This window comes from Phyllopteryx taeniolatus, chromosome 3 (genome assembly GCF_024500385.1).
Source record: "Phyllopteryx taeniolatus isolate TA_2022b chromosome 3, UOR_Ptae_1.2, whole genome shotgun sequence".
Classification (NCBI taxonomy): Eukaryota; Metazoa; Chordata; class Actinopteri; order Syngnathiformes; family Syngnathidae; genus Phyllopteryx; species Phyllopteryx taeniolatus.
The window spans coordinates 32,258,932-32,376,201 of NC_084504.1; the positions used below are offsets into that span (position 1 = coordinate 32,258,932).

Sequence of the window (117,270 nt, forward strand, 5' to 3'; positions counted from 1 at the left end):
GCAGAATGGAACAATGAACCTTGAAGTCGATCAGCGTGTGGTCGAATGGAAGCTGTCGACGCCATCGCGATATCCGCGATTTTCTTTGCCAAACACCTGAAGGCCACTTCGCTTGTCAGTTGAGGATTCACGCCGCAAGGGGTCGCTCGCGCCCTCCAAGCGGTGCGCTCACGCTTTTGACGGGACAACTCTCACACAGAAAGAAAGAAAGAAAGAAAGGGGGCCATCATCCAAAACTGCAAATAGGGACACTGATTTCATGTGTCCAACATTGTATTATTCTTTTTTTAATGATATGCGCGAACGCATCATTGTTCTACTGACGACCTGACGCGAGTGTTCGTGCTGTTTTTCCCAGTCCAACTTGCTGCCACCGCCATCGGCTTTTCCAGACGCGTTTCGGGGGCTGCAACCGATAACCCGCACGCACGCACGCACGCACGCACGCGTGGTCGGACTTTCGCAGAATATTTGAGGCACCTGATGTCACAGTGGACTGGAAGCTGCAGTTTTGCAATTCATCGGCTGCAAAGGGAGCAGCTGGAGTTCTCATCCGGACTGGATGAACGCTTGCATGGGCGCCGTTTGATGTGCGCTCATCGGACTATATTAATCTTTTTTGGTTTTGTGTGTGTGTGTGTGCATTTTTTTTTTCTTCCTGCGGGCAACTTTAGGACGCTTCGAGCACGCAAAAGACAAAGTGATGCTTTGAGGAGACGCCATTCAACACATTTCGTTCCTTACCTTCTTGATGCTTCTTCAGCGGGATTTTACAGACATCCAATCCAATCGATTTTCTTGAACGAAAATGATTGAAACATGCGCCCGGTTTCCCTTTCTTCATCTTCCAGCCAAAGAGGACGACAAGCAACCCAACAACAAAGGCATCTTTTATAAGTTGATTTTAGACCGTTTTGTTTAACATTTGTTTGTAACCGGAACGAGTTTGCGTCGCGTTGTCTTTTCCTCTTTGAAAAGAGGATGCAGCAATTCCACTTTTGGACTTTGAATGAAGACATTTTGCCTCCTTTTGATTTTGGGGTGACTTCCCCTCATATCACTCCAAGAAACATGTTGCATATCCTTCTGCCTCTGTCTGTGGTGTCACTTTTCAGAGGTAAGAACATTTTCAACCTTTTTTTTTTTTTTTTTTTTCCCCCCTTTTCTCCCCCCAATTGTCTTTTGCTACGCTTTGACATCTAAAATTTGCTTAAGAAACAATGAATGAATGGTAGTGAATGTGACATTTTATCTTTGCATCCCCCCCCAATGTAATGTGATGCAACATCAAATCACAGCAGATTGGCACCAGTCTGCCCCCCCCCCCCCCCCCCAAAATCTCCGGAACTAGTGTACACAACATCCATCTCCTGAATATTTCAATATTACTGCGCTTCACATGTTAGCGTTAAAGGCTTATTAGTGCAAGATGCAATCACTTTTTGGGAGGAAAACGTTACAGAGACTTCCAGGGTGGGAGACCTTCAACTGCAATGAAGTCAATGAATGAGGAGGAAAAAAAAAAGAATATTCATGTTGGAGTTTGTCCCAGTCCAGCTCTTGCTGACTTTGCAAGATCAACCGATCAATCGGTTTCAGACAGGCCGGAACCGGAAGCGGATCCGAGGCCAAATGAAGTCCTGTCGTCTGTCGTCCTGCATTTAAATATAACGTATGCATTGTTCAAAATTGTGATTATTTTTACATGTTAACAACTTTCAGTTTTTTTTTTTTTTTTACAGCAAATTGATCCAAACGGCCAACTCCTGCCCGAACGAGTCGCTGATTCGCATGTGCAAACGCTTTAACACTTATTCACCTCACCAGCCAAAAACAAAGTTCCGCTTTATTACCTTCAGATTTCAATCTGATCAGAGCCTAAGCGCATCTGACATGTCCGACGTCTGCATCCACCTCGAGAATATTTCCGTCGTCACGGTTGAAGACTTTGATTTGACGGCCGCGGTACGGTGGGGCCGACTCGGTGTTGATTAATAACGTTCGCCGTCGTCCGAGGCCTCCTCAGTAAACGCGAAGTATGATCCTAATTGGCGTGTTGTGCCCGAAAGCTGCGCGGCACCACTTCCCACGAGATGCTGATGACAATTGAGAACGTTGTCCCGGGCGCCAGAGCATCAAATCCATGCACGAAAAACGCATCAAGCAGCAATTAGGGAGGACGATCGTCCGTCTGGTTTTGTAGTTCAACTTTGACGCTTTGTTTTGAAAAAACATTGCGGTGAATGTGAGAACGTTGCACCGTAGAACGGGACTTGTCCTTTTCTGTTTTTGAAAACACTGGAATAAATCATTCATCTCTTCTATTTAATAAAAGGAGGTTCTAGTGAGACTTGGTGGTATTCCTCAGAGGAATATCCAATCTCGTGTCACTTCGTCTTATCCACGAGCTTAACCAGATCCGGAAGGGGATCAAGAAAGCATATCCGTCATTCGACATCCGTAAGTACTCGGTGCACATCCCTCGCACATCTGGACGCGGCTTATCCTTTAGGATTTTCCAGAAGACACCAGCGGTTTGTGGAGCCGCAGGGTTCTCTCCATGCAAGGTTTTTACCCCCCGGTTGCCACCTAAGTGGGCTTGTACCTCTTCCGTGGATCTACCCCGGCCTCCGTTGAGAAAACAAGATATGACAAATGATGAAGTCGTTGATGTAAAATTATGTTTGATTTGATTTGTTTGACAAAACAGTTTAACAAATTGCCAACAGAAGACAATTCTTAACGATACACAAATCTGTTGTCACTGGCCATCTTTATTGCATCCATCAGATGGGAAACGTACCAGCTCGTTGGCTTATCAAGATGTTTAAGGTTGTCGTCTTGCGTTCTACCCGTGTCGAGCATTTTTTGTTCTCGGCAAGATTGTCTTGCAGGGTGTTTTATGCACTTCGGTATGTGGCACCAGAGACTTGTGAAGGGAGGTCATGATTAGAAGAGGGAGATGTTGCATTCAGTTTGGCAGCCCAGGGGTGTTGTTTGCAGTGAATCCTCATTCAGAGAGAAAAGAATGGCAGCGGCGCCGTCGCGCCGTACTGTAAAGATGTTTGGGCTGCAGTGTGCCGTGGGATTTAGAAGAAGAAGAAGAAGAAGCCTTTAGTTGTCACACAAACGTCCAATAAGGCAGGAAGTCAGAGTGATGGGGATGTGCGGGTGCCTTGCTCTAGGGCACCGCAGCGGTCGTCGTCGTCGTCGTCGTCTCAAGAGTGACAATGCGGCTCGATGATGTCTGGAACTTGGATTTGCCAAAGCGAGCGATTGTGGACGAGCCACCGCCACCCGTGCACGTGAAATGTCCAAGTGCACGCGTCGCCTTAATGATTGGGAGCGGGTGGACACTTAGCGCAAGCTCGTGTACTGTCATTATCCTTCAAGCGGGATTGGGAAGCCGACAATGTTGCTTTGCATTCACGGAGTCCAATGAAGTTGTTTTTTTCTTCCGTCGATTCATACGTCATCATTTCAAAGTCCCATATTTGCACCAAGTCCATTCGCCCAATGGTAATTGGGTCATTATTACAGCCGTGACCTCCAATCCAATTGAATCACATTTCAAAGGGGGAGGAAATTAGGGAAATAATCGCGTGTGTTGTGGTTATTAATGTATGTCATGTTTTTTTTGTTTTTTGTTTTTTTTTTAGAGGAATGAGGGCGATTGAAATTATGGCGTGCGCACACTCATCAGGGACTAGTTGTGTCTTAAGAGAAACCCTCCCGATAAATCTGCTCATGAGGTCACAGCCCGATTCGACTTGGCACGGGAGAGGAAAAGGAAGCCGACTGCGCACAGGACCGTGCTGGAAAAAACAAAAAAAAATACAAATCATCTTGCAAGAACATTGTAATTCTCAACAGACTAATATTTGATTTAAAGTGTGCTTATGGTTGCATTTGCTTTTACTGCCCAACATTTTCACCTTTCCAGGATGCCACAAACTGCCACACGTACACGTGAATAGATTTTGCGCACTGCACTCTAGCGCGCTGCATTTATTTTCTTTATTGAATGAATTAGCCAATTAAAAGCGTTATGGCTGATGCAGTACCCCACCTTTGCACCCCAGCGTGTGCACGCTAACCTCAACTAACTTTATTTCATCGGAACTGTATTGATTGGGTGCTGCAATGTCTGTCCCGACTTGGCAAATCTTCCAAGAGGGAGTATTTCCTCTGGCTCCATCCGACTTACTCCCTCTTTAGCCTTGTGTAGTTCGCACAATGTATGACCAACCATGTGAAATATATCGCACTCCATATATTAGGTTCTGGCGCAAACTCTTTTTTTAACTTGAAGAGGCTTTTGTCCAATAGGTGCCGGGATGCGTACCCTTCTGTCCTGGTGCCATCCTTCATCAAGGTCCAATGATCTCATCAACAAACGAACCATAACTAACGGCTGGACCTGCAAAAGCCAACCTTTATGGCGCGCGTGCACGCACACAAGACAAAAAACATTCTAAATATCTGATGTGGCACATAATTTGTTGGGAACCTAAGCAAACAGGTTGCATTACTTTAAAGTGTTAAATCCGCTTCATTTCGATTATCATTTGCTTTTGCCCGATGCTACTAAGAACAATGCTGAAAAAAGACAAACATTTTATTATAAAATTATTTGGTTCCTCTTTTTTTGTGTCTTGTTTACTGCATGCGCATTTGGTAATAAAAGTCACTTCTTAACGGTGTTAAGTTATAATGCACTGGATCCTGTAGATTGCACTCGATGCCTATGGTCAGATTGCAGTCATTTTTGTTTGAAAAAAAAAACAACATTTTTCTCCTACCTAGCTAGAGAGCAAACCAAATAAAACAAATCAAACGAGACCAAAAAGTAAGTTTTTGTGATTTACAACAAAAGTAAATTGTTGTCAGGCATGACATTAACACAAAACACAAGCTGCATTTATATTCCTACTCAAACCAAAGGAATGCACTCAGTTATTTCCACTCACAGGCTGTTACGAGAACAGAAATACAAGAAATATACTAGTATAGTAGCAAACAAAATATCAGGCACAACCCTCCTGATGCAACGCAGTTTTATACCATTCAAAATAATAACCACAATAATAAACATTGTTGACTGTGGCACAAAGTCAGCGGCTGCGAGCCCCAGCTCACCCGCGACCCTAATAAGGATACGCAGTATAGAAAATGGATGGATGGATGGATGGATGATGTGGTTATATTGTGCAAGGGTCACAATGTTGTGGTGTCATTTTTCCTCTTTGCAGCAAAAAAAAAAAAAAAAAATGCATCTTCTCCTCTAATTCACTACAGAGTCTGGACTTGAGTGATGCCAGACATCTGGCTTACGAGTTTCACCATCTGAGAGAAGCGAGCACTTGGATGTGTGCAGGGCTGTCGCAGTCTATCAGAGGCACGAGAGCCAATGAAGTGACAAGTACATATTGTCAAGGCCCATTGACTTCTTTGCGGCGTGGCTGATAGCTTGTGGAGAGCATGTTAAAACACTGTTTGTGGGCCTCTTTGTTATTCAAAATGCTGCGCTAATGCAGCAGAATTTGGATTTGAAAAATACAATATAGTGCACTTTTGCTTTCCATTTCATGTTCTCGTAGTGTCTGAACAGTGTGCTTTATTATATCTAACCATCTATCCATTTTTGTTGTTTTCCTTTTTTTTAAAAAATGTATTTTAATAGTTAAAGAAACAAACCCCCCCAAAAAAAACTTGCCCATACTGTAGTCTGAAGATGAATCAATTGACCTCAATGACAATGTCAACACAATAACAAGGTTATTCTGGATAAATGGAATCAGTCATGCTCATTAGCGTAGCATACACAGGAAGTTAGCGATCCCGCCTTCCGGGTTTGGTCACGTCACGTTCTGCATACTGTGGATTAACCGGTTAACTCTCTTGGATGTAAACAAGTTGTCAATCATGAGGTCTATAAATATAATATAATATAAATATAACATCTTGCTTAATCAATGAACCTTCTATGTTGATTTTCATCACCTAAAATATGAACGCATTTGGATTGGTGTAATTGGAACGCAAGTGTATTGTATGCACGTGTCCCTAATTAGCCTCGAGACGACAACCAGTGCGACGGTAATGCCCACCTCGGACCGTCATCGCCGCAAGTTAGCCTGGCAGGAGTGGCTCGAATTGAATGAGCTGCCTTTTCACAGTCAGCGTGAATGGATTTATTGGCATGTGCAACAGCAAAATAAAGAAGTAAACACAAATAAAAACATCTAAATTCATCCATTGATTGAACCCCCAAAATAACATTTGTTCAGATTTGCTTGTATCTGTTTTTCTATTGATTATTTCAGTTGTGATAATACTGATAATGTTGGTAACTTTCTTTGTAGAGGTCATATTTGTATTGGAGATGAGGGGGCACTTTGATGTGCTGTGATGGTTACATTGTTGTTTTTTATCATCATTTTGTTTTTATTGATGAAATATTTTCTTTGGCTCATGGACTGCATCGCAATTTTAGAGGGAATTTCTCGTGCACGGTGTTGTTCGCATGCCGTGTTCAGCTCCATTTAACTTTTCATTTTTGGCATTCGAGCTTCCCAGAGTCTCGCAGGCTGAAGCACACGGAGTTGATGATGAGCGACACTTGGATTCAGATTCATAGATCATAGATAGATTCATTATTGTCAGTGTTTGAAGCATGACTCGGTGGCACTTTGGCGCTCAGTGGTGCCATCCAGGCCAGTGGGGGGGGGGGGGGGGGGCGTTGGCCAGGCCGTGCATCCGGTCACTGCTTGTTCCGACCCAATATCGTCTCATGCCGATCCCCTCCCGCTATCCCCCGAGGCTTTAATAATGCTCACAAATTGGATAGTCGCAACAAGCTGAACGGAAGTGGCACAAAGAGAAATAAAGATTGGTGACTTAAGATGAAAAAAGGAGGAAGCGTAATGAGATGAACCACGTTTTTATACACTTTGAAGACAAGTTATTAAATGAAATATAGGTTTATTCGTTGAATTTTAGTGGGCCACAGCAGGCAGGTTCAGGTTACCTCATATAGCGTACATATAGCGTGTCTTGCACACAAGGCCCTAGATTGAATATCTCCTGTCAGCCTTAAACACTGCCGGAGCACAAGGCAGATCTCGATGTGGTTCTCTCAGAGGACATGCGAACTCTTCCCACGCACGAGATACAGTAAATGGGAGTAAAGCAAGCTAAAAGTGATTCTTTGGCCCGGTGAGCTGCTCGTGATTCGCATTGGCCTTTCTTTTCAGAATGAGCGGTTTCTGCTCATTGGCAGAGACGGCAGAATCGTGGCGTGGAGGACTTGTAATCGTTAGCCACTGTGGCAACTTCTGAAATTCAGACTGGTGTAATCTACTCGTGCTCCATAATTGCACATTTCATTTAGTAAGGCTAGTTTAGCCTGGAAGAGTGAAGGACCTGAAGCGTTTTTGCCAGCTTAGACTGTCCACATGCTCGACTTCTTTAACAAATGAGATTTTCTACAGGCTTTCTGGGATTAACACAAGCATGATGTATATTGCTTTGACAGAGGGGCAACAGTGCTAAGTAGGCATGAATCTTTTTAGGAATAACCATGCCAAGGACAGAGAGCAGAGAAAAGGATAAAGGACATCTAAAATTGCTAAGCTTGTCAGTTGCTGTACTTATCTAGTCTAGTCTCGCAGATGGGAGCAAGTGGGGTTTATTTAAGAACTTCTTAATCTGACCTGTCGGGAAGCCTGGAAATATGCTCTATGCAGACATGCCGGCAATTCCAGAAACATCTAAACTGAGTTCCTGACTCTTGAGATGAGGGGAAAGCTGGTATGGGTCAGATACCAGGTAACGTGACGGTGAGCGGAACTCTTTAAAAGCCAATTGTCTTGAACCAATGCTGAGTTTTGAGTATGTATCAGCAACAGATTACTGGAAAATAGTTTGCCCTCACCTCATCATAGTACGTCCTCCCTGAATGTGTCACACAAATGACTGATGTCCGTCAGAATGAACGCATTAGTTGACATCCGAGGATAAATGTAAGACAAAAGTAGGATCCACAAACACTGATCTGTTACTCATAACCTGGTCAGTCACAAACGCAAGATAACTACGGTAATATTTCAAGGTCATGTCTATCTCTGGAGAAATTAGTTTGGCTCAGATTCTTAAATTATTATTATTATTATTTTTTTTTTAAATCAACCCTCGAAACCTTTTTGATTGCAATCTCTCAAACACGTAACTGGATTAGATTGTAAACTCAACTCCAATTGAAATAGTTCATCTTCGACCGGATTGACCTCGCCCTAATACAGTTTAAGAAACAGATTGAAAATAACGTACTTTTTTCCTGCGTAGATGATTCCGTACATCAGCTTAAACAATTTAGGAGTTATTTGGATGTGTCGCCACTTTTCCAAGATCTCGCATTTGAACCCTCAGGTGACAGGAAATTGGTTAAGACGTTAAGCTCGTTTTCATGTTTTTGCGTGTTTTCTCCAGGTACTGCGGCTTCTTCACACATTTCAAAAACATGTTTCTCAGGGTAGTTGACTAAACTGTCAATAGACGCCCTACCTGGCAACCACTCCCCACAAAAAAAAGAAAATAATAATTCAAATAGGTGAATTTGTGAATGCCGAAACGTGAATATAAAAATGAACCAGCGTTTTATTGTCAGTTATTTGTGATGACATGAATGCTAAATGCTGATGAACACATGATTCCATTTGCCATATTCCTTCTCCAAACAGTAAAATGCTGTGGAAATGTAAATTTTGATCTCGCTCAATGTTTCTCATACTCAACAAAAATATAAACGCAACACTTTTGTTTTTGCTCCCATTTTGCACGAGTTGGACTCCAAGATCTAAAATTCTTTTCAACATACGCAAAAGACCATTTCCCTCAAATATTGTTCCCAAATCCGTCTAAATCTGTGTTAGTAAGCATTTGTCCTTTGTCAAGTTAATCCATCCCACCTCACAGGTGTGGCATATCAAGATGCTGATGAGACATCATGATTATTGCACAGGTGTGCCACAGGCTGGCCACAATAAAAGGCCAGTCTGAAAAGTGACGTTTTATCACACAGCACACTTCTGAGGGAGCGTGCAATTGGCGTGCTGACTGCAGGAATGTCCACCAGAGCTGTTGCCCCTCAATCGAATGTTCATTTCTCTACCGGAAGCCGTCTCCAAAGGCGTTCCAGACAATTTCGCCGTGCTTCCGACCGGCCTCACAAGCGCAGACCACGTGTAACCACACCAGCCCAGGCATGTTCACCACCGAGCTCGTCTGACACCAGCTGCGGCAACAATTGGTTGGCATTAACCACAGAATTTCTGACTGCAGTTCGTCGTCGTAACAGACTTGAGTTCCTGCCAATATGCAGCAACTTCGCACAGCCACTGAAGAGGAGTGGAGCAACATTCCGCAGGCCACGATCAAGTCTATGTGAAGGAGTTGTGTTGCACTGCATGAGGCAAATGGTGGTCACACCAGATACTGGCTGTTTTTCTGACCTCCCAGACCCCCACAACAAAGAGAAACTGCTCATTTCAGAGTGGCCTTTTACTGTGGCCGGCCTGTGCAATCATCATGCCGTCCAATCAGCATCTTGATATATGCCCCATCTGTGAGGTGGGATGGATTCTCGACAAAGGAGAAATGCTCACTAACCCAGATTTAGACAGCTTTGTGAACAATATTTGAGGAAAATGGCCTTTTGTTTTAGATCTTTGAGTCCAGCTCACGAAAAATGGCAGCGAAAACAAGAGTTGCATTTCTATTTGTGTTTGGTGTAAATTACATTAATGATGGCAACTACAAAATGATTTATTAACTCGAGATACATCTTCAGAAGTTCATTGAGATAAATACTTCAGATTTTCTTTATTTACTGCAGCAATGATATCCACTTGCTTGTCAGTCTTTAAATTGATGTATGTCATTTAATTGCTTGCTCAGCCAAATGTTTATGCGCTCGTTGCTGTATCACGCAGTACACTTTTAGCTTCTCGCACAGTGAAGAGTACTTTAATATACGTTCATTTACAGTCTGGGCCACCCAAACGGCACCAGATTTGTTTGCTGCCATGAGTTTACAGATTATTAGTGTAGTGAAATTCAATAAAATAACGATAGTAACAAGGAAGACATGGAGGATGCTACATTTTCTAAATGCCGTCGCAGTAATAAAAAAAAAAAAAAAAAAAAAAAAAAAAGAGATCGGCATCTTCCTGTGCAAACTGTAGGCATACAGTTTTTGGCAGTGCAGTTTGTGCAACTGCATTTTCTTAGCACAATTTCCAATCCTCTGTCGAATTTATAAAGCAGCTGTGTCAAAGCTATACAGAGAGACATATTTTACACCGGGAACTACTTTAACCTGGGATGAATGACTCCACTGGCGCAATAAAATGACGATAAGGGATAAACGATAACATGCTGTCACGCCGTAATATTGACCGTTTCCCCAAAGCAAAGAAATGATTGAGTGTGTGCAATATTGGGAGACGTAGCTCAGAAGGCTGGCACTTTGTGCTTGTCAGAGAGAAAACAAGATTACTGCACAGCACATGGACTTGAACTGTTTTTCCTCCAAAATGTATATTCCAATGGTATATCTTCTTCAACTGCGGATTTGCATATAATAGAGCAATGAGCGATGGTCTGGCGGAGAGTACTTTTCAAAGAAAACCTCCGAGCCTGAAGTGTTTTATCTCCACGATAAGACTAAGTTGGGTGCATTAGCCACGAGGGATAATTGAATACGGGTAGCTTTCACCCCCGTGTCTTATTTGCACAGCAAGAGATTCACTAGGACGCATCGTAGTATTGATAAAGCATCTTGTTTTTCAACCTCACGTTAGCGTTTCCTGGAAAAAATTGTGTTGTAGTAGCTTTAGGCCTGCTGAGAATTAACTCGGAGGGAGGGTTTCTATTCTTCCTGCAGAGTAGCATGAAATGATCATCATCATCATCATCATCAGCATCATTATCCATTCCCATGAGAGTTCCCCCCCCCCCACCCCATTAAAAAGCTTTTCTTTTCTGGAGATTCCTACGAACGAATTAAGCTGGATAGCAAGCCGTCAATCACAGAATGAAAGTTCCTCTTGGCAGCTGGACCGGAAGAAAGTGAAACTAGTTGTGTCCCGCAGTGCGGGCCGGAGATGTTTTCATTTGCCACTGTTGTGTGAAACCTCCCCACTTTTCTCTCTGATTTAATCTCAATAAGAAGCACTTATCTCTCTTTGCATCTTTCATCAATAGGAATAGAATACTTATTTTGGAAGTTAGTATCTGCTGTCAAATGCTTTGCTGTGGCATTATTCTGTGCAAACAACAAATAGACAATACAAAATAACAAGATCACAGAGATTGTGGAAGGTTTACACAAGAATTCAATGACAGGACAGCTTTGACGAAAGACCTTCATAACCAAAAGAAAGTTTTTTTTCCCATACCCTCAGATTTGTCGAAATGTGTTAAAGGGGCACGGCGCGACTCGCGAGCACGGCGGCCTCACAGTTCACAGGTCGTGGGTTCGAATCCAGGCTCCGGCCTTGCTACGTGGAGCTTGCACGTTCTTGTGCTTGCGAGGGTTTTCTCCAGGTATTCTGGTTCACCCCCCCACCCCACATTCCAAAAACATGCACGCTAGGTTAATTGAAGACTAAATTGTCCGTAGGTGTGAATGAGAGTCTAAATGATTGTTTGTCTATATGTGCCCCATGTTGCCATTACCAGAAGTTTGTTGTCTGCATCAGCAGCTCTGATTTGGCACAGTTTCAACACCAAAATAATGTTGATTTTTACGTGACATACTGACCTAAAGTGATGTAATGCTCCCCTATAAACCCATTTATTTAGTAATTGTCGAATATTCTTGAACCCGAGTAGGAATTGTGTCCGCATGCTCCCGTATCGCAGCTCTCTCAATGTTAAAGTTCACTCACAAAGAGGCCAGATGACGTCTTGCAAATGCCACTATTCATCACGATGATCCAAAGATCGTCAACGACCGCGCCGGGGGACGTCGAGATGAATTCCGGGGCACACTTTAGGTTTTAGAGTCTGATCTATCTGCAGGAACACTGACGGGTACACAGATATTTGCTTGTCTCAAGCACGCAGGCCGAATACATTCAGCACCTTTGGCCCACAGCCATGTGCACAGGATGGCTCAAAGGATGCGTTGTTCGCAGGACGCTCTGGGCTTTTGCCGTCCGCTGTTGCGATAACGCCGTTCCAGACACATCACAGCACCTGGAGAAAAGCCTTAATGACACCCCCACTGACCAGCGCAGCCACGGACAGTGATGCAATTTCCCGGTTCCTCTTCATTCCTCCAGCTCCCTCCAAATAGGCCAGTGGCTCCGCGTTGCAGTATTTACCCTTCAGTGGTCGATACGCTTTAATCCCCGAGATGACGCTTTCTCTCATGAACTCAAAATAGCTCTTCCTCCTCCCATGAGAAGGCAAAGACCCATTACTCTTTATTAGCTCTTAGAATCTTAAATGTGGCCATCCATTAGGGGAAAGGCAACAAACATCCCCTCTAGTTTCCTTCGTAGCCTGCCAAGACCCACGCGCACACGCACACACAGCTGAACGTTAATCAGGGGCAATAAGTGCACATTTAATTGTGCTCTTGTCAGAGATTAGGAAGCACGTTCTCCTTTCAAAACTCCTCATTATGGTGTTACCTTCCCCCTCGATACCTTGTACTTATCAGCCAGGCGGACTCCACAGACTTCTATTTGCCTGAATGATTCTTTTTGTATGGAGGCTGGCAAGGAGTAATACCATACTGTGTCGTGTATTGATTTTTTCCCACTCCTCTTTCCTTGAATTTCTCAGCTACTCAAAAGCATAAATCATGCCCAAATGATACCTGAAGGAAATACTGTATTTATTATTCTTGACGCACAGTCAGAAATTCAATAGCCCTTATTAATTGAACATGGTGCGAAATATGATGCAGGTGATTCAATGGGACGAGAGAACTTTCCCTCATCAGTCATGTTTAAGACTGTCGACTTTGGCTGTCATGACAACTGGAGTGTAATTGTTTGTTCAGTAAATTACATTTAGACAATCGAGGGGGAAAAAAACAAGTTGACTTTTGATGATCATTGAAAAGTGAAGAAAATTTAGTAAATGGTATAAACATATGTGGTGTTTTCTCGATACACCTTAAAGTGATCACATTTACAAAACTTTCCGAGCCTTTCCTCTTGGAAGTCTTGACATGTTTGATGGAGCGGAAACTGACCAGCCAGCCCACGCGGACAGCAATATTATTTTCCAAGTGGGAAGGAGGAACATGGCCCTTCTTTCCCTGGCGTCCTCTATAGTTGGATGTTGACTTACTTTGCTTTTTGCTCTACTGGTCCCGTTTCAGCTCTACATATCGCCATGTAGTTCCCAAGAGCTGGCCTAAGTAAGTCTAGCTGATGCTTCAGGGTCTGACGTGAAACCCGTTTGAGCGGAGGCCCTACGAGCCTCTCAGAATCGTTACTGGCCCTGTGTATTCATGATATAATATGCAAAGTTTCAATGATTAAGTTTAGATTAACCATACATAGACATCGACTGATTCATAACTCTTTCATACGAATCGGGTTTTCGAAAAGCCCCTCTTTGACTAGGTTCGAGTGACAAATAATTGATTTTTAATTTTTTTTATTTCAGTTTTGAAATTTATTTTGGCACTATCTGTATTCCAATATACAATAAAGTAGTACGTTTTATTCACAGACTGACACATTACAAGAAATATCAGGTTTAGTGATATTTTTAGCATGTTAGTCAAGTAGATGTACAAGTCAACCAAAAAAAAAAAAAAAAAAAAAAAGATTTATAGTGAAATTATAACATGGGATCTTGCATGGATAATTTTACTTGCTGCAGCAGCCTCGACAGTGGAAGTCATTAGCATTAAAAAAAAAAATAAATAAAATAAATCGAGGGTGTAATCCTATTGTGGTTGAAGATCGAGGATTGTTAACCTGATATGCGCCCACAAAAAACGTGCACAGCGTGGTAAAATGGCTCGACTGAAGTGAGAAGTGGCTAAAAGAGTAAAACACATTTGGGATGTAGGGCTGGGAGAGATATGGCCTCAAATTCATATCAGGGTATAAACTGAATCCCTTCACGTTATTGGCATTTAGCGCAAAACAATTTTATACTGGGAGTATTTCTGAATGTGTTTTATGGTCCTTTAGCAAATCAAGTACATTTAAAGTCAAAATCAAAGCAGCACTCTATTGTGCAAACTAACAAATAACATTGCTGAAATAACTATTTAACAGACTACATAATATACTTTTATTTAACCTTATAGGCCCCGCCTCTGGGCAGACGTATGCGATAGTGTGTTACTTTTCCTGTGTGTAGCTGTGTATTATTTTAGCTCCAGACGTATGCATTGGCCTACTAATTGGCTGTTCATAGTCGGTGACTCTCTGCTATAACCAGCCAGACTTCAGTGAAGAGGAGTGCAACACCCGAGCGACTACATTTAACGATAGTTTAGCGGTTAGCATGGCTTCTCCGTCTTCTCTTGTTAATTACTACTGGTCTTCCGTACGTGATAACGGAAATTGTCCGAAGTGTACACTCGCTCATTTGCTGGCACGGAGGCGATTATTCGTGACTTAGAGGAACACAGTGTTTAGCCACGCTAGCTCGTCAGCTCGAGGAGCCGCCCGAACTGTCGTGCTTGAATCCGTTTTATGCCATCCGATGACATCAGCAGCAAACGTTATCGCAATTGGTTGGTACAGTCCAAATCTATACCTTCGGTCAAATTCCTAATGTCTACCAAAACCAACCAAAATAAATAAATCTATATATGTATATACCGTGCACCCCCATTTCTTTATGAAATTTGTACTGGCCAGGCTCTGTAAGGTACGCAAGTGGTCCGACACAGTGACGTACGTAGTTAGTGTCTCTGGGCCATCGGCTACCGTTAATGTCGAAGCTTGGTAGCTACCGCTCATCTGAGACCTCAAACCTTTTTTGCTGGCTTCATGCATTTTCCTTTCCAATGGCTGAGGTTGAAGCACTTTGGCTGGCGTCAGGATTCTCTCCGACAACTAGTTGCGGTTTGTTTTGTCCCAAGCAGGACCCGAAGAGTGACCCTCCGGTTCTAAAGTCCTATTGGACGAGCGACTGCTGCCCGCTGGGGACAATTTTTTTAGAATTAGACCTGATCTTGGTATGATAAAATTTCAGCTCAAAAATCAATTCATTTGGCTCACATAGGATGAATCACTTCAATTTCTAACAGCGTCTAGCCCATAATATGGGGAACTTGGAAGTCTTTTGAACCGCTCCAAGGCAATCTGTGGGATGGTGCTGTGCACAGACAAGTAACTGCTAAATTGTTTGCGCTCATGTATGGAATATACAATGTTCTCATGATGCACCACCAAAATTTAGCGAGGCAATCCTTTTCAATGTGGTCAGAAAATATGGTTTTATAAAAACTGTAGCGTGGGGGAGGGAGTCCTTTCATATTAACAAAGAGAATGGAATGATCAGATGCTAACATTTGATTTTTTTTCTGGCTCAGCATTATGAAATGAAATTCCATAAGAGGTTAATTTAATTATGCATGCTGTGGATTACAATTTGTATGCTGAATAAGATATTTTCTCTTTTGTCTCGATTTCTATTCCCCTATATTGCTATTATTTCACCCCTTCTTTTTTTTAAGCAAAATGACTAGCAAATGTGATATAATTAATAACCGTTTCCCCAACTATTGCCATTAATATTACACTTTGAATTTATTGCCTTCAAAATTATCATACCGAGTTTCTCTTATATTAGATTTTTATTATTCAATTATATATCTATAAAATATTTATTATTTTTCATCCTTTGTAGCACTTTTTGGATAAGTTGTTGAACAGCGATAGCATGAAACTATCATTGTAGTTACAAGATAACAACAACACACAGATATTGTGTTTGCAAAGTGCTCTGTTATTGAGATTTTTATTCTTCAGTTGCCATCCCAAAGCACCGACGGACCTACTATATTCATTTGAGGTCATTGGATATTTTCAACGACTATTATTTTCTAGTAGCGGCAGCAGTCTCCCTGTCATTTGTCGGGTCTTTTCCGAAACAAGGTTTGCTTATGCTGATATGAGGTGAAATGGCTTCCAATCGCTCTGTGACTTGTGTACTACATGCTGCGCTATACACAGAAATGACTGCATTTATACCTCCATTTAGGGTCCTGAATCGATTTTGATTTTGTGTGTGTGTGTGTAAAAATGAAGGATGAATAACAAGGTTTAGCGCAGACCTGACCACTTTGTGTTTATTGATTTCAAATGGTGCCAAATATAGTACAGCAATGTCATTCTAACTTATTATACACTTGAATTGATTGCGCTTTTTCTTATAATGCATATAGAACGCAATAGGTAGGCTCAGCAGTTTGACCAAAGTAGTACATTCTTGAATAAGCTCCACACACATTTCTTCAAAAACTCCTCTATTTACTACTGTGCTGAAATTTGAAGTAGTTTGGAGGGTGATTCATCTTGTCTGGATCATTTTTTTCCCCTTGCCGGTGTCATTATTATCAGTGTATTATCACAGTGGCCCTGCAGAACTTCAAAAAACGGTCCGCCCCTCGCAGAATTTCATTACTGTTGCGGTAATGATTTTTTGATCGCATGCTGAAAAGTGGAGATTCTGGTTACCGTAGATTTAATGCTTTCAAAAAGGTAATTTGATTTGATTTTTATTTAAAAATAAAACCTCACTGTCATTAGCGGTTGCTGCACAATGCTCCAGAAATTAATGTTCCATAATAGACCTCAGGTAGGCACATCATTCCTCTACGCTGAAAGCCAATACCTGCTGTTTTGTTTACTTAACGTGTGCGCACACAAGGAGATATCTGCTGTGGAGACAATCAATTGCAGCAAAGGTAGCGAGGTCTCGATTCCAGGGGCCTTTTGCTTCGCTTTGACTTGAATTGAAGGCTGTGACGTAAGTGTAGCGATGTTGTTACCCTGGGACGCTGAGACCAGTCTTTGTTCCTGTCCGGGTTTGCACTCGCTGCACATTTGTTAGCGATGTAACGTAACGCCTACAACGATGCTTCTAGTGAACAAACACCTCCAACCTGCCGCTTGCTTATTACTCTGTTGCGCCAATCTCATTTTCCCACAAAGCCAGTCTGGATCTGAAGCAATCAGGTGATGCTGCAAGTCGGAACATCACTGCATCTGGGTTTAAGGGCAATGGCTGCATTTTGTCACAGCATACAATTACAGCAGTGATCAGTGGAAATACATCACGTGCTAGATAGTGAGAGTGCGCCGCAAGAGTATAATCGCGGAGCAAATTGGCCAAAATCAATTTGACCTTTTCTGACGTACCATGTACAGCTCCTCAACCAGGAGGTCGTGGCATCATCTTTTTTAACCGCAGAAAATATTGGACTTTTCTTTTCACGAAGAAGTCAATATATAACTTGGATTGACCTTTCGTGTCAATAGAGATTTTTATTTTTTTTTTTGTTCTTTAAACTTTTTTCAGGAAAGTAAATCATTGTTTTGGTGTTGAACACAAATACGTACACTTTATATGTACATTCTCTAAGTTACTTTAAGGATTAAACACGGCTGTAGCACATTTGAAAGACTTTTTAGAAGCCTCTCTCTGTTCACGGCGGCGCAGGAGTAAGTGAAAATCTTCGCGGCTGATGCAGTCGGCGCTCTTTCGGTTCTGGCACTCCGGTAGTCACCAAACTCAAAGTGTTTGAAATCAATACAGTAAAAATACATTGTTTCAATTTTTGTCCAAGAATGGTTCAACTTTACTTGAAGATATGTTAACAAGATGGAACATGAAGAGATTATGTTGCATATACTTGCTGCAATTTAGTACATCCAAATACCTGCCGTTTCCTGTTTTTTGAGTATGCGTCATTAAACCTTTACCGAGACCCGCGGCAAGCTAAAAATGTCATAAAAAAAAAAAAAAAAAAAGAATCAAGAAGAGTTTTGCATCATCTCCATCCGCAACATGCCGTCGCTCATAGCGAGCTTAGCACAGCTTCGACTCAACTTCTCTCTTCTTTCCTGCAGTGGCCGACAGCCGAGCGGTAGAGGGATTGCAAAGATATACTTCGATCCCCACGTACCTTCCCGTCACCTACCAGCTGCTCAACACTGACTTGGCATTCTTCCTAAAGGAAAGCAATCAAGACTTCATGAGGAACTCTAGTCTAATGTCGCGCACTGAGTCTTTCTTCATCTACCAGGCCAGGAGTTTGCCCTCAGTCAATTCCAGCTATGGGCCCCTCTCTGTGGAGCAGACAATCCCCTTAGAACTCCTCCAGAGTCCGGGCGCCTTTCCTGCCTCTTCACTTTTTACGGTGAATTGGAAGGTTCAGACTTTTATCATGAATACCAAGATTCACCTGGCCAAGCCCAAAGTTCAGGTTCTATTTTACATTGCAGGCAGGGACTGGGATGACTACAGTGCCATCAACAAGCTTCCCTGTGTGCACATGTTTGCCTTTCACGAGACCCAAGAGGTGCACGGCAGCTGCCAGCTGCAGGGGGATTTGGGGCTTTGCGTGGCTGAGCTGGAGCCTTTGGCCAGCTGGTTCAGCCCCCCGAGTGTGGTGCCGGGACGCCAGAGGAACCTGGAAGTATCTGAGGGCACCCCAGTGGAGCTCTACTACATCCTGCAATCCACAGAGGGAGGCGAGTGCCATTCCGAGGAGGCCAAGAAGGAAAACTTCCTCCGCTCGAGCCGGGAAGGGCTTTTGGCTTCCTATACTTCCACGCCTCTAAGAAGGATCGGCGGTGTGAGACTCTACCAGAATCCCAGTCCACTCCAACTGGCTGAACACAGACTGGATCATAACTTCATGGTTTTGGTGCCCGCCACACCAGTGAGTCAGAGAGAAACTGTCTCAGCCTACGTCACCGTGTCAGCCTCTTCTTCTGTGGAGATGTTCACTCTCAGGTAAGGATGAACCTTTTTGGGATTATGAAGTAGCTTACGTCCTCATTTTTCCAATTGTATGACACAGGCGTGTGTTACATTTAGGTGTGTTGTACGTCACAAATGATTAGACAAGCTGATGACGCCTTCGTTTTCTCAGCGGGTGTTTTTTTTTTTTTTTTCTTAGCTCAGCTCATGAATGGTGCCTGCAAAGAAAGGTTATTATTATTCTACCCTCATGAAATAAGGAATGTGGGTGACAAGGAAGCCGCCTGACAAAATTAAGTAAAAAAACAAATAACAGAACTGTCTGATTGGCCATTCAGAAGACAAGCAAGAAATTCATTTATTTATGATGTAAATGTATTGTAATAGATCAAACATAGAATCTTCACATAGTTACACTAAACATCCTTTTAGACTTGTAGTCAGTTTTTATTGCATCTCTAAATATTAGCATAAATTGCTTTAATCGCTTTTGATTGTGGGGATCAAAACTGACTATAATGTTTGTAAATGTTTTTGTTTTTTTTAAGACAGTTGGAGCTCATTAGATTGTGCCAGTGTACTTAATGTGCAAGCATGCAAGTTTAGTTGTCAATGTTCTCTCTGCAACTCGCACATAACCAAGTGGTGGTGTTGCTTCTTATCGTTTCAATTAAATGCTAACTCCGTAGTGAAATAGAAGGTTGCCGGGTTACGTCCTGGATACGGCTTCATGGGGGTAATTGCAGTGCACAGCGAAGTCAGAATTATCCGGATAATTAACGTGATGGAAATGAGGATGTCATTAATTAAAATACATGTCCATTAGTGTAATGACTGAAGCTGATTTTTATCACACTCGTTTAGAACATTTATAACCCAGGGGAGACACTGCTGTGAGGGGTCAAGCCAATTTGTTACTCCACATTCAGATAAACAAGCTGAGGCTTTTTGCTGTGGTTGGTAAAGTAAAAAGCAGACTTTCAATACGTTTTGTGTATTCTCATTTTGTGTTGCCAAGGAAGATTTCTCGACTTAAAGAGAGGAAACATTGCTTTTGGCTGAGAATTTAAGCAGGTGAAAACACAAAAGCATCTGAACTGAGAGAGTTTGATTTGCAAGATACTAAGTTGCCAGACATCGCTTGCTTCATGTAATTACCAACGTTTTCTTTTCTTTTTAAATGATGCCTCATAAAACTTTTCCCTTTTCAAAAAGGTTAACTGTAAGAGGATGTGAATGATTTATTCCATGAGTCAAATAAGCAGACTGGCCACAGAGGGAATCCCTGTGGTGTTTTTATTTGGCAGCACACAACCTAGCGGGCACAGGTTGGCCATCTGAGAGTGACAGATATGCAAAGGCCTGTGCGGGCTAAGGTGATAAGGCTGTCCTTGTATATGTGTTCGTTGGAAAATGTAATCACCAGAGCGCGGAGGCTTTAAACTCCGCATTCACGACATCATTATCGCCTGTGTACTACACAGCTCGGTGACAGCCATTGTTAGGCGGGCAGCTCTGGATTGCTGGAGCCAATCAGTCAGACCTTCTGCTCCTCTCAAAATCTTCCTTTGATCATAAGTTCGACACATTATTCAACAAATCAAAAGGCCAAAACCTTCTTGTTTCCCATTAGTGTGCTTAAATAAATCAAAGCATGACTGACTAGAATACAGTCAAACCTAAATTGCACAAACATTTGCCTTTAAGTTTCCCCAAACTTTTGGACATTCAGGTATCATAACCTGTCAAAGTATTGTATACTTTGCTTGTTGTGTTTTTCGAGACTTTTTTTTTTTTTTTTTTTTTTTTAATGAAAGAAGGATCAGTTTTGTTTTTTTGTTTTTACAAAGAGTATTAAGAGTAGTAGAAGAAACGTGACGTTAGCAGGCTCACATTCAAAAGCAAAAAAAGGCTCTGACGGTGTAATGTAGTCAGTCGTGCAGTCTGAAAACCTCACCCACGTTCTCACAGTGCCACCTGGGCAATAACTTTCCTCTTCATTTCTCAAGTTATGCAGAAAAAGCCCAATGTGCTGATATACGCTGCTGTATAATAACATTTGCAGAAATTTCACATATTTTCTGTTGCTTCAAATCTTTACAGATTCCCAGCACGCTGGCTTGCTGCTCTTTACTTTCCCCTGACGTGGCAAACCACATTTAATTTGATTTGATGTGGCTTTGTCTTTCCAAAATGTTGGACTGAGACTGTATTTTGGTGTACTTGCCACTTTTTATTGCAAACTTGAGTCATCCTCAGTGCATTTCCATTACATGTCCCATCCTCTTACATGCATGCCATCCACAGGAGAGAAGTGATATCATCCAGGAGAGTAAGGTTGTCCACTTAAAAGCAGATTACATAACACATTTTCTATCTTTAAACATGTATTATGGCATTAAAGCTGAGGTCCAGTGAATGGGTCTAAATGGAGGGGATTAATGGCCCTGTTTTAGGCAGGTTTAATCTTCACTATGTTGTTAAAATCATTTTTAATTTGTTGATGCAAGAATGCTGATCAGCATTTGCCCTTGAGCCTCAGCGAGCCACTGAATCCAAATATTTCCATGGTTGTGAAAATCCAAAATTGTATTTCCTATGAGAAACTACGTGAGACGCATCAGGTGTCATCCCAAAATAACACTAATAATAATTTAAAATATATATATTTGCATTCAGTTTATTCTGCTGTTGATTGTTTTGCAATGCTTTCAATGTAGTCTCCCAAAGACCACTTTCTGATTAGACTAATTAGAGTACACTAATTATTCTTTGTATAAAGCATATGCATAATAGTTCAAATAATTTGAGCGCAATGACAAGTACTGTATAATTTATATTGATGTAAAACGCATTTGGGCACATGAGCATATATTTTTCTGACACAATGAATCTCCGCCGATGGCTGATTAATAGCAGACTCCCCAAAATGTTGCAAGTTAGTTGTATGTAGCAATAGCAACTCTATCTAGTTTGGCAAGGTAACTTAAGTTGAGTAGCCACCCGTTACCAGTTGATCAGCTGTTAACTTAACCAACACTGCCAAAAGTGATTCAGACCATCACTTTGGCAAGTTTAACACAGACGTTTTCAAAATGCACGATATGTCTCCTTTAAATGAATATGGAAGGCAATTGAGATTTTTGTGAGGCCCTCAACAACCATTTCTCAGTATGTTTCTCACGTGGGCCCCCTGGTATAATTAATTGCCAAGCCGTTCTCAAGCCAAATTTTCACGAAAGGATTTTCATCGGGGCTTGCTCTCTAAACCCTGCGAATAGCGAGGGTTCACTGTACTCAATTTTATATACAGTAAGACAGCGTTTTCATTGTGAGTGAATTTTTCACACACCTAACTTTTGAAAAAAAGGCAAGAATAAATAATGAACTATTTGTACACGGTGCATTTTTGTGTGCAACCCATTTAGCTTGCAATCCCTGCTTAAAAGCTTGAAGATAAAAAGCAGTGCCAAAACAAGGTATTCTATCATCAGCGGGTTAAAACGTCTTCAATGAGTAAACACAATTTTGCACAGCAGCAGATTCTGCACAGATGCAAGAAACTGAAATGGAGGAAAACACACTGAAAAAGCGCTTTGGACATGGAGGCCAATAAATACTGCAAGTAATGTAAAAGTCATTATCATAATTAGGTTTTTTTTCTAGCATTGCTGTGCGAGCAGTTTAGATGTAGAATGCTATTGATAATTAATTATGATTTCTTTGTGTTAGGCATTTCATATGCAAATGAAATGCAAGGAAGGAAATTGTATTAAACTACGTTTCCCCTTGTAGTCCCGAGTGGCATGTTGAGAGGAAAAAAAAAAAAAAGGAAAAAGGAAATTCCTCTGTCTTGTTTGTACATTGCTGTCAAACATTGCCAATTTGTTGCTTGTACATCACCCTATTGTAGCAAAGGATCACACATTGAGCTTAAGGTAAAGATGAGAGATCTGCGGAACAAAAAAAGTGTGTTCCACAAGACAAGGAAAATACTGTGAGGCATGTTCCAACTCGGGGACGTCTGTTAATGGAAGACTATTACACTCTGGGCCTCCCCAATAGCGGGATAAATCTGTTTGCGTGAGCAATCCAGTTTTCGCCCTTCTTTACACGTGGAAACCTTATATATCAGGCCCGATGTCCAAAATTAAGATAACGTGGCGTCCCTCAGGAATCTATTCTGTGGCCCACTGTTTTTAATCTGCCTTAATGACCAACAGATACAGTGTCTAGCTGCAGTGGCTGATGCCATCTAACTTAATACATCCCACAGATAAATACCCAAAGACTGGATCCAGATAGCCACAGTTAGTATAGAAACTATTATTTGATTTTGGGGGGGAAACCAGAGTACTTGAACAGATAGAACATGGAGCTGAATCAGATTTCATCCATGAAACTTGTTGCTTCTCAACCTGTTGGTTTTGAAGAATTAACCTCCCGAGTTTATGGTTTTGGCATCACAATCAGAAATTGTAAAAACAAAAGAAATTATATAATCTTACTGTGCGCAAACTACCGTACTGTATGCAAGTATTGTATACCAATTTCCTTTAGAATTTTAGGTTGGCCCGACTTATCCTCCTCATTAACCATAATTGGACATTAGACTGAAGAAGAGCAATGGAAGCACTTAGCTGAAAGCCCATGGTTTCGGGGCACAGTCTTTGTACTTGTGTCTGAAATAAATGTAGTCTTGCGGGTGGCGATAATGTCCACCACGCTTGGTGGAAAGGGTTGCTGCAATTATATAAAATGCATGTTTGAACTAGTTCAGATTTCAGAAGTTTAATGACAGTGGTTGTGCCATCTTCTACTGGTTACGTGGAGGTGAAAGCTTGACTCACGTGTATCCTCAGTTTGTGATGCCAACGTGTGTCGAATGGAGCGCTTGGGGTCTGTGTTCTTCCGTGACTGTGTGCTTATTTGAGCTCATATTTTCTGCAGCTTAGAAAAATCCTTTAATTTTGGTGCATTTTCTTCCAAAGGAGAGCATGTTATCAAGTGTTACTTTTTCAAACAAAATTTCAATTTAAAAAACAAAAACTTTAGTGTACTGTCATGGCATTCTATTCTACTTGTTTTAGTGCACATATATAGTCTAAAATCCAACTCATTTCTGTCTTTTTACCTTTCTTCTTATTTTGAAGTTGATCCCCAAAAATTATTGCTAAAATGTGTTTCCTAGAACTAACAGAACTATGATTCCACAGATTTGTGACTTACTTAAAAAAAGGGAAATAATTCAATACCCTTTAGTTTATGTTCTTTCTCAATACTTTCAGTCATAATGACTACTTTGCGGGTGTTTGATCCAGTGTTTTGATGAGGATTATCAGGATGCGTGAATGTTGACCAATATTTGAACATCTGCTGGAGGGCTAATCGAGGTTAAGACATCGCTGCTGGTGAATATATTAAGAGAAGAACAGTGCCTGAGAGATCACAGTTCGACATTGTAAACACAGCTGTAGTCTTTCCATGGCGTAACCACAGAATTCAATTTAAATAATCTGTTCTTCAGAGCTATTAAATGGGCCACTTGATTCAAGCTGCTGTCTTTTCACTTATCTTTATTTCTCAGATGAACAAGGATCAAAGTGTCCATCTAATAATTAATTATCATCCATAGTCTTGATGTTTCAGTGTTATTTAAATGTACTTTGAATGAATTTTCCATCAGTTTCTCATATCATGACTCCATTTTTAATTAGAGTTGTTGATAGTAGGTAGTTCCTATATAACCCACTCAATTCAACAGTTTTAAAAGACGAATAATGACAAATACATTGTGTTTGTGTCATTTCTCCAAATTTCCTAAGTTTCAATTTCAAAAGCATGTGCAGGTCTCAGCAGGGCTTCCATGCATTCACTCACCATTTGTTTGTTCAGGCGAGGCCAAGAACCGGGTTATGGATGGTTGATGAGTTGGTGATATACAAACTATAATGATCTTTCAAAGTTCAAAATAATACATTGAAAAACCTTATCTTGCCGGGAGGCCTGCTTCCATGCTCTATTGTTTGCCCTGAGCACGCACACGCAACTGGCTTGAGGCGGCCATCTTACTTTTAACCCTTGACCCTTGCAGGGAGTGCACACTTCTAAGTGCAGTAGCCATACCTGGCCAGTGTGTGGCATTTTAAACAAAAACTAACATACTATGTATGACATAGGCATTGACAACAAATGTACAATTTCTATGATGATTGAAATAATCCAAAAGTGATTCAATGTTATTAACATAAAAACACAAAGTCCCTTCCAGGGATAATGGCTCCAACACACCAATACCAATACCAGGTACCAATACGGCGCATACTGGTACCTGAGTACAGCTAGCAATACTAAACTGATAGGCAACACGGAGCCAACAAAGCAATACTTCCTTACTTTAACTCTAACTCAACCAACTACTAAGAACCAACATCAGCAGAAGTCCTCCCATTAGGTAGTTGATATAATGTATGTAGAAAACAAATACAATGGTACCTCGTTCTGGGATGTTGCTTGAATTTCAATTTAATCTTTTAACAACTTTCAAAACAAAAAACAATCTATTATAAAGGCTTACAGTACCTACAATAAAAAAACCTTTAATTAGCTTGTTAGCTTTGATGAAGAATGAGCAAGGGTTCTAAACGTGTTGCTGATGCATCTAGTTAACTTTCACACGATTCAAATCAACCCCAAACCTTAAAACATACATAACCACTGTGCACTGTGTCTTTTAATAACAAGGGACAAGGCTAATGCAGCTAGCATAGTAGCAGGCTAGCAGCTAGCTAATGTTGCAGTCTTGACTCAGTGCTACTTCTTGTCAAACAGCACAAACAGAGTAAATCCTAATCTTTTGTTCTTCTTTCTGCTCCTTTCTTCTTCTTCGTGTTGCAAAAAGGCAAAGAGCAATTCAAACCACACGTAGATTTGCGCGCTGTGACGCTGGTTGAAATGAAGGCTGCAGAGGTGCACTGACCTTTCACACAATATGCTGATCTGGTGCATTATGACAGTTGTAATTCCCCAAACTTTGTGTTTTGGGGCCGTATTTTCGAATTTTTTTTTTATTTGGTCCAACTATTGGGGAATACTTCAAGGTTTAGTCGTGACCTTTCCCTTTTTACCGCCTGGAACATATTGCAAATGAATACAAAGTATTGGGTTGTGAGAGCAGCATGTCATGGCTGGCACAGTGATACGTCTGTTGCCAGGTGAACATCCCTTTACGAATGAAATGTGTTGCTAATTGGAATGTTCGAAGCCTTCTGTCTGACGGGATATGCAGTTTGTCTGTAATTTAGTCCCCCCTTTTATGGTATAATTAACAACAAAGCAAAGATAAAGAGTAAGTGTTGATTAACAGCTGTTTGTAATTTGTTTGTTGTTTATTATCAGTCTGTTCATCAATGTAATGAGACAACATTGTCTACATTGGGTACATTGTATGTGCTTCTATTATAATTTCCTTTCTGGAGGTGAATGCTGCACTTGGCCTTTTTTTTTATGTCACTGTAACCGATGACATGATTTTGATGATGTGTGCGTGTGTGTGTGTGTGAGAATTTCCTTTATTGCACTGAGTCACAGATGTTTATCTGTGAGCAGAGGAGAAGATAATCCAGCTTCTTTGTAGGCTCAGCACGATAGTGCATACGAACACGCTGACAGGGACAATGCCAACAAGCAGAGAGGCCCGTAACATTATCCATCACAATATGCACTAGTCACATTTGAACATTTGATAATTGCGTATTCTAATGTATGGCTTTAAAAAGGGAGTCAACGGTGAAGCTGCATGGAAATGTGATTACTAGTCTTGTTGAGAGGAGCATGAATGCCTGCACCAAATGTAATTGCCAGAGGAAAATGCATGGCAGTACAAAGTCAGTGACTGCAAATATATATTGTTTAGGGACCCATTCAAATCCATTCACCGGTCTTTGCCAAGACTACTTTGACGTGCCAATTTGCCTTGGTAGAAAATCTTAACTGCGAAAATTGAACAAAGACATCAGTCATGTTTGAATTCAGACTATATAACAGTCGCAATCCCTTTTCTAAAATGGCAATTTATTCATGAATTGTATCAAAACATTTACATCTACAAAGATACACACTTATTTTCATTAACATTGCTGTCCTTTTATTTATATTCATTGCTGTGAACAGTTATTTTAATGTATGAAAGAACTGGGAACATTATTGTCCCTTCAGGGGGGATTCGAATGACACTCTTTTTCCCTTTAAATATCCGAGCTACCCACATGGCATGCATTCAAAGGAGAGGAGTTTCAATGTGCCGTTTGTTCAATGGTAAATGGGCTTAGTGCTATTCTACCTTCAAGGTGGCACTTTTACACTGCTACCGCATTTACCCAGTCACAATAAATGTCATGGTCACGATAGGAAAGTAACAGCTGAGTCACACACGCAGTAGAATAACATGCACCAAAGCATTGCATTTAATCTATTTCATACAAATATTATCCAAACACCTTTATCTGACTGTTTGACTTTTTAAAAGTTGGATTAACACACTCAGACTAGACTATTTGACTGGAAAGCAAATTCCTCTTGTATATAGTATATACACTTCCATTGATCGAACATCAGAGCCTGCATTTTGCGCTTGCTCGGTGGCAGAAAAATGGCCGACCCTAACTATACATTCATTGACTGACAAAAAAAAAGGTAATGGTTTATTTATATATATGGATGATATGACAACAGATCAAAAATGCTTTAATTCACATTTGAAATAAAACAAACTATAAATAATATAGTTCATCTGCATTTTGTGACAAACCGATATAACATTGGTAAACACATAACTTCAGCTGTGCTTCAGTTTCCCCAGCAAGTGAGGTCCACTTCTAGTCAGCTTCGTTGACCGGGCTGCTGACATAAGATCTGGATTCAGTTCCTGGACGCGACATGGTGGTCAACCAATGCTCAAAACAAGGGTCTTGAGAAAAAGCAAACTAAACTGAGTCCCAAAACCGATAATCAAAGTAACAAAGAAACACTTGAACAAACCTAAAACTGGAAACAAGACATGACTACTGAAACTACAGGTAACTGACATGTGACACAGACACACTACAATGACAGCTGACATTGACACCTGACAACAATATACTACAATGACAATGAACTGACAAGAACTGAAAGAAACCAGAGAACTAAATACAAACAGATTGACGAGACAACGAGGAACACCTGGACAAGACACGAGCGGCTGGAGGGAGCTGATTGGTCGACACAAGGTAGAAGGTTGACGAGAACAGGTGGACGCAACTAAATGAGCACACGACATGAACAACACGGAACACGGGAAAACATGAAACAAATCTAACCACAACCCAAACCAAAACACAGACCATGACACTTCCGCGTATTCTCAAGCGCCCTGGGATGGTCAAACATCATATTTCACTTGAAGTTTGGATGCACTTACAGTGTACTCCACACATACTGTACCAATAATATTGTAAAATAAGCTTCCAGAAACCTATCAAATACAATATCTATTTTGCGAGACAAAACAAAAAATATTTGATCGAGTTGATCAAAGAGGCACTGTGCGGTGGCTATTAAAGCATTTTAGCTGAGATATTTATTGGAGAATAATATCTGCGCTAAAGGACTTTTTTTTTCCCGTTTGTTAACGATGCTCACCTACAACTGCAAGGAGCGATTCCGCCTTAAACATGGCGCCGACTGACATTAAAAGACAAACCGTTGGGGTTTTTTGGGGTAAAAAAACAAAAAAAAAAACAACGAAAAAAAAGATTTCCTAAAGACCGTCTCATTGAAGACAAGCAAGCACAGCTTGGAATCCAGCCTCCCACTAATCACAACAACTACAGTCATCGCAATGTTGAGTTATATATTCAAGCTTTTTGTTTTTATCACGTCTCCATGACGCCTTATAAAAATATGTCTATGTCAAACAGCAATTGTCAAACAGTTGGTCCGTGGCGCAAAAATAGGTTGTGGACTGCTAATAGAGGTAGGCACACCCCCGTTTTTTATTGATAGACCTAAAAAAATGCAATTAGTTATAAGCACGGTATTCTGATTTAATTGCTTTTATTGGATTTTTTTCATACAGAATAAAAATTAAAAAAAACAAGAAAAAAACATGTCGCAGGAGTAGTCCACACGTCTTGACTGGCCAACTTCACACTACATCAGATACTGTACATAGACAATTTTCAAATTTAAGGTAAACTGCATCTTTTTCACAGCTACCAATGACATTCACAAGTCTAAAAAAAGTACACGTTTCAGGATCCCCACACAGACTATGCTGTCAATATATCCTGCCTCTTGTTGTGTGTCCGCGTTCATTCACAACTTGCGTGTGTCAGAAGTCTCGAACGGTAGAATATGCGCAAATGAAAAGCACTCAAGTCCAGGCGCTTGAAACAGGATGTGTGCAAACGGGAGAATATGGCCCTATATGAGAAGATGTGTTTCTTTCCTCTTTTAAATGATTTACTTTGACGGTCCATCACAGGTGAATGACGCAGCACATAGTCAGAGTTGAGAAAAACACATTTCTTTGTAGCTACTTGTAGTACTGCATGTATTATTATAGTTATTTGTATCATTTAAAACACGTGATTTGTCGCCTTATATAATTTAAAACATTTGATTTGTCGCCTTACCGCCAAAACGAAACCCAAATACATTTTTTACAAACTTGCAGCAGGCATCGATATCCTTCTGTGGCAGGACGAGTGTGGCATTTAGAATTAATGGTTTGTCTCTGCCGTCTCAAGGTTAAAATTCTTCGGCCAACACGATTCCTTACCAATGAAATACTTAAAACTGTTGGGTTAAAACTGCTCTCATCAATCATTTTAGAGCACGAGGTATTCATCAGGCGCAAGTCAGACCTTTTTCAAGGCCTCAACACCCGTGTCCGTTGGTGGTAGTCATGGTTGGCCTACTTATGAGTGGCTGGCCAGACGGGGACAGTATCACGATCAGATTTTGTTAAACAGTTTTGGAAAGACTCAGAATGTGCACCTACACTTTTCATATTAATGCTGATTAATGTTTAAACAATTTCGTTTGCGAAAGCGTTTTTGTAATACTTTTTAATACTTTTCAATCATGACGAAACAAATTCATGTCTCTGCTAGCCAAATCCTTGGCCAGGAATTGAATCAACCAAACAATGAATGGGATTTTTTTCAAGACATCAAACAACGATCCAAGACAATTCGAGGATGGTGGCATTAAAATTGCCCTGCAGCCCATTCACAAGGAACACGCACCTTTGAGTTCAGCTGCATCAGCCATTTTCCAGACATCTGTCAAAATCAACACGGTTCTCCCTCTGTCATAAATATGCATAATTGATAGTTTGAAGACATGTGTTTAAGTCTAATGAGAGCGGACACCGTGGAGATGGCTCAATTATATTGAAGGTTAAATTTGATGAGTTGTGCCATTAAATGTGAAGCAGTATTTTATAAAGTCATCTAGCAAATTGAAATATTGTAACCCATTGATCAGTCCTCATTCTTTTCTTCTTAAGAAGCTTTAATATTATTGGGGAGTATATTCGATCACATTCTTTTATTTTTATTTTTTTAAATGGATTTACAGTAGGCGGCACGGTGAAAGACTGGTTAGAGCGTCTGCCTCACAGTTCTGAGGACCCGGGTTCAATCCCCGGCCCCGCCTGTGTGGAGTTTGCATGTTCTCTCCGTGCCCGTGTGGGTTTTTTCCGGGCACTCCGCTTTCCTCCCACATCCCAAAAATATGCAGGGTAGGTTGATTGAAGTCTCTAAATTGCCCATAGGTGTGAATGGGAGTGCGGATGGTTGTTTGTTTGTATGTGCCCTGCGATTGGCTGGCACCCAGTTCAGGGTGTACCCCGCCTCCTGCCCGATGATAGCTGGGATAGGATCAGAAAATGGATGGATGGATTTAGAGTATCATCAAGAGCTATTTCCTGACTTTTGAATGATTCTGCAACTCACACTGAATCTGATGCATGTTCTGTTAACCTGCACATTTGATCCTCACTACAAATGTTATTGTTGTTGTTGTTGTAGGGCCGATTTTGATGGTGCCCTGCCACAGTGTTTTGTCATTAAAGGGCTCATGCCATCGATTTAAAAAAAAAAAAAAGTTTTATAATCTTTGATGTCCTTTCATCGGAGTTGCAAGACAATTTGGGGTGGAAATAATCTGAATGCCCTTTTTCAAGCTATTCTCGTTTTGTCTTTTTCCCATGCCAGTTGAAACGGAGCTCTCATTAATATTCAACATGTAAATGTGCTTTGCTCTGAAAGGATTGCTCATCTTCTCAATTTAAATGTGGAAAACAGCTTTGCTCCGATTGGCCGTTGGAAGATCACTTGATCTTGGTCTTCCGATCATTCACCCAGGCGTTGGATTGTTCGCCCCCGACGAATAGGCGAAACTGCGTCACAAGGTCGGCGAGTTCAAGCAGTTTGGCGTTTGTGCAAAGGCTTTTGCAGTCAATCAACAAACAGCATAGATGTCAAACTAAAACCAGGTCCCAGACTCATTTTGACCATAAAAGAGTGGAAAAATCAGTGAATACAGTGGATTTCAATTCATTGTTAGACACCCCACCAATAATGGTCATTCTCCCGTCTTCCAATGTAATGAATTAACTTTCACATACACCGCCTGCTGTCACACAGATTTGTAAGACTCCAACTGGATTGATCTTGGTCTGACTTGATGGTCTTGGTCTGTAGCTAGCAAACATACTTTCCGGTAAAATGTGTGATGTAGTTGTAGAGCCCTTATAGAATATGTGACATGTTTTCTTATTGTGTTTGAAACAAACAATAATTGCGCATATAAGAGAAATACCATCAATTGTTTTTTTTGTTTGCTATTTTGATAAATCATTTTTAATATGTGCTGGCTCCTCAGATGGAAATTAGAGCACAGCTCTGCATGATCAAATCGCAGCTCCCTTCTTTACATTACAGCCTCCTCATCCTGTCATAATCTGTGGAAGAAATTGTTATTAACCGGATGCGACCCTGTTCTCATCAAAGAAATAAGAATCTACAATGTGAAACTACTTAAAGATGAGAATTTGTGTCAGGAAGTTCGGAAGGAATAATGTAATATTTGGCTTGCACTTTGAAATCTTATTTCAGCAACCAATTTAAGGAAAATGTTGCATCTCAAAATAATTGAATCATGAGGTAGCGCCATTATTCCATCAGGCAAAGAACGGAGATTAGAGTACTCTGCAATTTAGTTTTTCAGTCTGCTGGAGGTAGTAAACAGACTCACATTTACTCAGTAATTTCACAACCTCATTTAATCATTTTCCACACATGCCCTACTTAGAAATTGATTTGTGTTTATTTAACAACCCATTTTTTTGTGAGCGTGTGTCAGAGGTCGTGGCCTTATTAGTGCTGCACAAGGGACTGATCAACAATGGCAGTCAAGTATTTGCTATGCTCTTTTCTGCCTGTAACGTCCTCCCATGTGTATCAATTTAATCCACCGCTCCAGCGCTAGTAGATATGGAGATGGATGTCCTTGTCTCCACAATCCTTCTTTGTAGGTGCATATTCCAATGTAGGTGCATAAAGAAGAACCTACAGAATTTACCCAATAAATTTAGTGTAACAATTTGCAGCCACTTTAATTGGGTAAATTTAAACCACGTTTTGGGTGAAGAATTCCTGATATTTCAATAGATATGAAATACTTTCAAAACTTGGATAAAGTTCACCACACATTGGAATGTGGTTACATTCCACATTCCGAATATTTTACGCTACCTTACCTATCTAAAATAATCATGTAAATTTGAGGTCATTTTCAAGGAAAATAGTTTTTTACAGTGTAAAATTTAGTTCCCGCAGCTTAATACGGGTTTCTTTTGTTTCACGGCAGTTTGGCTCTCGAGCAGGCTGTGCAGCAGGAGTAATACGATGGCTCGCCATGTAGCAATGCGCATCATCTGACATTTGGCAAGGGGAAGCAGAGCAAAGCGTTCGGTCTGAGTGGCTAAAGATTGAGGGAGATGAACCACGGTGGCCTTGCTCCCAGATCTTGTGGGCCTCCCCTGCCGCAGGAAGCTTAGGGATTCACCACTGACCGGGTAGTCACGTGTGAGTGGGTGATCGCAGCGGCTGGCTCGGCGTCGGGCTAAATGGAAGACTAATGGCAAGTGGGAGCAAGCCTGACATGCGCCAAGGAAAGCTGCTCCCGCTCCTTCCACCTGCCATCCATCACACTCGCTGCTGATATTGACAGGGTAGTGGGCTGTGGGCTGTGGGCAGTGGGCAGTGGGCACGTACAGGGACAAGGACTGATTGAAGGAGAGATGAGGCTGCCTGGCGGCACGGTGGGCGACTGGTTAGAGCGTCAGCCTCACAGTTCTGAGGTGCGGGGTTCAATCCCCGTCCCCGCCTGTGTGGAGTTTGCATGTTCTCCCCGTGCCTGCGTGGGTTTTCTCCGGGCACTCCGGTTTCCTCCCACATCCCAAAAACATGCATGAATTGGAGACTCTAAATTGCCCGTAGGCATGACTGTGAGTGCGAATGGTTGTTTGTTCCTATGTGCCCTGCGATTGGCTGGCAACCAGTTCAGGGTGTACCCCGCCTCCTGCCCGATGACAGCTGGGATAGGCTCCAGCACCCCCGCGACCCTAGTGAGGAGAAGCGGCTCAGAAAATGGATGGATGGATGGATGAGGCTGCCTGTTCTGCACTCAGACAAAATGGAATAATGCACATCTTGTGAGCAAGTTGATACAGTACATGCTTTTATTTTATTATTAAGCTTTCATAAGTAGATCAGACTATTTTTGCTTTTAGTGTATTTTTTTTTTTTTTTTTAAGGATGAATTTTCTTTTTTTTTTCATTGTGGAGGTTTCAGTTTAACATTTTCAACGAATCATTTACTGAGCTTTTCTAAGTGAAACAGAGGACGCCGAGGTCCTTTACACACACACACACACACAAAATTGGACTCTTGTGCACACGCCCCCAACAAAAGCCAGTAAAATGGCTTTAGAATTTCCTTTTATATCAGCACAGATAACAGTTCTTTTGAAAAGCTGTCACCTTGAAGGCAAAGAAAAGAGTATGGATTTTTTTTGGATCACCTCTCTACAAGGACTACTTTACCAAACCCTGGGGCAATATGCTCTTCAAAATCAGCAACATTAATCAGAGGAGGTGCGCCTCGAACATTAGTGCTTATCATAGCAGTGTGGATGGAAATTGAACAAGTCATCCAAAAGCTACAATCTGATGACAATGTAAAATGATGTGCACTTCTGTGAATTGAGCAGGTTACAAACATCAGTCTAGAAATATAAAAGTCTGCTTCTGACCAACAATCGACTGTATTTATTCTTCAGCATATTGCTTATCTTGTCCGAAGTCATGGCCAGTGGTGCTGGTTGCATCCAAACTGACACTGAGCACTTTTTGTGTGTGCCATATTTACTAAATGTAAAAACGAATTAAACACATAATTGTCATCTTGATTGTATATTACATGTATCACTAAAGTAAAGGCTCGAAGGAAAGATCATCCATTCTTTAATGGCATTGCTAACGGGGACCAACAAGCAATCTATTAATCACTTTCTATGAGATCAATCCAATCTGAGACATATGCCGGCTTAACTTGGAGCCTTGTATTCCAATTAGAATCGGGTTAGAAGGCCAAACCGGATCAAAATGCTACATATATACACCTCAGCTGGAATAAACAGGCTGCAACTGAATGGAATTTCATTTGGTTTCATAGGTATTCCGTTCCCCAAACCGATCAAGATAATTTTTTCTGTCATGTAAATGGTCAATCGGAATGTTGTCAGGCCGCTTTCTGTGTGTCCTTTTGACGTAAATGCGCAGTGACGTCATCGTTTCCGCACTTGAAAATATGGCGGCTTTCAAACAGATCTAGTCTGCAAGACAACGCTTTTTTTTAACTACAACCTCAATTCCAATGAAGTTGGGACGTTGTGATAAACATAAATAAAAACAGAATACAATGATTTGCAAATCATGTTCAACCTATAATTAATTGAATACACTCCAAAGACAAGATAGTTAAAGTTCAAACTGATAAACTTGATTGTTTTTAGCAAATAATCATGAACTTAGAATTTTATGGCTGCAACACGTTTACCACTGTGTTACATCACCTTTTCTTTGAACAACATTCAATAAACGTTTGGGAACTGAGGACACTAATTGACTAAAAGGTCTAAAAGCTTTGTAGGTGGAATTCTTTCCCATTCTCGCTTGATGTACAGCTTCAGCTTTTCAACAGTCCGGGGTCTCCCTTGTCCTAGTTTGTGCTTAATAATGCGCCTCACATTTTCAATGGGAGACAGGTCTGGACTGCAGGCAGGCCAGTCTAGTACCCGGACTCTTTTACTACGAAGCCACGCTGTTGTAACACGTGCAGAATGTGGTTTGGCATTGTCTTGCTCAAATAAGCAGGGGGGGTCCGTGAAAAAGACGTTGCTTGGATGGCAGCATATGTTTCTCCAAAACCTGTATGTACCTTTCAGCATTAATGTTGCCTTCACAGATGTGTAAGTTACCCATGCCAATGGCACTAACACAGCCCTGACTAGGGCAGTGATTTCCAACCTTTATGGAGGCAAGGAAGATATTTTACAATTGAAAAATCTCACGGCACTCCAACAAACAAAAATGTCACACAAAAAATTACTATATGTACTTCCTGCCATCTAAAAGAAGACCATTCATTTGTACTGTCTGTCGCTAGTGCCCTAGTCAGATCGTGTATTCTAATCGGTCAGGTCAAACCAACATTACAACATGACAGAAATAATGGGTGCTAACTTACTGTAGTTAAATTACTATATTTTTAATTAAATGACTTCACCCACACCGAAACTTTCGTTGTACCGTTCGTGGTACCACCAGCTTGCTAGGCTACATAACGTTTTGTTGCCTGCTTGCGAGCCATATCGTATTCAAAGTATGTGAACAGACCTCAAGCAAGCCTTAAACGAACGTCCTCTCCTGTCCTGAGCACCGGTGAGCACCAACACACATTTTCCCCCATTTTGTTCTTATAATACAGTCGGCGTGATCCACTCTTGTTGTCGTTGCCACGTTAACGAGTGTAGCCGGTCCCATTTGACAAGATAAAGCCCAACGATCGTATAACAAACGGGATGCGGTGGTATCGGAATACAAGATTTTATTGCAGTAGTCTGACATAATGCAATCGTGAAAAAGCAAATTTGTCTTGTAGTCTGATCCGGGCATTACGTATTGTCTGTCCCAGATGTGTTGTCTGTCCCACACCGCCGACGTTTTTAAAAAATGTTTTTTTAAATAACTTCATTGGCCGTCAGATATTTACAGTACTACGTCAAAAGACACGCGACAAGGTTAAAAATAAACTAGCTTTTGGATTTGCACGTGGCGACGCGGAGTTAATGTCAACGACGCCATTGATCGGATCGGCGAATTATGACATTAAAGCCGATCAGCATAAAATGCTAAATATCGGCCGATACAGATCAGCCCGACCAAATCGGTGTGAAGTCTCATGTTTACATTGTTTGATTGACAAATCAAGGCCACATTGTTCCACTGCAGGATCGGGGTGGTGACGAGCAGACTGAACTTTGTAAAGTGAAGTTGTTTTTCAATATTTGTACCCACACCTTCATTTGGATGTGCATGTTGCAACCCACCACAGTATTCAGCTTAAAAATCAATGATGTTCTCTAGTTTTTGCATAAACCTCCTGCCAACAAACTACCATCAAAACAATATCGCTTGCCTCTGCTTTATCACACTGAGCAGTGTTTAGTGATTTTGAATGGGACCTGTGTTACTTGCAAATTATACAATCTAGTGCAGGTGAAATGCACACAAACACACGCTTGTCTCTGCCTTTATGATGACACGTGCACACACACACACACACACACACACAAATGCATGCCAGTGTATACTAGTGGGAAGGACACTTGTCCTGGGGGGATGACAAAGCGCTTTGTGCCTGGAGATCTGGAGGGTTCGGTGAGTCTATGGGCCGTCTTCTGCTTTTTGACTCGGTAGACGGGACAAGGGCAGAACTTCCACTGCCCACTCGAACGCATTGTCGCCTGGCCTGTCACCCGTCACTTACACCTGATTCATGCACAGGCAAAGGTCGCCTCGAGCTGTGGTGACAATCAACTGATCCAGTACTTCTGGGTCAAATAAGTGTCAGCTGTAATTGGAGAATCAGAAAGTTATTGCCTTTTTATAAGCGTGGTTAAAAGGATGCCATTTGGAGCTTTAGCATATGTTATCAAATATTTGCGGTATCATCAAAATTCAAGCCCTGCATTCAACTATGTAATAAGTCATGGTTGTCGTATTGTAATTACCAGCTTGCTGTTGTGAGTGTCAGTGCTTTATACGATACTGATACCACGTTACCACAGGAAGGTAGAAGAAACGACACGGACCACGTAGCCATCCGGACACATTATCAGAGGAACAGCAGCTGCATTCTTTTGTTGCCTTCTACTCAGCACAGCAGGCGGCGGGTCGACAAGCACAGAGACGGAATCAATGATAAAAAGTGTTTTATCTATCTGAGATGAGGAAAAATTGCTTCACTGTGGGGTAGGCTGAGAGTGGGCCAGAGGTGAGGGGAAACTGGCTAAGGTTGAAGTGGAAACCGACGGGAAGTTGGAGTCTGGGGAAAGGGCTTCCAGTGAAATCCCGCTAAGCGGAGGGATGAGGCTGGAGGAAACGATGATTGAATCGTGTTGGGGGAGCCGCAAGCAGAGTACAAAAGGATACACATTGGTAAATACAGCAAAAAGACACATTTGTAAAGCACCTTTCCACTTTAAAATCTACTCAAAGTCACTCACAGTCATTCGTACACTAATCATGTTCTCGTATTAGTCGAAGTGTTCCTTTAACTCAAGGATTTGGACGGAGTTGGATGGAGCAGGCAGCAAAGTTCTCGTATGAAGGCTGCCCCTGAAAACATTTGTGATTTCTGTGAAAAGATACATTTCTGTTGCTAAGTCTGCCGCATGACTCTCATTAAAAAAAAAGCTACCATTCAGCTCACTCTGAGAGAGACCGAGCGAGGTGGCTGTGCCTGCGTGGCTTTTCTCCGGGTACTCCAGTTTCCTCCCACATCCCAAAAACATGCATGGTAGGTTCATTGAAAACTCTAAATTGCCCGAAGGTGTGCATGGTTGTTTTGCTTATATGTGCCATGCTGTTCATGAATTGAAGCGTAATTCGTGAACCGAAGCAATATTTGAAGATTTTGTTCGTGAACTGCTGTTCCAGTTGATCCCCCAATTTTTTGTTACGAGGTTTCTGATAAAAACGCCCCAAAAAAATAATAATTCGACTGATGGTGTATCGGTTCACTTGCATGACTTCGGTGCGGTGCAGTGCAGTGCGGGCTCAATTCCCCCTCAGTGGCAGCGCGAATGTCGTCTCTCTCCAAATGCGCCCTGTGAATGACGAGCAACCAGCTCATGATGTAGTCTGCCTTTCGCCCCAAGTCAGCTGGGATAGGCTCCAGCTTTCCGCGACCTTGATCAGGATAAGCGGTACAGAAAATGAATAAGTGGACGGTGAAGACTGCTGTGTTGGTTGAATTTATTTTTGTATTTTTTTTATTTCAGCAGTAACAAGATGTCTTCGTCTAATTCATAATGTAAACAAGGGCTAGCAAGTGTAACACCTCGCTGCATGGTGTCAGTCCTACAGATGCGATTGGATGCCTTAATAGCCTGTTCTATTTACTCTCCATGCTACATCAGGCCGAGCGTGGCTTTCTGTGGTTGTGCATGATTTGAGGTGGTATGGCGCTACATTATCTGCCCATGTCTCTTTCAAATCTCATTTGACTTGTGGTTGCAGAGAAGGTGGCAGCACAGCCACGCTACGGGAAGAGCAGGCGGAAGAGTTGCTGTGGAAGAGTCAGCGCCGCTTCACTTGACATCACTGGCTGGCTTGAATGCCTTTTATCTTGTGAGACTTCAGAATGAATATTTAAGGCCTCCTCGTGCAGTTTAAAGCTCGCAAAAATGTTGGGAAGAACACAGTTTGATACAAGGCATAGCAATGCCGTAGCGATGTAAATCAGTGGCCCGCTTGTCGGCGTTCAGCTCATTCTGTCCATTTGACGTTCGATTTGCTTTTGGAACCGGAACACAGCAGGCAGTGCTACAGTTCACAGAACTCGAGCCATTTGCACACCTCTCGCAGCCCTCTTTGTCACCTCTTTGCTGTCTCATCTCGCAAAGATGTTATTGTTTTATCTCGGAGTCTGTTGATGTGTCGCCAAGGTAGGCGGGAAGTGCTTCTTCTGCAAAGGTTACCGAGTCATGGAGGACCCTTGTTCATCAGATGATTGACAGCTCATTTTCATCAAAGGAGCAGCCGTGGGCGAGGAGTCCCAGAGTGCCCGGGGTGGTTGGGGGGGCACGGAGCTACTGTACTCTTTCACTCATTGCCTGTCCAAGTGGCCTTGCACTCTGCACTTGTGGTCTACTACAGCCAAGGAATTTTTTTTTCCCCTCGAAAAGCTTGTTTTCTTTCCATTTGAACACAACCTTAGCCAGGTCACACTATCGAAACTAAAAAAAGAATCCCCCCCCCGACAACTTCCACCACCCTGCATCTCATTTGTGCTCAACAAAACAGAAGTGAGCCATACGAGTTTGGGTTGATGTGTAGAAGCAGAATACAGTTTTACGGCGTTGTGGGCTTAATCACTGAACTAGCTTAGACCGGTACAACCATGTCACATCTCTTAGTAATATGTACTTGTTTAGTCACACACGAATAATGTAAACATGTCTCTCTCTCTCTCTGTCTGTCTAAATACACATTTATGATCAACATATTTTTGTCCGTTCCAGGAACATCTGTCATTTCATATCCACGTACAAAAAAATAATATATATTTTAGAAGTCTTAATCTCGTTACTGTCTATGGCCATGACTTTATTTTATTCCAAACATCTACTCTGTCACACATATTTTAGTTTTAGTTGCAGAGGATTAAACCATGCCAGTGTGTCGGGAATCTGTTCGTGACTGAGCGCTTATTTTTACTTTGTGCGTTTGAAGAAAGATGAAGTTCTAAATTTCATTTTTATGAATCCGTAAGCAGCAGATGGGCATGAGCGTGTCTCAGAGTCCCCGCACGTGGAGGGCAACGGTTCGACGTTTGCATGCTAAATCTGTTGTTCAAGCAGTGTCAGTTGCGGCTTCCGTGATACAAATCTTATCTTTTGCCTTTGGAGAGGGAAATGTGTAAATGATGCATATGGCTGGTGTAAATAACTGCGAGCTCGGGGGAGCTGTAAGAACTTAATACCGCGCTGAATATCAAGAGCTGTCCCTAAAGGAAACCCGTACTTATTTGAAAGTGACAGTTGAAAACAACAAATCAGTCATTGATTAGAATCATATTGGTCAGTATGGAATTAAAGCCATGAAAAGTCAGCCTTTTCTTTTGACCTATTCTAAATCTTGTCAGAAACATGTCGAGATGTAAGGTTTGGGCGAGTTGTTACCGAGCTTATCAATGTGGACTACAACCTAATTTTGTATTTTGTTTTGTAGCTGACTATACATTTTCCATATGAAACATTTAACATTAATTGTTAAAAAAAAAAAAAAAGCCAGCAACATGAGCAAGACAGCCTTCAGCTCAGCTTCTTGTGTGCTGCAAACCTCCTCTGGGCATGCGACTCTTTAGTTCCCTCGATTTTCTCTGCACCGAAAACAGTTGAAAAGGAGAAAAACAAGTGCAAGAGTAAGACTCTTTTGTCGAAGGCGATGTTGCTGAGTGGTCGCTTCGTCACAGCTTAACAAATGTGTCTGTGCAGATACATGTTGAAGATCATCTTGTTGGCTGTGTATTGGCACATGCGAGTGCATTTGCTGCGCCATGCCAGTGTGGCTTTTGAGTGTGCGCTGGTGTGCTTTGAATGAAAGGCTTAGCATCCTGCCTGTTTTCTGATCTGCAGATTAGCCGGCAGCTGACTGGAGCGGCCTCTCCAGTGCAGGATGAGCAAATACGCACTTCCCCGCAGCCTTTGTTAAATGATCACTCGAAATCAGCTTCTTTTTGCTACACCAAAAATATCCTTCTGACGGGACAAGCGGTTTTCTCAATCTGACGTGCACTATTCAATATACAGGGGGACCTCGATTTAAGGGACTAATAAGGGGCTAGGGGATCATCCGTTATAGCCGTAGGTCTGTTAATTTCAAACCCTTTTTTCAAGGCCTAAAAACATCTCGTATTGTAAAAAATGTTTGTAAATTGAATATACATTTAATTGAAGCATCCCTGTGGTGGGCTAATAACCATGAAAGTGCTTTGATCCCCGGTGCTTGCGAGGGGTGATAACAGCGAGCAGCTGGCGGGAGGAAGTTGTTGCGCCACGGTGGCGAGTCGGCATCGCTTTCATGAGCTGCTCCGTTATGATTGGATGCCATAGTGAAGGGCTTTACCAAAACATAATAAAATCATTTTTTAAACAGTTGTTAAGCGTTCCTGCATTGGCCACCTGACCACGGTCGAGGACGCAGGGGAGACGTTCTCTTCAGGGCCGAAGTTGTCGTCTTCTGGGTTAACGGCGTTCACTGGTTGCCGTCGTGAAGTGGGAGGCAGGCAGCGAGGCAAAGAGGCAGATATACACTGCAGGAATGTGGTTTATTGGCTCTACTGCACAATTATACTCAGTGACTACACTAAACGCTCGTTTATCGCAGGGGTTGCGTTCCAGAAACGACCCGCAATAAAGGAACTCCGCCGAGTTCGCAATTTCCTGCCTTAAACATTGGCACCGTTCCTCATACTGACGGTCTTGGCAGTGGAGTCAGCGTACACCGGGGGACGCCTGACATATGTCAGCTGGACCTTAAACTAATTAGCCGCTTCCCGTTGAGTCTGGATTCCAGACATCAAAGTCCCTTGTGATGTGCAACCAAAAGGTTGAACCCTCTCAACCACTGAGAACATTGCTGGAACGCAGGCGACACCTGCTAGCGTTTGAGTGTTACTGCAATGTGTGGACTCACATTCGAAGTGTCTTTAACTGAAGATAAATGTCTTTTTTGGTATTTCACGGACTCTACAGAAATATTCCAAATGTATGCCTTGAGGATTATGTCAGCTTTACAGGTCCAGCTGCACGATTTTGACAACTGTTCATCTTGATTCAAAGCCAAACAGTTCGAAGTGTTGGATTGACCAATAAGCAGTTGATTTGCCAAGACTAAAGTTTAAACAGTCATTCCATATGCTTGATCTATGAGTAAGAGTACAACGTTGGGAGTATTTTATACTAACATATGATTTTTACACCATCTTTATGGCTAAAAGTGTAGACCGAAATTCAAGTCGATGGGCGTGGTCTTCCTCCAGTTTCTCCGTCACTTAGACACTTAGTTCTGGCAGCGTGCAAGTCCTCAAGGGTGGGACAATCTTTTCAGCATTTTTGATTGTCCGTTGCATTCGGAGTTTTTTTCCTTTTTTGTCGTAGCACCAAACCAGACTGTGATGGGAGAACACAGGACTGATTCGATGACCGCTGTCTAGAAATGCCTCAGCAGCTCCCGTGGCAGGCCGTCCTTCCCGAGAGAATGTAATTCCCAGGAACTTGAAGGTCTCGACGGTTGACACAAGGCAGCTGGACAGCGTGAGCGGCAGCTGTGGCGAAGGATGCCTCCTGAGGTCCACGATCATCTCTACAGTCTTGAGCGTGTTCAGCTCCAGGTTGTGTCGGCCGCACCGCAGCTCCAGCCGCTCCGCTTACTGTCGATACGCAGACTCGTCACCGTCCTTGATGAGGCCGATGACAGTGGTGTCATCTGCAAACTGTAGCGACCTTCAGCTTATGAGACTGATAAGAGGTTTTTTGTCACTTTTCCCCAATTCCACACATTAAAAAAAGAGACGTGCCCTTTACAAGACAAAAATTGTTTGATTGTGACGTTAAAACGTAATTCGAACTAACCTGGAAGCGAACGCAGGCGTTCGCCTTCGGCAAATTTATTTCTTAAATAAATTACGTTTTATCCAAATCCAATATACGCTACACTGTGTATATATTAATTACACCCTAAAAACTGTTGCAGAGGAAAGTGTATATTATGTAAACCTCCAAGTGAGCATTAATTAGACAGATTTCTCAGATATCCTTCTTGAGGTAGAACAATTATACGGGCAACACAGTCGTTACCATCGCAGTGACGATGTCTGCCTCACAGTTCTAAGGTTCAGGGTTTGAATCTCAGCTCCAACTTTCCCGTGTAGAGTTTCTATGTCCCTGTACATGCCTCAGGTTTCTCCAGATCCTCCGGTTTCCTCCGGTTCCGAAGACAAGCATGTTAGATAAATGGAAGAATCTAAATTGTCGTGAATTAGAGCAGTCAGAGATCTCTGCCGCGGCACATATGGTTTTGACTTTTGAAGACTTAGCTAAAGTTAATTTATCCAACTTTGTACAGCTTAAAAAAGTGAAACATTCCATTTTAGATGTTTGACTGGTACTCTGTGTTTCCCACTCTTTTCTAAATTCTAGAAAGCACTAGACCAAATGAGCTCTGTGTTATAGACTTCTCCGTCCCACAAAGTAGTGTACTAGTGTGTCTTCTCACCACTGCGGCTTTTCTTTCGGGATGTTGCCTACTGGGGTTTTGCCGTCCTCCACACTTGCTGCAGTGTGTAGGTGAGATAACTCAATAAAACAGGAAGTGCTACTTGGGGGAGCAACTCATTATGAATGCCTGTTGACCACCGTGGAGTTTTTAGAGATGAACTGTTTAATGTGAGGTGGTGGGGCCAGGTCGAGCCACTGAGGCAGTGCTCGCTTGTTTCTGGACTTGCCTTGTCATGGATTCCCCTGGAATATTTTTTTCTACCGTCTCTCTGACAGGTGATGCAGTCTCTTATCTGAAGACAATTAAGGAAACCTCTCCAAGCATACTATCAGTTCTAAGGAAGGATGGCTATTAAAACAGATGTGATAGAGTTGAATGAAAAGTATGTGTTGTTGTTTTTTAATCGAGGAACGGGTTGTGATGAAATGGTCTGGCGTAATATTCAAGAGTGAGTGAACTGCTCTGTGCTCGCTGATTGTCTTTTTTTATAGCCACATTCGCTGTCTTTGTTCAACTCAGTTTAGCTCCGACTTGCAGCAGCGCTGATGAAGCCCGTCAGGTTTTCTGGTGATTGCTGACACTTTTGCAGAGTTGGATCGAGGGTAACTTTAAGCTGTCAGCTAAACCCTGTTACCTTTTCAACATCTTTCCCCTCTGTGGGCTGTTGCCTCTTTTTCTTCCCCTTAGGCTATGTGATGCTTGGCATCCAGAATGCCTTGATTGGGAGTCCTCAGCTGCAGAAGAGGTCTATATACAGACGGAAGAAAACTGGTACATCGATTTCTTTTTTTTTTTTCTGGAGGAGCGTACTCTTTGATTTTTGTTTAGCTCACCTATGATGTGTAAATGTAAATGTGAAATGGGGCAAGGAGAGAGTTTACAAAATATTCCCCACTCATGTGGCCCCCTCCCTCAAAGCTGGCAAAGATGTTATTGTCACTGACGTAAAAACAATATACAGGAGATCAGAGTTCCGTTCCTACGACTCTGGCATAACCCAAACTTTTACCTCCATAAATGTCAATTGTGCAATTACACACCCAAGTAAATCATTTGTTACCTGTGTATCAGAGTTTGCGAAAGTACTATCATGTCACATCATGTCAATAGCAAAAATTAGGCAGCGCTGCAGTCCTCACACAGATTAGCTCCAGCTAACAGCGAGCTTGGGCTATATTTTTAGAACTTAATCCTGCTTTAAACTTCTCTACAACGTTCTCCCTGAATTATTTGATTCTCATAACGCTGTGGTTCTCCAGTGTCCTTTAACTAACCACTGAGATGGTCACAGAACAGGTGTATTTATACAGGACGACTCTGTTTAGTAATTCGGTGACTTCTGCCTAAAATTCTAAATGATCAATAACTTTTTCCAAATGGGACTTGCAGTGTGGCTGTTTCAGCATGGGAGACATATTTATTTATTCGATCCTGCGCTTTACCCATATAAAACCAAGGCATTTAATTCTTATTAGTTTCTTTTACAAGTGTCTTTACTGTTATTGATCAAATTATATGAAAATAACCCATATACCCAGAAACATAAACCAGCATTTCTTTATCTGTATTACTTTTCCTTGCATTAGATCAATTTTAGAACAGCAAATGTACTACACCTTATACAAAGCTATTCAGTTTTACTTTCGTTATTTTGTGTGGATTTTCCAACCATCCACTTTCGATGTAGCTTGTCCTCATTAAGGTTGCAGTTCCAGTAACTTCCAGTTACTCGCATTTACCTGCACCCTGGACCGCTTGCCAGGCAATCACAGGGCAGACGAAAACAGCCGTTCACACACCTACGTGGTATTTAAGTCTTCCGTAGCCGTGCGAGTTTTGGGGCTGAGAGCGGAAAACCCACGCAAGCCTGTGAAGAGCATCTCCCCAAAGAGACTCAAACCCAGATCTCCTGACTGTGAGACTGCTGCCCATGTCCGCGTTTTCTCCTCAATCATTTTCCTAGCCAAGAAAATTGATGCTGTAATTGTCCATCTTACTACGAAATAATTTCATTATGATCCATAATGGGAAAGGCAAAAGATGCGGGTCGGTTGGCACTTGCGTTCACTTCTACCCTTAATGTACTGAATGTTCAATAACACCCTACCCATAAAAGCACGTCATATGGTGGGTTTTGAGGCTGATAGAACGTAATATATAAAAAAAAACAAAAACACGCATCAAATAGGATGTCAGGACAGCCAATGTTGCATCTGGGAAATCTTTTAAAGGTAAACAACCATCTGGATAATGTATTGCTGACAGGATCATTAGCTCAGCAGCCATGAGCAGATCAAAAAGCTGCCGGCAAACAAAGTAAACCATCCATATGCCGTACAGATAAATCAAAGATGTCTTTCTTCCCGCACAGGGTGAAGTTGAGAGAAGGCGTGACGTTCCTCGGGGCCCGTCCCAGCAACCCCACGCAGTGGTTCGTGAGCCAGGATGTGAGGAGCGAAGGCCACCGTGTGGTGACCCTGCGTTGCCAAAGGAAGGAGTCCAACTTCGATCAGGACAGGTCAGTACATAAAATGACTTCACGCACAAGTGTTTGGAGCGTTTATATCTTTATGTTCCCCATTTGTTTTTCTTTTTTGTCTGTGCTTTTCTAATTTTGGCCTATAACCCAACAGTGTTGTGCAGTGTCAATGGGCAAAAGACATATCTTAAAAGAACAGTTTCCTTATCACATTGCGCTACGGCCGACTGGTTGGCGCATCTGCCTCACAGTTCAGAATCCGGCCTCACCCGTGTGGCGTTTGCATGTTCTTCGGGCGGGAGGCGGGGTACACCCTGAACCGGTCGCCAGTCCTTTGCAATGTTCAATACATTCTTCTTGTATCGTTAACTTAATGTCGGGTTAGTATCGTTTTTTTTTTTAACGCAGTCTGGACAGAAATCAAATACATCTAACGAGTGACTGACCGCTAACCAAGATGACTCGTCACTGTCTTCCTTACATGTGCCGACAGTGCAGAGGCGCGAGTCTCGTTAGGGAAAAGATGGGCAGTTGCATAAAAGAATTAAACACAGCTCCATTTTCAAGTGTATATTTTCTTCTTCTTTTATTCTTAGCACACTTGAGATACGTTATCTCACACAATGTCTGTTTGATCTGTTTGAAGTTTTCGTGCAATTCATTTTTTTTTTTTTAATCACAATTTCAAACGGTTCCCAGCTGTCGTGATAACGTGTCTGTAACATACTTTGGCCAAAATACCCCAAGGATCAAGAATTCTTGCACACTTGACCCCACCCCATATACTATCGCTCCATTCGTTACAATGAGTGTTGTCACTGGGCCAGGTGATGTTGTCTAAAATGACATTTTGCCGGCCTATGCGTCCCATACACTGCTACACTTACAAACGTCTAAACTGAGGTCATGTGGAAAAAAAACCAAATCAAATATTCTTCCCAACATACAGTATGTGTATGTGTCATCAAAGCGGGGAGTTAATCAGGTCCAGTGCGCAGGGGATGTAATTTGATTGTGTTGGTCTCCTGAAGTGATTAGACATGCTGTGTGATGTGATTAGACATGCTGCGTTGACCAGAAAGGATTCTAAAGCTGCAGCACATGACACGGACCGACGTACCACTGAAAGATTCCGCCCTGAAACAAATGAAATGGTAAAGACAAAGAAAATGAAGGAGACATGACATACGTTGCAGTGTGCTCTCAAATGTCTCTCATCTGAAGCCATTTTTATTGACTTGTACTGTTAGGAGCCTGAAAATGATTCAGATTTGGGATTCAAGCTTGAACTGCATAAATGTTTGTTTCAAGGGCTGGCTGTGTTTGGAAGGAGCTTTGGAAGGAACACATGACCTCTCCTTGTCAGATGTGACTGAATTCTCATCGACATAAGCATAAACTTGTCTTCACCTAAAATGTCACACCCTCTCTGTGCCAAGCTAAATTTGTCAGTCGGCTGTGATCTGTGCTCAGTTCCTGGGCTTTGCACCCCTGTGCATGTACTCCACCATGCCTGTGACTGACATTGAGTGGAGCTGCAGCATCTTGAAGCACGCAAAAAGAAGCCGTCAGCAAAGTGCAGAAGTGAGCAGCAACCGCTTGGCAGTCAGCCTTTACAAGTCATTCTCTGGTTTGCGGGAGTTCTTCTCTTCGCTCCGGGTTTGGACCTCACCCTCGCCGGCCGACCCACCGGACACGAGCGCTTCTGTGTGTTCTCATTATTTTCGAATTGATTGTGAAGAAGTCTAATTCCGACCGTTTCGACCACTTACGGTGGACTGCTCCTTCATCCCTACAGCTGCCAAAGTCTCTGCCGAGAGAAGAGCAAACCTGTCTGGCGATGGCCGGACAAAGCACAATGCCTCACTTTCCTTCGTCTTTCCTACTCGATCCCCGTCTTTACAATGAAGCTATTTTAGAAGGGGATTAGGCACAGCTATCTCATCTGTCGAGCTGTCATACAGCCAGCGGATGAAAGGAGGACTGGCTGTGTGCAGGTTGTACACTCCAGGTTGAACAAACTTGGTTGAGCTATTTATTTTCTGCCTTATCAATGCAGTGAACACGAGTAGCCATTAATTTGTTAAAAGGTACTAAAATAACCAATGGAAACTGTATTACATTTTGGCACCTGCTGTTGAGGAGCCAGCCGCAGTCTTATGGTGCTTCAAAGGTGGAGATACCCCGCCTCCTGCCCGATGTTAGCTGGAATAGACTCCAGCACGCCCGCGACCCGCGTGAGAAGAAGCGGCTCAGAAAATGGATGGATGACACATAGGTCAAGAAAGACCCCGCTGGATTTTGATCCAGATAATCAATCAGATTGTGAAATGTATTTTTACTTTTCACACCCTTTTGCTGATGATGAGGTGGCCGGGTGGCTGCCGGGAGGTGAACCCAAGGACGACCCTGGACGTGCTAGGTGTACTACGTCTCCTGGCTGGCCTGGGAACGCCTCGGGGTCTCCCCGGAAGAACTGGAAGAAGTGGCTGGGGAGAGGGAAGTCTGGGCTTCCACCACCCGACCCCAAATTAGCAGAAATGGATGGATGGATGGATGGATGGATGGATGGATGGATGCATGGATGGATGCATGGATGGATGGACGGACGGACGGACATGCTGAGGCAGTTCCAGCAGATGGAGCTACAGTATGATTAAGAAAGCTTTCTTTGAAGGACAACGTCAGCTGGTTATGTGCGTAACCTACGCATCAAACAGGGCGCGCCTCAGGGAGGCCAGCTGTTAGTGGCTGAACTAATGCATACAGTATATGTCATCAGGAATGGTTCTTTTATTAACAGACACAGATGCATGATGCACACACACACACACATACACAATATTCACGCACTCTGACTCGTCCAAATGATGCTGAATAACTGCTTTGGGACAGCTAATAGGGTCCTGGGTGTGTGTGTCAACCAAACACACACAGAGATGGCTCACTGTGTGTGTTCATTCAGTGACATCAAGCTGCTCCGCCGCCAGTTGAACTCATTTGCTCACTTACAGCTGACGCTTAAGCCACACCCTCTTCTTTGAGTAAAATAAAGCTGGTGCACACGTCGCTCGATCGTCCTTCTTGCTAAGGCCCACCTTTCAAATTCGACCGTGTGTGCACTATTTATAATAATAATATACATTTAACAATTGTTAAGCAAGCATAGTGAATATCTACAAATATTCATCAGAAGGAATTATTTATATTCTCGCTGAATGTTTTCTCGACCCTGCAGACACTCACATCCTCCTGATGCACTTTATGGCAAACCTGCAACTCTCTCTCCCTCTCTCTCTCTCTCTCTCTCTCTCTTTCTTTCTGTCGCTCTCTGACGCTCTCTTTTCTCCCTGAAGGGCGCCATTGAGCCTCGTAAAGACAATGCAAGGTCATTATTTGTTCTTCAAAGGCTGCAACAGTGTGCAGACTGGTTGTGCTCTTTAGAGAAAGAAAAGACAAGAGTTGAGGAAATGCAAACAATTCATTTTCAGATAATGTTGCTGGCAAGCAAAAGTAACAGAGCAGGAGGCACGTTTGAATTGTCAACATTTGTGGTTTTGAGTTGGGAAATTGCAGTGTTTCTCAAAACAGAACCAAATGCTCCGTGCCATGAACCCACTTATTGAATTGGTCACTCTTTTGGTAGAATCTTAAGCACTTTTCCCCAACTCGAAAACATATTTTGACCACTAAAACACATTTTGCACTCTGATGCACAGGTAACAAAAGTGAAACTCAATTAAAGCACAAATGTCTCAACTTAAACACAGCAACTCAAAACTGATCGTACTTGTGGCTAAAAAAAAAACCCCTGTATGTCGTGTTATATACCATACTGTACGATATGCAAGCCCCAAATAGTATGAATTTATCATCGAGTCGCTTGAAAATGGAAAGCAGCTGTACTTTACTGAAAGATTTAGCAATCTGTAATCACACATACAGTATTCAAATCCCACACGAGGTTATTTGCTACATCGCATTCCGTAACACGGACCCATCTCAAACATGTGATGCATATTATGGGATTAGCTTTTGCTAAGAGAATATGGCATCCTTTCTCTGACAAAATGAGATTCCCCGTGATGATTCTATAATACATCAAAACATCTAAATATAAAAATTTCCGACGTGCGGTGCACATATTTCGGGCCGGAGTGCACTCTAGTAGATTGAAAAGTTCACTTTATCACTATTAAAGGCTGGCCTATTCAAAACAAAGGCAGTCCTGCTTCCTCAGCACGCCATGAGCCATAAGTGGAGTCTTCAGTAAACGTGCGACGTCTGGGTCTTAGTAGTTCATTAAGAGTGCCTGCGTGCTGATGGATTTCCCCGGTGAGTCACCACTTCATTAATCGCCCACACCGCACCCGGTTTGCTCATTACAGCGACAAAAGAGCGTCCACTTCGGAGGACGTGTGCTTGTGTTTCGGTTTTCATCACGACTGTCTTGCTTGTATTGGCAAACGGAGGCAACATGTAACCAGAGGTGGGAAGAGTCGGCGAATATTGTCTCAAGTAAGAGTACTTACTGTTACTTTCGAAAAGCTAATTCAGTTATGTAGCGCATTTCATACACAACGCAACTCAATTTGCTTTACATGATTAAAAGCATTGAAAAACAAACTGCTTATAAACATTTTAAAACAGAGGAACACAAAAATACAGTTAAAACAGCATACAGTGCATGTAAAAGTGGAAATGTTCTAAAAAGTGACTCACTGGTTAGCACATCTGCCTCACAGTTGTGAGGACTCGGGTTCAAATCCAGCCTCGCTTGTGTGGAGTTTTTATGTTCTCCCCGTGCCTCCGGGTACTCCGGTTTCCTCCCACACCCCAAAAACATGCACACTAGGTTAATTAAAGACTAAACTGCCCGTAGGTGTGACTATTGACCTACTGGGTTTATATACCATTTGCATTTCTTTCAAGTATTCAGGACCTTAACCATTTAGTGCTTTATAGACCAGTAGCAGAACGTTCAAATCTATTTTAAAGCTGACTGGGAGCCAGTGGAGAGAATTTAGAATTGGAGTAATATGTTCTAACCTCTTTGTTCTGGTCAGAACCCGAGCTGCAGCTCTTCAATGCTCTTTCGCCACAAGAGCATTACAATAATCCAGTCTCCTTGAGATAAAAGCATGGATGAGCTTCTCCAGTTAAAAGTTAAACGTAGTCCTCCAAATATTTACTTGATGAAGAGTAAGTGGTGAGGAAACGTCTGATTTAAAACAAAAACAAAAACAGAGCGTGAATGTCAAATACAATTAATAGTATATCGGAGTTCACACACACCTGCCACCATTTCAATTTTTAAGTGGCCAAAAATCAACAACACGTGCATTGGACCCCACTGAAACATTATCAAGGAAGTAAGAGAGCGAGAGAGAGAGAGAGAGAGAGCGAGAGAGAGATATATTAAGATTACCAAATGGCACGTATCCCCAAGAAGCATGTTTTACAGTGATTTATGACCATAGCATAGGCCTAATGCTGCCAGATGCTCTCCCAAAACAACAATAGGAAACATCTGCAACTTACCACAAGGTGTTTTCTCAAGGTAGAAGTGGGCTGAAATTTCCACGTTGAAGCAGATGCAAGACTACACTGCATCATAAAGTTGTTGGTTTTCAGAGTCTGTAAACACTCACGCGGCAGTTTTTTTGTTTTGTTTTTTTTTCTCACCAAAATGAGTCATTTTGATTGTGTGCGGTCATGTGACTGCCTTGTGCCATCTGATCTTTGAATTGGCATCAAATCACACGAGTGATCACGTTGGAACGGCGTTTAAAAATAGATTGCGCGTGCAATAATGGATAAATAAAAGTAGCGAGCGGCATGATGATCATTGTAACGGAGTAAAAGTATCGATTCTTCTTAACATAAATACTCAAGTAAAAGTAAAAAGTATGGTGCATTCAAACTACTCTGACAAGTACAATTCATCCAAATTGTTGCTCGAGTAAATGTAATGGCGTAAAAGTAGCGCTTTACCGCCCACCTCTGCATGTAACCAATTCAGGAGTGTTCTCATTAAAAATACAATTCTCATCTTGGGACGCAAGTGTTTAAATCATAATGTGAAAACTCACAGCAATAACAAGTGCGCTTTGCCAGGACATTACAGTTTGTCTCCATTTCTCATCTCAAATCTATAAAGACCGAACAAACACTTTCTGCAAAAGATGTGTTTCAGCAAATACATTCATAGCATTCATACAGGCTGGGTCAATCCTTCCCGGAAATGAAATGTCTTTCTTTAAGCTCCAGTCAAGAATGCTTTTTAAAATGCTCTTTAAGTCCTTAATGCCCCACTCTTTGCGTTTTCTATTTTGCTTCCAATATCAGATATCTATATGTTGTTTTGTGTGGGGGGAGGATGTGTATTCACATCTTCTGTCGATTCACATTTTCTGTGAAGTAACCCCTATTTAACATCACTGTGTCTGCATTTATTCAGGAGTAGAAGCAACCTGCATGACCCTACACCCAAACTACAATTTACCAACATAAACTACCAAGCATGGCACACCAGTTAATTTGGATCGGACTGACTCTTCCACCCCGTAGGATTATTCATTTCATATTTTAACCTTTATGTATGCAGGTAAGCCAACTGCGAACAGATTCTCAGTTGCAATGTCGACCTGGCAGCTGACATCAGAGTTGAACAAAGCAAAACTTGAAAACGCATGTAATCTTGGCATTACTTCACTGGACTCTACTGAATGAGCCCAATGAATTCGAACTGTAAACGATGCGGTCATTATTGCAAAGCGCCCTTCTTATGGCTCCAAATGCGGATAGAGGATGTCATAAATATGTCATGTCAGATAAGTGGGTGACTGTCCATTGTCAACACATTTTTTTCAAGAAATCATCCACACTTTGGGAAATCTTTGATATCAAAGCACGAACCTATTGATTTTGAAGTATATCGAAATCCTGTTCGTATGATACGTGGATGCCACAAGTTCCTTGATGACTTCGCTGTCCAGATTTCTACTTCACAAAGGTGACCCATTGTTTCCATGTGAATGCTAATACAAGTGATACTGTAGCGAGACTGTGCCGTTTACCACATCAGGTTGCTAAGCGGCTCCTCTTTTGCATGACAATGTACATTCATGCTGTCCCGGACAACTTGTCACAGCGACAAGAAATATTGAATTGCTTCTTGTCGGTGTTCGTGCGGTGAATGTTGTCGGCGCCATGCGCTAAACGCTTTGATGTGCAGCGGAAGAGAGACAGATTGAGGTTTGCGTGCGTCCCTTGGAGTTCATGTGTTTCAGATTTATTAAGGTTTACGAGAGAATATCCTGCTCTCAGAGGTAGAGGTTAATCCTCGGGGAGATTAGATGACTGCTACCAGTGCTTGAAGCTGCTATACAAGTGATTACCATATATGATTTTGTTCACATAAGTAAACATACTCTCGCAATAATGATAGTAGTCGTCATATTACAACTTAATATGTTTTGTTGTTGAAATGTGAAAATCAGTACCTCCAAACCTGAGACCGTGGTCCTCAGTCGCAAAAGGGTGGCGTGCCCTCTCCAGGTCGGGGATGAGATCCTGCCCCAAGTGGAGGAGTTCAAGTATCTTGGGGTCTTGTTCTCAAGTGAGGGAAGAACGGAACGGGAGATCGACAGGCGGCTCGGCGCGGCGTCTGCAGTGATGCGGACTTTGTATCGGTCCGTTGTGGTAAAGAAGGAGCTGCGCCGAAAGGCGCAGCGCTCGATTTACCGGTCAATCTACGTTCCTACCCTCACCTATGGTCACGAGCTGTGGGTCGTGACCGAAAGAACGAGATCCCGGATACAAGCGGCCGAAATTAGAGTAGAGCCGCTGCTCCACCACATTGAGAGGAGCCAGATGAGGATGCCTCCCAGACGCCTCCCTGGTGAGGTGCTCCGGGCACGTGCCACCGGTAGGAGACCCCGGGGTCGACCCAGGACACGCCGGAGAGACTATGTCTCCCCGCTGGCCTCGGAACGCCTCGGGTTCCCCCCGGAAGTGGCTGGGGAGAGGGAAGTCTTGGGCGTCCCTGCTAAAGCGACTGCCCCTGCGACCCGACCTCGGATAAGCGGAAGAAAATTGATGGATGGATGGAAATGTGTACAGATTTTAAAAATGTGTTTGAGTTATATGAATATGAATATGCAGGTGCATTTCAACAAATTAGAATTTTGTAGAATAGTTCATTCATTGCAATTCAAAAAGTGAAACTCATTATATGGAGTCAACACACATATACTACGGGCGGTGCTGGTCTACGAAATTACCAAGACCGGACCAACCCGACCAAGTGCACAGTTGCAGCGCCCGTTACACCGTTCGCGAAAATAGGGCCTATTAAAAGGCATGTTGATAAATGTACTGAAGTGTTATTTGGGCAAACAAGAAACAAAATAAGGGACTGATCCCCTGAAACAAAGAGACGTTGTTAAACCGTGGACATACAAATGGACATCACAAGGGAAATGGAATCTGTCACAAAGAAAAACAACATGTTGAACGGTTGTTTTGCATTCTGGACTGAAGCAATTCTATTTCTCTTCACTTCGGTCATTCATAGTTTAACAGGTTGAAAGCAACAACTGCTCTGTTCAGCAGAGAACATGCGGTGAAAGCAGAGATGCCACACTTGGCAGCCCTCTGGTGCAGCCTGCCGCTTGTTGAGAAACATTTACCAGCTCTGACATGTAATCAGAGCATGTTTACACCGTAGTGGGCCAGAAGAGGCGTTGAGGAGCTGGAGCCCCAGTGACTCAGTGCAGCAGGACACGCCAGATGAGATGTGACACTTGGTACGTGTTCGTACGTACGTACAGTAAACACGGGCGCGCACGCTCGCATCGGTTGTCCTTGCGAAGGTCACAAGCCAAACAAACCCAAGGGCTCACCAGCTGAACGTTGACAGTGACACGATCCTCCCTGCCAACTGCACTGACGCTGATGCAGGGTGAGTAGCAACTCAGAGAGCGTGGACGTGCCAAGGCTTGAACATTTCTCACCTGCGAAATCAATGGGCCCTACCTTCTGGAATCTTAACTAAGGGGCTGTTTACGCAGGACAGTTTTTAAACTCAAAATATAGAAAATGCTCAGGATAATGAGCGTGATACGGCTTCTACAACAAAGTTTACATGACCTGTGACCTGCGGATACACAGAAGACAACTCTCCACCCTACTAGTCCCTGAGAAAAATACACCTGTTTGTGAAACCTTTCAAAAACTCAAACATTATCATATCATATAAGTATAAACAGTAGCAATATGGACTGCTTTTAAAAAAAAAAAAAAAAGGTCAATGTGTGTGGTTTGCCTAAACACACATACAAAAAAGACTGTTTACATCCGGTTATTAGTTTTTCTTTTGTTGCTGCTTGTCTTGTCTAGTTGTCTCAACTACACTGAATAAAATCACTTTTTCACATAATTAAAACGTGGTTTCCTGGTAAAAAATAAATAACTCATCAAATAATATATGTTAGCTTAACACCTTTTAATTCTTTTTTTTCTTTTGCTTCAAAATTCCCCTGTACAAGGACATAACCCCGTCTCGTATTACGCGGCGTTTGGCTTCCTTATCGAAGCAGTTTAGCGGATGTTTGCGTCCTCTTTCTTGATGTACCGCACTGTAGATTCATTCACGCCATAATGGCGTGCCACAGATGCATAACTTCTGCCCTCTTTGATCGTATCTAAAAGTTTCACTTTTTCGCTAATGGTCACCATCTTCTTTTTCCTCTTCGGCGCCCCGGAGGAAGCTTTTAACTAATCCAAAAAAGTTATCACGAACACAACACGAAGATACAGTATGCAAGAAAGTCAACAGCGTGGACGAGAGTGGCGAGACACAACAAGGGAAGATGCTGGGTGAGGCCGCGATGATGCGCAGCCAATCAGCTCACGGGATAAATCCACTCGTGCTCTCATTGGTCGACGTCGCGCCGGGAACCAATCACGTGCCTTGTATGAGTGCCCGTACAGTACAGTACAGTACAGTACAGGCATGTGCAAATCCTCTGAGTCAACTCATCTCTGTTTGGCATGCAGGGAAACCTTCAAACTGATCGACTTGATTGTTTTTAGCAAATAATCATGAACTTAGAATTTGATGGGTGCAACACGTTCCTGGGACAGGTGGCAAAAAAAAAGAGTGAGAAAGTTGAGGAATGCTCATCAAACACGTGTTTGGAACTGCACAGGTGAACAGGCTCATTGGGAACAGGTGGGTGCCATGATTGGCTAGAAAAGGAGCTTTGTCGTGTGCATTAAAAGGAACTAGAGGGCTACGGTAGGAGAATATGACCCAGCATGTCATGAGCTTGAAGACAGATTCATAGATAGAGTAGATGATTCCACTCGCTCAGTGGCAGAAAAGTCGCACTATCGTCTAAGTGGCTGATGTTAAACTGGCCCGACATTCCAGACACTTGTCGTTAGTCTATCATTTTGTGATCTGACTCACCCCTTCAACTCTTTCCAGATCAGCGTTCCATCTCTCGCAGGGGCTGGCGGGCGCCTGCCACTGGAATTTGTAAATGAAAGCCGTCAAAGAGCTCTTGCTTTAATTATTCACCAAATTTCATGACTGAGTGCTTCCAATTATGGATCAATGTCTCATTTCTGCACCCCTTTTTTTTTTTTTTTTTTTTTATAAACCACATTTTTCGTCACAAAACGCTTCTTCTTATAAGTTTGCCTCTGCCGACACAGCTGTTCACATCCCAGCTCTTAGCTGCTGATCAGTGAAAGCTCTAACTGCTCGAATGCTTCTTATACGCACCCCCCTAGTGTTTTCTTTGTTTCATATATTGTATACAAATACAAACTAATAATACAAATACAAAATCCTCACGAGCCAAAAAGCATGTGGTTTGCTTTTTGCAATTCCCTTGAATGTGCTCTGCAGTGATGGGAGAAATAAGTGGCGTTAGTAACGGCAATACTTTTTCTTGTACTTTTTCAATCATTACAGCACCGCTACGGTTACTGCCAAAAATGTGGCACATTACTTTAATTACTGCCTCATTGAGGCTGTTTTGATCAGACCATCTAGATCTGCAATAATCATGTTGTCTAATCAGCATCTGGGCAGCGACCCAGCTGGATGCCAGGATGACAACTGGAAGCTGTTTGCAACACTCAAAATGGGATATGCGGCGAAGACTGAGGAAGAGGAGGGCGACCATCGAGCCACCATCGTGTCAGCGGGACCGAGCGGACACACTACAGTCAGGCGGCTTTTCTGATTGCATCTCTGTAACGATTCCAAAGGAGAATTGGCAGCAGATGCTGGCGGCCGCCTCGTTTACGGGCCTCGCCGCTCCGTGCCACTTTGGCGTGGGGTCTTCGGGTCCCTTTGCCTTCCCACGGGCGTCCTCGGATCCCGTGTTTGCGGCAGGCGCGGGAGCTCTGTGCCAGCATGGCCGGCGCCTCGCCGTGTCGCAACTGACAAGCCAACGCGACTGACTACATCAGAAGAGTGTTGCAACCGCAAGGAAAAATAATGGGCTCTTCTAGGCTGGGAAGCACAGAAAAGCTTGAGTGGATTTCAGTCTACTTCGAGCCCCACCAGGATGTGAAACCATCAAGCGTTAAAATATAACTTTTTAACACTCAAACCCTGACAAAGAAGGCCAGCCCATAACTGGATCACATCCACAAAAAAGGGGATTGACCAAGTGTGTTTAACAGAAACTTGGCACAAACTAAGGATCTATACACATATAGTACCTCGTCCTAAATCAGGACTGCCATACTGGATCCACCTACTTTAAGAAGGCCACGACTACGGGACCAGAGAGGAGACTTGGCAGTTTTCTACCACGCAGACTCCAACTACCGCTTCTGCCTGAGCCATCTACATTTAAACGTCTCTCATTCAAATGTTTATCAGAAATGCACATAGCTATATTATGTATCTGACACCGGCCACCATGCACAGACTTCATCACAGAAATTCAAGATCTCCTGACATCACTCTGTGCTACATCAGCATCTACATCAGTGCTACATCTACTTAGAGACTTTAGTATACATGTTGACTCCACCACCAGCTATTCTGCTGCAGAACTTCAGATGCTCCTTGACTGACAAGTTGTTAAGCAGCATGTTGGAGTGCCCACACGCACCAAAGGTCATGCTCTTGACCTTGTAATCACAGACTCTACCCACAGAAAAAAAACAACTAAAAGTCTATGATTTAGGTGTGTCTGAGCTATTTTCATGGAGTTTGCCACAAAATGGCCATATTGTAGAGTCATATTTAGTTCAGAAATCTGAAAATAAATAAATAAATCCCACCTCCTTCTAAACCTCTCAAGCATTAGTGATGGACAGCCAGTGACAGTGAGTCATTGAGTCAAACTCTACAATTCTGGTCTTGGTGACAGCCCCGTGCCCCATGGAAGACGAGAGCAGTCTCTTTCTCGAGAAGACAACGGCCGCCCCCATTGATGGCACAGGAGCTACGGTGTACGAAGAGAGTTGGTTGTGCCCTTGAGCGGAGATTTGTTGCTTCTGGTTTGGTAGTCCACAAGCAGGTTTACCACCACCACCACCAAAAGGTCTACTGTCAGGCACGAGCCACAGCTAGATCTCAGTTGTACGCCGATAAAAGTAGTAACAGTTGTTTTGTACAGTCAACTGTCGACTGAAACCCCAGACCTGCACCGACCGCTCCTGGTGACCACACCGAGAAGCAGGCTATTAGGTCAATGGACCTCTTTTCCTACAAAGTGGAATCTATCCACTCCACCTTTCCTGATCCTTTCTAGTCTGCACTAGTTCACACCGTTCTTTGCCCAATTCACCGATGTGACGCAGCAGATGGTAGTGGGCATCTTAATAGGGGATGAGAGGCTCTACATGTGCCATGGACCCTCTCTTAACGTCCCTGCTTCAAGATTTCACCTCCCAGTGGTCAAGTTCCATCAGCTCTCAACGTTGCGCTAATTCATCCCCGCCTAAAATAAATCTTTAGAGCCTGGAAATCTGGCAAACGACTAACCCATCTCTAATCTACAATTTGCCAGTTCCAGTGTTTGATAATGTGTGCCTAATCACTTCTGTATTTTGAATGTTTACTTTCATTCTTTACACCCAGTGATGGAATTCTTCAGTTCTTATTTCACAATAAGATTAACTTTTGTGGTTCCGTCCATCTCTTGCAGTTAGTTTTCTACTGTTTATTATTCGCGCCGACTGTGTGTCATTGTTTTTTTTCCATTTGTGCTTTGTGTTAGTATATCACCTTCAGCTGTTATCTTTTGTTGAATAAAACTATTGCTCAATCTTTGTTTTCTACTTTGGGGTTCAAGATTTATTACATATTTTTCATGTGGGTTTTTTTATGCTGCCATGACCCAGATGCGAAATCTGCCAAAAAAACAGGATTGTGTCACATGAATCCTGTAGTGTAAATCAAGTCTAAATCAGTTTTAGGTAGACTGCTGCCTACCCATTTAATGCTATGTTTGAATGTTTTTGTCTCAACAACACACAAAAAATTACGGTTTAAGTTCAGAAGATGCCTACAAATGTCCTGTTAGCCAAGTCTGAAATTAGGCAAAACATACCAAACAAAGGTTTTCTGCTCCATCTCTTTGGAACAACTTACATTAAAGAATCTGATCTATTTCGGAATTTCAAAGGATTGTCAGCACAGATACAGATACAGATTCTATGCAAAAAACAAAAAAAAGTGATTGTTTTATGTTTGTCTTCACTGAATAGTTTTACTATACCATAATATTGAATTTAAGTTGTTTTGTAATATAAGAATAGATCAAATTAAATATTTTGTTAATATAGTCAGCCAGAGCTGCAAGAAATGCTAAGTTAGCAATGTCCTTTTACCATCATTCCTGTCATACGGTGTTGCATGTTTTTGTTTGCACATTAAGGACAAAAGTTCTGTTTTTATTTAAATTCCTTATTTTAAAAAGAACATTTAAGCAACACGTTTTCCCTCACATTTTAGCGATTGTAGGGTGAAAGCTGCAGCTAGCTACTAGTGTGGACTGAATGGGTGACAGAGTTGGGAATATGAAATTTTAAGGGGAATAGTGTGTCAGAAACTTATTGAGAAAGAGGAAAAAAAGAGCTATGAAGTAGTTCTTTTTTGGAACAGTGAACATAGTTCAAAGTTTTGAATTATGAACTGTGAAATGAACTTGTTCATTTTTGGAACGGTGAACTGAACTTTGTACTAGTTCATGTAGAACTTTGCCAACACTGCAAGGACGGGACTGACCATCTTTGACCTTGAAGTCTTCAGCCATGCCAACAGTGGTAAAGCTAAAGGCACCAAGGTTTTCGGAATCCGCAAGGACTTCTAACGACACCGTGGAGGCACAGAAAGAGTCTCAGCACCGACAGATTCAAGGACGAACCATCACACCACACACACACACGCACACACACTCTTGTCCCCCAGGGCTCAGTGTCTGCTGCCCCCTAGTGTTTGTATGGACGAGATCTCAGCTTGTCTGCATGTTGCTCCCATCGTGGTCAAAGCCTCTTATCCAGCTTTGGGCAGAACATTGGGTGGAACTGTGGGAAACACTAGCAATTGATTTCATTGCCATTTGCTATTTAGATAGTTTTCCGCTTAATGAGGCAAATATTGAGCGCAGCTGATTGGGAAGTAGTGCCTGCCGCAGGTCTGAGGTCACTAGTGATGCTAACAACCCTCATTAGGGATCCATTTACACCACTGGAGCCTTTACTTCCAATGATGGAGCCTAATGCTGCACTGTGGGTGGAAAAGCATTTAGTTTTGATTAGGCAGTTGTTGGCATGGTGCATTTCATTAAGTCCATGATGAGATTTTGTAGTCAGGGAATTGGGACGCGATCCTGTTTAAGATGGGCGAACACATCGACCGCGGCCCGTTTCCCTCAAGGCGACCTGAGGCAAGTTGCGCAACCAGTTTTTCCCATGACATTCTTCTTCTTTACATGGAGATCTAATGTGCGACAGTAAAAGTGTGCTTTATGAGCGTAACATCGGCCTTATTGTTTCTTTTTTTTTTTTATTAATGGGATCTGACCAATGTAACGGTGTTACAATAGGGTTCACGTTTAGAATTGATGGAAAGTATATTCTAAAAGTTCTGTGGACATCATAATATATAGTAACATAATAATAATGTATTTTTTGTCTTTATTTTTTGAGTCCCTAACCTCAAGGATGAACGGTGGAAAATGGATGGATTTTTCTCATTTTCTATGAGGTGACATTTCTCGTTTCTTCAACAACAATCCTCATGAAGAGCTTGGTGTGGATCACTGAAAGCAAAGCCCTCTGCTCGGTTTTCTTCAATATACCCAAGACATTATCTCATGGCATGTCATTTTTCCAGCAATGTTGTGAAATATAGATCTATTTACATATGTATGTTGCCTGAAGTACATTTCTGAGCGGAAGCACCCTAAGCCTGTATCCTTTAAAGAGAGCAGTTTCTCATAACATCCTGCTTTACGATCTCATCTTTGGTGGAGCCAGTTTAGATTGCTGTAAATGAATGTCAGTTGACATGCCATAAATCAATGTTATTGCTTTAGTATGTTGGAGCAAATGGTAGCAATATGAGGGACGCGCCGGCATGCTTGATTTTATCTTCAGCCGTTCAGCGCAGCCTTCATGTAGAAAACCCTTCAGCATGTTCAAATACAGTGTAGCAACACTCACGCGGGCATGCCTACGCATTTTCATTCCTCGGGAAACCAGTGCCTTCAGGGGCAGTGCTGTCGTGACATGCAATCGAATGTCAATTTGCTGGAAACGTACTGACAAGAAGATGGTTGAGGGCTGCTGGTGACGTCTGTCAGTGGGCGCTTGTCTGAAGGTTCTTTGTCGGTGAAGAGGGTACGATCGTGGTATTGCTTCTGCAAAAGTAGATTTCTTCTTTCGGGGTGACATTTTTAATGAACAAGACGTGAAGGAAGTTAATAACCTGCTTGTGATGCCATCCTGGGACAAGGCCATGTCTCCAAATTCTCTCTCTTATGATAAAACTGCAACATTAACTTCAGCTTTGCTTTACACACAGTAGTTTAACAAGGTCATGTCTTCTTTCAAATCCCCACGGTACCTACAACGTGTCTGCATAAGCAAGGACCTCCAAAGCCACAAATGCAGGTGCACCCGCATCCATTCTCACTCCTGGCTTACTTTTATTTGACAATGTTTCAGGGGGAGTTTACACGTTCATCTCCCGCTGTCGCCATCTTTCTTTTTATTGTTGAAAGGTTGAATTGAAACGCTCCATTGATGATGTGCATCTACGGGTGCTCATCACCTTCATTCTCAACTGTGCAACACCCAGTTTCCTACCTACCTTCTGGCTTTTTTTTTTTTTTTTTTCCACCTCGCCATGCTTCTTTCACAGAAAAACTGTGTTTGAGTGAAACCTGCTTAGAATATTCCAACAATACAAGCGTGACATAAATGTATTTCCTTTTCAATTTGGACTTTGGAAAGACCACCACTAAAATGTTACTTGCAACAGCGGGATACCATAGAGGGCCTTCGGTGAATAAGTAACAGCAACAAACAAAAGAAAAAGTTGTTTTTTTTAAAGGTTTGCAATTATATTTGCTACACCCGCTGCTGTGGTGGGCCCATGAGACTATCAAATATCCATCCATCCTTCCATTTTCTACTTCCCGTCTGAGTTCAGGCCAAAGTTCAATTAGCAGTCTGACATGCGCCCACCAGAGCGCTGCCGCCACCAGGTTTGACGCGAGATGTCGTGTGCTTTGGATCACGAGCTGTCCTTCTCCATATTGTGGTTTGTGGTGGAGAGAAATGTAAAGTATGGCGGCTGCACTTGTCGTTGGATGTTCATCTATTTGATAGGCCACGTTTTGCGTTGTGTCCCACCGGACATTTGGGCTGGTTATTCAAATTTAAGAAGGCCAGTCGTGTGTGTGTGTGTAACCAACCGACATTTGCGTATGCCTACTAATGTAAATCCTTGCATTGCTTTGTGTGTGTGTGCGCGCGCACAGGGTGTTCTGACTTCCTTCTATTGGCTGTTTTCTGCTGGATCCAGTTGACAGCGCATGTCAACAGTCGAGTTTCAAGCACCACTGAACCCATAAATTTAAAGTTTTCCCTCGACAAGTCATTTGAACTTCGCTTGTGAATACCCCACTCACGTCTCCTCGAGTTCCGCCCGCCTACGTTGTCATTTTCGCCTGCCATTCTGTTTGCGTGTGTTTTTGTGAATCCACACAGTTGTGTGCTGCCTGCTATGACTTGTCACAGGCGCCCCGTGGTAGTCGTACATGTTGTGTCTCATACATAAATGATACATACACAATGGGACCTTCCTTGACCTTCAACTGTTTCACCAAAGTTCGCCATCACCAATCGAATGCGTCGGACCGATGGTTTGGGCGTCTTCGGTCGAGATTAAACGAGGGTCACAATGGCGCAGTGAGTTTGATCATTGAACAAAAGAAGCGTTGAACAATTATAGCATTCGCTGGAGGAATCCTCCGAATAAGAACCTTTCCAATAACTCTCTCCTGTGACTGTTTATTCTTTGGGACACGTCAATCTAGTTTTCTTGAGCCTGGATTCAAGAGGGCCCCGTTGAGTTCATTCGAGGTTCATATGAATCGGAATCATCTCAAAGAGCTCCGTTGTGCTCCTTATACTTTCTACAAACAACTTTTTGCCTGCCACAAAACTATTCACAGCAGAAGTTGGTTTTAGACTTTAAATAATGACTGCTTTGTTTCACGATTTGATTCAAATGGATGATGGACAGACAATGAATATTACATTATTCTGATCGTGATGGATTATTAAAGTCATTTTAGATCGAGACTTGGCGATTTGTGGCTCTCTCTGGCTCGTGACTTCCGACAGGTTCGTCACGGTCTTCTTTCGAGTCGTTCTTCGAAAATGTATCTTTTACATTGTTGTGTTCAGGAAAATTCCAAAGTTCATGACAAGACTTCTCTTCTCCAGCTACTGGTGCTTTCGGAATCCTTGGTGAAAAGCTTAATTTATGTGAAAACAACTTTCGAGCAGACAGAATGTCTTCTCACAATAGCTGGTCACTCATTACTACCGATATGGTAAAAGTTTTCCAACCGTCCATTTCCCACCTTGACCGGCGGGCTACACCCCTAACTGATCACCTGTCAATCACACACCCCACACAGACAAGCCAATCATATTCCCCTGCGGACAATTTAGTCTTCAGTTAACCTTATATGCAGGTTTTTGGAACGTGTGAGGGAACCGGATCAATTCCACGAGAACACAGAAACACCAGAGCCGAGATTTGAACGCAGAACCGTGAACTAATTACCGTGCTACCCTCAATTCATCGCAAGCTCTGGCAGGACGAAATACGTAATCGTAATCGTCGTGTAAAAGCATGTTGCTGGAAATTATTTCAGTTCTGAACAATATACTTTACTGTATGTTTTGACCGTTATTCCGAATTCTTGAGAGAATATGTTGCCCTAAGTGTTCTTATGGACGTATAATTTGTGTAAGTACTCATCTTGGCAGTGCGTGAACAGCTTTGTGTGCAAACCATCAGCAGGCTCTTCTCGTCGATATGTCAACTTTGCTATCAAGCCGCAGAACTCGACTTTCAAGCCAGCTAAGAAGCGAGCGTCTGTCGTCGGCCTGGCCTCCCTTCTCGTCAAACCGCAGCAATTTCACGGATAATTATCAGAGCGAGGCCAGATGCGTGGCATGCATCCACGGGCCCTTTGTTGCTCATGAAATTAGACCCTGTGCTGCAGTGACAGCCAAATGAACACGTTCCCCTTGAAGGCTGCGAGGAGGGAGGATGTCGGCTCAGGATGCCACATGGGTGCCCGCTCTGTTTCATGAAATATTTCATCAAGGGTCATGTACAGAAGACAATGCCACCAGGCTTTCTGCTTGTGGTCAAAATGTTTTTACTGTTCCTCTTTTTGCCATCTGCTTCAAAGCTTATTGGCTATTAAGATTCACTGCCAACAGCTTTGGTTTTTACGAAACTGCGACTAAAGTTTCATAATGAACTCATTTACGTTGTATAGAGTGAACTGATGGTCACAATAGATTTGTACATGCACAATATGATACAAATATACACCTGAAAACACTTTCAAGCGTCTTTTGCACTATGGTTCTCGTGGCCCAGTTTGTCCCAAACATATTGCACCGTGGAATTTCTTTCCTCCTTATTCAAGTCTTGCAAAGTTTTCTTACGGTTGATCACGACGCTGCTTGCCACGGTTGGGTGCGGAGGGCGTGCGCTGCAGTCCGGCAGGCTCGAAGGTGCACTACAGTTGGCGCTGCAGCACCAAGGTCAATATGTTGCCTCCCCAACGGCCTGGCACGTTCTCATGGCATCCCTTACGTTTCTTACGATCGAGCTCCGACACGTTTTTCACTACCTGTTGACGCTTCCTATGAATAAAACGTCGGCACAGGGCTTGTGTGCACCCAAAAAGAAAGCAATTTCAATCATTTTCACCTTTGAGAGACTATCGAAGCTTTGGCGCCTGAAATAACGTCTTGGAATTTAGAGGAGCAATGTGGGTTGACGGCTTCCTGAATCCGTTTGGATGCCGCCGTCCGCCCAACCGAGTGTTGCAGTCTTTTCAATGGATGGGCACGGTGTTGACAGTGTGCCGATGAATGCTGCGGTAATGATTTATTATTATGATTATTTTATTTCATTACCAAACTATCTTGTCGACTGTGCTTTCAAGCATCACAAAGTGTACCTCAGTGTGTCAGTTGAATTTTCCTTTGAGGGACTATGATGAGTAAAATAAATACAAATGAAAAACACCTTTTCGCACATCAAGCTTGTAGACTTCTGCTTATCGCAGTGCTGAAGGGGATCCTCAATGACATTTTTAATTGCATTCAAATGTATTCGACTCTTAATAACAAACAATTATGCCAGTGTTTCTGCGAGGTATCACTGTAATATAGTAGTGCAGTGACACGTTTCATTCATCTTATTCTGGGGTGATCCATTAAAAATGTTGCCATACAGGGAAAACTTCCAAGAATTTGTGACCATAGTTTCTGACCTATTGTATGAATAGTTAAACCTGCAGATTGGAAAGTTTAAAGCTTGACGGCTACAGAGAGCGAGGCGTATATTTCCAGGTCATTTATTAAAGCAGATTGCAGACACGCAGGCCAAATAACAGCTCATACAATATCACATTTTGGGACAATATCACATTTTGTCGCCGTTTATCCACGACGATGACGGTCTGGCACGTTTGCTCATCGCTCCCATTGGCGTTGTCGACTGTCACGACCGCCACCTTTTGTCCACGGTGGCCTAAAATTGTCAGCGGAAACATCGTGTGAACATAATATTGTTTTAGAGCGTCCGCACAAGCAGTCTAGTGCTCTTTCTTGCTAACTTTGGATACTCTTTGGTAGGGCTGGGCGATTATGGAGAAAAAATAATAATCCCGATTATTTTGATTGAGTATTGGCGGCGCAGTGGACGACTGGTTAGCACATCTGCCTCACAGTTCTGGAGACGGGGTCCCAATCCCAGAGTTTGCATGTTCTCTCCGTGCCTGCGTGGCTTTTCTCCGGGTTTCCTCCCACACTCCAAAAACATGCATGCTAGGTTGACTGAAGACTCTAAATTGACCGTAGGTGTGAATGTGGGTGCCAATGGTTGTTTGTTTCTATGTGCCCTGCGATTGGCTGGCGACCGGTTCAGGGTGTAGCCCGCCTCTCGCCCGACGATGGCTGGGACAGAACAGAAGTAAAAAAGAAATACTTTATTTTGCCAACATCTCGATAACTTGAAGGAAGTGTCAAGCAGAAACAGCTTTTGAGCAGTGCAGTCATCTCTGCACGTTAAGGACGTTTCTGTTTGGTGCCCGTTCTAGGTGCCTTCTAGGAGCTTTCACTGTTAAGAAATCTCTCCCATAGGCTACAGAGCGATGGACCGTTCCAATGCAAAAAAGAAAACTTAATAGCCAAACCAACCACGGTCAGCATCAGCCACTGTAGGATGCGCATTATACAGAACACGACACATATTTCTGATTATATGATACATGTGTATACCGTGTGTGTGTGTGTGGTGTATGTTATATATATATATATGATATTTAGCAAAGGAGCTTCTCTGTGCATGTCCTGGAGAAAGTAGGGCATTCGCGCTGATGCTTAACATGGAATGGAATGTTTTGGGGGGTTTTTTCCTGAAAACCTGACTTTAGCTGGTCTGCGAACAGAGGGCCTCATCTGTGGCTTTTGCACCATTGTGCAGCAGTTATATAAGTCTGCGAGGTCGCGCAACGGCCTACTATTCTCTAATCGCTATGCTGTTATGAAATGTGGATGCATGTCATCTTTATTATTTATACACTTCCTGTTGTAGGTGAAATATTATTTGTCCTGCTCCATTGCCTAACAGATCTTTCACTCACTTAAAGTAAGCCTGAACAGTATGAGAATCATGCAAAATTAGTGTAAGACTTACAGTATATGAATCTACAAGAACAAAACATGTTATATTATTTATCATTTTCGTGTTTTAGGGCTTTATCTATAATTGAAGATGTTGCAAAGTACATTTGCACTGTTGTCTTTCCAAGATGTTCCTCTCTTCATGACATTAACATTCTGGTTTGCCTTAAATTGATGTAGAACTCAAAAGCACTTTTTTTTTTTTTTTTTTGGATGGGTGGGGGCTGTGGATTTTATCATATTGTTTTCACTTGCAATTTCTTTTGTGTAGCATTAATAAAGCATTTTTTTTTTATCTCCTACAATACTAGTATTGGGGAAAAAAACAAATAGTACTACAAGAATAAAGTCACAATGGTTGACGGGAAAAGGATTTAGGGTTAACATTTTGAAAATACAATGCTAAATTGTAAAATTGTATACACGAGGACTGTTAAGGACATTTTCAATGTTTTGGCACATCAACATGATTTATTCTTCGTAATAGCGCAAAATAAATAGCCCTCACTGGAAGACAAATCAAAAATCCGATCAAACATTTACAGCAAGGCAATGATAGGATAATGATGATATGACAGCCACCATCTCAAAGCCCCATATCGCATTTGTTTGATATCTTGGGTTTGAATTGATAAGGGCTGTGATGTGTTCATACTTATGCGTTTCATTATACGTCTTTCCTTGGACATTCCGGCTCTGCAACTGCAGTTCTCAGCATTGACATTCAATTCCTTGTGTACAAAATGCCATTTTGTAAACAAAGCGCATGTAATGTAGCCCTTTGTTTGACACGCATGTCATCTCCCCCCAACCCATTTCAAGCTGACCTTTCCTGTCTCCGGTCTATTTAACACCAAAGACTTATAGCACTACGGGGATTTTTATTATCGGTGCTCTCCGTTCGTCTGACTTAATTCAGGCGTGCTGTGTATTTACAAACGGGCACCTGTGACCGAGTCCGGCATCAGCTTTGTAGTGGGGCTAACGACGGGTACGGAAAAGTACCGCCTCGAAGAGCTCCGAGGAGCCGCCGCAAAATTGAAGATGTTTACGCTACACGTCAGCCTCGGTAAAGTGTGAGCGGAAGGCACGAGAAAGGTGATCTAATGCAACAAAGTAGAACGGTGGCCTGAGAGTTCAACACAAAGGGACTTGACATTTTCAAAAATCGCTCTTTGTAAAATGTCACAGATTGCAGCCGGCATCTAGCGTTTGTCATCATTTGGGCAGATTGTGGCTTGCGCAAACTCATGTCAGTGTGAAACGCGCACACACACACACACACACACACACACACACTTTGGCTCATCATCTCCATTCCAGCAATCTGCTTCATCATTAAGTGGCACCTTGTCTTTTGTGCGCTCTGCCAGGGAGGATCTGAGCGTTCAGAGGGTGTTGCAGGTGGATCTGAAAATTGAGAGCTTCCCAGAGCTGCCGGGCAGCCGCTGGTTGGCGTGGCAGGTGGAATACCCGGCCGGCCGCTCTGCCACGCAGGAGGCCGACACTGAGATCCGACTTGCACAAGAGGATGTGGCGGGCATCGTGCCCTTGGCCATGGTGAGGTGACCACCCTCCACACACACACACACACACACACGTGCTGATGCTGATCAGATCAGGTTTTTTTTTTGGTTTTTTTTTTCCCCCTTGTGTTCACACTTTTGAGCAGCTTGCTCAGCAGGCATATTCTGCAAACAATATTTTGGAAAGTATTGTAGTAGAGTAGAGCGCTCGACACAAATGAGTTGCAAACCCCAGCAGATTTATCAGAAATTCTTCAGTTTCCCTTCAAAACCAATATTTTCTCTGGCTTACGATCCTACAAAATAGTAAAATATAAAATGTATCAGGCAATTATGACATTGTCAATGTGCTAAGTTTTTTTCCAACTAATTTGATGTCACCATGTTACACCAAAGGTGAAAGGTCCATGTTAAATGAAAACAAATAATAAATACAATTCACATGAAATCAAGGCCAGTCCAACCATCACTATTCTGACTCCAAGTGAGTACAGTATACTCATCTATCAAGAAATGAAAAAACATATTTTTCCCTGACAAATTCAAAGTAGGGACGTGGCAACAATTTGGGCCTGTGCTGTGAGAGTTTGGAAGCGATCTCCGCTTTGGGTCCCAGCGGGTCTCAGATGGGGTCCGGGCGCGTTCTGGCCGCAGGGCGAGCCGGCAGCTGAGTCTCCCTCTGCGGGCAAAGCCGAGTGTGTGGCGGAGATTAACGACAGGCGCTCACGTGGCGAGGCTCTGTCGCCTCGCTGGAGCGACCGAGGGAAGTGTGGCTCGCGATTTCGACGGGGGGCGTTCAGATGGAAAATGAGCAGCGTCGAACACATGAAGACAAAGACATCAGCGCTGATTACTAAAACAAAGATGGCTTCCGTTTCTATTTCTGAGTTGCGTACCGCAAACCTGACTGCGGTGTTGTGTTATTCTCTTAGTAGTGCCTATAGCGCAAAAAGATAATAGATGCCTGTGGGTGGCTGTTGCCGGATGCAAAAGAACGCGACGCACCCACCACCGATGCCTTCTCGGGATAATTGAAACTACGCGTTTAATGCCGTATTGTTCGACTCGCTTCCCTCACATCCTTTCATGTCGCTGATGTTTCAACTGCCTGCTCGCTTGCTCTAAGAATATATACAGTACTATGCACCCACACGGGCTGCTTTTTAAAAAAAAAAAAAACAGCCGCAATTATTTGAATGAATTTGCAGCAAAGGCTCTGCTTGAGGTTGGCAATGGAATCAAGCAAGACTTCCTGTACAAGGAGAAGGGGCTACACCTTTAATAAAATAAAACCTATTTAACTTGCTTTAGGGAACCATTGTGCAAGGAAAAAAAAGACACAGAAGTAATTCCGCTATTGTATCTGTAAAATGAATTCCTTGAATGATCGTGCACTCCTCCCATGTCTCAAATATACAGTCATCAATCAAGGCTAACAGTGTTTCCTCTTTCACTCTTATTATTCTGCTCTTTCTACATTGAGGAAGGATTTTATGGCTTACTATAAATCATGCAGGTTCCTATCACTGTGGCATAATCCGTTTCAGTTATCTGATATTACAAACAATTTGCCAAACCTGGCTAAATCATTTAGGAGCAGGATAATCTGGGAGCAGATCCCCAAGAGGATGACGAGTTCTTGGTGTATATTATAACAGATGACGTACGCAAGGGTTTGATATTCCCGCTGCCTCCTTTCGTTTGGATGCAGGTGCTCGTGATCACCTCCAATATTGGCAACGGTGCGGCATGTTTTCGATCCATATCCCCCTGCTGCATTCTATACATTTTCCAATAAAATGTGGCACACAACTACGGTATACTGCGGCTATGCCCAGCTCTTGTCATGTTGTAAATGTTGAAAAATAGTAGTCATATATATCTACTTTTATTCTACAATTTCTAATAGTGGTAGAAAAGTCCATTCGAACGTTTTGACTTGACCGATACATGGACTGTACTCTGAATTGCATAAAGACAAGCCTCTCTCCTCTTCTTCTCTCTTTATCAGAAAATAAACGCTCCCCTAATAATGTGATTAGAGACACGCTCAAGTCTCATTAAGGCTTCGTGTTTACACTTGGCACGTAACCCGACGCAAAATGCCACCACCTCCGTGAATAACAATCACAGCAGGAGATCTCACAAACACTCATCAAGCTAGCCACTTCCCTTATTTGCCATTGGAATACATACGTAGCTTTGATAACCGCTTACCAACATGGCGCTTCAACACGTCCCTATTGAAGGACCCAGATTTTGATTCCTTTGCGAGGAAGGAATGAGATGAGTTTCTGAAATTCAACGACTCCCCAACCACATCCCCAACTCTGTTGCGGGAAACCGGGAAAGCCGTTTTGAGAGGTCGAATCGTATCGTATTCTTTGTAGAAGAAAAACCAAGAACAAAAATTGGAAAATGGAATTGAGGAAAAAATTCAATACCTCACAGAAGAATATGCAATTAATCGGATAGATACGCTTAGAAATCAACTTCAAAAGGCAAAACATCAGTTAGACGGTATCTTATCAAAAAGAACAGATTTTCTGTTAAGATACACTACGCATCACACACACTCCCCATGTTTTAATGCACCACATACACCTATCTCTAGGGGGCGGTGGGTCGTGCGTGTAGGGGGTTTGGCTGCCCTGGCTCTCCTGCCCCCACTCCCTCGGCTCACTAACCTCTCCAGATTTTAATGCACCACACCACTCGGGGGGCGGCGCTGATACACTGATACATGGCCTATGACTGCCAGTGACTGCTGGCAGTCATAGTAACAGGGTGGGGGTGGGCCTCACTTACTTGCATGGCGGTGCCCCCCGTGCTGGATGACTGCTTGGTGTTGGGGCTGACCTCTCATGGCCCGAGGCTGCTCCTTGGGTCCCCCCCCACTTATCATTCCCTTGTTGGGTGCCCTATCCGCCCTCCTTTCCAATAAACAAGGGACACTCTCGCACCCTCGGGCTTGGCGGGGACTGACTCGCGGGCCCTGCGGGGGCGTCTGGGGCGGTGGGTGGTGTGGGGTGGTCGGCTGGCATTGGGTCTCTGCGGCCCCCGCTGGGTGGCTGGTAGTCAGGCTGCTCAAGTCTGATTCTCAATAAACCTCAATTTTAATACCACAGCGGAAGCTTAAAAACTCCACTGTGACACAGTAAAACTCTTTCGGCATAAAAGGGATACCGATTTTCCATTCTGCTTGACCTAACAGCCGAACAGGACAAAAAAAAAATCAATAATAATAATAATAATAATTACCGCTTATAAAAAAGAACATGAGACAAGTATCTATTTCAGCAAATAAAAAAAGATTTAAGTAAAAACAAAAACAAAAATCTCTATATAATTGTGTTCAGAATAAAAGCAATAGCAAATGGTATGTTTGTATCCTTGTAATTTCAATACACTCAAATACATTTGAAACACAGCACATTTTATTCGAAATCAAAACAAAGAAATGAGTGTAGTGTAGAAAACCGAATAATACAGCAGTCCCTGCATTTTAACCCCCCAAGAAATGTACCGTACAAAGTAAAAAATACTTGAAGTTTTCTTTTTTTTCGGTGTTGCCTTGCCACTGGGAAGTGCTTCACATCTGTGCTGCATGGAAACAACCAACTTCTGGCACCTGAAGCTGCTCTTTTGCAAACTGTTTTTCTTGGCTCTTTGCCAGGTGGATTTGTGAAACAAACTTGTAAAAGCAACCATCTGGCTTGAAATGCTCATGATGTTGCCACTGAGTCGCTATAAAATCGCCAACATCAGGTTGTCAAGACTTAAAGGACCGACCCAAAACTTTCTTTTCACATGAGCTTGCGGGACACACTGAAGGAAGCCAGAGAGCATAAAAATCAATAGTCGCATTGATAGTTTTACTGTTTTATAATTTTACAGAATTAGATTGATCACTTTGTCATTATAACGTTTCCTCCTCAAACATGTTTGAAATTGCTTTCTTAAATCAATAAAAATTTACATTTGTGTGTTGTCAAACAGGTAATTTGGTCATTTCAAATGTTGAGGATGCTTATTAATATTGTTCTACCTGTACAGTGAAGAAAAAAAATCATTTTATTAAAATGTGATTTTGCAAGTGGTGTATATCATGCAAGTATAACCCAAGATATTACCGAATATCCACAAATTGTATCCGGTTGCATTTATTCACTCAATTGTAACAGTTAAGAGTTACAGTTGTTTATTTCAAGAAGAGGCCTTTATTAATCCAAATATCTGTGCAAAGGTGGAGTGACACAAAGTGCTGCCCGTTGATCGGTTGAGAATAGTTAATTTCATACTTTCATGTGCATGCCTCGCGTTAGCCCTCGGTAGTGGGGCTCTTTATGAGGGGCCGTCAGGGACATTATTCAGGATTAGCTCTCACACTTACTATTCAAATGCTTTCACACACACACACACACACACAAAAACTCTCATAAGGCTCTCATAAGGACTACTCAAACACTCTCATACACATGCGTCTTGCTTTCGTCAACACTACTCAAATGCTCTCATTTACACTACTCAAATGCTCTCACACACATGCGTCTTGCTTTCGTCAACACTACTCAAATGCTCTCATTCGCACGCGTCTTGCTTTCATCAACACTACTCAAATGTGTTCATGCGAGCATGTCAATCACATGCTCACACGCATCACTGGCATTCACGAGTTCATGTCAATCATGCTCACACGTGAATTGTGTAAATCTTTTATTAGGTAGTTCAATTCAAAAAGAGAAATTATAGAGATGAACTGCACACACTCAGTGAAGTATTTCATATTTAAAATATGTATTATTATGATGATTGTAGCACATAGCAAGTAAAAAAAAAATTCCCCATATTGAGAAACTAAAATATAACGTCAAACGAAATAGTCAATGAATTCAAGAAATAAAGTGATTTTTGATGTAGAAATTAGGCAGGAATTTGCCCTCCGAAAAGTACTTCAGTGTTTAATTACTGTATGAGTACTGAAGAAAAACTTCAACTATATTCTAATTTATTGAGATGTACCTATATTTAAAAAAAGTCATAAAATGTTTGACTCTGACTGCGTGTAGTCTGGATTGCATATCTATGGCATGAGTTTCACTACGACAATTAAATTCCTTCATTCCTTTTGGACACCTCATTAGGTACACCGCACGGTGGATGACTTCTCAGGACCGAGGTTCAATCCCCGGTATCGCCAGTGTTGGCTTTACATGTTCTCCCTGTGCCTGCGTGGGTTTTCTCTGGGCACTCCGGTTTCCTCCTACATCCCAAAAACATGCATAGGTTAATTGACAACTCTAAATTGCCCATAGGTGTGAATGGGAGTGCGAATGGTTGTTTGTTTTATATGTGCCCTGCGATTGGCTGGCAACCAGTTCATGTTGTACTCCACCTCCTACCCGATGATAGCTGGGATAAACTCCAGCACGCCCGCGACCCGCGTGAGGAGAAGCGCATTTATTGAGCATAAATGGATGGATGGATGGACACTATTCATGTGTGAGCATGATTGACATGAACTCGTGAATGCTAGTGATGTGTGCAAGAATGTGATTGACGTGCTCGCATGAACGCATTTGAGTAGTGCTGATAAGAGCGAGACGCGTGTGTATGAGAGCATTTGAGTCGTGATAATGAGAGCATTTGAGTAGTGCTAATTAGAGCAAGACTCGTGTGTATGAGAGTGTTTGAGTAATCCTTATGAGAGCCTTTGAGTAGTTTGTGTGTGTGTGTGTGAAAGCATTTGAATAGTAAGTGTGAGAGCTAATCCTGAATAATGTCCCTGACGGCCCCTCACAGGTCTTAATGAAAGCGCCATTGAGAGCGGAACTAGAGTGATCTGTACTTCATTTTCTGGACATATATTTATACTGTACATACAGTATAGACGCATCTGCCTGAACAGTTTGTCTGACGCCTGGCAAAGATTCATCATTACATTTGAGCTTGCTGCACAGCTGCATGGCCCATTTATTATTTGTTTGCCGTATGTTTTATTACAGTACCGATCTGTCCTCAAAAAGTGGATTGATCACCGGGTGTGTCACCCCACACAAATAAATGCTTCTTTTTTTGTTCCACACAAAAAATACCAAGTGTGTCATCTAAGACTAAAATAACCATTCCCCCCCCCCTCAAATATGACCCGTTCTACACCCCAAGATGTGCGCTCATACATGATATTTCCCTTCTCTATATGGCTGCACACTTTCACAAGGGTTTCTTTGGCACTTGAAGTTCCCAAGGTGCACGGTGTTTGCATCCATTCCAGAGTACCTAACACACAGCACAACTACTTGCGCATGCAGACACATTCAGAACTCATTCACTCTCTCCGTCGCCCCCTGTCCCCTTTTGTCCCTCGTCCGTCCCTCACTCCGACACATGCACAAACAAACACGTGCTCGCACACGTATTAGACTTGTGCAGTCTGCATGCAGCAATATGAGAGAGGCACACAAGCGAGAAAAGGGAAGACTGAATTAGATTACTTGGGATCACTGTGGCGTGAACTACGGATAACTTCCATTCCCTCCCGCTGCAACACTCCTCGCTGAAAGGAACTCAGTTAATGTAAGAGAGATGGCGTCAAAACCCTATCCTCAGTAACGGCTCGACCTGCGTCAAGGCGGAACCGTTAGCAAAGTCCTTTGAACAAATGTGGACCACATTGTCGCCGGCGGCTGTTTATGCAATCAAAAGTATGCACTCTGACGAGAAGGAGGCAAGAGATGGAAATGACTGGCCTGTTATTAACCCACATAATATACATCTTAAAACATCATGAACAAAAATCTTAAGGCTTCCGTAAGGTGAAAATGAATGTCTTCTAAATTGGACATCACAGAGAAGTGTTCTCAGCAACCCTGGCAAAAAACAAGGCATCAAAATTGTGTAAAACCAATCCGTTCTCTCCGCTCTCAAACACTGTGGCCGTGTCCGCTCTCCACAATTAACACACTCCACAAACTGTGTCGGCACTGTATTGACACTGTGTTGATGACTCAATAGTGTCCCCTGCAATAGTTCTAAAATCATTGCAGGTAAACAAAATGAAAATAAGATGGAAAAGCTTACATGCTGCAAACCCAACATCAGCCTGTGAAATAATATTTAATCGCTAGTCCTTTACTTAAAATATCATCTCATCATTGTATAATTTCATTTGCTCAATTTATTTGCTGACCTTTTTATGAGAAGAGTTTAAAATTTGCTTAAAACCTCAGCTCCATCCACTGCTTGCTTGTTAGGAACTGCAAGCCAAAGGGAAATATTTTCTTAAAAGCTTATTTAAGGACTGTAAATTGACAAACAATATTAACAAACCCTTTTGTGTGTAATATACTATTTTTGAATTTTTTTTTTGTGACAATTTCAACATACCTCGGGGTACTCACACGAGTATCTGCCAATTCTTCATTGCCATGCCGAGCTCTATAATGCCTCAGCATTGATGAAGTGCTCTTGTAAGATGTGGAGCACCTCCAATAAAATCAAAAGTTAATTTATCTGAAAACAATTCAAACGTCTTACCAGAAAAGAGTACCAACATATGTAATTCAAAACTAACAGTAAACAACGCCCAAAGGAAAAAAAAGATTGACCTTATTTGGCGTCAAAAGATCCAAATGATTCCAGACTGGGGAAAACTTCTTGCAACGATCCATGAAGTCAGTGGAACAAGTTTAGGGCAAGCAAAAATCCAAAATCCAACAGCAAAACTCCATCCAACAAATCCGCAACATGACGACACAGTTTGTTTCCTTATAAACACAATTTGGCGCGGCACATCCAAACGAGACACTTCCTCTATCGGTCACATGATTTTTTTTTCTTAAAGCGCAACACGCACCAATACGGACGGGGTTTCACTCTTGTGCGCTTGGCACAGTGCTGATGCACCAGTGTTGTTCGTCCCATCACTACTACATGCAGCTGTTGTCAGTCTTTGCATATGCTTTGAGCAATTATCTTCAAAAATGTTCAGGGTCTGTAACTGAATAACACAAATCCTAATGCGTGCATCACAGACGACGTATGGTGACACTGTTACATTTTTAATTATTTTTAAGGGGAAAATAAATTGCCATAACAAGAGTGAAAACAGTAGCAAGTGCTGCACTTCTGTTGCTCTCTCAATTTGTCAGTCAGCAGGCTACTTCCTGCTTCATCAGAATCCGAATAGAATCATCTTTATTTTGCCAAGTATGTCAAAAAACACACAAGGAATTTGTCTCCGGTAGTCGGAGCCGTACGACAACAGACAGTCAATTAACAGAGAACACTTTTGAGACATAAAGACATTGAGAAAAACAGTCACTGAGCAATAAAAGATTGCTTGTAATCTGGTAATGCCGGTACAATTATTTAAAAAAAAAATTTTTTTGGACAATTGTGCAAAAAGATCCTCTAGCAATGAGAGCAGTTTGAATGACTAATATAGCAATAGTCCGGTGCAATGACCATTGTGCAAAGGGCGCCTAGACTTCAAGGAATGTATGCAGTTTGAAGTGACTATTAGTGCGATCATCTGGGACAATGTCGATTGTGCAAATGTTGCAGATACTCCTCAGTCAGTGTGCAGTGTGCAGAGCATTGATGCTGCTCTGGCATGAGTGGCCAGTATTGGTCAACAACAGATATGCAAATAGTGCAGCGTGGCGAGACTACTACAGTGAGTGCACGAGTAATGTAGAATTGGCCCGACACAAATGTGACAACAAACTCAAGACAAAGAATTGGCGGCATGTTGCAATGGAATTGTAGGTTAAGTGTTTAAGAAATTGATGGCAAGAGGAAAGAAGCTGTTGGAATTTCTGCTGGTTCGAGTTTGCATTGATTGGTAGCGCCTACCTGAGGGAAGGAGCCGAGGATGCGGAGGGTCCGAGAGGATTTGGCACGCTCTTGTCTTACATCTGGTAGCGTGCAAGTCCTCAAGGGGCGTACCTACAAACCGACAATCTTTTTCAGCAGTTTTGATTGTCCGCTGCAGTCGGAGTTTGTCCTTTTTTGTAGCAGCACCAAACCAGACTGTGATGGAAGAACACAGGACTGATTCGATGACCGCTGTGTAGAACTGCCTCAGCAGCTCCTGTGGCAGGAGAAGAAGCCGCAGGAAGTACATCCTCTGCTGGGCCTTTTTGAGGACGGAGTTGATGTATATTGCCCACTTCAGGTCCTGAGAGACTGTAATTCCCAGGAACCTGAAGGTCTCAACGGCTGACACAAGGCAGCTGGACAGCGTGAGGGGCCACAATCATCTCTACAGTCTTGAACGTGTTCAGTTCCAGGTTGCGTCGGCCGCACCGCAGCTCCATTAACTGTCTATATGCAGACTCGTCACTGTCTTTGATGAGGCCGGTGACAGTGGTGTCATCTGCAAACTTCAGGAGTTTGACAGCCGGGTGTGTTGAGGTGCAGTGGTCCGTGTAGAGAGAGAAGCGCAGCGGAGAGAGGACACAACCTTGGGGTGCCCTGGTGCTGATGCTGCATGTGGACGAGGTGGCCTCCCCCAACCTCACCTGCTGTGTCCTGCCCGTCAGGAAGCTGTAAATCCACTGGCAGATGGCAGGCGAGACGCTGAGCTGGAGAAGCTTGGCGGAGAGGAGTTCGGGGATGATGGTGTTGAACGCTGAGCTGAAGCCAACGAACAGGATGCTCGCGTAGGTCCCCGCACTGTTGAGGTGTTCTAGGATGAAGTGAAGTCCCATGTTGACTGCATCATCCGCAGACCTGTTTGCTCGGTAGGCAAACCGCAAGGGGTCCACCTGTGATGCTCTTGAGGTAGTCCAGCACGAGACGTTCAAAGGACTTCATGACCACAGATGTCAAAGTGACAGGCCTGTAGTCATTCAGACCCGAGATTGCAGATTTCTTGGGGACTGGGATGGCGGAGCGTTTGAAACAGGATGCTACTTCGCACAGTTCCAGAGATCTATTGAAGATCTGTGTGAAGACTGGAGCGAGCTGGTCCGTGCAGACTTTGAGGCAGGATGGGGACACAAGGGGTGGGCCTGCCGCTTTGTTAATCTTTTGTTGTTTGAAGATGTATCTCACATCAGCAGTCATCAAATGAGCCCAGGGCTGCCCGAGGTATGACACGGTATGCATTATTTAGCGTAGTATAGCAGTGGTCTAAAATTGTATTTTCCTGGTAGGACAGTTGATGTGCTGCTTGTATTTAGGGAGTTTGTGGTTGAGTTTAGCTTTGTTAAAGTCCCCGAGAATAATGAGGGGTGAGTCTGGGTGTTTTTTTTCAATTTCGTTTACTTGTTCACCGAGCGTTAGCAGTGCTGCGTTCATGTTAGCTTGAAGCGGAATGTAAACACCGGCGAGAATGAAAGATGCAAGTTCACGCGCCGAGTAGAATGGCTTAAAGTTCAAAAACAGCGACTCTAAAAGTTAGACACCTTGACTAAACGTCAAGGTGTCTAACCCAGTCTAACAAGTCTCCCCTTGTGTAAGTGAGTCGTGTAATGTCTCCAAAGACGAACGAAAAACACAAAAACATAAACAATACTAGAGAGCGCGTAACCGAAGCATCCACACGGGTAGGCGCCATCTTGGATGTGGAGAATGACAGAAAGTGGGACTTGGACGTCTGAGGTGGAATGGTTCAACTCTGACTCGAACAGAACAAAAATTAAAAAATACATTTACAGAAATAATCTCCATTCGTCTGATTTTTTTGCTCAACTTTGTTTGGCACGTGCACAAAGTTCTATGGAAATATGTTTTTGTGTAATCAAACAAACAAACAGCAAACAAGACGATACATCTGGCCCTTTCAATTGTTACAGAATGATTGCACTTTTTAATCCCGTAGTAATATCCAAGATTCCAGATCACCAAGTCTGCAGATTCATTGTCGCGAGCTTTAAAAATTGATCCGCTATCCAGAAACAACCGAGTGCTATTGACATACCGTCAGGGTCCGCTCTCGGCAACAGAGGAAATCAAGCTTGATATTCAGTTGTTTAAACTTGCAGTTTGGTCCCGGAAAATGATCTTGCTGTTTGAAGGGAGGCAACGCTGCGGTGTGAGATGTTGATTCTTCAATAACGTCGCACATCACACCACAGCCCTTTGAGGTCATTATAAAAACGTTATTTTCAGCTAATTCACAACTGGTTATTATTTTTGAGAAAGGTGACAGTGAGTGAAGGTTTGAGATGAGGAAGAATCACGTGAGCACTCATCAGAGAAGAGTGGCGGTGCTGGTGTTAGCAGAGCTAACGGCGACGGAGAAACAACAGATTGTTCAATCTTTTTTAATCAAGTTGAGAGCTGAGACTTCACAAAGATCGCTGAAGGCATCTGTTGACACAACACTTCTGTGATTTTCTTGGAGAAGGTCCTTTTATCTGTGATAAGCACCAATTAGTCCAATAAGATAGACAGTCGTTTGTCATAATGGAAAAGCTGCTGTAATTAAATAATGGCTTTTGACCTGGAATCATTTCGTCAAATGAATTAAGATCCATGACTGACTGCCTCCAAAGACTGTAATGCGATAAAACTAATGACTATTGCTCGTGGGAGGCTTATTTTGAGCTTCCGTCGTATTTATGCGATGTTTTGCCTTTAACTCGTGATGCCTCGTAGGTTTTTGTGGCCTTGTTGGAATTGATTGTTTGACCAAGATGTGACACCAGCAGCAGCTCTGTTTTCAAAGATGAACGTTAAAGTTGTCACAAACCTCACCTTAAGTGAGTGCGCTCAAAGCGCACCTCTGCAATTTGTCACTAATTCCAAGCCAACAAACTGGAGTCAGACAAAACTATTTTTGTCGACTCCAACGCTGGAGAAACATCCTGGCATCTTTTAATCTTCTCTCTCTCTCTCTCTCTCTCTCTCTCTCTCTCTCTCTCGCACTCTCTCCCTCTCCATTATACATATATCCTCTATTTCTACCAGCTTCTTGTCCTTACAGAGAAGCATTCAATTTACAGATGAATTGCCTCACTGGTCACCTTCTGTCCTCATGTGTTGCTGCATTCCATTATACTTGAAAGAGATGTGGGTTTTTTAGGTCATCTAGAGATGAATCTTAAAGGCGGTAATTGGATGTCTGAGCTGATTCCACTTCACAGTAGGAGGCGGGTCCATTATCTTTTGCCATTGTAGACTAACACATTCCTGTCCAGCCTGCACTCATCATCGTTAGACATGCTGAGAAAGCGCGATGATTGAGCGGGAGCGGGAGGACAGGGCATACATCATATCTGGACACATCCGTCTTTGTGTTCCAGTCCAGGCGCCAAACGATGCTCACGCTGCGCACGCAAGGAGATGAGGAGGAGCGACAGCAGCCGTCGGCGTTCACGTGGGGCTTCCGATGCGCCTTTAAACAATATATCACAACCGCATTCCCGTCAGGAACTCACGGCAAAACTCGGCAAAGCCATTTGTCAAACATATAGCCAGATATACAAACAAACAAACATTTATATGCTAAACCAGAAGGCGTGTACCATAGAAAACAATTTGACATAAATTGTGCAAAGTTTTTTTTTTTATCATCATAACCTCACTTTTCTTTCTTACCATCTTTCGCGTCCATTAGTGGTATGCGCTGTGTTAGAGGGATGAAAAAGAACATTTTGAGAATTGTGTGTCACACACTTTCAAGTGTGAATTTCTTGAACTTCAAAAATGGAATGCAAATATTTGCACTTTCATTCAGAAGCGTACGGATGCCAGCACGTGAATCTTTGAGTTGAAATGATTTAAAATTGCGTTTAAAATAGCTTTTGATTGAAGGATTCACTGAATCGTTTCAGCTGCTCCAGTGTTTACTGGAATCAAATAATCATCAGTGAGCGTCCCATTCCTGATTTAAAAGGGTTCAAAATTACATGTTTAAATTGCAACAATTTTCAGAAAAAAAGGCTCAGATGTGTTCCCTTGGAAAGCTTTTTATGTAATTTTCTCCAAACTAATGTTACAGAGATGTATGCCACTTGAGTCGCTTTTCAGTTCTCTTTCCCCTTTTGAGAAATGTTTGGACCTCGGTACAAAAAAAGCAGGGAGGAAGTCAATGCTGGTGTTCAGAAAACTCATATCTCCTCTCCACTTCTCCAGCTGACCCACTTCTGCTCACTCTGGCCCACTGAGCTTTGGGAAGAATGTGCCTATTTCTTGGTGGTAATGGACTCGAAAGTGAGGCTGACCTTTGTGCCTGCTCAGAGAGGTCTGCCTCCAGAGGGGCAGATCAGCCGAGCCGGCATGATGGATCTCGATCTGAAATCCGACCACAGATCAGGAGGCCGTAACCTCTTTCTTCGATCGAAATATCGGCGAAATAGATATGTAGCTGAAAATGAGCGGAATGCGGTGAGATCCGTTGTTTTGCGGCAAATCAGCAGGAGCGCCGTTGAGGGATCGCTGCACCGTTGCCCGTATCAGTCAGCGCCCCAGGCGGCTCCCTCCTCCGAGCCCCCGCAGCGCTCTCACTCATGAGGGGAGATGAGAAATGTCCGTGTCCCCGGTGGCTGACCTTGATTCCTCCTCAGATAAGCCCGCCTGTTGTTGACATTCACAAGGGTCTCCCACCCCCGCCTCCTGACACCTTGATCCAAGTATATTACAGGTATGCAATTCATGTGAATTGCAGGGGATTTGTCCAGCAAACTTACAATGTACTCCTTGCAATTGATCCCATGTTTTATTCACAAGCTCATTTTAACAGCATGAGGCGCAATACGTGGCCACTGGGATCGAGAGAGCGGCTTCCTACGGCCTCAGCTCCAACCAGCAATCGATTCTACAAACTATCATTTCAAGACACTAACTCCGTTCATGCACTTTTACGCTGGATATTCACCTCGAGTTTACATTTGAGGTTAAACATATCAAAATACAGCTATTAAGAAAGCGACCGCATGAAAAAAGAACAAATCAACAAGCTGTACACTGCACACAGACTACAAAGTAGGGCAGAATTAATAATTGCGAGGGCATTTGTCATGTCAGCAAGGTGTCACTAAGACGCTTCTCTGCAAAGTTTACCCATAAATCATGTCCCCTCAAAACTCATTTACATTGGAGAGCAGTTTGGTGTGATGGAACCATCGATACCGTCCATGAAATGCCAATATTCAATAACAGACAACTCACTGATGCAGAGAACATTCCAGGTACACATTTTGCTTTGAAGGGAAAGCAAAACTGGAATTCAAGTCCACCAATGACTCCGCTGAGCTCTAGAATGTGCTCAAAAGGCATTTTCTCATTTTAGACAAGCTCTTTGCACTCTGTCTGCCTTTTCTTTCTTTTTTTCGACATGCTGCTCAGAAATGAAATGATTAGCTTTTAATTTATTTCATCTGATTCAACGATACCAACAATAAAAGTATAACATGTATGTTGGAGTGGGTAAGAAAGATTATAGGAGTGTATAGGTAGGAAAACTACCAATATACTGTATACAGTATACAGAAAAAGTCTTTGCCCCCTTTTCAGATTATTTTTTTATCACATTGAGATGTTTTGTACACAGAGACAACCCAAGTGAATACAAAATGCACTTTCTAAAGGATGGTTTTGCTTAAGGGTCTGCACATAATACATGAAAAATATCAAGTATGGCTTCGAAGACCTCCTTAACTCCAGTGACACGCTTTCCCATGAGGAAGCAGAGTCTGGGTTCTCTGAGGCGGGCTCTCCTATCTCTGGGGTTGAGGTCACCGAGGTCGTCAAAAAGCTCCTCGACAGGAAATGGGCAACCTTTCCACGATGTCACTTTGTCGCTTGGGACACGGACTTTAGCGGACCTCGGCCCGCCTGCTAATTTTGGGCTGCCAAGTCTTCCTATTCATGTGATGATCATCTTGATCCCTCATTAGCTCTCGTTTCCAGGTGCTACTTTCTGCAACGGACCACTTTCTGTCCAAGTGCTAAGTTCATCTTCTGCTCACCTTGCTCAGCAGTAATGAGCAGCTCATGTCTCTTCGTGACATGTACTGTACCTCAGACAGGGCACTTAGCGTGAGCAGTTTTACAAAAGCAGCCTGGTCTCATTGCTGAGCAGAGAGCACTTTCCACAGGCTGCAGCCACCAGGATCCCATGAGCTGGAAAAGAAGGTGAGAGGAGGAGGGGAAGAACTGAAAATGGGTTTATCCTTGGAGAAACACCAATGGGAAGAAAACCTGTTGGCTTCACAAGCATCCCACTACTTCAGTGTGCTGTCTTGCGGTGATGTATCACTCTGCATGGGGCTTCCCAGTTCTTTATTCCCACTTTCCTCCATGTTTCTTACTTCTGACCAACTAAAGACCCACTGGAATAAGGAAGGGGAGGTTTCACATTGTGCGTGAGGATAAAGGCTGATGAAAGATCTTCTTAGTTATTTCACCTTTGTCGACCATTCTTCGCATCTTACTTTATTGCGTTTGTTCTTGAAAGGACAGGAAAAATGACCAAATGTCATCAATGATTGTGACGTATGTATACCACATTTATGTTACAGATGGATACTGTGGAGCCAGAGTGAAGTGGTGTTATTCCAAATTAAAGGGAACAATTGCAGCTTTAAAACTGCAAGCAAGATTTGAATGTAGCCTCGCTGCAACCTCGCCCTCGAGTCGCTGAGCAAAGCCCCGCCCCTCACGGGCACGGACGTGCACTGTCAACGAGCCGATGTTAGCCACGGCACTTAGGATGGTTGCATGACTTATTCGTGATGGAGCGTTGCTGTGACACTTATCAGTTTGAAGTTTTATTTTGTTTGGAATGTATAATCAATTTAATCAACACTCATAAACGGCCATCTGAGGGAAACTTTAACTATAATGTGGCCCGTGACAAAACTGAGTTTGGCGCCCCTGCCTCACAGAGAGGGCGCTGGCAACTCGGGCTTTTAGCCTAGCGACTAGCTAGCGCACTCACTTTTGACATAACAACAACCTAAACACAAACATGATCACGTCACGAGGATATTACCACCACACACATCACACAAAAAAGAAAACCATCATTTTCATTCACTTCACAGAGATGTAAAGACTTTGTATTTTCCACAAAGTCTCGTTTCGTTAAAACACATTTTGAGTGAGTCGATAAAATCCCAGATCTTGCGCATGACATTTTTCTCAATGTATTCCGGACACTAGCACAAGCTCCAGCATGTTTGGCCCGCTCGGTTACTGTATAGCAGAGCCTATCGGAGTGGCCAGGACAGAGTGCGGCTGCATCACTGCGGACAGGAAGGAGAAGCTAATCACGACAGCAGAATGGGCGCCGTTGCTACTTCTCATGCTGCCCGTGTCACTCAGGCTGACACCATAAATCTCACTTATTTTCAGATCCAGCTGAGACACGGCAGAAATTACGGGCCGGAACGCATTACCAGCAACCGCAGTGTGCTGAATGCTAAAAAAGAGATCCTAGATAAAGCAGACAGCCACTTCTCCCCAGATTATAGGACACGAAGACATGTCTGTAACACTGCGAGGCACATTGCCAGGGAGGAGCAGCAAAAACAAGGAAGCTACATGAATGAAAGTATTTTCCTGCCTTCGAATATTTCTAATCTAGATGCATTCTTACGCCCTGTCTCCAACAAGCAGTACAGTTTGGTTGTGTTTGGTAAAGTCAGCATTTGTTAATGTTTTCATTCTAATCTACTCTAATGACCAATCGCTACCCTACCACTTTTTGGTAGCGAGTCTTTAGTGGTGCCGGCTGAGTTCGACACACAGAAAATCCAAAGTTCCAATGAAGCAAGGGACTGAAATGGCGATACGGAACACAAAACTAACTATTAAAAAATGCAGTGGATTACAATCGTGAGCTGTAATGCAGATGTAAACCAGAATATATGATTACAAACCATACTTTGTGAATTGTACAATTTTGAACTCCAGTCTCATAGTAAAACAAGGCCATTACCTTCACAGGCCTCAGTGTCATTGCATATTCATTCAGAAAGCGCTGACCACATCCTTAGTTGCCATTTTTGCACTTAATTGTGGTGCCCACTGCTGCATCACTGTGAGATCCCACCGAGGCTTATTAGTGCGCTGCTCCCAGCTTGCTTTTAGCCTGCTGGGTCATCTCCAGCTACAGTAACCTAACATTAACCTCGGCTTTCGCCGCGTCTCAACCGTTTACCAAATCGTTGAGGACAGAATGCCGTCTGGAAATCCTGGCGGACGCAGCAATTGAGGGTGTCCCTCCGTTTAAAGGAGAATTGACTCATGGGAGTGTGGAAGGAAGGGTATACAGTCCATCCTTCCATGTCATATTAGAGCCCTCACGCTCGATGCAGTCTCGTGTAATGTTTGAGATGACTTTTGTCAGAAATTTGTACTGGTTGTCTCAGTTAATAATAATCTCAGTCCAATGCTAAGTGGATTCTATAATTGATGCTTTAGAATGACCTAGCACCTTTCAACCAAACCCAATCCACCGTTTTTTTGCTCTTTATCTGCCACACAAGTATTAAATGTTAAAGCATAATACGAACAACACACTCACTGTATATACTTGTCTTTGAGCCCGTGTGAAAAACATATGCCAACTAACAAGTCAGCAGCTAGCTACGAGGGGCCAACATCGCACTCGACATCTGCAATCGCAGCTCCAGATGAGAGTCCGATCAAGTCAACAGGAGTGGGGACACAACAGGAAGTAGAAATGTAGCAAAATAAAACCAGTACCAGTGTGCTAAACATTGCTTAACAAAACCAACACTTCTGCTCAGTCATCCAAATGGCTTCTGCCGATCATCTGCGACTGGCATCGACAATCGGTAACATCGGACAAAAGTATTTGGACACTGCTTGGACTCTTTCTGCTTGACCGAAATCCTCTTCTCTTTATTTCTACTTCCCTTACCTCCTTCTGCCTTTCAGAAAAAAAAGTGTGACATAAAGTCCCCCAAAAAGCAAAACACACAGATTGAATCCTTTGATGTTGGCTAAAGTGCAAAATAATATTGTGCACTGATGGCTCGCATGACATGCTGATGTTATGCACGAGTTTAATGTCCGAAATTTGTATGACATATTTTTACTGAAAATTTTGGCTGAACCCCAAATTGAATGCACTTTGTGTATGAAGCGTTTGAGAATTGAAGATTCCCAATAATTACTAACATCAAATATGTTAGATTTTTCTTGTACATGAAGATTCTGGGCTGCTCCTCACTAAAGAGAGAAAACAATAGTCGGTGGTCTCTCCTCTGTGAACTCAGAGCATCTTGAAAACATCACCCCATTAGAGACTTTTGCCTGGCTGTCTGTTGGCAGCATTCTTGAATGTCAGCCATGACCGTGCTGCTGAGAAATGATCTAGCAAGCCACATAATGGAGGAATAATTTCTCTCAGACTGAATAGGTGTTCAGTGGGTGACTGCATAGAGCAAATGTTAGCACAAACATATCTTAATGGGCCCTCATTATCTTCCGTGACAATCTCAGAGTGCGAATGTGCGCATGGTTGATTAAAGGTTAAGGCTTGTGTGCAGAGTGATGAAGCAGTGCTGATAGCACTTAAAGAACTGAGGCTGTCATTTGTGCTTTTAAGAAACCCAATTAAAACTGATAGGCTCAGTGTTCGCTCCTTATTTGCATCATCTTCTTTGCAGCCCTCGTTCGTCAAATTCAGTCAAATTCAAAATTCTCTGTGTTGCCATTTGTGATTTTGATATTTGCAGCACTTAACAACAACACGTTGATCGCAACCTTGCCGTAAGGACAAGACAAAGACACTGTGAGGCCCCTGTGGCTTAAAGAAGATGGATGCTTTAGGGTATTAGTCTGCCTGGAAGCAGAATGATTACTCAGAAGGTCTGCGATAAAAGAGGTCCAAGTACATGGCAGAAGTGGCACGCACTTTAAATCCTCAACTAGCACTGACGTCTCCTTGCCATTCTTTACCAGGCAATCCTAACCACACTGATGTACTCTCAGATAACATTGTAGGAACTGCTACAAGTTAGCATAAAAATGTTGGATTAGATTTGATAGCAAAATGAGGATTGCTGCAGCGGCGCCTATGCATATACTGTACCTGGGCAGAGGCCCAAGTGACTTAGATTATTCTTTTTATCTGAAAAATGAAAGTGTGCTTTTTTATTTCATGCTGATATAAAATAAGTCTGTTTGACCACCTGGCAAAATACTATTCTTAACAAAGTAGTTTTTCCCAGGTAAACAGCAACACATTTCATGTCACATTTCAAGCCTGACTGAGCCTTGTTGCATGACTAGATGACGCCTGATGATAATTATATTGCCTTAGCAGTTACAATGTGCTAATGTTGACAATATCCATGAATTAACTGGCTGAGGTTATGGTGGCAGTGAGGGGACAAGTGATCATAATCGTTGTTTTAAATGATCGCGATGGTATGAATGAACTCCTCCTACTCCTCAGTAGAACCTCATAAATCAAAACAATGCAGGTGTAACCCCAAATATAATTAGACGTCCGTTAGTTCGCAAGCGACAGCATTCACTCTGCCTGTACTTTCTTGCCGGCTCTCAATTCCTGATGCTATTTGATTCCAGACCTAACAAATGTCTTCCTATTGTTTTCCCTCCATACAAGACTGAGATTTGTTTTCGTAATGACGTTTTCAGAATACTGAGATTCTAAACACAGCCGTCCTGACCGGGAAGACTGTGGCCGTCCCTGTGAAGGTGGTAACCATCGGAATAGACGCTACCGTTGTTGACGTCTCCGAAGCGGTGGAGTGTTGCACCACAGATGAAGACGTGGTCAAGGTGAGTGAAATTATACGCATCGCTTCCATCATAAATATGACTTGTCTGCAGGATTCAAAGATTTATGAGGCTTTTAAACCACCTTAGTACTGAAAATATAAGATATATATATTTAGTTTGGAAGATTGTCGTGTCGTGATTTACGGGGCACAAAAGTGATCCTCCTGAACTCTAGCTATTTTTTCATTGGAGGTTTTTGTTGATCATACTTGTTCTTTCCCACACATTTGATTTGTTTTCATCAAATGCCAGCTATGCAAAAAGACAAGGTGATAAGGATGTTTGTATTATTATTATGATTATTGCCGCCACGACAGGCACCGAGCACCTTACGGCCACAGCTCTGGTCGGCCGCCGCAGCAATGGAGGCGCGGAACACGGTCCACTCGGACTCGATGTCCCCCGCCTCCCCCGGAGTTCTGTCGGAGGTGGGAGTTGAAACTCCTTCTGATAGGAGATTCTGCAAGACGTTCCCAGCAGACCCTCACAATACGTTTGGGCCTGCCACGTCGGACTGGCATCTTCCCCCACCATCGAAGCTAAATCACCACCAGGTGGTGATCAGTTGACAGCTCCGCCCCTCTCTTCACCCGAGTGTCCAAGACATGAGACCGCAAGTCCGATGACACGACCACAAAGTCGATCATCGAACTGCGACCTACGGTGTCCTGGTGCCAAGTGCACGTGTGGACACCCTTATGCTTGAACATAGTGTTCATTATGGACAATTCGTGATGAGCGCAGAAGTCCAATAACAGAACACCGCTCGGTTCTGATCGGGGCGGGCCGTTCCTCCCAATCACGCCCTTCCAGGTCTCACTGTCATTGCCCACGTGAGCATTGAAGTCCCCCAGCAGAACGATGGAGTCCCCAGCGGGAGCGCTCTCCAGCACCCCCTCCAAGGACTCCAAAAAGGTGGGTACTCTGAACTGCTGTTTGGTGCATAGGCACAAACAACAGTCAGCACCCGTCCCCCGACCCGAAGGCGGAGGGAGGCTACCCTCTCGTCCACCGGGGTGAATCCCAACGTACAGGTGTCGAGTCGGGGGGGCAATAAGTATATCCACGCCTCTCACCGTGGGCAACTCCAGAGTGGAAGAGACTCAACCCCTCTCAAGAGGACTGGTACCTGCGCCCAAGCTGTGTGTGGAGGCGACCTCACACACCAGCTCGGGCTCCTTCCCTGCCAGAGAGGTGACATTCCACGTCCCTAGAGCCAGCTTCTGTAGCCGGGGATCAGATCGCCAAGGTCCCTACCTTCGGCCACCGCCCAGCCCACACTGCACCCGACCCCTATGGCCCCTCCCACAGGTGGTGAGCCCACGGACCTGGCCTGGCTCCAGAGGGGGGCCCCGGTGACCCGCGTCCCGGCAAGGGAAAACTGAGTCCATTGTTTGTCGTCATCATAAGGGGTCTTTGAGCCGTACTTTGTCTGGTCCCTCACCTAGGACCTGTTTGTCATGGGTGACCCTGCCAGGGGCATAAAGCCCCAGACAACTTAGCTCCTAGGATCATTGGGACACACAAACAATAAGGTGATGGCTCAAGGAGGGGAGCATACAATATGATTATCAATAGTAGACATTGTTTTGAGATTTTAGCATTCTTGTCTGACCTGCAAATGTAAACGTAAGGTAACCTGTGTTACGACATACATTATTTGCAGTCCAATAATATGTTCACTTTGGCATATTGATGACGCTGTCAAAAGATGCAAAGTCTTCAGAGTCATAATCCTCCCAAACCAAAATAGTTCAAATTCAAAATTGTATGACATTGGAGGCCATCCTCTAATGGAAATTGGCAACGGTTATTGGTGATACAATATTTCAGCATGCCTCCCGAGCACTGTTATTGTACCTCTGAAGACCCCACTCCAATGTTTTGTTTTGTTTTTGAAAAAAATGCATTTTCTATAAATAAGCAAACATAAGCAAACTGCATACTAACCCAACTTACATTCAGTAACTTGTCACTGTCAAACCCAGCTTAGAAAGTATCAATCACAAATGTGTTCATTTTCCGACAAGTACCAATGATGGTGCTTCAAAGTCGAGAAATAAACATCATTTGAGATCAATAAATATGTTGCAGATGCAATGATTTCTATGTTTAGCAAAGTGTGTATAAATTCTTCTCAAAGTATAAACAAACACCAGGAAAGCACATGAAAGAGTGTTTGATATTCATTCACAGCTGACAGCTTGTTCCACTTGTCTCATATTTTTAGAGAGCCTCTCAAACCTGGGTCACGAGACTCGACTACACAACGCTTCCCTCATAACTGAGGAAAGTTGAGGCCTCCAATCAGCAACTTTGTTTCCGTAGATTCCCACTAACTCCTGAATAATCGATGCCGAACAGTGCCTGGATTGTGTTTCCGGTGAGACATGCGGTTAAGGAGTTGCACGAAGCATCTTGATGTGCCACCCTGCTGTGCAAAAAGCTCTTTCCACTTTGGTTGTCCCGTTTGAAAGTGTCGGTCTCCGAACGGACAGCCTGATGAGGCAGATCAAGTTCAAGTAATGCCCTTTAAAAAGCTACCATAGAACCAAGTCAAAAAGGAGGATATTTTGTCACTTGGATCCACTTCATCATGCCCGATATGGGACTTTGGATTGTTAAGGGGACTTCCGCAGGGAAATTAAACTGTCGGCATAGATGTACGCCAGGCAAAAGTTGCAGCGCTGCCTGTGGGATCTTGGGTCGGAACGTTCATCCTGCACGCTCGTTGCTCTCAGTGAATGGGAACACATAGTGACATTAAACCTGAATAATGAATCACCGTGCGCATAAAATGATGCACTCACTTGTGGCCTTGTGATTATAGTGAATTTGAAAAAAGAAAAGGTCAGCCAAGGTCACATTTTCTTTCCTTTTAACCTCTGTAGAGTTCCGTCTTGCTTCCACAAATCTTGTCAGACGTGAAGACAATAATAATGCCGTGCCCTCATTATTTTGCACGATCATTCCTCTTTCCAAATTTATAGTTTTGGCAGCTCAAGACCTGACTGTATAAATTACTACATCCAGCACGTCCCTCGCATAAACAGCTTTACAAGATGGTACTCTGGCTCCGTTTTTTTCTGATAGATCTCTCCTCATCATCTCGTCATCCACCCATCCATTTTCCACACCGCTTATCCCCACTGACCCTCATCCTAACCCTAATTGTCACCCTAACCTATTTTACGGATTTTTTACTGTTTGTTTTCATCCGTATTTCATGTTAGGCAAGCAATAGCTCAGTAATCTGCGGATACGGGCGCATACAGTGACATTTTCAAATGTAATGTAGGTTTCTCGCTATTATATCTTCGAACAATGAACTCTCAACGGATCCCCAAAGCACAAAGGAGGAACTTTTCACCTCAGTGATCAGAATCTTCATTTTATTTCTTGACTGGTTCCTCTACGCCACTTGGCACTTGTTTGAGCAGACTCTCATTTTTGTTTAAGCAGACACACTCTTTATTATTTGAGAAGATCCACACTTTTCATCGACTCATTCAATTTCTGACAACACAAAGAAAGGTTCAAGCTCAGTGAAGAACAAAAAAAATAAATAATGTTTGTACTGTCTGCATTACGCAGGAGTCTGTTAACCTTCATGAATGGAAACACGGCTTTCGAAAGATGTCAGCATGCCGCTAGACACAATAGGCTATGTCCAGTTTTTTGGTCTTACCTTACATTTTTGTTTTGTGGTGTCCCATGAGATTTTTCAAGGTGAAATGCGTCCCTTGGCTCAATAAATGGTCTATACCACGCATTCGGACCCAAAAGTGGGTCACCAACCGGTTGTAAAACACAGTGTCATCAGTTTACAACGGTACGGACGTTTAACAAATGGCGTAAGAATATGTTTTCCTGCAGTACAAGACGGGAGGCTCAGTTAGCACTGTATTTACTAGTTTTCATTGGATTGCTTTATGTTTATGGCATCCAAATGTTTTACTGTAATTATGACTTTAAAACTGTGTTGGGCTAGGTTAGTGATAGACTATGGCAAAGTCAAAATTTGGGTTATGTTTTTTTCGCAGGCACAGGTAAAAAATATATGACACACATTCCAGGATGGAGTTGCCTTTTATTTGGAAAATAACCTTATTTTGAAAGGCATGCATTACTTGTGGTGTAACACAATTTACAGCGGCATTTGATCAGTCTCTCACGTAAAAGATGCTCATGGTGTTTTTATGGAATAATAGTCCAGACTGTTGAAACTGTGTTGGTTGTTTTGGTCTTCATCCTTTGTTTCCGAAAAAGAAGACAAACTATTGAAGTTGGACTTTGCTAAAAAAGAAGAGATCAATGCCAAGATATTGCTTTTTGTACATGCACTTGTCTTATGGTCATCATCAGTTTCTTAATTAGGTGCTCTGAAAGGCACTTGGAGCATGTCAGAATGTGCACTCAAAATATGATATATGTTTTGAAAGACTATTTTTGAACAATACATTCATTTTACTGTTCTTAATGTCTTTGGGTCGTGACTTAGCTACAATTGGAAATACGGGTCCCGTGTGTGACAGCACTAGTGAAACAATGTTTTCCAGTAGTGTTATGGGACATTTAGACACACTTTTGCAAATGTGAATCCGGTAGCAATATTTTTGGGACAGCAGTGGCTTCCTCCAATGCGTAATCCAACGAGATTGTCAACCGAGATGTTAGCATGTGCCAGAGATTTCGGTAATTCTTTAGCCAACATTCTCGGACTTTTCTTAGCTGTGCTCTTGCAGTTATATTTACAGGACAGTAGACGGGAGTAGCAACAGCACTGAACTTTCTCCATTTCTAGACAATCTGTCTTTGTATGGACTGAAGAACCTCGAGGCTTTTCGAGATACTTTTGTGACCCTTTCTTCCAGCTTCATGCACGTTAACAATCCCCATTATACGTATTCTGAGACCTCTTTTGTGCTTGGCATGGTTCACATTCAACAATGCTTCCTGTCTTCCATTTTTTTTTTTAAATAGTGTACATTGTCAGGTTTGGGTTTTCGTGGTGCTCTAGGCAAGGCAAAACAGAGGGCCCAATTGCAAGGAAGCAGGGAGCCCAGGCGGGAGTGCCGGAATCCCAAAAAAAGGATTTGTTTACAAAACCAAACAAAGGCAACTAATGATCACTGAGGCAAAAAGCTAAATTTACAAACTCCGAAATCTAAACACAAAGTAATAATGGAACACCAGGGAACAAATCACTAACCACTAGAGAAAGATGACAGCAGATGACAACTGGCCCACCACAAAAGACAATGCAGCAACACAGACTGAAACAAAGCAGGGAACTAAATACAAACAAATTGACGAGACAACAGGGAACACCTGGGCAAGACCCGAGTGGCCGGAGGGAGCTGATTGGTTGACACAAGGTCGACGGTTGACGACAACAGGTGGCCACAATAACCAAATGAACACGCGAGACGCAGGAAAACATGCAACAAAAGTAAACATAATTGAAACTAAAACACAGACCATGACAGTGCATAAGGACCAAAGACTGGTAGAAGTGGTGACGATGAAAGTTCAGTCGAGCCTGAAATCTTAAAAAGTTCTTCTATTGGCAAATGTGGATACCTGTACTCATCCCTTACTAAAAATGAAAAGTAGCAGTAAAAACACGTTTTATTTTAAGGAATGCGTGTATGCTGCTTGGCTGATAGGTGCCTTTTGTCAAAGACATTTTTAATCTCATGGAGGATTTTCACCCGCTTAATTATAATAAATAAATGAACATGTATCAGTCCTGCCAACTGGAGTCCTGCCAACTAAAATTGAGTCTGTTTCAGATTTTGCTCCAAGAATTTGACTTTCATTTGTATATTCATAAATAGCATTTAAGCATTTAATCCACAATTGGACTGGTTGAAGGGTTTCATCAACAGACATTTTTTCCAAGAGGCCGCACTTTGATTCTTCGTATTCATTAGCTTTGCCTCTTCTACTTTTTACTTGTACTTGTACGGGACAGAACTGCGTCTATTATTAGCGCCATAGGACTTGGCCATTTGCCATTACACTGTATGAACAGAATCTTAGAACCACTGTTTCCATGGACTGCGCATACAGCGAATGCTTTTTGAAGTGAGCAGTGTCGTCAGTGTCGACGAGTCTGAGTGGTTAATTGCTTCTGTCAAGGCAAAGACCGCCTGAGCCCACCTTCATGCTGCCTGGTCCCGTTGTTTCATATCTGCCATGGATTGTCTCTGTCTGGTGAGTTGCTAATTTCCTGGGCTGGATCCAGAGACGGCACTAATGCGCGCTGTAAGTATTCTCCCGTTCGCTGCCTAATGTGTCTGATTAATGTGCCGGTGGATCCTCCCGGACATTTACGCTTCTTTGTGAACTGGAATGACACAGATCTAATTCACACGCCGCTTGAGGATGAGTTAAGAGTTAAATCGGCAGCTATTTCAATCTTTGTTGTCTTTGGAGATTAATTGATTTGGAGCTATGTAAGCGGGAAGGTGAACACATGAAATGCTATGTACGAAATGTGTCAGCTTACGTGTTTTTCATAATTGTTAATTGATGCAGCAACAGTTGGATAATAATAATAAATATTATTGTAATTATCATAACTATTATTATTATTGTTGTTATTATTCAAATAAATCTTTTGAAATGATTTATCTTGGTTTTATTTTTTTATATCACAAGAACCTGGCTTGTGAACAGGTGAGTTTAGACTTTTTATAGCAATTGTGTATTACAAGATGTGTTTCTGACAAAATGGAAAGAATATAGAGAAAATGTGGTAGCGCGGAGGAGTCATGGTTAGCGCGTCTTCCTCACAATTGAGAGGTTCTGGTTTGAAATCTGTGTACATCACCCGCAACGATCATGAAGAGCAGCGGTGTAGAAAAAGGATGGCTGGATAGAGAAAATGCAGAGAAATTTCCCAAAGGTTGACTGGGAAGAGCTAATTTGAAGGTGGGTAGATCCCCGGAAAATAAAATGGGTGCGTAACGTAAGATCATCTTTAATAATGTGGCGGAAACCCCTGTAGCACTCGAACGTTGAATTCCTTGATTTTGATCAGCAACCAAGTTCTGCTGACCTCAGCAGTTGAGCTCTAGAACGTTTATTTGCATGAACAACAGCATCTCTTGAGTACATTTCTAGATTGGGGAGCGAGCCTCATTTGTTTCAAGTGAGCAACTCGCAATTATCAAGTCAACTGGTAGTGAAGTGATCATTCATATCACGGTTTAGCCTGGCCAGATGTTCTTTGGCCTTCAACAGCTGAATTGTGTGACTCAACCTGTGAGGAGAATTTCAGAAAGGACAAAGTGTCAGCCAGACAAACTCTCAGCAGATTGAGTACATTGAGTGCAAGAGCCGAACAATGAGTTGTGATGGGAAGCAGGGAACCCTTTGACATCTTTATCAGTTCAAACGGTCTCTCACGCTGGGAGCATCCAATCTTCTCTGTGACGCAGCCAAGGGTGAGATGCCCTCCTTGTACAAATGTTCAGAAGCTTCATTCAGTAACTCTCTTTGTCCATATTAGATTACAGTGGCGGGCAACGTACAGCAAATAGCTTATTTTGGTCTGCCTCAAACTCACTAAGTGGATGATAAGCAGGAGTGTGCTCTGTGATTGACTATCAATCAATCAAACTTTATCGATGGAGCACTTTCACATACAATGACATGCATTTGAAAATGCTTTACATAGTTAAAATGCCCCGATGGCCTACCTGGTAAAGTACTCAGAGCGTGTGCTGACCAACTGGTTGGTGTTTTCACCAGCATTTTTAACCTGCTTCTGACACAGACTACCATACCACACTGCCTTAAAGCCTCCACCGTCATCCCCATCACCAGAAGGTCAGCAGTGGGGAGCCTCAATAACTACAGGTCGGTGGCACTGACGCCTGTGGTCATGAAGTTCTTTGAAAGACTGATCTCACAGTACATCAGAGCCTGGCTGCCTCCCACTTTGGACCCCCACCAGTTTGCCTACAGGGCAAACCGATCCACAGAGGACGCTATAACCATTGCGCTCCACACCACAATGAGTCATCTGGAGCACCGGGGGAACTACAGGAAGATGCTCTTGCTGGACTTCAGCTCAGCCTTTGACCACAACATCCCGGAGATCCTGTTCCAGAAACTGTCTCAGCTGGGCATCTCCACCCACATCTGCCAGTAGATTAAGGACTTTCATACGGACCACCCACAGTCCATTAAATATGGCCCCCACCTCTCCTCCACCATCACAGTCAGCACCGGTTCTCCACAAGGTTGTGTATTGAGCCTCCTCCTTTTCACTCTCTGCGCCCATGACTGTTCTTTGACCCATCTCTCAAGCATCATCTTAAAGTTGGCGGATGATACCGCCATGGTCGGCCTCATCTTAGAGGGGGAGGAGTCGAACTACAGAGATGAGGTCAACCGAAAGACAGAGTGGCGCTCAGCAAATAACCTGCCGCTGAACACCACAAAAACAAAAGAAATCATTAACGACTTCAGGAAGGGTAGGGCAGACCCATTCCCGCTGTACATCCACGGGGACTGTGCGGAGAGGGTCGGCTCCATCAGGTTCCTGGGAGTGCAGCTGACTGCCGACCTCTTCTGGACTGCTCAGACCACGGCGGCGGCGAAGAAAGCCCAGCAGCGACTCCACTTGCTGAGGGTGCTCAGGAGGAACAACCTGGAGGAGAAGCTGCTGGTGATGTTGTACAGGGCCACCATCGAGAGTATCCTGGTGTACTGCACCACAGTACGCCAGGTGCTCAGCGGCAGACAGGAAAGTACTGGAGAGGGTTAGCAACTCGGCCCAGCCTGGAGGACATTGCCAACTCCAGCTACCTCAGCAGAGCTGCCGCCATTATCAGGGACATATCTCGCGCCAGTAACCATTTGTTTGACCGATTAGGCAGACGGGGCCGTGAAACTGGAACGATGCCACTTGCGACCCGTCCGGGGTGTAGTCTGCCTTTTTCCTGAATGGTCGTTTGTCCATATGTTCCCTGTGAGTGGCGACCAGTCCGGGGTGTTCCCCGCCTCAAGTCAACTGGTAGAGGCTCCAAGTACCCACAGCCTGAATGAAGACTCACTTTATTGAAAAAGGTCGGATTAATAAGAATATTTCTCTTGGGAATGAAATCTTAACATGAAGAAATAATAACTTCCTGAACTTCATTGTATTGCAGTTGAAGATAAATATAGCTTTGTCTAAAAAGCTGGCAGGATGCTGCATCTACCGCAAGTTGCCATATTTGTATTTGAATGGACAAGCCATTGTTTTGGTGTGTGTCAATGCCGGTTCCAATTTCACCGAGACACAGTGACACTCGTTACTGGAAAATAATCAGGTTCAGAAACCGTAATCCTTATCTTTGTCTATGTGTTCTAAATCAATTGCCATCAGAACACATTGCCCTGAGGATTATAACTGCCTCAAGGTGATTGTATGAATGCATTGTAAAGAATATAAATTCCTATCTTGAAGCCCTCATGAATATATTGAAATATATACCAACGTTTTACCAACGTGTCTTGACGAATCGCTGTTTTTATTTCTCACAGTAGAGGAGCGGCCATCAAATTCAAGTCATACAAACTTGCTATTTGATAGGATCAATGAGGCTGATGGAGCCCCAAAAAACAAGCAATATCTGTTTATGCCTCTATTATTTACCTCTCGGAGAGTGCATGCTTTTTTTCTTGATACCCCTCTTGAGGCTTTTTGCATTATTTGTTTCTAGCGCCTGCTAAGCTGTGTAATGCTTTTAAAAGAGACAGAGGGGAGGGAGGCGAGGCTGGCGTGGTGGTGGTGGTGGTGGGGGGGGGGTGTTCTGGGCATCCTTTAAGCTCTGGTGCAAGTGATGAAGAAGCAAAGATAGAGTTCAAAGACAACATGCCAAAGCAACAAAGAGTTGCGTCTTTCTATAGCGCAAAATTGGCCTGGCCATTCTTTTTGTAAAGCAATTTATGAAACAGATGGCTTTGAGTTTGGTCATTTTATCAAGAGACAGCTGCTCTCCTTTTACCAGTTCCCATCTGTTGGTACCTCTTTTAGCCGTAAGCGAAACTTTAAAAGAAAAGTGTTCTTTTTTTCTTGAAGTTCAAAGATGTCCTTGCTGCCTTCTATTTTATTTTTTTTTTTAACTAGGAGTGGAGCAGATAAAGGACCTTTCATCTTGTTCGAAGTACCGGTAGTTAAGCGACTAAAGTATCAGGAGTGCTCAGGAGTGTAAAGTCTTACAATCAACTCGGAGGGTGCAATGACCACACATTTCAGAGTATCCTCCTTCACTGTCGTGCAAAAGCTGAACTGTACAACCGTTGCTCTCCTTCTACCCTACTCCTCTTCCTCTGCAGGTGTCAGAGAGGTGTGACTATGTTTTTGTGAATGGCAAAGAGATGAAGGGCAAAGTGAAGATGGCGGTGAACTTCACCTACGCCTACGTGAGTGCTCAGCTGGAGCTCGATGTGTGGATCCCTCGGCTTCCCCTCCAAATCGAAGTGTCTGATACGGAGCTGAGCCAGATCAAAGGGTGGCGGGTGCCCGTCGTGGCCAGCAGTGCCAGGTAAAGTGCTGCAAGATGCTCCTATTACCTGATATTTGTCTGGTCTTCCCCGTTGAACAAACTTGATGGGTTGTGTCTTATATCTTCCTAAGTGGACCACATCACTGGGGGCCTCGTCTTAATATTCAAAACCATTTTTGATAGATATGCAATACAAAATGTGTTAATCATCCAAATTAAGGATTTCCCAGTCATCATTTCAACAGACCTTTTTCAAACTGTCACAAATAAAAATAGGATTGTAAAAAGGATATCTGACACTTAAGGGCTCTGTTTTTGTAGACAGCGCATCAGAGGCGGGCCACAAATGCCCACGGATTCAGATTCTTCGTGCAAGCGCAAACCTTGCTGTGCGTGTTTGCCAATTTGGCAGACTGGTTTGTGCCAAACTGGGCGTTGCGGCGTATCGAGGGTGTGCCCTTGAAGATGCGCCCAGCAGAGTGACAATATTGGTGGCAGGAAGTTGGTGGAAACTTACGCCTGCTCAGACTAACCCAATTTTGGTGAATTTGATCAGGCAGACAGATACTGAAGTCCACCAATGTATTTAAGTCCTCAGTCTCATTCTGTATTTAATTCTGCATTCTGTGTTTAATAAGGGTACCCGCACATGTCGTCTGTTTCCACACCAGCTCAGAAAAGTGACAATGCTCCACTCATACACAGATTGCTGCGATTACCCATCGTCCTCTTCTGCACAGAGATGTCTCGGTCGAGACGGTCATTGTGCCACATTTAAAGGGAACGAGAGGAGCCGTTTTGATTGGCGAAGAATGAAGTCGGCTGTAAACACACCCTCAGCGTCGCAGCCCGCCCTCTCTCGGGTCCGCCGGGCTGCCCTCGTCTACGAAATCAGCAGCACTGGTCTAAGTCGCTTGCCGCGCCGGATTTACGGCGTTCACAAAAATACGGCCCTAAATGTAAAAAGAAAGTAAAAAGAACTTGAATTATCACGTTTTGCATGACAATTGGTGCGATGCTACACTGTACAGCCAAAAGCATTTAGTCACTGCGCCAACAGGAGGTGAAGAAAATAGACTCGGTCACTCATTTTTAGTTCTAATCGCTTCCATTCTTCTACACTTTTTCTGAGGTTGGACCTCGGAAGTTCCAAATGAGACATTGCTCACGTCTTAACATTTTGGAATGTAGCATCACTTCCATTTAAATTTCAATTCTATCTGACACAATAGTTATAACTGAGTCAAAATGATATCGGTGCCTTTTTTGTTTGTTTTTGTCTGCGCTTGACCAATTCCAATCAGTTTTACCATCTTCACATCATCCGTGACACTTTTCTATGTTAAATCTGTCTGTGGCTAATTCCTGAAAAGTCCTGCTCTGCCTTCCGGTCTTATGTCACATTAATATACATGATAACTGTCTTCTGAGCAAAAACTAGCTTATTTTTTTAGACCATAACGATTGCCTTTATTACGGCTGCTATATCTACTGTTGTTAGAATTATACTGTTGCAGGTGTGTATGAAGTAATGATGAGCGGTGTCCCTGGCCACCTTCAGGCCCACTGACACTTCCAGACTGATCCGAGAATGGCTGAGCAGCGCAATACGGCGTGTCATTACGGCCGGATTAAGGTGGCCTGTCATTGCACCTCTCAGCCGTCAGCTGGCCAGAACATCATTAGAGCTGTATCGAGGTCAGATGGCTCCCCGGGGTTCTCATCACCGGCACCTTCTGCCAACACCTCGACTCCAAAGCTGATGAATTGCATCAATTGATGGAAACTAGAAGCTTATACTTTTGAAAAAAGTTGAACTTGGAGTCACCAGTGTGCTAATTGCTCGTGCCGCCCTCTAGTGACAAAAGTAGAGGACTGGCAACCAGTCCAGGGTGTTCCCCGCCTCTCGCCCCAAGTCAGCTGGGATCGGCTCCAGCTCACCCGCGACCATAATGAGGCCGAGCGCTATAGGAAGCGGACGCATGGAGGAAAGTAAAGGACTCCCCGAGGTGTGCTGGATGACGTTATCAGGACGGACAGCCGGGCTGGCTTGTAATTGTTGATGCCAACATAACTGCTTGTTTTCTTTGTCCTTTGCCTGTCTTTGTTTATCAGGAAGTAACAGACATGACCTTTTAAAGTAGCACTCTGTCACTTGGAGAGAAAGGCCACTGGTCCATTTTTCACAAGCCTAGGAGGAAGTGAGCCAAAGAGCGCCGATACTAATTTGAGGCAACTTCTTCTATCAGCATGGCTGGCAAAGTTGCAGCTGCACTGAAGGAAAATAAGTGTTAGTCGGATTTTTGCAAAAGCTCTCCTCTCTGTTTATGACTGGCACTGCGTGTGTGCCTCACCCCTTCCCTCCATAATCCTTGTCAAAATGGAGACAAGATAAGCCCTCACAGAAGACAAACTTGTGTAGGAGTGGCACTCAGGCATAACTCTTCTTCTTCTTCTTCAAAAAAAAAACTATATTGAGCTCCTTTTGCTTCCTTCATACCATTAAGATTATCTGTATGTTGTGGTTTTCTATTTTAGATCTTGTCTTTTTTATTTCTTCAGAAAAAACATAGTTACATTTTAATCAAATTCAATTCAAACAAAATGTGCCTCACTGGAATAACAATTGCCAAATAGAGACGCCGTCGAGTGTATCTAAACATCTTTCATTCCGCACGCCCTTCATCATATTATTGTAGCATCGAAAATAAAATACAAGATGTCAAAATAATTACAGTGTGCAAAATGAATTACAGAACAAAATCATGACCTGCACATTAATATGTAACCTATCCTCTGAAGTCAAAAGTGAAAAATGGCTGCTCTCTGGACCAGTTTGGTCTTCTATTTGAGTATCATTTCTCAAGTCGTTTCAATTTAAAAAGGCAAATTGTTTCCCCCTTTGTTGACTCATGATAATGTCGACAGAATAAATGGATCTAAGTTAATCACAACTAATGACAATGCAGTTTGTTTTAAAATATGCCGGTGTAGTAAATCAGTGCGGGGGAAAAAACAACAACATTGCAGTTGAAAAACAAATGTGTTCTAATGAGAAGAGAAAAACAAACTCTAGCCCTGCCTCAGAAATTAGGAACAGTCTTCCTTTTTCGTGAGGAAAAAGACATAAAAGTCATGGGTAGGGGAGTTAGCGTTCATGAATATGCAAAAACATTTGTCATGCCTTGCCTGCTGAGAGACAACAGATCTGCTATTTTAAGCTAAAGCAACAAGCATCTCTAATTCAGTGTTAGAAATTGCAACCCTGAGACAAGTTTGAAGTGTTTTTGCAGAGAGGAAACAGCTGCTCTGCAAACCAATTTACTGCACCGACACCTGCCCTCCATGGCAGAGGACCGTGCATTTCTTCGTTTGCTCTATATTCCAGTGATGGTTTCATTGATACTGCAGTGTGAATCACAATTTATGGCATAATCATTTCTTGTTTTTTGCCTGAAAAGGTAATCAGCCTTGCAACTCCCACTGCAGGCAGCTTTGGGAACATCTGCTCAAACATGAGGTAAAATTGACTCATGTTTGAGTCATGTTTTTTTAAATTTGAAAGCACTTGATCTCAACACTATGCCAAAATTAAATTACAAAGTGTGACTTGTACAGTCTTTAAACTGGGTAACTTGTTGCTCTGGAGCCTAAGCGGATGCAAAACGATTCCTACTCTCGATCATCCGTGCATGTAAAACCATTCCAGCCAGCGTAGGTTTTAAGTCTTAAACTCAAAATCTCACAAAGGTCCTCAGAGCGGATATTAACACACCAAAAAAGCCAGTTTAGGCCATTGTATATATATATTTTTTCCCCACTTTATCATCATGTCAGTGTCGATAAAGGATGAAATAATTATAGAACAAAAAGCGGTGGGAGTATGTGACCTCGCAAACGAATGACAAAGCAGTTTTGTGATTACGATGATCCGCAAATGACTGAAGATCTGTGACAGCCGCTGTCCTCCCACATCCTTCTTTTATCGATGGGAAAATCAAGGCCCGAAAATCAAATGATAAACGTCAGTGAAGCTAAGAGGAGGTGAAGGAGAGCTGCTGAGGAAGAACAATGCTATGCGCACTGCATTGATGCTGCCACTGTTTTGAAAACATTTCTTGAGCTTCATCATCCTGGTGTTAGTTTGCTTACTTTGTGCCTGAACATTTGTCAGATGTCGTTAAAATGTATCTCATTTCCTCCTGCTCCCTCCACAGTATCAAACACGATAACATTTTTGAATGTCACGACCATGTTAGTGGCCAAGTGAAATTTTAAATCCCGTTGGCACGTCAATGTTCGAGGGCAATACCTTGCCCAAGTAGAATCTCGCTAAAGCTGCGATCCCGACTTCGGATTCCGAGTCTTCTTTTGTAATTGCCAGGTCCACACGTGACAGTGAGGATGATGATGATGAAGAAAGACGAGGACGAGGCTGTACCCTGCAGTACCAGCACGCCATGGTCAGAGTCCTGACGCATTTCGTGGCCGAATCCGCCGATGCCAGGAGCCAGAGCAGCTACATGTTGGGCACCGATTGGCAGGTGGACATCACAGAGTTAGTGTGGGAATTTGTCAAGGTGGACAACCCTCAGATCGCAAAGCTACTGGACAGACGGATACTTGTGGGACGCGGCGTAGGAATGACCACCATCCAGGTAGGTCGTTTGGTAGCATTAAATAATAATTCTCATTTTTCTCAAATAGAAATACACACTGGCATATTCATATGCAAAATGGTGGGGTGCTCCACACTAGGAAGGTTTCATATCAGTAATTTCTACTTTCTCATGGCACTAGCTGGCAAAGTTGCTTACACTTCACATCTGTATGCTTTGACTATTGTCCTGTGCTGTGCTCAAGAGAGGTACACGTCCATGCAATCTGTCTTCCCGCTAGTTATTAATAATTGCTACCTTGATCACAGCACAAGTGTGAGTATGTCCTGAATGTCTGATGCTTGTTTTTTCACTTCACATTCGTCGTCGAACAGTAATGGACTAAACTGCAGAGACAACACATTAGCAGTCCCGTTATGTCCTGTTATTGGCTATTGTCCATGTGACTCATCATGTCATCATGTTAAAAGTGACATCATTTTCGTTAGCTTGGAGGAAAGACACACGAATGAACAGAATTGCTTAGATTTATTTATTTGTGGTGACATCTCATGTTTGTGCAACCACATAAAAAAACACTGCCATACACACCAGTCGCACTAGCAATGTTTTTATTTATTTATTGTTTTTTTTGGGGGGGGGGGGACGGGGGGGGGGACTTCTGGCAAAGGGCTGTGCTGCCCACAACAGCGACATCTGACAAAAATACAGTCAGACAATAGATTTGTCAAAACTGCTCAGAGAGAACATCAGGAGGTCTGGTGGTTTAAATTATTTATAGTGTGAACAAAAACTGAACTAGGACATTCTTTACAAACCCATCAACAAGAAAGGGAATTACAGTTGGAAAAAGCTTACATTAAGGGTGCGTTCAGAAATGCTCTGCTACACTTCGGACCGTTCGCTGTTTGGTTATTCAGAGTGCCAGACGAGAATGGAAACAGTTCAAGCAAGATGCGAGCTGACGAGGGATTTGAACAACCTCGTTCAAATCGGATATGACCCCCAAATAACGGTCATTTGTAAATTCAAAGAAGGGGAGCACACTCTGCAACAATCGCTCTTCTCAGAGAAGACGTACGGCGTCAGATTGCACTCCCGAACGCACCCTAAGACAAGCTGCGGTTGATGGGGGGGAAAAAAAGTGATTTGTATTCTTTCTATTCAATTCCAATTGTTGTTGGAAGTAGCAAATCATTTGCTCAATCAATGGACTGCACTGTGTCTTGCGCCTCCCTTCGGTTACCAGACGAGCGGTATTACGCATGACTGCACATCTCGTGACCAAAGCCAAAGAACTGGTTCACAGACTCTCGAAGGGGTAGTTGTGACGTTAATTGCAGTCACCAGCAGGGGGTGATATTGCCTAAAATGGAGAATGCTGGAGATAGATGAACTATTCTGTTTAAGGCTCCCGTATTTTACCAAACCAACTTTTTCGAGTATTTGGGATGTAATATTGTCTCTAGCCCTGCGATTGGCTGGCGACCAGTTCAGGGTGTACCCCGCCTCTCGCCCGAGGATAGCTGGGATAGACTCCAGCACGCCCGTGACGACCCGTGTGAGGAGAAGCGGTGTAGAAAATGGATGGATATTGTCTCTATGGTGCCTCAGTAAACGTGAAATATGAATTCAAATGGCCCACGCATTCCTGAGATGCAGACGTGTTTCTGCCGAGAGGCCTGAAATTTGCTCATCGGAATTTCTCGAGTTTATCTACGTCACTCGCGAAGATGTCCGGCTACCTCTCCGCTCCCGAGCCGGCGCTGTTGACATAACAAACACGTGTGCTGTCACGAGACGGAGGCAACCAATCAGAGGAAAGAGGGTGGTCTTAGCCAAATATGGACAAAGCGGATACACAATTGGGTCAAACAGAAGTAGCTGTCAGAGGGGCCTTTTCTGGACACTCGTATGACAAAACCAAGTTTTTTGTTTTTTTTATGAAATTGACACTTTTCTACCAAGTCCATGTTAAGAGAGTCACTCTTCGGAGGTCTAAATAGCCAAAATACAGGACCTGTAATTCTTATTTCACTAACGCAATATTAACCAGAATACCGTGTTTTGATTAGCGGTGGCACATGCAGTATAGTACAGCATATTCTTGCAACAAAAACAATGTGGGTATACTTCCCCTTCAAGTGAACTCCTCTGTACTACATTGCATCCTCAATGTATTTATTACAACCCCAATTCCAATGAAGTTGGGCCATTGTGTTAAATACAGTGATTTTGCAAATCATGTTCAACCTATATTTAATTGAATACACGACAAAGACATGTATTTAATGTTCAAACTGATAAACTTGATTGTTTTTAGCAAATAATCATGAACTTAGAATTTTATGGCTGCAACACGTTCCAAAAAAGCTGGGATGGGTGGCAAAAAAGTTAAGGAATGCTCACCTGTTTGGAACATCCCACAGGTGAACAAGCTCATTGGGAACAGGTGGGTGCCATGATTGGTTAGAAAAGGAGCTTCCCTGAATTGCTCAGTCATTCACAAGCGAAGATGGGGCGCACTTGTTCACCTCTTTGGGAACAAGTGCGTGAGAAAATAGGCCAACAGTTTAAGGACAATGTTCCTCAACGTAAAATTGCAAGGAATTGAGGGATTTCATCATCTACGGTCCATAATATCATCCAAAGGTTCAGAGAATCTGGAGAAATCACTGCATGGAAGCGGCAAGGCCGAAAACCAACATTGAATGCCCGTGACCTTCAATCCCTCAGGCGGCATTGCATCAAAAACCAAAAAAACAGTGTGTAAAGGATATCACCACATGGGCTCAGGAACACTTCAGAAAACCAATGCCACTAAATACAGTTCGGCGATACGTCCGTAAGTGCAACTTGAAACTCTACTATGCAAAGCACTAGCCATTTATCAACAACACCCATAAACGGCGCCGACTTCTCTGGGCCCGACCTCATCTAAGATGGACCGATGCAAAGTGGAAAAGTGTTCTGTCGTCCGACGAGTCCACATTTCAAATTGTTTTTGGAAAATTGTGGACATCGTGTCCTCCGGGCCAAAGAGGAAAAGAACCATCCGGACTGTTATGGATGCAAAGTTCAAAAGCCAGCATCTGTGATGGTTTGGGGCTGTGTTAGTGCCAATGGCATGGGTAACTTACACATTTGTGAAGGCACCATTAATGCTGAAAGGTACCTACAGGTTTTGGATAAACATATGCTGCCATCCAAGCAACATCCTTTTCATGGACGCCCCTGCTTATTCCAGCAAGACAATGCCAAACCACATTCTGCACGTGTTACAACAGCGTGGCTTCAGAGTAAAAGAGTGCGGGTACTCGACTGGCCTGCCTGCAGTACAGACCTGTCTCCCACTGAAAATGCGTGGCGCATTATGAAGCGTAAAAGACGACAACGGAGACCCCGGACTCTTGAACAGCTGAAGGTGTACATCAAGCGAGAATGGGAAAGAATTCCACCTACAAAGCTTCAACAATTAGTGTCCTCAGTTCATAAACGTTTATTGAACGTTGTTCGAAGAAAAGGTGATGTAACACAGTGGTAAACATGGCCCTGTCCCAGCTTTTTTTGAAACGTGTTCTAAGTTCATGATTATTTGCTAAAAACAATCAAGTTTATCAGTTTGAACATTAAATATCTTGTCTTTGTAGTGTAGTCAATGAAATATAGGTTGCACATGATTTGCAAATCATTGTATTCTGTTTTTATTTATGTTTAACACAACGTCCCAACTTCATTGGAATTGGGTTTGTACATCTGCAGTTTTTCTTGGGGTAGTTGAACTTGTGCAGAGTGATGCAATTTTTACCATATTGATGGTAACTGTGTCACATCTCCAAATCAAACGTACATGAGAGGACTCTGCTTCCTCGTTTGTGAAATTTGTTCTACTTTTGACAAAGCAAACACAAATGAGCATGATGAGTTGACGCCAGGGATTGCCCGTGTCCTACGCCTCAGACTGACAGACGAGCAGTCTTTCATGTGAATATGTGTGGAGGAAATAAAGGGAACACTTTAGTCACACAACATTCATTATAAACAAAGTGTGACTGTCTGTCTCTGGTTGGGGGTTAAAGTGTGTCTCTTCTCTGGATTACAAGTATGAATCAAAGAAATGGATTCCTACCTGCAGGAGGTTTTGGGGGTCGGACGGCAGCCAAGCAGAGTTGTTGTTTGATCTATGCAGCTTGAAAGAACCGATGGAATAAAAAGTAGTTTTGGGGTATCATTTTGGATTTTGCACCGAGCCATTTGTATGAGATGAAACACTTGGAGAGACGTTTTCTTAAATCACCCGTAACTCACACTAATCTGCTGTTTTCAAGCCGGAGACATTTTCGCAGCTAAGTGCTCATTGACGTGATGCTGTTGCCTTCCATTGCAAGGAATCACATGTCAATCAAAAAGGGGCTTATTTCTGTTGGGATTTTCTGTCGAAGTTTTTCTTTGTGTAGCTTTAGTTGTTCTCACTGATGATTTCTCCAGAGGAAGACCTCCCCAAGCCACAATGTCTGCAACAGGAAATTAAAAAGATTTGATGAAGAGACTGTAGCGTAGATTGAGACTCTATTTTCCAAGGGAACTTTTATGATATGTCGAAAAAAACATTCTCTGTCTCGTGGTAGGTGCTCTCTCCTCTGTCAGACTCGATCCTGGCAGAGAGGACCATCACGGTGGTGGATGACAAAGTGACCATCACAGAGTTGGGGGTCCAGTTGGTCACAGGGCTCTCCATGAGCCTGGAACTCAGTCCAGGCAGCAACAGAGCCATCGTCGCTACCACCACCGCACAAGAGGTTCTGCAGAGCCCCAAGCAGGTCAGAACTGAACTTTGCAATACAATGGCCAGAGAATGCTTGTGCAATTTTTTTTATTTTCATGCTGAAAGGTGATATTGCTTGTCAGCTTTGGCTTTCTTGCGAGGTTTTGGGCCAAAATGTACTGGCATTTAAAATTTGTCAGTGTCACCAAAGCAAAACAAACAAAAACATAATGCTTCAAAGTGGGAATACTTTAGTGTTTTTCTGGTAATGAACAGTGTTTCTTTTGTAACAAAGAAAAAACCCAGTCTCCTAAAAGCATGTGAACAATGTTGAACTTATGGCCATTATCCCCAAAATATATCACACCCTCCAACCTGGCATTAAGTCAAAAAGACATATTGTATAAAATCAAGTCTCATTTTAAAGCTCATTTTTTTCCCCCTTAGCAGTTAAAAGCAAAGCTTTCACTCCGAAAACAATTTGTGGTTCGAATTTAACAGAACGAAGCAATTATTTAAACACTTCGCTTAATTAAGAGTGAATCACAGTTCTTCTTCTTTTCCTTTGGGCTTTTCATCCTTTTCCATGTAAGCCTATCTCCTGCATCCTCCTCTCCAACACCAACTTCCCTCATGTCTTCCCTCACGGCATCCATCAACCTTGTCTTTGGTCTTCCTCTCGCTCTCTTGCCTGGCAGCTCCATCCTCATCATCCTTCTACCAATATTTCTCCTCTGGACGTGTCCAAACCATCCAAGTCTGCTCTCTCTAACTTTGTCTCCAAAACATCGAGCTCTGATGAGCTCATTTCTAATTTGATCCAACCCGGTCACTCCGAGAGCGAACCTCAACGGCACCTCCAGCTCTGCTTCCTGTCGTCTCTTCAGTGCCACTGTCTCGAATCCGTCCATCATGGCTGGCCTCACCACTGTCTTCTAAACTTTGCCCTTCATCCTAGCAGAGACTCTTCTGTCACATAACGCACCTGACACCTTCCTCCACCCGTTCCAACCTGCTTGGACCCGTTTCTTCCCTTCCTGACCACACCCACCATTGCTCTGGACGGTTGACCCCAAGTATTTCAAGTCCTCCACCCTTGCTATCTCTTCTCCCTGTAGCCTCACTCTTCCCCCTCCACCCCTCTCATTCATGCACATATATTCTGTCTTACTTGGGCTAATCTTCATTCCTCTGCTTTCCAGTGCATGCCTCCACCTTTCTAACTGTTCCTCCACCTTCTCCCTGCTTTCACTGCAGATCACAATGTCATCTGCAAACATCATGGTCCACGGGGATTCCAGTCTAACCTCATCTGTCAGCCTATCCATCACCACTGCAAACAGGAAGGGGCTCAGGGCTGATCCCTGATGCAGTCCCACCTCCACCTTAAATTCTTCTGTCACACCTACAGCACACCTCACCGCTGTTCTGCTGCCCTCGTACATGTCCTGTATTATATCAACCTTTCTCCTTGTCATCATTTCAACCAACTCCCGAGATTTTCCTGTCCCAACATTCAAAGTCCCCACATTCAGTTCTAGGCTCTGTGCTTTCCTCTTCTCTTTTCCGCCGAAGAACCCGCTTTCCACCTCTTTTTCTTCTTCGACTTCGACCCACAGTAGCTGAATTTCCACCGCCGCCTTGCAGGTTGACGCCGCCGGTGGCGGACGTGTTAACCCGGGCCACGAATTCTTTGGATGAACGCTCATATTTGTTTGGCAAAGTTTGAAGCCGGATGCCCTTCCTGACGCAACCCTCTCCATTTATCCGGGCTTGGGACCAGCCTACAGTTTGCACTGGCTGGTGCCCCCCATAGGGCTGCATTTACAGTTATTATGACCATTATGAGAATGGCAAGGCAGGACGTGATCAGGCTGCAAGCAAAAAGAGTGTGGCGACATTCATGGAGAAAAGTTGTAATGGGCTTGCAATACATAAAGATCCCATTATAAACTGGTGCACATTTTACTGTTCACTAGTGCAAAAAAAGGCAGTCGCTGAGCCATAGAGGTGTGAAAAAATATGAACAGACAAGTGATCCTTCATCATAGCCCTGACAAGTGCACCGAGCGCACACTGTGCACGTGAATTGTTGCCCGTTATGCTGCAAGCTGTCTTTTTCTGGGATAGCAAGAAAAAATGAAAGGAGGAGTCTTTTGGATTGATTGCCTGTAGTCAACGTTGAAACGGGTCCGCCTTGATGGGAGTCGTCTGTGCACGATCACAATGCGCACATCCAATTTGAGGGATCACTAAATCATTGAATGAAGACAAAGATGATGTGAAGTGAGATTTTTGTTTTTCTCTCTTATGCATGGTTATCTGTCGATATGTGCGACAGACTGGCGACAAATCCAGTAGTCTGGCTTTCGCGGATGGATGGATGGGTGGGTGGATGGATGGATGATGTTTCCAATTAGAGTTCCAGTGACTTATAGATTCACTTCAACAATGTTAGAATCAGTGTGCAAAATGGGTTTTATCCTAAAATAACAAAGTCAAATCACACATAATTAACATAAGTATATGACATTGAATACAGCAAATAATAACATTAAAAGTAATGCTTCCCTGCCAGTGTCAGTCCAAACTCAGCAATATTATCTTTTTTTTTTAAACAGATCATATATTGGATGTCTTTAAATGCAAACTCTTTATCAGGCAAGTAAACCATACTTGAAACTTAACAGAATGGTGATAATAATACAAAAAAAGAGTCAACAAAGTAAGCACATTTTTTTATAGCGCATTTCATCCACAAGGTAACTAATTGTCATGAACATATATGCATGCACACGAAATTTGTTCTCTCCATTTAACCCATCACAGTGAACACATACACGTGTATGTGTTCACTCAATGTGCTTTACATGATTAAAAACATTTAAAAACAAAGAAAAAAACCAGCTTATAAACATTTAAAAGAAAGATTAAAAAAATAAAAGTACAATTAAAATATCATTTAAAAGTGGAAATGCTCTAAAAAGCATTGGGGGGGGGGGAAAAAAAGCGTTTTTTAACCTGGACTTAAAAACATTCTCACTTGGGCCTGACGTAACTTCTGTTGGCAACTTCTTCCATTTGTGTGCAGCATAATGGCTAATTGCTGCTTCACCATGTTTGCTTTGGACTCTGTGCTCCACTATTTGACCCGATTCTGTCAATCTCTGAGCCCTACTGGGTTTATATTCCATTAGCAGTTCATTCATGTATTCAGGACCTAAACCGTTTAGTGATTTATAGACCAGTAGCAGAACTTTCAAATCTATTCTAAAGCTGACTGGAAGCCAGTGTAAATACTTTAGAATCGGAGTAATATGCTCTTACCTCTTTGGTCTGGTCAGAACCCGAGCTGCAGCTTTTTAATGCTCTTTTTGGGGAGTCCAGTCAGAAGACCATTACAATAGTCAAGTCTACTTGAGATAAAAGCATGGACGACAAATAAATATCTGAAAATCTTGTGGTAATTGAGCACAAATGCCCTGTTCCTGGTTCAAAATGTTGACTATTGGTGAAATGTTGATGAACATCATTCCCGATTTACATTTTATAAATGTTTTCAAACAGTCAATGGTTGTTGCAAATGTGCATGCGCTGTCTATTTGTTTGTTCCACACGTGCCTAACCCGCTTGAGTCAAGACCTGAAAGTGAGAGTGTGACTGAATAAGTTTCCCTGGGCGGCTAATAGAAGCAGTGGCTTAATCTGAGTGCATGCAATTGCAACAGCAGAGTCTCTGTACCCAAATATGATTTCTATCCCCAACGTGGCCCTCAAATCATATTTTGCTTCCCCTTCTCATTTCCCCGAGCTAGCGTCATTGTGGCCGCTTTGATCTCTCCGTCAAACCTCGACTCTTAACTGCTACTTCATGTTTCTTGCCACTCGGTGCCTTCAAGTTCAGAGAAAATGGAAAGATCACATCACCATGTGCAAAGTCTTCTGGTTTGAAGTCTAAATGAAAGTGATGAGAAGCAGTGACTTCAATTACTATTGTTTTGCCTGTTGTTTCCACACAACAGTGTCATACCCAAAACATACGTTACTGTTTGGTCACCACAATATGTTTTTGTTGAACTAAGAAAACAGTTGTGTGGAACTAAGAAAATGTGAATAAAATCAACACAGTCAATGTCAGGGTTCCCATGGTCATGAAAGTTATGGAAATTCAAAATGCATTGCATTAATGTATTTGTTTTGAATTTCGTGATTGTTTTGCGTACCACTAAAGGAAGCCCATGTACAACTAGTGGTACCTGTACCACACTTTAAGACTCATTGCTTTAATTAAACCTGAAAGTGTCATGCTTGTGTTAGGGCTAAATAATGCTGAACATGTTATTAAAACATTGAAAAGTAATTTTGTACCCCAGTTTGTGAACTGAAGCTGGTAGTGGTATTTTGGCACCACAACGTGTTACGTTGTCTCTCTTCACTGTTGTGTTGGTGTTTTCACAGGAGGCCTTGATCAGCGCCTGGTTGCAGTTCAGCGACGGCTCCGTGGCTCCTTTAGACCTGTACAACTCGGACTTGTTCGTCCTGACGGCCACGTCCCTGGATGAGGACGTGGTGACGGTGCAGCAGAACCCGTCGTGGAAATGGCCCGCCATTGTGACAGAGGCGGAGGGCCAAGGCCTGCTGCTCAGGGTGGAAATGAGCGTTTGTGAGATTTGCCAGAAATTCAAACGGCGTAGTATCCTGGCAACGGGCAACTGTAATGTCAAGGTGAAGTTCGGTTACGCTGACAGCTCCAGGGGAGGGAGCAATGACTACGGCACCGATGGCGAGGAAATGGAGAACAGAGGAAGGCCGCCCTCAGCCGACAGGACGGGGCTCGACAGCAGCTACTACGGCAGCTCGATATCGGACTTGGGGCAAGGGGTGTCGAACGGGGCCACCACCACTGGAAGCGCAATCATGCGCAGACCCAACGGGGATAAACTCTCTGGCGATGGGAGAGAGAGTAAGCCGATCGACTTTGCCGACTTTCCCGCTCAAGTGGACCTGCCCCGTGGGCGCAACATGGAAGATGACCTCGTACAGACTGCCCGTGGTCTCACCGATCTGGAGATTGGCATGTACGCCCTCCTGGGGGTATTCTGCCTTGCTATCCTGGTGTTTCTTATCAACTGCATCTCCTACACGCTGAAATACCGCCACAAAGAGCTGTCCGTCGAGGGCCAAGAGAACATGAACCACGCCCACGACTGGGTGTGGCTGGGAAACGAGGTGGAGCCGCTGGAGAGCGAAATCAGCTTGTCGCCGCAGCAGGAGGAGCAGACCTCCATGATAGACTCGAGCAGCGGGCCGGAGGAAGGCGGCCGCTTGTTGAACGGAGGCTCGGCCCAGAAGAACGTTCAGAGCCAAGTGCACCGGGCGGCCGACGCGGGCTGCCCGGCCAAGCACGGCAAGGGAGAATCGCCGACCACAAAGAGGAAGCGGGTGCAGTTCACCACATTCACCGCCACGCCCTCACACGCCGGCTGCGCGACTGTTAGCACGCTGACCCGATGCCACAAGCAGGACATCAAGTGGGTGTGTCAGGACGTGGCTCTCGGAGACGCCAAGGAGTTACGCAATTACATGGAAAGGTTAAATGACAGCACTTCAAAGGAGGGGGCGTAATACGCTGACGCACTCGTAACAACTCACCCTTTTGCCTTTCAGGGGAAAGTGGCTCAAAACATTTGCTGGAGAATCATATCCAACCTGCCAAAGGCTCAATGTCACTTTGCCACAAATGTCATGTGACACGTGAGAAATACCTCATTGAATGAGGACTTGGTGGAATCTTCGGTTTTGTTTCGTTCATCAGTCTTTGTTTTATTATTAGTAACTTTCCCAGTAAGGATCTGCTGCCGATACACCTGTGAAATTCAAATGGCATGTAGAATTTAAAAGAAACGATAGATGTTCCGAATGTTTATGATGCATATTAAACCGTTTTGGGGCGCTTTGTAACACTTTGGTTGTTGGTTTCTAAGGAAAAAGAAAGGCCAAACGAAATGTGTGCATGTAATTGGAAAGAAATGGGCACAATGTTTTGTTCCTCATCATCGTCCCAACGAGGCCAAGTGTGCAACCTCATACAAAGTACTGTATTGTTTCTCTGTATATTGTATTTTCAGAACATTTAAGGAATATACAACAATGTCAAGAGTGAGTATTTAGCTTTTATTGAGTTGAGCGTCTTCAAACATCTCATTCGTCTGGGGAACCGTTGTTGTTTTGCAAGCACAGGGTTTGACCAAATTACACATCAATCCTCATGTTAAGAGTATTTTATGGGACGCAATTTAGCCACACGGCAAGGAAAACTGTGGCCATTCAAGCAAATCAGTCCTCACAGGGCAGCGATCGCATTGAAGGGCTTTTAAATGGCGGGACAACATGGTAATGTGACATTTCTTATGCTGCCCCTGAGTTTTGTGAGCTTTGAAGAAAATACCAATTAAGGTCTTGTTAACCTCTGCCGTAGCTGCCAGGAGAGCATCCAGATGGACAAAGTGGGGGGCGGTCGCAAGCTGAGGTATAATTACAAGCAAGGATGGACGGGGTTTTTTTCATAATGGCACAAATAATAATCATCTTTCAAAATGTCCCAAACAAAGGCAGCCGTCTGAAAAAATGGATTTTTCTCACTGAACGTTATTATTATCACAGTTGGTGTCGACTTTTTTATTTTGTTGTTCCTGCGTGTGTGTTATTATTTTCCATCAAGCGAAGAAATGCTCCCATTATGTTAACCGTTGCTGCGGTGCGGCTCAGATTGTCAATCAGCAACACTCACGATATTATAATTTGGATGACAGGAGACCTGAAATACTTCAACAGCCACTAGCTTGAGTACAATTGGGAATGTCAAATGCACACACACAAACGGACTTGTGAGAAAGTTTGGTGGCCTCTTTTGCACTTGCTTAATTAGTTCAAGCAGCTTGTTGGCTCTCACTTATCTCCTTCAGTTCTTGCAATTGTTCCAAAAACAGTACATGGAGCAATTGAAGCAACATTTCAATGCAATAAATATGCTAAAAAGTCTATTTGAGTGTTAAACCACCATAAAAGATATCAGACGACCACGAGAATATCAGCTACGGTTCAGCTCACTCACTCTTTTATCTCACCCCCCCCCCCCCCCCCACCACCATTTCAAATCCCTCTTGTGTTGTGTATTTTGGTGTGTGCATGGCGTCACAGTGTTCCGATCGCGAGGGCCTACTGGAGGATTCCAGGCAGGCACGAAAGTAGCATCCATGAGGAGAACGTGCCGTGTTGTGGCTGCAACGCTCAGCCGGCAGACTGTGAAGGGCGACGGGAGGTGTGGGGAGGATTGAAGTGTCGGCCACAAGGGGCATGACGGATGTGAAAGCAGCGCTGCCACTTGCTGCGACCAGCACCGGTGGCTTTAACGTCTTCACGTAAGAATAAAGCATTCTGACGTCTTTACCCCCTCGAGTTCCGCTTTCAAATATACCACTGGAGAATAACGATTCCATTTTTGGAGGCTGGAAAGTGAGCCCTCGGTCAGTCTTGACTTCCGTGGAAGAAAAGTGAACAAGATATCTCCCCGAAGCCTCAATCTTAAATGGACTTTTAATTCAATTAATAATGTGAGCACAACGAGCTCTCACTAATTCTTGGCAGTTCTCCCTGTGGTCTGTGTTTGCAATCTCCAAATGATTGACCGCCTGATTCCTTTTTACCTCCAGAGCCATTTTTGAAATAAGTGCAATGCAGTTTCTGTGTAACTACAAATTCTATCGAAAGAAGAATAGCAAAGTCATTGGCAATCAACAAATAAAGCTTCAAAGCACACTGATGGAATGCATTTCCTGGTAACTGACCCAAACATACACGTTGATTGATTGATTGATTCAATTTTCTATGCCGCTTATCCTCATTAGGGTCACGGAGGAGCTGGAACGAATTCGGGCATGAGGCGGGGTCAGCCCTGGACGGGATGATCACCTCTATATGTACCCAAGTACAATTTACATAAACGGCGTTTTTCAAATGTGCTTTTTGAAACAAAATTGCACACGAGCGGAGGTGAGATCATGCAAACTGTGCAAAGCAAGGCCCAGATTTGAACCTTCAACCTCAGAACTTCGAGGCGAACGTGCTGCCAGTCGGTCGCCACGCCGTTGATTGATTACAACGGACCACCGCGCGCTCGCGGTTCGACACCGGAGGATTCTATAGATGTTTTTGTTTTCCTTTTTTTTTTTCTTCTTTTATGTTAGGAAGCAACCCCTAAAACGCTTATTCAAGATTTTTGGGTTTTTAAATTCCAATGCAATTATAATGGGTGTCAATTAGCCGCGGATTTTCGCTATTCGCGGCCCGATCCGGTTCCCATTCCCCTGCATTCCTAAATATTATCTTTAGCCCTGCAACATCTGTTTAAATAAGCCCAAGATTTCTGCAGCATGCTCTTTGGTTTTGAGAGCCTCTAAATTAAATAATAGATATACAGTAACTGGT

At 43.1% G+C, this 117,270-nt stretch overlaps 1 protein-coding gene across 2 annotated transcripts; it reads left to right on the forward strand.

Moving 5' to 3' along the window:
- Positions 1-244: 244 nt before the first annotated feature.
- Positions 245-115,525, forward strand: si:dkeyp-14d3.1 (transmembrane protein 132C). 2 transcript variants are annotated; one of them, XM_061768747.1, is made up of 9 exons: positions 248-1,117; positions 18,123-19,011; positions 46,033-46,179; positions 69,006-69,192; positions 88,749-88,892; positions 99,231-99,439; positions 103,785-104,058; positions 108,648-108,839; positions 113,242-115,525. In XM_061768747.1, exons 1-9 carry the CDS (start codon positions 982-984, stop codon positions 114,406-114,408), a joined length of 3,345 nt encoding a protein of 1,114 aa, XP_061624731.1. In that variant the 5' UTR covers positions 248-981; the 3' UTR covers positions 114,409-115,525. The 2 variants fall into 2 exon arrangements, with proteins under 2 accessions (XP_061624732.1, XP_061624731.1); XM_061768748.1 differs by lacking the exon at positions 108,648-108,839 and having other exon boundaries at positions 245-1,117.
- Positions 115,526-117,270: the final 1,745 nt, after the last annotated feature.

What these genes read in the sequence shown, in the direction of transcription:
- si:dkeyp-14d3.1 (XM_061768747.1), top strand. Translation starts at nt 982, where the DNA reads ATGCAGCAATTCCACTTTTGGACTTTGAATGAAGACATTTTGCCTCCT. An exon ending in TCCAACTTCGATCAGGACAG is followed by an intron (nt 46,180 to 69,005) that starts GTCAGTACATAA and finishes GCGCTCTGCCAG; the next exon opens with GGAGGATCTGAGCGTTCAGA. An exon ending in TAGGAATGACCACCATCCAG is followed by an intron (nt 104,059 to 108,647) that starts GTAGGTCGTTTG and finishes GTCTCGTGGTAG; the next exon opens with GTGCTCTCTCCTCTGTCAGA.